At 38.8% G+C, this 140,998-nt stretch overlaps 14 protein-coding genes, 1 long non-coding RNA gene and 1 other non-coding gene across 32 annotated transcripts; 7 read left to right on the top strand and 9 right to left on the bottom strand.

Annotated features, from left to right (window-relative positions):
- Positions 1-28,180: 28,180 nt before the first annotated feature.
- LOC112188748 (fasciclin-like arabinogalactan protein 13) lies at positions 28,181-29,099 on the bottom strand. Its single transcript, XM_024327943.2, has one exon. It carries the CDS (start codon positions 28,989-28,991, stop codon positions 28,251-28,253), a length of 741 nt encoding a protein of 246 aa, XP_024183711.1. The 5' UTR covers positions 28,992-29,099; the 3' UTR covers positions 28,181-28,250.
- A 1,796-nt stretch (positions 29,100-30,895) lies between these two features.
- Positions 30,896-33,450, top strand: LOC112189617 (pentatricopeptide repeat-containing protein At4g32430, mitochondrial). The gene has a single exon (XM_024328958.2). It carries the CDS (start codon positions 31,006-31,008, stop codon positions 33,370-33,372), a length of 2,367 nt encoding a protein of 788 aa, XP_024184726.1. The 5' UTR covers positions 30,896-31,005; the 3' UTR covers positions 33,373-33,450.
- Positions 33,451-33,560: 110 nt separating this feature from the next.
- TRNAS-AGA lies at positions 33,561-33,642 on the bottom strand. The gene has a single exon. It is a non-coding gene; the product is annotated as a tRNA-Ser (tRNA).
- Positions 33,643-34,226: 584 nt separating this feature from the next.
- Positions 34,227-35,965, bottom strand: LOC112188400 (NHP2-like protein 1). Its single transcript, XM_024327508.2, has 5 exons — positions 35,808-35,965; positions 35,585-35,705; positions 35,367-35,470; positions 34,592-34,723; positions 34,227-34,488 (listed from the first exon to the last, which is right to left on the bottom strand). The coding sequence occupies exons 1-5, from the start codon at positions 35,808-35,810 to the stop codon at positions 34,462-34,464; spliced, it is 387 nt and encodes a 128-aa protein (XP_024183276.1). The 5' UTR covers positions 35,811-35,965; the 3' UTR covers positions 34,227-34,461.
- Positions 35,966-44,168: 8,203 nt separating this feature from the next.
- LOC112188364 (signal peptidase complex catalytic subunit SEC11A) lies at positions 44,169-47,123 on the top strand. The gene is made up of 8 exons (XM_024327464.2): positions 44,169-44,401; positions 44,493-44,605; positions 45,162-45,233; positions 45,423-45,458; positions 45,636-45,681; positions 45,905-45,992; positions 46,548-46,605; positions 46,813-47,123. Exons 1-8 carry the CDS (start codon positions 44,323-44,325, stop codon positions 46,861-46,863), a joined length of 543 nt encoding a protein of 180 aa, XP_024183232.1. The 5' UTR covers positions 44,169-44,322; the 3' UTR covers positions 46,864-47,123.
- Positions 47,124-48,352: 1,229 nt separating this feature from the next.
- Positions 48,353-50,901, bottom strand: LOC112187747 (chaperone protein dnaJ 49). The gene is made up of 3 exons (XM_024326662.2): positions 50,752-50,901; positions 49,525-50,625; positions 48,353-48,702 (listed from the first exon to the last, which is right to left on the bottom strand). The coding sequence occupies exon 2, from the start codon at positions 50,614-50,616 to the stop codon at positions 49,540-49,542; it is 1,077 nt and encodes a 358-aa protein (XP_024182430.1). The 5' UTR covers positions 50,617-50,625; positions 50,752-50,901; the 3' UTR covers positions 48,353-48,702; positions 49,525-49,539.
- Positions 50,902-51,055: 154 nt separating this feature from the next.
- Positions 51,056-54,104, top strand: LOC112186797 (ribosome biogenesis regulatory protein homolog). The gene is made up of 8 exons (XM_024325311.2): positions 51,056-51,216; positions 51,561-51,711; positions 52,253-52,304; positions 52,500-52,628; positions 52,809-52,926; positions 53,176-53,359; positions 53,470-53,583; positions 53,672-54,104. The coding sequence occupies exons 1-8, from the start codon at positions 51,125-51,127 to the stop codon at positions 53,888-53,890; spliced, it is 1,059 nt and encodes a 352-aa protein (XP_024181079.1). The 5' UTR covers positions 51,056-51,124; the 3' UTR covers positions 53,891-54,104.
- A 205-nt stretch (positions 54,105-54,309) lies between these two features.
- On the top strand, positions 54,310-56,617 carry LOC112186796 (adenine nucleotide transporter BT1, chloroplastic/mitochondrial). Of its 2 annotated transcripts, XR_005806476.1 has the most exons (4): positions 54,310-55,273; positions 55,401-55,559; positions 55,657-56,208; positions 56,478-56,617. XR_005806476.1 is itself a non-coding variant. In XM_024325310.2 (3 exons), exons 1-3 carry the CDS (start codon positions 54,683-54,685, stop codon positions 56,143-56,145), a joined length of 1,239 nt encoding a protein of 412 aa, XP_024181078.1. In that variant the 5' UTR covers positions 54,312-54,682; the 3' UTR covers positions 56,146-56,431. The 2 variants fall into 2 exon arrangements, 1 of the variants encoding a protein (XP_024181078.1); XM_024325310.2 differs by lacking the exon at positions 56,478-56,617 and having other exon boundaries at positions 54,312-55,273; positions 55,657-56,431.
- Positions 56,384-60,293, bottom strand: LOC112186794 (DEAD-box ATP-dependent RNA helicase 52C). Its single transcript, XM_024325309.2, has 6 exons — positions 59,184-60,293; positions 58,995-59,078; positions 58,198-58,440; positions 57,736-57,903; positions 57,486-57,599; positions 56,384-57,374 (listed from the first exon to the last, which is right to left on the bottom strand). The coding sequence occupies exons 1-6, from the start codon at positions 59,922-59,924 to the stop codon at positions 56,748-56,750; spliced, it is 1,977 nt and encodes a 658-aa protein (XP_024181077.1). The 5' UTR covers positions 59,925-60,293; the 3' UTR covers positions 56,384-56,747.
- Positions 60,294-70,432: 10,139 nt separating this feature from the next.
- LOC112186195 lies at positions 70,433-73,486 on the top strand. 2 transcript variants are annotated; one of them, XR_005807554.1, is made up of 9 exons: positions 70,433-70,635; positions 70,752-71,380; positions 71,491-71,616; positions 71,703-71,764; positions 71,980-72,021; positions 72,774-72,829; positions 72,906-73,016; positions 73,160-73,262; positions 73,345-73,486. It is a non-coding gene; the product is annotated as an uncharacterized LOC112186195 (long non-coding RNA). The 2 variants fall into 2 exon arrangements; XR_005807553.1 differs by lacking the exon at positions 71,491-71,616.
- A 226-nt stretch (positions 73,487-73,712) lies between these two features.
- Positions 73,713-77,205, bottom strand: LOC112189275. The gene is made up of 8 exons (XM_024328569.2): positions 76,903-77,205; positions 76,682-76,810; positions 75,871-75,986; positions 75,583-75,664; positions 75,292-75,351; positions 75,102-75,209; positions 74,498-74,543; positions 73,713-74,283 (listed from the first exon to the last, which is right to left on the bottom strand). The coding sequence occupies exons 1-8, from the start codon at positions 76,969-76,971 to the stop codon at positions 74,033-74,035; spliced, it is 861 nt and encodes a 286-aa protein (XP_024184337.1). The 5' UTR covers positions 76,972-77,205; the 3' UTR covers positions 73,713-74,032.
- Positions 77,206-78,657: 1,452 nt separating this feature from the next.
- LOC112185941 (probable ethanolamine kinase) lies at positions 78,658-84,513 on the top strand. Of its 5 annotated transcripts, XM_024324268.2 has the most exons (15): positions 78,658-78,902; positions 79,095-79,186; positions 79,326-79,432; positions 79,668-79,773; positions 80,123-80,245; positions 80,396-80,487; positions 80,595-82,368; positions 82,458-82,554; positions 82,633-82,653; positions 82,741-82,905; positions 82,991-83,032; positions 83,787-83,842; positions 83,919-84,007; positions 84,151-84,254; positions 84,338-84,513. In XM_024324268.2, exons 1-7 carry the CDS (start codon positions 78,769-78,771, stop codon positions 80,682-80,684), a joined length of 744 nt encoding a protein of 247 aa, XP_024180036.1. In that variant the 5' UTR covers positions 78,658-78,768; the 3' UTR covers positions 80,685-82,368; positions 82,458-82,554; positions 82,633-82,653; positions 82,741-82,905; positions 82,991-83,032; positions 83,787-83,842; positions 83,919-84,007; positions 84,151-84,254; positions 84,338-84,513. The 5 variants fall into 5 exon arrangements, with proteins under 5 accessions (XP_024180036.1, XP_040370582.1, XP_024180035.1 ...); XM_040514648.1 differs by having other exon boundaries at positions 82,458-82,653; XM_024324267.2 differs by lacking the exon at positions 82,633-82,653.
- Positions 84,514-84,769: 256 nt separating this feature from the next.
- LOC112190980 (DEAD-box ATP-dependent RNA helicase 52B) lies at positions 84,770-90,496 on the bottom strand. 9 transcript variants are annotated; one of them, XM_040515548.1, is made up of 10 exons: positions 90,235-90,496; positions 90,046-90,129; positions 89,177-89,503; positions 88,478-88,593; positions 88,238-88,320; positions 87,583-87,697; positions 86,479-86,537; positions 86,281-86,396; positions 85,654-85,699; positions 84,770-85,438 (listed from the first exon to the last, which is right to left on the bottom strand). In XM_040515548.1, the coding sequence occupies exons 1-5, from the start codon at positions 90,418-90,420 to the stop codon at positions 88,299-88,301; spliced, it is 735 nt and encodes a 244-aa protein (XP_040371482.1). In that variant the 5' UTR covers positions 90,421-90,496; the 3' UTR covers positions 84,770-85,438; positions 85,654-85,699; positions 86,281-86,396; positions 86,479-86,537; positions 87,583-87,697; positions 88,238-88,298. The 9 variants fall into 9 exon arrangements, with proteins under 9 accessions (XP_040371482.1, XP_024186267.1, XP_024186265.1 ...); XM_024330499.2 differs by lacking the exon at positions 86,479-86,537 and adding an exon at positions 87,920-87,999; XM_024330497.2 differs by adding an exon at positions 87,920-87,999 and having other exon boundaries at positions 86,281-86,537.
- On the bottom strand, positions 85,188-88,288 carry LOC112190213. The gene is made up of 6 exons (XM_024329633.1): positions 88,238-88,288; positions 87,920-87,979; positions 86,479-86,537; positions 86,281-86,386; positions 85,654-85,699; positions 85,188-85,438 (listed from the first exon to the last, which is right to left on the bottom strand). The coding sequence occupies exons 1-6, from the start codon at positions 88,286-88,288 to the stop codon at positions 85,188-85,190; spliced, it is 573 nt and encodes a 190-aa protein (XP_024185401.1).
- A 17,618-nt stretch (positions 90,497-108,114) lies between the features above and the next one.
- LOC112189966 (probable ethanolamine kinase) lies at positions 108,115-111,143 on the bottom strand (the record flags this gene model as incomplete). The annotated part of the gene is made up of 9 exons (XM_024329372.2): positions 108,115-108,466; positions 108,555-108,647; positions 108,818-108,884; positions 108,966-109,071; positions 109,354-109,438; positions 109,551-109,642; positions 109,810-109,932; positions 110,280-110,385; positions 111,111-111,143. Coding segments are annotated over 9 exons (834 nt in total), but the record flags the coding sequence as incomplete, so codon positions are not given.
- A 4,916-nt stretch (positions 111,144-116,059) lies between these two features.
- On the top strand, positions 116,060-123,616 carry LOC121051420. Of its 3 annotated transcripts, XR_005805658.1 has the most exons (8): positions 116,060-116,333; positions 116,406-116,636; positions 116,715-117,652; positions 117,949-118,295; positions 120,527-120,592; positions 121,094-121,485; positions 122,233-122,299; positions 123,022-123,616. XR_005805658.1 is itself a non-coding variant. In XM_040513762.1 (5 exons), exons 1-3 carry the CDS (start codon positions 116,173-116,175, stop codon positions 117,199-117,201), a joined length of 879 nt encoding a protein of 292 aa, XP_040369696.1. In that variant the 5' UTR covers positions 116,060-116,172; the 3' UTR covers positions 117,202-117,652; positions 117,949-118,295; positions 118,524-118,970. The 3 variants fall into 3 exon arrangements, 1 of the variants encoding a protein (XP_040369696.1); XM_040513762.1 differs by lacking the exons at positions 120,527-120,592; positions 121,094-121,485; positions 122,233-122,299; positions 123,022-123,616 and adding an exon at positions 118,524-118,970; XR_005805659.1 differs by lacking the exons at positions 116,060-116,333; positions 116,406-116,636; positions 116,715-117,652; positions 117,949-118,295 and adding an exon at positions 119,432-120,245.
- Positions 123,617-140,998: the final 17,382 nt, after the last annotated feature.

The raw sequence follows: 140,998 nt of genomic DNA on the forward strand, positions 1-140,998 counted from the left end.
GAACTCCAAAATGACTGACTGACAGAAAAAACCTCGACTCAACTACAGACTTAAAACTTGCACGACAACTAAAAAGCAAAGACAACATGCGCTGGAGCAGTGAATCCCAGACTCACAACTTTGTTAACACTAACTGGCCACCCAGAGTCCTCCTGACCTGCCTTTAATCGACCAAGTCTACACTCGTTGTGACTTCGAACCCGACCAAAAGAAATGTTGGACCATCAGACCTGAGACTAAACTAAACCCAACACCATTGCCACCTTAATGTCAACACCGACAATCCAAAAATGCTCCAAATCGCCATCACCTCCGAACCGAAACTAGATAGGAGCGACCCACTAGAAGGCCAAGGATGATTGTCTATGCTAGTATGACACAGCCAGACATTTTCGCCACCGCTACTGACCCAACTCCAGAACCGGAACGACCCTCTAGACCGCTGAAGAGAAATTGTCTATTCCAATAAGTGCAGTGCACCGACTCAACAGCTAAAACTTATTACCACAAAAAAAAAAAAAAAAAACAACCAAGCCCTAAAAACTAGTAATAACCCAACACACATAACCCAGCATCAGCATGCCTCGATCCCGCAAGGTGTAGCCACGACAACCCACCACCGACAGCCAACCCGCCACCTCTCCATCCTTCCGTTCTCCCAACACGCCAGCAGACAACACCGCTGCCCCTAGCCACTCCCCTCGACAAGACGGCTCTAAGAAGAAGAGACCAAATCGGAACACTCCGATCAGATCGGATCCCCTCAGAACCCTCCATCACACCACCAGCTGAAGCCGCCTTCTTCTGTTCACCTCCCGCTCCTGGGGAGAACGACCCCGGCTCCACCCACAAGCCGCTGAGTTGTGAAGCAAAATATATGGATGACCCTACCTTGGATAGATGCATAAGCCTCTATAAGTGGGAAAGGATTAGTCTCATTTCATGTACGTCCCTTAGTCAGATTAGCGATGATATATGTGTGTGTGTGTTAATTTCTTTTGTATCGAAGCTTGCTTTGATCAATTAGTTCCATGAATTAAAGTAATGAACTAGATTAATTGCAAATATGAAAGCAATCTTGTCAGCGAGTAGTTTGTGCTCGTAAGGATGAAAGGGCAGTTTGTTACAATGGTACCTCCTCATGTCGATTGTGTCTACAAGCAACATAAAATGGTATCTGCATGTGGAATTGAGATTGATGGTTTTCATTGTCATAGGATTTCCTATTGAGAATATATAGATCACACATGAGAAAAGTAGGAGCTTGCTTGTGGGTTTATGAGGAGTTTAGGGTTTAGGCTAATCCTTTCCCACATAACACGTTCTGACTGTGGGTTTACTTTGGCGTATATTTTTGCCATTACTCGTTATGGCAAGGGTTTAGGGAATGTCTCATTTTTTCCATGTGGAATGTATATATTTTCAACAACTTCATTCATTGTCAATTGGTTTTGGATGTAAACACCAAGATTAATTTATCATGATAGTAAGTTATGAGGTTATCCCATGTGTGCATACCTCATAGTCACACGGGTTTCATGTCACTCATTTACGCTATATATATATATATATATATATATATATATATATGTATATATATATCTTTGTGCCAACCCTGGATGATCAAATTAATGGATATGCAACCAAAAATCTGAGGATCATAACAAAGATTTTTGGGTAAGATTGGATAAATAAACACTTCAATTATCTTATTATTAATATACAACAGTATAGACATACAAAAATTCTACATACATTGCTAGTATTTAAGCTCTGAACGGATGGAGTAATGGTCCAGTGGTGGATTGTCCACTAGCTTCATATGTGCGCTGCATTATTCTCTTAAAAATAGATTGAGGATTTGAGTCACTCCATTTATTGCTAATTGATTTTAGATGTGAATCCTATATTACTTTCTTATTCAACTAGCTAGCTACGCTATCATATATGTGGTACGTAGTTCTCTTAAAAACGGACGGTGAAATGTTCCAGTAGTGGATTGTCCACTAACTTCATATATGCGCTGCATAATTCTCCCAAAAAGGTCCTCGCCCCCGTCCAATTCAATCTGCTTGATCCATCCGGGGGATTGTCCCCGGATCCCTTCGTGCTTATGAGTACTAAGCATTATTATATATAATTCCATCTAAAAGAACTACAACTGCAATTCGAAAGTGGCGAACACAGAAAGAAGTAAAAGAACCCCACAACCACTACTGCATTGAAAAAGTAGTGAACAGAAAAAGGAAGAGAAATGGCAAACGAAACCCCTCAACCAGACAAAGCCAGTTGGGAATCTGAGGCCATGTCCGTACAGAGCCACCCCTCCCCAGGGAGCTTGTATCTTCTGTTCCACTAAATCACTAAAAAGTAGTAAAGGAATTTTAGTATCTTTCCATTCCACTAAATCACTGAAAAGTTCTTTAAATCTCATTTCTCTTATTTTAAATACCATGATATGATGTAGAAGATGCAAATTGTTCAAAAGCTACGTTGAAGCTTCTGAATTTTTAATATTATCAGTTCACATATATTATGCAATTTTACTTCTTGCCTGCAGAGAACACATTGATTAAATGGTAGATCCGTAGATGTTTATCGTTCTCTATAATTACTCATATCTTTCTACCTTAGGCATCTATCTAGCTAGTCGAGGTTATATTTTTTTATAGCAATATTGGATGAAGGTTGGCTCTATATATATATTCTGCAGTTTCTTTGCAACTAATCACAAGTTGATTTTAATAATAATAATCACAAGTTGATTTATAAGAATTTTCTTAGGTATCCGAGTGTTTGTCATACACTCATTTTGTTAAATATTTTAGACCATTGGATTAGTTATATCTAATGATCCAAAATATTTAAAATTTGATAACATGTTTAATTCTTAGCCAATTACTATTAGTTAAATAGTATTTATTACCCTTTCAAAAAAAAAAAAGTATTTGTTACTAATTAATTTTATCATTAGTCAATTAATGTTAGGGAAATGATGGAAAATGTCACATTAGAGTGTGAAATGATAAAAATGTCACCTAATTTCCCACTTGACAAAAAGATCCACTATGAATTGTTAGTAATATTAATCTAGTCCTTATAAATAATGAGGTGATGTTAAAAAAAGTCAGTTTTTAATTTTCCTCATTCCTATTCTGCCCTTAAACCAACTCTATCTCTCTCTCTCTCTCTCTCTCTCTCTCTCTCTCTCTCTCTCTATCGTCTTCTTCTCCTCCACACACGCAGAGACCTCAAAGAGAGTGTGAATGCCAAAGAACGACGCGTCTTTGGGATCGGTCTACGAGTACTTGAAGTGGTGCCGACTCGCCGGTAATCGGATCCCTCCAGATCGTTTAGGTCGATCGGGCGTCGTATGACGCCTCTTCATCTCTTGACGTACTTGTCGAGAGAGGAGAGCGCGACATTGAAATTGAACGCCGCTTTGCGCTCGGCGAACCTGAGGCCGAGGAAGGTGTACTTGCCAGTGCCATCCTCGATCTTGAGGACGAAGTAGCGAGACGAGTCGAGCACGGTCTTGACGGAGGTCGCTGGAGTTCGGATCCTCCAGTCGGATCTCGCACCGGTCCTTGCACGACCTTCTCCGCTCTCGGCAACCTTCTCCGCTCTTGGCGAGCTTCTTGTTGCTACTGGCTGCGTCACTGACTTTGATAAGTGTCGCTAGGTGAGTCTATCTTCCTGGCTATTTTGATTTGTTCTGCTTAGTTTCTCAGAATTGTTAGCTTAGTTTCTACAATAAGCTTATTGCATTGGAATTATGGAGTGTTAAAGTTAAAGAGTGTTTTGGTGAAATTTAGATAGGCAATTGTGAATTTCTAATGAACTATACTCGATGAGTTATTGAATTGTAGGCTTTATGATGTTAGCTGTTTAGTACTTACAATTAGGCGTGGTTGAGATGACATTGCTTCTGAAATAGTATTTTTGATTGTGATGCTGATTTGAAGAACCAAGTTTTTTGATAGTGATTTGTGTTTTTCTTGACATTTGATAGGTTTGCAGTACGTTAACCGAAAAGTTTGGGAAGCATGGTTTGGTTAAAGCCAAACCAACTGTGTGGAGACTTGCAGCGCCAGTGAGAATGGATGAGGGGCAGGCACCAAAGAAGAAGCAGGAGTTGATTGATGATCCCATGCTCTGAACGTGATATGGCAAAGCTAGATAGGCTAAAGAAGAAGGATGAGCGCCAAAGAGAGGTTAGATTTCTTTGTAAAATATGATTGAGCTATCATATCCTATATTCCTACTGCTTAGATATGGTGTATGTTATTGGTGAACCATATAATTCGGGAATGCTGAGTGTGGATGTAGTTGGATTAAGGTTATGTCTACGCTAGGTTGTTATGCAATTCATTTGGCCTGCAGTAAGTTTATTAGTGTTTACAAGAACTTGTGTCTTCTGTTACTTATATGCAGGCATTGGACCAGTTGGGACATGTGGATGAAATTGTAAATGACCTTAGTATGTGCTGATATGTTATTGTGGTCTATAAACAACATTTTAATTAGACTTTCTTATAGTTTCTCTTTCCAGCTTTACTTTACTAATCGCTCTGGCATTTTCATCTGCAGCTATAAATTTGAATTCTCAACTCTAGATGACAGATCTGGTGCTCCTATAATAAGTTTCATGCTTGTAAAATCATATAGGCCTAGTTGTGAATGCATACCATCCCCAGGGGACTCTTTTTTTAGGAGTGCTTTAATTGTAGCTTTCATTTCTTTTCTGCAAGTAACTCATTTGCGTACTTCAAATTCTTTTTCTCAACTTTATTCTGCCTCTCATTATTCCACTTCTGCCTTCAATCCATGGACCGAGTACTTATGTTGTTGATTATATGTATTTGCAGTGATGCATCATTTGGTTATCCTGGTGGAGAATTTAAATTTTGGAATTGACTTAGACAGCAGCATTGCAAGTAAGGATTCTTCTCCATTTGAACTTTTAGTTTTTCTGTTTGAAAATATCATTATTTCATTTGAAGTTCTGGATGATGTTATGTGTAATTGCAAGTCCCCATGGAATAGATATCAATATTGATAGTGTGTCTTCCAAATCATTTGTGTCTTCGGGTAGTTCCATTTCGGGGCCTCACGAGCTGGGTGGAGGTGGCAGCAATTGCTCTTTGCTTGCTCGTCCTCGGTACACAAGATTTTCTCCTTAAACTATTGGTTCAATTCCAGTCAATTGGATATTTGTTCGTATAGGTATTTATTTGATATTAGCCTTAGTTTACTGAATAAGTATGATCACATTCATCATTGTGAAAAAGATAAGTGTAAGATAGAAGCAAAATTTGATGGAAGTATGTTACATGAAATTGTAAAATTTGGAAATGTTGTGTCTCATTGTAATATCTCTTTGGTAAGCCTCATTGTGGAATAGTAAAGGTTGGGCATTCACAGCTGTTTTGCTATATTATGCTTCAATTTGGGGAAAACAAGTGTTTCCTTGTATTTGAAGGTTTAGTTGTTTGACACTAGCCTCGAATTACTGAATGAATGCCTATGCACATTCATTCTGCTCTATGCGTTTTTTCAGTTAGGTCAGTTCATTATATTGGAGTGGAAAGCTCCATTTATCATTTACGAGCCTTTGAATTGTGTTGTGCAGGCACAGATGTGCTGCAAAGAACATAGCCTATTGTGGAATCTGCCTTAGAAGAGTATGGCCTTTCATGCACTCTGGATTTGGTAAGTGTCATAATAGATCTGGTATATGAATACTATCCTGCAAATTTCGGTATATTAATTGTTAGTCACTGTTAAATTTTCTCTGGATTGAGATGCACATTTTGCACTGAGCTTTTTGGATTAGTTTTCTGCAGGAGTACCTTGTCCAATATTTTGAGCTAGCTACAGTCGTGATAGTTTTACTTTTTTCTTTCTTATCCAATTTTTGTACACCTTTGGTTTCAGGGGCATCAAGTCACTGATTGCTTTAAAATCAAATTGGTAATGAACATGCTTAGTATGCTTTATATTGATTGGCTTGTTTACATGTTTTCTTCTAGGTGAAATCTAAGAATGCACTGGATTTTTGTCAAGAAGTGTGGCATCCCCTCAGCTTTCATGGTTTGAAGCACGTATATGTCATCAGCTTTGAGAGAATGGATACTACTTGGTTTAAAACAACATATCATCAAGTCAAATATATGTTTCTGATGATGTGGACATGTCATAATTTATAGGATATGAGTTGAGTAGTTCTTTAGAATCATATGTAATGTGGTTGGAGCTTGAAGATAATAAAATCTCTCTTCAACATATTTCATTTCTTTTTGTCTGGAAATTTCTAATGTATTCATCAGGTTATTTTTCTTTTTCCTTTTTCATAATGATACTTGTTAAATGATAGTTGGACTTCTAATTCTTTACTCCTCCACCTCTACTCTCATTTCTTTACACTTGGCCAGTTACATAGCCTATGACATGGACCGTAACTTGGTCAGGAATTTACAGTGACATGGTCAGTGACGTGTATAACAATGACATGGTAAGTGACATGGTCAGTGACTTTGTCAGTAACTTGACCAAGAATTAACAGCAACATGGTCAGTGACTTTGCCCGTGACTTGAGGTTAACAATGACTTTGCATAAGTTCATGTAACTGACCATGTATGTAACTGACCATGTCACTTACAATGTATGTAACTGACCAAGTAATTGAACATGTAACTAAATCAGGAATTGAACGTCAAATCAAGAATTGATAGTGACATGGTCAGTGACTTGAGACAATGACATGGTAAGTGACTTGAGACAGTGACATGATCAGTGACTTGACCAGTGACTTAAGACAGTTACATGGTCAGGGACTTGACCAGTAACTTGAGATAGTTACATGGTCAGTAACTTGAGACAGTTACATGGTCAGTGACTTGAGGTTAACAGTGACTTGACCAGTGACCTCACTAACTAAGGACTTGATCAAAATTACTTTTACTGGTAAATTGGTTCAATCCTTGCTCCTCACCCAGATTCATTTCAAGGGGATTTCTACTCACCTAGATTCGCCTCGAGAGGATTACTCCTCACCCATGTTAGCTTTGAGGGGATCTATCCTCACAATCCTCACAGAGATTCATCTTTAGGGAATTACCTTACTCCTCATCCAAATTTGCCTTAAAGGTATCGCCCAAATATCTCCTCAGGGAGATTACTCTTCATCCATATTGGCCTTGAGGGGATTTCTTATCACACAGATTCCACTTTAGGGAATTACTTACTCCTCACCCAAATTTTCTTTGAGGGGATAGCTCCTCACACAGATTTTCTTTGAGGAAGGAGATTACTTCTCACCTATATTGGTCGTGAGGGGATTTCTCCTCAAGATGTGGTTAGTGACAAGTGTATAACAGTGATGTGGTCAGTGACATGTGATTGACAGCGACTGGAGATAGTTACATGGTCAGTGACTTGAGACAGTGACATGGTCAGTGACTTGAAACAGTTACATAGTCAGTAACTTGAGGTTAACAGTGACTTGATCAGTGACCTCACTAACTAGGAACTTGGCTTGAACAATGACTTCATTGGCTAGAACAATGACTTCATTAGCTAAGGATTAACAGTGACATGACTAATAACTTGGCCAGTGACATAGCCAATGACTTGAAGTTAATAGTGACATTACCGGTTACTTGAGGTTATGTGACATGGCCAGGGATTGACAGTGACATGTTTATAACTGTGACATGGCCAGTAACTTGGCAAGTGACATGTGATTGACAGTGAGTGATCAACATTGAACATGACTGGTGACCTAACCAGTGACTTGTGGAGTTTAGCTATATTCAACCATTCATTGTAAAGGAACATGCCAAGAGAGAATACAAGAACCGAAAAAAGAACAAGGCATGAGAACTCAAACGCTATATTGACAATAGTTCTAATAAGTAATAACCACAATATCGCCCCACAACGGAAATCACCACACATCACTCTCATAAAATATAATAAATAACCCCCACAACAACACAACCACAATTTAAACACGAACAAAGTTACTGTTTTAAAGAGAAATTAAAAAAAACTCCCCGAATGAGTCAGAACAACATTAAGGCATCTAGGTAAAGGCCAATGCTCAGGGGGAATGTTGTGCCATGTTTTTCTGCCCATTATAATTGCATTCTTTTTTTTTTTTTTTCTGGATCTGATGTGGTTACAGTGACATCCTTAAAGAACTTGAGATCAAAAGGAAGTCTCCAAGGCTGTTTCCCATCCTTTCCAATACCCATTTCTCAAGTTGCAACCACAACAACTTGGTAAGTTCTCTGTGGATTCAGCTGGATGTTGCCATTGCCATTTTTATTTGCTGTCACTACTTCACCAGCCATTGTTGAATACAAAGAATGACACAAGCTCAAAGTAGCAACTTCAAACGAGGACTGCACAGCCAATTGTTATAGAAGTAGGGTAAAGCCTATGATAGTAAGATAAATGTCAAAATACGAGTACACACGTGGTTGGGTGATCAAGACAGAGAATGAGATTAGTGAATTGAAGTATTGATCAGAAAACCCTATGTTATCATTATATTTATGCACCAACTCATGTCATTTGCATGCTGGACATAATCAATAACAGATAAAAAGTTAATATTATGTGCTACTTGCTTAAACGTAACAGACATGCAGATATGTAAAACTTTAACATGGCATACTTTTGTAATTCTCCAAAATTTTGCTTCTTAACCAGTGACTTTCCTTTGGCATTTTCAGCAAGCTCCCTCTGCTTTTCCTTCACTTTAAATAGCTCAATCATTATTCCTACAGTACAACATCAAAATAACCATATACAGCTCATAAAATAGTTACATATTCGAGATCTTGCAAGTTAATATGATAAGACAGCAACCCAGCAAAGCTTCAAACTTGCTTTAAAAACCTATTCAACAACCTTGAAATATGAATAATTGTAACAATTAGATAAGAAAACCTCAAATTCGTGATTCAGGGGAACAGAGTTGATACATAAGAATCAAAATATTGAGATAAGTATGCACCTAAACACATATGAATCAATAGAGATTATCAGTCAATTCAAGTATGAATTACACGTCACCAACACAATAATTAACAACAACAACAACCAAAAAACAAGTGCGTTTAAGAAGCAAACCTTGACAAAGTTTCGAGAGTCTTGGTAGACCCCTTGGATGAAGTGAACACATCATCAATACCAGCAAATTGGAACACCTTCTTGGGAACCCTAGCCACCACAATACCAAAACCACGAGGAGCAGTCACCATCCCCACGATAACAGAGCCATACTTTCCGGTGACCTTGTAATGCATGGTGTGGGGCTTTCCGATCTTGTAACCCCTCCTCACAGGAATCACCCACAGCTTAGCCACAATAATGGCTCCACGAATAGCAATAGCAACCTCCTTGCTGCACTTGATGCCGAGTCCGACGTGGCTTTTGCTGTCGACGACAACGACAAAGACCTTGAAGCCTCTGATTCCGCGGCCGAAGCCTCTGATTCCGCGGCCGAAGCCTCCAAGGTCGCCAGTGGCGCCGCCTCCTTTTTCATCCATAAAGTCGAGGAAGACGCCTGCTTGAATCGAACAGACGAAGTCGTTTGCCGAGTGGGATGGAGTTGCTGCCTCTCGAACCTTCCAGCTCCGCCATTGTTCACAGCGGCCGCTGCCGTTATCGTCAACGAAGATCTCAACGACGAAGAAGCCATCAATTTCTGAGCTCCGCGAAAGAACAGAAAATCCAGATGCAGAGAATTTGAGAGAGAGAGAGAGAGAGAGAGTTTTCGGTAAGGGTCGAGAGTATGAATGAATAGGGGTTCAGACGAGCTTGGTTAATGGGATGGAGAAATAGAGCTGCCGGTGGCAGTTTTTGTAATTTAGTTTAACTCTAGTGGCAGGTTGTAAAGGGGTGACCTTAATTATCATGGGGACATTTGTGTTATCTGAATTATAATAAGACACTTCAAAATGACCTCTTTTATCATTGACCCATTAATGTTTGATTATCAATTAATAATTACACTATTGACAATTACATTTTTTCCTTATTAAAAACAAAAGACTTCTAATATAGGCTCACGGAATTAGTATTAATTAAATTGTCTTTATTACTAATTAATTATAGCATTAGTAGTTTCCTTAACCAAATATAATTATTTTTAGGAGAAAATTCTATTTAGTCCCTGTACTATGACTCTGTCATCGTTTCAGTCCCTGACATTCTAATTTAATCTGAAAAGTCCCTGAGGTCACGATTTCAGTCTAATAGGTCCTCGCCCTCCAAATGCTTCGTTAACTAGCTGACGTGGCACACAATTAGATGCCACGTCAGCGCCATGTAAGTGAGGTGGATGGTAAAATGTCCACTATACCCCTGTTCAATTTCCTTTCTCTCTTTTCCTTTTAATTTCTTCCATTCTCTTTTCCTTTTATTTTCTTTACGACAAATTCACCACCACTGAGCTCTCCACCACCACTACCAAGCTCACCATGTCATCTTTTAACTCTGGTCACTCCTTTCTCTCTTTCGCTTCTCTGAGTGAGAGAAAGTCATACCCGCCCCCAAAATGCTCTGCCAACGCCTCATCCAAACCCTCCTAACCTGCGGCGGCTCCTCCACAGGCCCTAGACGCTGGGCCAGTCCCGGCCACGAAAAACAGCCCAAAGGCTACCACTTCAACCAAACCCCTCTACGGCTCTACCTCCCGGCCAGTCTCGAAAATGGGAGGATTGGGAGCTCCCCTGCTACTTCACCAGCTTCCTCACCATCGTCATCCTCGGCGTCGGACTCAATGCAAAGTCCAATCTCACCATCGACACCTGGGCCCACCAGAAGGCCCTCGAGCGCTTGGAGCATGATTTCCTTTTAGAGTTTCAGCTGAGTCAGAATGAAGATTCGATCCGGGTAAGGAGGTTCTGGATCGAAACTGTTTTTGAGTTCCCGTGGGTTGTTTTCGCTGTTGATATTATGATATATGGTTGAAATAAGGGTTTCTGGATTGTTTAATTCGACTCTTTTGAAGCTTGAATACTTCCTTATTTTGTTGCTTTTCAGATGTTTTGGATGTTTGACTTGGTAATGTTTCGAATAGCTCATCAGTTTCATGCTTCAAATTATAACTCTGGTTCTTCTGTGGTTCGGCGAGATGTCATCTTTTTGATCAGGCAAACTCTCAACTTTCTCTGCTTCTTTGATTCGTCTTCTTGTGTAAATTCGAGTTGGGTTTTGTAAAGAATCGAAAATAGAATCTGGGTTTTGGGTATTTTCAGTTTTGATCAGTGAGGATTTTGGGGTCTTCTTGGTTCCCAAAGGAAGAGAAATTTGATTTGGAATTGGGGTTTGTGTTGTGTTGCTGGTGACATTTGATTGTGAAAGGAATGTTCTTTTAGTAATTGAATTGATTATTCACAAATTGGGTTTCTAAATTAACCTTGATTTTGATTAAGATTGCTATGAAATTGAACTTTGCAACTCAATGTTGGTGAATCACTGGGTAGGACCCATTTTGATGATGGTGGTCTGATGAGTTCAATCAAGATGGGATAAGACCCATGTCTACTAATAGTGATGATCAGACCCATTTCCAGATTTCTTTTTAGTGGAGAGAGAGAGAGAGAGAGAGAGAGAGAGAGAGAGAGAGAGAGAGAGAGAGCTTGGTGGTGGTGGTTATGGTGGTTTGGGTGTAAAGAAGAATAAGGTAGGAAGAAAAGGAAAAAAAGGGAATAAAAGAAATTAAAAAGGAAAAAAAGAAGAGAGAAATAACAGAGGGTTATATTAGACATTTCACCACTACCATGCTAAGGTGGCATGTAAATGATTGCCACTTTAGCAAGTTAACGGCCAAATTTGGCAAAATTTTAACGACGAGAACCTATTAGAAAGAAATTGTGACCTTAGGGACTTCTCAGATTAAATTAGAATGTAAGAGATTGAAACGATGATAGAGTCATAGTACAGGGACTAAACAGAATTTTTCCCTTCTTTTTACATGCATTTTACCACAACCACAACAATTAATGTAAAAATAGATAATCTTTATTTTAGATGTAGTAACTACTTCACATACAACTTGTTATTATTGTTTTTTAAATTAATTTACAAATGTTACTACAATGTGTTATCATATAGGTAAACCATTATATTTTGACTAAAATCACATATGTTCTCATTGGTGTAATGAACTTCTCTCTTGCGTAATTTAAGTAATATATTGTGTAATTTCCATTGTTAAAGTTATAATTACTTTCAGTCGACGCGATTTTCCACAAACTACAATAATTGATGTAAAAACGATAATTTTTGTTCTAATTATAATAATTACTCCAGCTACAACCTATTTACTAGCTTATGGACAATTTAACAAGTGTGACAACAAATTTGTTGTCAGAGTGGTAAATCTTTATGTTTTTATCATTAATGAAATGATTACTTCAATGAGTATGCATTTTATCACAATCCACGGCAATTGATGTAAAAATGGTCATTTATGTTCTATTTGTAGTAATTACTCCACATAAACTAATGTACTAGTTTGTGGACAGTTTAAGAAGTGTGACAACAAATTTGTTGTTAGAGTGGTAAATTTTTATGTTTTTATAATTGATGAAATGATTACTACAATGACTAGACATTTTACCAGAACCCATAACAATTGATGTAAAAGTGGTGACTTTTGTTTTATTTGTAGTAATTACTTCAAAAACTATATCATTTAAAAGATTATTAACCATTTTACAATTGTGACAACATTTGTGTTGTGAACATGGTAAAATTAATTTTAGAACAAAAGATATGTAAGTACTCAGTATTGTAAGGAGGTTTTCCATGTGATAATCAATGTTATCAATTTGATAAAAGTTGTCCAACTATGATATTTACATCTTTGACCACTCAATTACAATAACCACAATAAGTGTGGTCATGAGTCGTAATTTTAGTTCTACTACATGTAATTTATTATTTTGAGATTATTTATTAGGAAAATGATTTGCAGCCTCAATGAGGCCTAATATTTGTGGCCTCAATTTTAGGTGTCATGCCTTGTCATTTACACACATCACCTATTTGTCAAATCATGCCATGTAATTCTTGAGAAAAATACCATCTTATCCTTCCAAAATCTAATGATTCTAAATTATTTTGGCTTCTTCTATAAAAAAATAAAAAAATTTGGCTTTCTTTAATTTTTTTTTTCCTTTTCATTACTCTCATGCTTAGATTTAAACAACAATTTTTTTTTTCTTCAATCAAGAGTAGAAAAAATTTCATGTAATTTAGTCAATAGATTTGCATGTACATTCGATTAATAGATTTGCAGAACACATGTATATGAATTCAACCTTTGTTGGGTTCCTGCAAATTTTAAAAATATAATGTGAAAAATACATATTCATATGATTGTATATATTATTTTGTTCATTGTTTTCTTTTATGTAGCTAGGGTTCAAACATTAGATCTAAATTTATTATTTTTTATTTGTTTTTCCCTTATATTTAGATATTGAAGATGTTAATTAATGACTGCTAATTAATGTGAAATTTTTTCTTACCTCTTAATTTAGACATCAGTATTTGCCAAATTCAATTTATTAATGCTATTTTTTTTTGGATGAAATTAATCAAATTTGGAAAGAAATGTTAACGTCTATTTCTTAACACATAATTCAATATATTAATGCCATTTGGAAAGAAAAATTAAAGGAAAGCATTTAAATAAATGAAGAAAAATATTGGTCAAAGAATCTGTAGATATATCTCTTAAATTAATACATAATTAATAGCTGATTTTTTTTCTTCACCTAATTAAATTCATTAATGTAATTGATTCACCCCCTAACATCTAAAAGGAAATGTAAAAGGGTAAAATTGGTGTTGCAATAGTATGATGTGGCAAGATATATTATGTGGAATTGAAAATAAAATTTATATTTACTTACATGGCATGACACCTAGGATTTGAGGTCACAAATCTTAGGCCTCATTGAGGCCCCATATCATTGCCCTATTTATTATTTGTTTTCTGAACAATATTACATATCAAGAAAGAATGTGTTGTTAATATAGTAAATTTATTTTTAAAAATGACACAAGTCAACATTTAAGTTTTTGAACAAACCCAAATAGGGCGACTATCATTCATCGAAAGCCAGAAAAGGCCATTACATATCCTCCCTCTACTATCAAGGGATAGATAAAGAGTTTGTGGTAGTAGCACAGTGATACATAGATTAGGTCTAACCATTTGACGGTTTCATGCTCCAAAAGGAAGCCTATAAACTATTAACTACTAGATAGTAAATAGGCCAAGTAAACAAGACTCGATGACACTCACTAAAAAACTAGAAGCATAGCTCCCTAACAAAGTAGGGAATTATTTTAATCAAAATGACTAAATAAGAGAGCCAAAAACATACGATGAGCCTAGGGCAAAAACATCCTAGCCCGGATAAAGAGCAATCCCAAGAGAAAGGGTCTAGCTCAAGGCCCAGCAGCAAAGGGATGACCCGAGTCCACCACCATCCCCACCTCCAGCCGCCTACCACACTGCCCGACCTACAATCGCCGCGACCTCCCCATGGAACCGGCCAGAAAAACACCACTCAACTACGCTGCCATCACGATCTGAAACAGATTCACCATAGCCACATTGCCCCAGCGATCATCCTAGACACCAAAGCCTCGCCGCCACACCAACCTGCCAAAAACCGCCATAGCCACTAGTCCTGGAAATTCCCTACAGAAGATGCCCACCGCCACAGGTCATGGACGCCAGTCGACCACCACCGTACCTGCACAATCTGATTGACCCAGGCATCACCCAATCCGCACAACACCTTGAGTCACATCCCACTCATGAGACTACCAGCATAGCTTTCAACTACTCGTCCGACAATCGCTCAATACTGGCTCGGCGAAACCAATGCCGATCTCGAGCGCCGCCGGACGAGAAGAAAATCGAAAAACCTAGGGGCAGCGGCCGAGGTTTTTGGAGAGTAGTTCAAAAAAATTTCCACGTTTGATTAGATTTCAGTCAACATTTAAGTTGGTAACCTATTAACCAGTTTAATAGGTTTTCACTACATCAATTTATTAAAAAAAAAAAGGGGGTATGACATACATCAAGATACCCTACACGACCCCTCATTCATGCGCGCCGCAACAGAAAAAAGAGAGAGAGAGAGAGAAAAAAAAGACAAAAAAGAAAGAGCAGCAAGCTAATAGTATAGGTTGGAGTTTATCCCATATATCGATCATATTTGATGATTTGATCGTATAGTCTGTTGGTTCTTTATGTGTCCTTCTACATGAAGCTTTATTTTCTGACCATCCTAATACAACAGCTAGCTATAGCTGATCAATGTTGAAATGAATGGTTAACGATTTAAGCCAATATTAATAGTTGATATCAGAATAAGAGATCGAGCTGAGGAAACCGGCAAACATAATGCTCTCTACTACTTAATTTATTGAATATTGAACGTTCATCCATTACAATATATTGTTGGTCCGTTTTCTAAATGGTTAAGCTTGGTGCTTGAATATTCCCAGTACCTCGCTCCTTGAAAACCTTTCGAACAAAGTTGAACGTCTTCGTTACCAAACTAGTTGCAGCTGCATCTTTAACGTTACTTTCAAGGCGGTGGCCGGTGGAGATACTCCTAGTGATCACGGTAGACGGTCTTCATCTCTTCTGCTAGACTAGACGGTGGAGTTCTACTAGAAGATCTTCTAGCTAGACAAGGGAGTTTCTCTCCTAGATTCTCACTTTCATTCTGGTTGTTGTTAAGCAGGTCATCATCATGATTCATGAAGCTAGTTCTCCTGACTCGACGTCGACATTGTCATTCTTGTCCCTACACAAGTTATATATAGGCTTAGGGTTGCTTCAATAACTCGTATCAGCTAATTGCATGTAATCCTGTTCCCAACATAATTAAGAAATCATTCCTGATACCACTAGAATAAGGAAATACTATGTCGAGTAGATTTATTGAAAATAAATAATTGAGAATAGAGAGATCCTCACCTTTTAATTACTCATTTTGAACGACATTTTTCATTATAGGTACGGTAAAATCTCTATAAATTAATATTGTTAGGGTTACAGAAGTTATTATTTTTATGAGGTTATTATTATATTAATGAAATAGGAAAAGTATACGGAATGCCCGCGATACTGAGAAATTTTAATTCTTTTCGGTGAGGGTCCACATTTGGGAGTTTTGGGCCGTAATTTTCTAGTTTCTTTCACCTAACGATTTCTTCCTATAAAATGACCCTAACTCGCGGAATTTCACCGTCAACCCTTAAGCTTTCTTTTCTCCAAACAAAAAAAAAAAACCATATATATCTATGCTCGTTGGCCATACGAGTCTGATTTCCGTAGTGTTGTTCGGATTTAGGGTCATATGAGCAAAAACTAAGCATCGAAAGAGTCTGCTGGTGTTCAGAGCCGCTGCATACAGGTCGCCGGTTGTCGTCAAACTCACTCCGTCAGACGTGCATCAAGACTCACTCTCTCTCATATGTTCTCCACTTTGAAAATATAGGTATATTTAAATTGATTATAATTCTGTTGTGCAAACCTAAAGTGGACGACTTAGATTTCCATGGCGGATTCAAATTCCCCTCCTAATTAAACTAGGGGTTATCATTTGGCCCTAAGCCCGCCCTGCCCATAGGGCCAAAGCCCTACCCTGCCCTTGCATTAGGGCGGGCCGGCCCGACCCTTTCTTAAATAGGGTAGGGTAAGGGCCATGTAATTGAAACCCGGCCCGGCCCTTCGGCCCTACCCGTTTGAGCCCGTTAGGGCCAAGCCCGGCCCGGCCCTCTAGGCCCGCCCGTTTAAGCCCTAATATTTTCTATTTTTAAAACAAATTTCTCTTTTTTCTATAGCATACAACTTATCTCTTTTTTGGTAATTGATTTCCTAATAGGGATGGCAAAAATCCCCATAGGGTAGGGTACCCATAGGGTATTCGACCCTAACGGGGAGAAATTCGGGGGAAATCGGGTAATGGGGATGGGGATCCCCAGTATTCGAATTCTGAAATCGGGTACGGGGCGGGGATGATATTTTGATCCCCATCCCCATACCCACCCAATAAGAATTATCTGAAAATATATGTAATATATATATATATATTATTTATTATATATATTTTTGATATTATTTATAAATAAATATTTATGTAAATTTCATCTTTTTGTCAATATTTAAATTCTATTAATAAATATATTTAAAAAAAGGAAGATTCTTTTAATAAAAGATCTTTATCAACATGTTAATTTTTCTTGATTGAAATACGAAATTTATTTTATTTTGATGTTTGATTTTAATTTTAATTTCATATTTTACAATCAATAATTATTTATATAAATTTTTATATAATAAATTAGTAATATTGTTAACGGGGATTTGGGCGGGTACGGGGAACTAATCCCCAATGGGGACGGGGACGGGGAATCCCCAGTATCTTATTACGGGGATTGGGGAGGGTACGGGGATGGAGAATGAAGTCGGGTATGGGGATGGTAATTTAATCCCCTTACCCTACCCTCCCCATTGCCATCCCTATTTCCTAAGCTTTATTTTCTTTAATTCTTGTTTCCTTTGTTAAATAAAAATTAATTTAGAGATTTAGAGAGATAGTTAATTAAATATAACCTCATTAACTAATATTTATAAATGTTATAACTTATAACTTATAAGTTAATCTCAATAAATATATATATATATATATATTAAATATGATCAACAAAAAACAATGAGTTTTATATTGCCTATATGACCATGGAACCACATTTTAAGGAAAAAAGAATAATGTATTTATTTTTGTGAAACAAATTAAAGCCCTTTTAGGCCCATTTCGGCCCTATTTGGAAGGCCGGCCCGACCCGGCCCTTTTGGCCCTAGTGACTCGGGCTTTTCGAGCGGGTAAGGGTTAGCATATTTAAGCCTCGGCCCTACCCTACCCGGCCCTAAATTTTGTTGACTTTGACTAGGCCCGGCCAGGCCCGGCCCTACCCTAAGCCCTAAAATTTAGGGTAGGGCCGGCCCTAGCCCGGCCCATGATGACCCCTAAATTAAACAACAACTGTTCTGTTGATTTGCTGAACTTTAAATTATCATACGTTATATGATAGGATCTGGTTACTACAAAAATTGCAATGGGTCTTTTATTTCTCTGTGTCTTGAAAATCTGTCTCGTGACATATATATATATATATATATATATATATATATTTAAACTATGAATGTAAATCCAGAGCGGAGCACCGCTTTGAAATTAATGTGTGAAGTTCGAGTTTTGGTCACTTTTCTGTCGCATATCCACATCTCGACCATTCAGTTTTTAGGTACTAGTGTATAGATCGTCTCTGCAAATTTTCAGCCAAATTGATGATCGTTAATGCATTGATAACTGCCTTAAAGCAGCTAGTACGGTTAAGGTTGACAGATTCAGTCCGTCCATTGGTTTAAGCGAGTTGGATACCACAATCATTAATTTGGCTGAAAATTTGCATAGACGATCTATACACTAGTACCTAAAAACTGAATGGTCAAGATGTGGATATGCGACCGAAAAGTGACCCAAAACTCGAACGTCACACGTTAATTTTCAAAGCGGAGCTCCGCTCTGGATATGATATATATATATATATATATATATATATATTTAAACTATGAATCTGAACATAAAATTAAAGGGGACGGATTACCGGATCTTTGATTTCTGTGAGTTTATAAGAAACAACTTATTTCAGTTATTTGTAAATCATAAGTAACAAAAATGAAGAATGTCTCACAGCAAACCCACGGGTCTCCTCAAATCGGGTACGGGATCTTTGATTTCTCAAATCGGGACGCAATACCAATTAATGCCCTCTACTGATGGCAGCATAGGCTGCAGCCTGCTGGAGTTAAAGAGGATAGTTGGTTACCTTCTTGCATATGCATCTATGCATCAATAAAACATATTAGGCTTAAAACATTTTTAAGGGGTCGTTTGTTAATCAGTGTAATCTAGACCTCCTCCTAGACTAGTTTGAGTTAGCTTAACACAATATCAAACTTGTCTAAATGCCTCCTTCATATAACAATTGTTATCCACCAAAACTTAAATCTGTTACGTTAGTAAATCCTTCCTTTCAAAAATAAAAGAAAAAACTAAATCCTTCTTTTTAAAACGTAATTCTGTTGCAAACACTAGTCCTAGACTAGCTTGAGTAACTTAACACAATATCGAACTTGACTAATTGGCTTCTCCATATACACAATTGTTGTCCGCCAAAACATATCTGTTATGTTATAGTAGATCCTTCATTTAAAAAAAAAAAAAAAATTGGTAAATCCTTTTCTCCGGACCAAACCTAATTCTGTTGCAAATACTAGTCCTAGACAAGCTTGAGTTAGATTAACTAACACAATATCGAAGATTGCCTCCTCCATATACACAATTATTGTCCACCAAAACTTAAATGTTACGTTAGTAAATCCTTCCTTTCAAAAAAGAAAAACGTTAGTAAATCCCTTTCTCTCCACCAAAACTAAATTCTGTTGCAGATTTTTGATATATGTGTCAATTACGTAGAATTGTAGAAAACTATTAAGTTGTATTATTTCTTTTTGTTGCTTTCCATCAATCGTTTTATTTATTAGCTTTGCTGTTTATGTGTTCAAGCAGGTTCCAAACAACGTTCCGGCCAAGGATTCTCCTACAATCAAGCTAGTATTAAAGCAGTGGGTTCAGACCCCGTCATTTTATCCCTGCGGTTATGTTTTCGTCAAAGAACTATACCATCCAGCCTTATTATGATGGCGCAATGGCATGGTGGATTATTAATGATCGAGCATGGCCGAACTATAATGCAGGGGACGTGATTCCGCTGAGCGATGAGCTCAAGATCCAATTTCGATTTTACAAGCAAACCATACATCTATTTGACACTGTTAAAGAAGAATACAACTTACTCCACAGTGAAAAGATTATTACGATCCATCCTTCCGAGCTACGTAATGAAGATACTGCTAGTATTATGCAATTTCCTTCAATGCGTATGATCAAACAGATTATTGACACCGAAATTCCTTCATCAGAAAAGTCAGTGCGGCTTGAAGTTGAGGAAGGTATACTTCGAATTGTTCAGAACCCAAATACACCCATCTTAGTGCCTCCTAACCATAGGATTTTTGTTAAAGCACTTGATGGGATCAAGATATTGCACGAAGCTAGTGAGAAGAGTTCGAAACAGAGAGTACATGATCATTTGGAAGCTGCGCGATGCTCAACATGTCCTATTTGTATGGACGAGATAAACCTTAATAAACCTAGTCGATTGCCTTGCTTGCACTTGTTTCATCACTGTTGCGTTGCTAAGTGGCCGGAGATCAAGCCCAAATGCCCCTATTGCCGAAGTCCAGTACCTCACGAATTTGTTACATGGTTTTAATACTTGGCTGCATGCGACTTCAGTCATTGAGCTTGAACTCAAAGCAGTGGAGGTACACATTATATTATATTATTGATGATAGTTGGGATAGGCCTACAATTGTCTTTGGTGACCACGTGACAGTTTACACACTAATAATTGAAGATTATAAACTAAAGTTTTTATAGAAAATTACACTCAAATGTCATTTTGAAACTTTAATTATTCAGAAGGCCACTTAATATTTTTTATCTTCATAAGACCACTTTAGGGCTAAAACACATCAGTTTTTTTATGCTATGCCCAATTTGCCCTCGGTATCATATCAGATCTCTCTCTCTCTCCCTTCCCCGATTTTCTCAGCTTTTTGTGAGAATGCTTTCTCCCTGTCGCTTCGCTCCTCTCGTCGCCGTGGTCACTCGACTCTCTCCGGCGTGGCCGATTTGGAACGATAACTTAAATTTGGCGTGGCCGATTTTTACCGGCGTGGCCGATTTTTACCACTCCACCTCACTCACTCCTTATTTCTCCTTGTCGATCATTTCCTGATGACCTCCATCTCATTCAGTTGTGAATCTGAGCCTCATAAGTCATGCATCATTGATGGGTGGCGCGGCGTCGGAGTTCCACGCCACTGCGGTGGTGGAGGATGGAGATCGAGGGAGAGGAGAAGGAGAAGGAGAATTATAGAGTTTTGAGAGTCGGAGTCATCTGTGGAGATCCCTCCACATCCAAGCGTGGAATTCTCTCAACTCGGTTAGATCAGTAATCGATCTCGTACAAGTAAACTTCTTCATTCTTTGATCTATACCATGAAATTCATTTCAACCTCCATGACATGGTTAGTCCCGGCCCCTTCCAATTCAGTCTCTTCTACTACTCCCACAACTCTCCACCGTAAGTTCTCGCCGATTAAAACCCTAATTTTTCTGCATTGGTTTGGAGTTTGACTAAGTTAGGCGGTGCTTTGTGAATTGGGCTTTTCGGTTTGTTTCAGATTTGTTGGATTTGAGTTTGGATTTTGAATCTGTACTGGTTTTTTCTGTGTAATTTTGATAGATTTGAAGGAGATTGCTTCGCTCCTTGAGACCGTTGCGTACACCAAGGAGGTCCGGCGAGTTTTCCTCACCTTAGGCTGACGATGGCGAAGAGGCGGAAGCTGAGTGTTTTTGTGCTCTCGTTTCTTAGTTTTGCCTTTTCGCCGGGATCTGATGCTCACACCAAGCTACACCATTATATTGCAAAGAAGATAGGTTGTCCTCCTATCTTCCGAAGGTGATTTTCAATTAGTGATTTCGGATTTGAAGCTGTGTTTCAATGTTCAGTTTATGTTTGGAGGTCTGTGATTATGAAACATTGGTTATGCAGGACGATGAGCATGATATGGATGTTGATACTAGGGGTGGGTTCGGTTTTATTCGGTTCGGTTTTGGGCCAGAACCGAGAACCGCACCGAACTTATATTCGGTTCGGTTCGGTTTTTCGTTTTCAAAAATTTAACACCGAAAACCGAACCGAACTATTCGGTTCGGTTCGGGTCGGGTCAAGTTCTGTTTTTTTTTTTTTTAATAAATAATTTTAGCTGAATAAAGAAATTTCATTCTTAATTTTTTATTTTTTTAAATCATTTATATATATCCATTTGAGCCACGAATCAGTCCCATCTATAATCCGGAAATTAAGAATAAAGGCCATTGGAGCCTTCCTTTCAAAAATAATAAAGGCCATTGGAGCCTTATTTATTATAAAAAAATAAAAAAAGCAACCCATTAACCATATACAGAACTGAAAGAACCACAAATAAAAAAAAATTAAATAAACCGACCAAATCACTCTTCCACCATGTAAACACAAATTTCACTACTTGAGCTTGTGGATTCTCTCCCAAGGCAACATCTCCATACCAAGAGCAGCTTGCAGCAATAGATTAAACTGAGCCACAAAAAATATTAGACAGAAGGTAACAATGCAGCATAAAAAAAATTAGACAAAATGCATACAGGTATAAGACCCAAGCAATAGAGGAACAAATATATTAACAAAGATCTTCTGAATCAGAGAAAGGCAATGATATTCAAGTGCCTTGTTCATCATGGTCAGTAACTAATATTCATGGACACATTAGTTATCAAGAACAGTAAGCATTGTTCTTGTTGGCAAAATACTTGAATCATTCAAGACACCAATGGACCTAAAGGGCAAGCTTAATCACCGAATCAAGTAAGAGTGTACTTCTTGGTGATTGAGCACCTAGTAATTAATTACATGTCCCTACAAAACCTACTTTTGAATATTTATCTACTAGTTAGTATGAGGTCTCGATCAATAAGATCAGTTGGACAGAAAATAAGTAGGAACTTGCCTGCAATTGTCAAGGAAGCTTCAGCCAGATTAAGACCATGAAGCACATCTCCTTCAAGGGTGCGAAGCATGGCAAAAGCTGAAATCGCCAAGTCTATATTCTTTTTCCTCTCAAAACGGTTGATAGAGTGAAAATTTAACCTACCAGGAAAAAAAATAACAAGTCTAAGCCTCCAAATCAAATTCAAAGAAGAAAGACATACAATTAATGTCTTTGCACTAACAAATGTATAAGCATGCTCTTTGCCAACAACAATTAGAATTAGAAAACAAAGATGCAATATTCAAAGGTTTATTTGCTGAACTAAAAAGAGAACATAAAGGAAACAAAGTAGAACTTACTGTCATCATTTTTGAACCATTGATAAGTTCCCCAGCTTGAGTTGATTATGTAATTGTACTGCCAGATGGTAAGAGCAAAAGTTAGCATTCCATACCCAGAAATTTCATGCTCTGCTAAAGCAGCTTCCAGCCTTCCACCAACATAAAAGAATCTGACAATTTTGATACTGCACAAAGCAATGACAACACTCATCAGTGACAAAACACAGACCAAGCAAATGCCATTTCCATCTATTATGTACCAAATTTGCAATTTAAACAACATTGCTACCAGAACCAAGCAAAAGAAAAGAAAGTTAAGTGCCATTATGCAATCAATAAAGCAATTATGTATCCAATTTGCACACAACAATCATCTATCATTCTATCCCATTCCAACAACATTGCCAAAACAAAAAAGAACTAAAGAAAACGTCAAAATAAAAAGCTAAAGAAAAAGCTAAGCGTACACAAGTGAAGACTTACAGTTTTCCAACCATCATCAGTTTCAACAGCAATCTGGATCTGATTTCCATTTCCTTTGATGTTTCAAGCTTTGGATCAAACCAAACCACAAACAAAAAGGCAAAACAATATATCATGTATCAGTATCATAACTCACACTGAGGCTTGTTTGTCATAACTATCAACTCAATATGAGAAAAGAAAATGAACAACTTACAGGTCTTTCGACATTGAGATACCAAGGTGCAGAAGATGTATCACTGATGAATATAAAGATTGATACTGAAAAAGCAGAGAACTATTAATCAAAAGCGAAAGAACAGAAATATTCATCATATCTGGGTTTATCAAAAAGACGAAACTACGATGAAACAAAGATATAAAGTTATAAACCCAGCATCAAGAGCAGCGAGATTTGAAATTGAAAAAGCTTGAAATCATACCAGCACCTCAACATCGCCGTCGGTAATCTCCTGGATAATCTACGATGAAGATCCTACAGATCCTTGCCTTCGACCGAGAGAATCTCCTTCACTATCCCGCTCAGATCCATGGCCATCGATCTGGTCTTCATGACCCAACCGAGACCTTAGCCTCGTGACCTTGATCGATCTAGTCCTTGGGGATCTCGAATTCTCTATGGCGATGAGAAAATTGAAAGGATTGACGAAGAGAAGAATGAGAGGGCGAGAGAAGAGAGAGAGCGGCTGAAGAGAAGTTCTCGAGAGAGAGACTGAAGATTGACCGAGGGATTTAACATCTATATATATGGCGGCCATTAGGGTTTCTGAAGTTAAATCCAAAACGACGTCGTTTTGTAGTAAATGAACAGTGTTTCGGTTCGGTTCGGTTTTGACTGGGCCGAAACCGAAAACCGAACCGACCAGATTCGGTGCGGTGCTGTTTTTTCCAATTCGGTGCGGTTTTTTTCGGTGCGGTTTTTTTCGGCTGCGGTTCGGGTATCGGTGCGGTTTTTTTCGGTTTTCGGTTTCGCGAGCCCACCCCTAGTTGATACTGCAACTTCTGCTACTCACAATAGGCATACCTATGGTTAGTGTACTGTGGTAGAGCTTGACAATAAGAAACATCAATGATGGTCATCTGAAAAATGACAGTAGCATTACAACATTGACAGTAGCTTTCTACAACTATTGTAATAGATTTTCACAACTATGGTAGTGGTGTTTTACAACTATAAAAGTAGCTTTTTACATATATCATTGTTGGACCATGCATACTTTTTATTGAATTTGTTTTCTTTTTCCGATTACAATAACTTTTCATTTTAGTTGTATCATTTACATTTCCATAGCTTTGTTAGTCTCTGAGAATAGTTTTCTCAGTCTCTGGGAGTAGCTTTTGTTCTTCTTATTTATTGCTTTTGGCGTTATTGAGAGTAACTTTTGATGACGGTGAGAGTAATTTTTTGGTATTGGTGACAGCAATGTTTGTTGCTGGTGAGAGTAGCTTTTGATATTGGTGACAGTAGCTTTTGTTGGTAGGGATAATAGCTTTTGGTTTTGGAGTGCGTAGCTTTTGTTAGTGATAATAGTTTTTGTTGCCGGTGACAGTAGCTTTTGTGACCTCGCCGGAAATCTCACCAGCGTAGCTTTTGTGGCTGGTGACAGTAGCTTTTGTGACCTCACCGGAAATCTCACCAGTGTAACTTTTGTTGCTAATGCTAGTAGCTTTTGTGACATCGCCGGAGGTTGCCGGAATTCTCATTAAAGTAGCCTTTGTTGCTAGTCACAGTAGCTTTTAGTGTTAATGACAGTAGCTTTTGTGGTAGCCGGAGTTCGTCGGAGACCTCGCCGGAGAGGAGAAAGAGAATGATTGTTGACTTTTTATTCTAGTGGCATTTATGTAAATATGTTAGTTTTTATATTCAAAATATAACACTATTTTTAATCTAGTGGCCTTATGAGGAAAAAATTTAGTTAGTGGCCTTATGGCTAAAAAAACATTCAAATATGCACTTATATGTAATTAACCCAAGTTTTTATTCAAAAATAAAAAATAAAAATAAAACCTAAAGTTTTGAGTTTTGACAATGAAATCTTAAAGTTTATAAACTAAAGTTTTTTTTTTTTTTAAATTATATATAACAGCTTATAACTAAAGTTTTGACAATGAAATCCTAAAGTTTTTTCTTTTATTTTTTATTTTTTATATATGACAGCTTATAAACTAAAGTTTAAACAAACAATTGTTTAAAGTTTTAGTAAATAATTGTTTATTAAACTTTAGGTTTTCTCCCAATCCATGTCATTTTTCAAAGAGAAATTTTGAAAATTAACCATTTTTAGTCTTTTAGACCTTTAAATTGATCTATAACATTATTTTAAAAAAACAACTTTTCTAGGATAAATTTCAGTTTAGTACCCTGTGGTTTGGGGGTAACATCATGTCAGTCCCTGCTCTTTCAATTTGATCAGAAACACCCCTGTGCTTTCAATTTCAATCAGCCGTGCCCAAATTTTACTGTTCCGTCCAATTTGAACGTTAACTTTGACTGGATTGACAAAGTAAAATTTAGACGGAATAGTAAAATTTGGGCACGGCTGATTGAAATTGAAAGCACAGGGGTGTTGCTGATCAAATTGAAAGAGCAGGGACTAACATGATGTTACCCCCAAACCACAGGCTACTAAACTGAAATTATTAAGTCTTGATTACTCTTAGAATGAGCTAAACTATCTCACCTTCCCACTATTCTTCTTCCCCAATGCACAACCGTATGTCATGATGTGCAAATCCTATCTATTTTTTTTCTTTATCTTATTTGTTCCCTTTTTCTCCTCCTCATCCCTTCTCATACATCGTCTTATGAGCAACATAAGATGATGCATCGGATCACATAATACTTCTATAAAACGAGTATCACTTCGTTGGGAAAGTAAGGGAATCAGGTTGCATTGGTCTGTGCATGTGTACTGGAAAAAATAGTGGAGATAGTTGATGGTCGAGTAAGAAGGGAGGAATAAAGGTAGTTAACTATTGGGTGAAATTTGCACACCCCATTTTGCAAACCACACACCCCTTTCATTTTTTTAATAATATTTCATCCCACAACCTTTAGCACTTCCTAAAATACCCTCGATAGATTCTCTCTCTCTCTCTCTCTCTCCCCCCTCGACAGATTCTCTCCCCCCCCCCCCTATTCCACCCCCTCCACCCCCAATTCCTCAGCCACAATCCTCCTCCTTCTAAAATACCCTCTGCCTCAAAAGCAAATCCGGCATCCAATCCAAGCGCCACTTTGTCCTCGGCGCCCAGCTCCTCGACCAAGCCAGATCCGCCTCCTCCAAGTCCTCCGCCGCCGCTCATATCTTCAAAGCCCTCGCTCTCAACGCCCAGGGCTTCAAGACCTCCACCCTCGACTCCATCGACGTCGCGCTCTCCCCACCCAGGGCGTCGACGCGCCATTCCATTCCAGCTCCCAAAACTCCATTAAAGACTCAAATCTTTTTTCCCATCAAAACCCACAGTGGATCCGACGACGATGGAGACCAGCAACTGCATGTCGATGCTGTCGTGCGTCAGCACCAACTCCGCCTCACTGGAAAGGTGCTCCTGGATCAATCTCAGCACCACCGATTTTGAAGACGACGACAACAACATCATCTGCGCCGACGATGATCACAGCTCTCTCTTGCTCTCCTCTGGGCCCACCTCGGAGGCCGCCCAGCCCAAGCCTAATCTCAATCTCAATCAGCCCGCCCCCGCCGTCCACGTGGTCGCCGCCTGATGTTGCCTTTTCCTGAGGAAGAAGAAGTAAAGAAGAATAATTTCACTGTTTTTCCTTTATATTTGTGTTGAATGTGTATGTATCTTTGTTAAAAATTGTGATCGTGTTTGGGTTTGGATTGGATGCCGGATTTGCTTTGGAGGCAGAGGAGGAGGATATTTTAGGAGGATTGGGGCTGAGGAATTGGGGGAGGAGGAGGTGGAGGGGGAGAGAGAGAATCTATCGAGGGTATTTTAGGAAGTGCAAAAGGTTGTGGGATGAAATATTTTTTAATGAAAGAGTGTGTGGTTTGCAAAATGGGGTGTGCAAATTTCACCCTCTTTAACTATATGCCTATTATCTAACAACTAACCCAAGTGGGATATCAAAGTCCAAGATCCCAACATTTTAGCTGCATATATGCCTTAATATCTCCAATAATGATTCTTCAACTCTTTACAATCGTCTATACATTGAACGGTTAGCAACGCAGATTACACTTAGGTTTTCTAAAAGATCGATCAATCTGAGCCACCATTGCACCTCATTCTTTCAACCAACCAACATCATTTTTCTAACTATTAATTAGCTATTTGGTCATGCATCATGCATGTTCTATACTTGTAGCTGCATGTGATCTTGACCTAGTTAACATTGTATGACCAAAGGCCAAGCCATGCAACTTGCTAGTTGAACTTATATCCCCTTTCGAAACTTGTTCATTTTCTTCGTAAACTAATTAAAGTAGTCTTTTTTATATAGATATATAAACACATTTTATGTTGTGATAATCAAAAGGAAAAAAACTCACAAGTACTTATAACAATCAAACAATCTCATTCGACCCAAAAAAAAAAATGCCAAAACCAAAGAGGAAATCAAGAAGTACATGAATATTGTTGTTGGTACAAATCACACTGCACAAAATAGCACCACTTACTAGCTAGTTGCCATGAAAAACAAAACCACCCCTAGAGCCAATCCCACGAATCCCACGCTCTTCTTGCTCGAACCATTAGCACTGTCCGCAGATGGCTCCGCGGCCTTTGTCGCCGTCGTTGTGTTGGTGCTTCCAGCCGGAGTTTTAGTCGGAGTAGGAGCCGGTGACGCGTCACTAAACATGTCATTAGGTAACAACACCTTGTCAACTTGGTACACAGCCAACGGAAACTGCTGCCTCAACGGATTGTTGATCTGAGTAGTCACCGCCCCGCTCGACACATTCACTTGGTTCCCACCGGATCCGGTGAAGTTGAGGCCGTAAGATCCGCCGCCGTTTTGGGACGAGGACTGAGTTCTCACGGGGTTCGAGACCGTTAGGAGACTGGCGAGAGTGTAGTACTTGGGGAGAACATGGTACAGAACTAGCTGTACTTGTTGTTGGGAGGAGAGGTCGTTTAAGGTACCGGCATTGAGGTTTGTGAAGGCGTTGTCGGTGGGTGCAAGGACGGTTAGGCCCTCGGTGGAGGAGTTGAGCTGGCTTTGGATTTGGGTGGCCACTTGGGTTTGGGTGAGGAGGCGGAGGAAGGTGGTGTATTGGCCAGCTTTGTCTAGGATGCCGGTGAAGTTAAGTTTGCCGGGCGGGGCGGGGGCGGGTGCAGTTTGGGCTCGGGCATGGAGGAGGAAGAAGGCGGCGACGGCGAGGAGGAGGACAGGGAAGTAATGTGTGGAAGCTGCCATGGTGATGATGATGATGAGGGTGGTGGTGGTGGAATGAGGTGTTGGGGAATATATGGGATGAGGAAGTAAGGTATGGGGGTGAGGCTTTGGTGGAATGAGCTGGAGAACTCAACTATAGTGTAGAGTGTTGACTATATTAATAATCAAAACAAAGAAAAAGAAAGAAATGATATTTGGGCACAAACGTGACAGCCTTGAAAAAAAATTGATTGGAAAATTTCAAAATTATATTCCAACACAATAATTAATTAGCATATTAATTTGATCAAACATCTCAACTAACAATTTTCCCCGCCCTGATTTGGTTGCCATCACTGACAATGATATATATAGTAATGGACCTAATGGTATAATATATATCGTTGATGTTTAGCTTGGTTAATTTCAGGTTCTAAAATTGAGATAATTAACGTTCACCTATTAGAAACCACAACTGCACAGTAGTGTATGGAGATATTCATTAGATAGAAAGGATTTGATTAACTTGATTTCTATTGCGTCTAAGGTGTAGTAGCTTTCTTAATTCATGAAAGGTATTAGCTTTGATTATAAAATTGATGTCTGACTCTCACAATGTTGTATATTAAATACCAGATCTGAGATAGTTAACATAGTATTCAATCCCTCGTGGAAACAGCTACCAGAGCAGGTTAGACCAAGACAAAATCAAACTTGCATTCAACCAGTAATTACAAAATAATTATCATCTGACTTAGTTTATAAATGAACTCATTACAGAAGCTATAATAATATACATAACCCGGATAAGCTTGGCAGCCTGGAAAAACATGGCATGTGAGATTCCCTAACAACTGTATGCATGTAAATGGTCTCACCATTTCAAATAATCATATACAAGTGTAGCTAGGTTGTAACTTTGTAGCTTTGTACCAAACTCTTCTGCCTTCTGTTTCATGTCATTATATAATAATATAAAGAGGAGGACCAATCACCTACCATTTATATAAACGATCATACCGGTGCTCTTTCATATTCTGCACAGGTAGACGATCGATAATCATCAATTAAGAAGAAAAAAATACGATCAATTGATACTAATTCCAATAATTGTAAACTAGCTTAATGAAATTATAGACCGACATAATAGATCGAGTAATACACAAATTTTGAACTTCAGACCAACTTGATACAGTGATAGACAATATTTTGTTACAAATCCCACTTATTGAAATTATAGACCAACTCGATAAAACGATACACAACTTCTAAATTTGTGACCAACTCGATATAGTGATAGACAATTAATGATGCATAATCGGTTTACTCACCAATCGCTATAGTGATAACATCACATTCTAAAGCATATATACTGTATATGAGTATATATGCTAAAACATATATACTGTATATGAGTATGTCAATGAAGAAAAAATTTCGATCGATGAATACTAATTTTGATAATCGTAAACTAGCTTAATAAATGTAGACCGACTCGATAGAGTGATAAATAACTTTTGAACTTCATATATATATATATATATATATATATATATATAGACAATTATTGGAGTAGAATCTGTAATGTGATGGAGCACACAATGAAAAAGAAAGGAAATTGAAATGCAGAAAGGAAATAGCTAAAACATCATTCATTCATATCTGCCTCAAATGGCTGAGAAATACAAACATATAGACTGATGGAAATGTCCATTACAGATGGTTAGCACGTGTCCTAGGACCACAATTGAAGATAGACATTCAAAATAGATTTAATCTAGTGTGCTGTAGCCACTACTGAAGTGGGCCTAAAGAGAGAGAGGTATGAGATTGTTGGGGTGTCCTCAACTTAATGATGGTCAACCAATCTAAAACCCTAAAACATACAAGAAGATAGAAGTGGGCCTTTCTCACCATTTGGAGCCCATTTGATATCATACGAAATGCTTTGAGAGGGTTTAAGACCTTTGAAAACAGGGATTTGAGAGGGTTTAAGACTTTCGCGCTCCTCTCTCTCTTTGCCTAATCAGAAATGCTCACTTTTTGTTAGTTTCTCATGATTAACCGCCAACTGAATTTCAAAACCCTCCAACGAATACGCAAGCCACGACTAAGCCACTCTAAATTCCATTCCTTGAGAGACGAACACCACCTGTTCGATGAAATTCCCCAACCAGATGCTGCTGCAGTTAACCGCTCTATGCTCAACTATATGCACAGGAACCTTTCAGCTACGGCCCTCGAAATATTTAGTAAACAAATTCAACTGTGTTCGTCTCCTCGGAACATTGATGAAGTTACCCTCACCCTTGCTGCCAAGGCTTGCCAAGGGGACCCGAAACCCGGATGCCAAATCCACGGTTTTGCAGTTTCTTCTGGGTTTATTTCCTATGTTACAGTTTCGAATTCGTTGATGAGTATGTACACTAAAGCTGGGAGGTTTGATAGTGCAATGTGTATTTTTGATGGTATGTGTTATACTGATATAGTTTCTTGGAATACTATTCTTTCGGGGTTTCGGACGAGTGAGGGGGCGTTGAGTTTTGCTCTCAGGATGCATTCAAATGGGATTGCTTTGGATCCGGTGACTTATTGTACAGTTCTTGCTTTTTGTGCGGAGTATGAAGATTTTCTGTTTGGGTTACAATTGCATTCTCTCATACTTCAGTCTGGGTTGGATCGTGAAGTTTTTGTTGGGAATGCGCTTATAAGTATGTATTCAAGGTGGAGACGTTTGATAGAAGCTAGGAATGTGTTTGATGAAATGGGGAATAAGGACGTGGTTTCTTGGAATGCAATACTATCAGGTTACTCTCAAGAGGGAAATCATGGGCTTGAAGCAGTTTTACTCTTCATTGAGATGGTGAGAGAAGGGATGAAACTTGATCATGTCTCATTTACTAGCGCAGTTTCAGCTTGCGGGCATGAGAAGAATTTAAGGCTTGGGAGACAGATACATGGCTTGACAGTAAAATCAGGATATGAAAGTCATGTTTCGGTTGGGAACGTGTTGATCTCAACATATTCAAAGAGTGGCGTCAGTGAAGATGCGGGATTGGTGTTTCAGCTCATGAACAATCGCAATGTAATTTCCTGGACTACAATGATTTCTATGGACGAAGAGAATGCCATCTCTTTATTTAATGAGATGAGATTGGATGGAGTATATCCAAATGATGTTACATTTGTTGGATTAATCCATGCTATATCAACTAGGAAGTTGGTGGAAGAAGGCCTTATGATTCATGGGATTTGCACAAAGAGTGGATTTTTGTCAAAGCATAATGTTTGCAATAGCTTTATCACCATGTATGCTAAGTTTGAGTCCATGGGTGATTCTGTCAAGGTTTTTGAGGAGTTGGACTTCAGAGAAATCATATCATGGAATGCTTTGATCTCAGGGTATGCTCAGAACAGGCTGTGTCAGGATGCACTGAAGACATTCTTGTCTGCAATCATGGAGTCCACGCCTAACAACTACACATTTGGTAGTGTCTTGAGTGCAATTGGTGATGCTCATGACATTTCTCTGAAGTATGGCCAGCGATGCCACTCCTTTTTGATAAAACTTGGATCAGTCACTGACCCGATTACAGCAGGTGCTCTCCTTGATATGTATGCAAAGCGAGGAAGCATTTGTGAGTCCCAAAGAGTTTTCAGTGAGACCCCTCACAGAACTCAGTTTGCTTGGACAGCAATAATATCTGCATATGCTGGGCATGGAGACTATGACTCAGTAATCGAATTGTTCTACCAGATGGATAAAGAAGGGGTAAGACCTGACTCGATCACATTTCTTTCTGTACTAAGCGCATGTAGCAGAAAGGGATCAGTTGAGATGGGACGCCATTTCTTTGAATCAATGGTCAAAGACTATCAGATTGAACCATCTCCTCAACATTATGCTTGTATGGTGGACATGTTAGGCCGGGCAGGAAAGCTGGAGGAAGCAGAGGAATTGACGAGTCAGATGTCAGGACAGCCGAGTTTTTCTTTGTTGCAAAGCTTGCTTGGGGCTTGCACAATACATGGGAATGTGGAGATGGCTGAGAGAGTTGCAGATGCTTTAATGCGAATGGAGCCAACTGAATCAGGTTCCTATGTGCTGTTGTCCAACTTGTATGCAGAGAAAGGGGACTGGGAAATGGTGGCAAAAATAAGGAAACAGATGAGAGATAGGGGAGTGAGAAAGGAAGTGGGATTTAGTTGGTTGGATAATGGTGATGCTGATGGTTCTTTGTATCTCCACGGGTTTTCGTCAGGTGATACCTCTCACCGCCAGTCTGAAGAGATAAGTAGAATGGCGAAATGCATAGGACTAGAAATGAAGTTTTTGAGAGAGAACATGGCTGAGATAGGCTCACTGAAACAAGACAGTGAGACACATTCTCAAGTGCCTCATGATGAAGAAGGCTTGTATTAGAAATTGTAACAGTGACAATTAATTCATGATGTTTTACTCTATTCACATTTTCTGGTCGAGAATCCATAAGAAAAACGAAAGGTGTGCACTTTAGGATGACAAAAATTGATCCTCAATAAAACAATAACAGAAACATGTTGCAGCATGTCTCGAAAGTAGGAGTAGGAGAAGGAAAGAAAAAGAAAAAACGTGGTCGGCAGGATTCGAACCTGCGCGGGCAAAGCCCACATGATTTCTAGTCATGCCCGATAACCACTCCGGCACGACCACTTGATGTTTGTAGGTTGTACATCTCCATATAAGTCACTTACAGTATTCATCCTAACCTGTCTCATTACGTGGTGACCTTGGTTAGTCTTGAATCTTGGAGGCATACATGCTAGTCACTTGCGTTTCGAATTGTCGAGCAATTGAATGTCTCACATGTTCGGTGCTCAACAATTCGAGATAGTTTTGAGGACTCTGGAACCTATTACATCTTTTGCTTTCTGGTCGGTTTAATCATGGAAGACTAGCACAATCATTCTTGGTGCCTTGGTGGTGGTTAACTGTGTTCACTCAACTGAGCTGCCACTAAGCAAATTAACCGAGAGAAATGAATTGGCCAGGAATATAAACTCCTCTGTGGCTAGCCTGAGAAGTTGAATAGAGGTAGATGCAAAGGGGCCACATTTGGCTCTGGCAATTCATGTGTTTCTAATCCAGGGCAACGAACTCCACATGGCCTGGAAAAGAATTTTGAGGTTCTGGGACACCTCGGTTCTGATAAAAGTATAAGTAAAAGGCTCTCATAAACTTAAAACTCTTCTTTCCATCCAAATTATAACAACCATCACCGTGGAAATAAAGCAAACAAAGATAAAAGCAAATAACTCAATTCATATTATGCAAGTTGTTACAATCTTATACTTGCAAATAGAGTTTAGAGTTGGCTGCTTAGCAGTTCATAGAAATAAAAACTTTAATACAAGTCAACACTAAAAATTTTCCTAGTAGTACAACTCCATCAGTCCAAGCCTCTGAAGTAGCAACCACTATAGTCTGAGAGGCCCATCACACCGAATCACACCAACTATGCTCCACAATAGTTTAGATAAGGAGCTTCTCAATGGCATCCTGCAATTCAAATAATATCAATAAGAATGCAGCCAGCAGTACCAAATTCAAACAAAGAAAAGCTATAACAAGCTGTAGACAGAAACCAGTAAGAAAGGTATACCTTGAGCTGTTGTATTTGGACTTTCATTTGGCTACCCTCATTTGTTGTCACAGAACAAGCAATGACAGGTCTTGAGACACCACAGGCTCGTCCAAGAGCTTGCTTCGAAGGCACGAACACATAGGGCACATTCTGTGAATTCAAGTAGTATTCTAATTTGTGAACCATGGTCTTAAAGTTAAATCATAATCAGGAAATGAACAATCATACTAAAATGTTTAAGTTCAGATAGTTAATAACTTAATAAATACTGTCGGGGGCATGGTTTTGAGGCCCATAACCAATAAGATAGATCATCAAAAAGCTTGCATTTCTTTCAACCAACATCAAGACAGCACACATAGTAATTAACTAATTATGAATGGAATTGGATACCCACAGTTTATCTATGAAATAAATATGGGGATCCATGAGTGTCCATATACTAAAATCATGCCCATCAACTAATGGGTCTGTTTCGAGTTCAACTAATGTGTCTTTGTACAGACACAGACAACCAAACAAATAACCATGTTTTTCTCAGCCTTTTGATATAATGAGTAAATGACTCTTTTACATCTTAAAGACATGAATCATACACAACGCAAAACGTTAACTACAAACACTTAGTCCAGTAAAAGTACGATAATAAACATGGCACTCGATTATTCCATAGTTTACTAATACTCGCACGAAAAACATAACCATTCAATCATCCAACAAATGCCCAAGTCTCATATCAAATCACAAAGCCGCAATAGAAATGAATACCAAAAACAATCAAAACAAAGATTACCTTATCTTCAGCCAAGAGGGGAAGATGAAGAAGAATCTCAAGCGGCTCGGTATCAGCAGCCATCACAATGAACTCAGCAATACCTCTGTTCAGGGTCTTAGTAGCTGCCAAAAAAAAAAACCCATACACAATTAGTTTTAAGCTTTCTTCCTATAACCAATTTACATCAACACAACAAAATCAAAGTCTCGAACTTTATACAAGAATCCGAGTCGAACCTTCGTTGGCGCCCTTTTTGAGCTGCTTGAAGTTGAAGGCTTGCTGAACCAGGTCGAGAATGGTGATGGTGAGCTGACCATCGGCCAAGGGGTAAGCTTTAGGGTTGACTGCTTCTCCGGTCTGCAATTGAAATCAAGCAAAAACAAAGAGACGAATCAAAAACCCAGAAAGTTAATCGCAGTATCAGAGCGAAATGGAGAGAGAACGAGAGGGAGAGGGTACCATTGTGCTGAAGATTACTGTGAGAGGAGGAGGCTAGGGTTTTCGATGGATTAGGGTTTAAGAAGGAGATTGCATTTGTCGTGGGAGGGATATTTATAGAAGAGTTTCATGGGCCGACGTCGTTTTAGAGGGGTCCGACACTCTTTTTAGGTCCGTAAATGCTAGTACTATTTTCTTTCTTTGATTGTTGTATCCTTTCCGCGTTGGCCGTACAATCCTTTTTTTTTTTAACTTGTTTGGGCTTTGTTTTTTGTTTTTTGATGAAGGGCTAGTGCGGTCTTAAGCCTTTTTTAATGAAACTGTTGAATATAATAGGGGGACATAAAGCCTTAACCTCAGAGTACAATAAGCATGGAGAGAACGTCTCAAAAATAATATCAAGAGTTTCCAAAAAATCTATGTTTTCTAACAGGCACCAACTAGCAAATAGTACTCTATTGGCTACTCCATTTACTTTGATATTGTGGTGACATAACAGAAAAATAACTCGAAACCGAAGCATCAGTACAAATAGTGCACCCAATCAAACAATTAATTTCATCGATTTGGATTGGTGGATTGGAATACATACCTCGTTACTATGTAATGGGATCTGTAAATGAATAATAAAATTCAGTAAAATATTCATTTTTTTATTAGTAATTGCACGGTAGTCGGCAGGAAGTCATGTTATTTTCACGTCCATTACAAGTTAGTAAATGTGTCAAAACAACAATTAATTTAGTTGTAAATTTTTTTGATTCGATCCTTATTCAACATGTTTCCAACAATTTTATTAACATTTTCTTTATCGTATGTGTTCTCAGCATGTAGCTTATTATGCAATTATGCTATGCTTAACACTAAACACTTTTTTTTTTTTTGAGAGAATGACGATAGAATTTTATTACTCAATGAGAAGAAGTATTACAATAGGAAGCAACAAGGCTTCCAATGGTGGAAGGTATAGAACCCTTCCAATTAGCAGACACATTAGAATACAATGCAAGCTTTGCAAGTGTGTGTGCTTCCAAATTGGACTCTCTGTAAACATGTTGAAAGAAAAAACTAGGAATAGAAGCTAAGTGGACCAAAATGTCATCAACCACCCTCCCAATCATGGAATGATCTTCTTCTTGAGACTTCAGAGAATTGACCAACTGAAGACAATCACTTTCAAAAATAATAGGTGCCTGGTTGAACTCCACAGCCCAAGCACATGCAGCCCTCCCAGCAAGAGCCTCAACAACAACAAGAGCACTAACTAATGAAACTCTACAACAAGAGCCACCCACAATCAGCCCTTCAGAATCACGTACTACAACACCGATACCTTCCATGTTAGTACTGCTATCAAATGAGCCATCCAGATTTGCCTTAAGCCACCCTATAAGAGGAGGCACCCAGGGAGCTGAAGCACATTTTGTTTTGGGACTTCGACCCGGACGAAGGGAGGTAAACAATGAGAAGCTAGAAGCTGCCTGGAAGAAAAGTTGTTCCAAATCAAGGTACTTACCATTCCACACTCTTTGATTCCTCTCTTTCCATACTGCCCATAACAGATACCGAAGAAAGTCAAAAAACTCAGAAGAAATAGTCTGCATACAGTGAGATAACTAATCCAACATCGAAGCTGGATAGTCACTGCTGGATGAGATCACCGAACTTAAACCTGGAACCTTTCTTAACATAGCATGCACAAAGGAACAATCTCTATTAACATGATGAACAGATTCATCTCCATCATTGCAGAAAACACAACCATCAGGAATCCAAATCCTCTTGGTTCGAAGTTGAGCCATTGTAGGAAGAATAGAAGCACATACCTTCCACATGTGAACCTTCACCTTACCAGGGATCCCAGCATTCCAAATCCGTTTCCAAGCATCCATAAAAGGTGAAAGGTTGGAGACAGAAGGGATATCTGCATGAACTAAATTAATAGCAAGCTTGTAGGCACTTTTAGTTGAGAATAGACCTTTTGCATCAAAATGCCAAATCAATCTGTCAGAAACTCTCCGTTGGCTAAGAGGAATAGACAAAATTAATGCTACATCTTATGGCTCAAACCACTGAGCTATAAGCTTAAGATTCCAAGACAACCCTGGGAGTAATAATTCCCTAACCAACGTCGGAGCACCATCCCTCCTAATGAAAGGTCGGAACAAATTAGGTCTAGGCAACCAAGGATCATCCCAAATATGAATGGATTGACCATCTCCCACCTGCCATCTCACCCCACTTCTAAGCACCGATCGGGCTTCAAAAATTCCACGCCAACAAAAGGAAGGTGCTGACATTAGAGAGGCACTCCAAAAATCACCATCAGGATAATACTTAGCCTTATAAAGTCGGCTAAGTAAAGAATGCGGATAGCGTATTAAACGCCACCCCTGCTTAGCTAAGAGAGCAAGATTATGAGCATATAAATCCTCTTTAGGTTTGCATAAACCTTCCCATGAAAGCCAATGAATTTTCTTATTCTCCGCTTTGCTTCCCCACCAAAACCTAGCACACATCTGGTGAAGAGAATGACAAAAATCTTTGGGAAGAAGAAAGCAACTCATAGCATAAGAAGGAAGAGCTTGAGCTACAACACGAAAAAGTAAGTCTTTACCTGCACCACTGAGCAGTTTCCCCTGCCAACCTTCAAGTTTTTTACTCAACCATTCTTTGATATGCGAAAAGGTTCCAGACTTCTTCCTACCAACATATGTGGGTGTTAAGAGAAAATCTGCACACTGTGAGCGTAAATGTCACCAAACATAATTTCACTCGTATTCATTTAGTGAATAGAGTTTTAATTATTTTGGGTTCGACCCATTCAAGACAGAATGTGTCTCTTAATTATATTCCCTTGTTACAGGGAAACACCCTTTGATTCCATTTATGAAGAAACCAATTGTGGATGTGTGTTTGTTTGTTTGCTTTTGCGGCTGCACCCGGATATTTGAATGGGTTGCCTACGTACCCTTGGAGAGGGATCAAGCCACTCGTAGTTCAAGAGTTCCAATGGGTGAATGACCCATTGGAGGTTATGGCTTTTTGGAATAGGAATAGTGTTTGGACGAATTTGGTGTAAGTGAACCAGAGATTCGATTTGTTTTGGATTTGTTTGGAAAGGTTGTAACGTTTCCTGGTGTTTGGCGGAATTTGACTAATGAGGTCAGGGATTCGGATTAGATGAACCAGGGAGTCATGGATTTTATTTGGAAAGGCTGTGACGTATCCTGGTGTTTGGCGGAATTTGACTGATGAGGTCAGGGATTCAGATTGGATGAACCAGGGAGTCAGAGATTTTGTTTGGACTTACGGTTGCATCTAGTGGGTCGCTAGATTGCCTACATACCCTATAAAGGGATCAAACCATTGTAGTTCAGAAAATTTGTATTTCTTGTGTTAGGAGAATTTGACTGGAGTCAGTGATTCAATTTAGGACTGGCTGAATTTGACTGGTGGAGTCAGGGATTCTGTTTGGATTTGTGGTTGCATCTAGTAGGTGTTGCTAGATTGCCTACATACCCTGTAAAGGGATCAAACCGTTGTAGTTCAGAAAATTTGTATTTCTTGTGTTGGGAGAATTTGACTGAAGTCAGTGATTCAATTTAGGACTGGCTGAATTTGACTGGTGGAGTCAGGGATTCTGTTTGGATTTGTGGTTGCATCTAGTAGGTGTTGCTAGATTGCCTACATACCCTGTAAAGGGATCAAACCGTTGTAGTTCAGAGAATTTGTATTTCTAGTTTTGTACCAACTTTTGTGTTCGACGGATGTATGTATTTTTTTGAATCCGTAAAATGTATTTCTTTTGGACACCCAATTTGATTTGGGCACCTGTCGTGCCGAGCTTTGCAATTGGGTACTGAGACTTGAAATGGACCTCACACTGCTTGATTAATCCTGAAACTCCGAAGAGTGTAAAGTTGATTTGGACAACCATTATGGAGAGCTAAGCTTTAATGTCGAGTCACTCCTTTATTGTTGACTTTTAGGCTCAAAAGTTGGAGTCGAGTTTTGCAGGTGGCTTGCTTCCACTTTTTTTGTAGGAGGCCCAGTGACTGACTTCATTTTGAGTGTACAACCAATCATTTATTTTGAACCGGAAATGTAAAATGGACTTGTTTCCTGTTGTTGTCGAGGAGGTCCAATAAACCGGGATGATCGAACTATTGAAGACTTTTCCACCATGCTAGTCCTTAAATCAAAGTTAATATATGGGACATATTGTCTTCCATTAATTAACTCTTTTTTTTTTACACCGATAATTTTGAGAGGTCCCACTTGATCAATATGACTCTGGCGGTGTAGGCATGGATTAACAAAAAGCAAAGCCAGCAATTTCATTTTTTTTTGTTCTCAATGTTTTTGTCTCAGACCCATTGAACCTCTTTGCTCTGCACATTAATTGGAAAGAGAATCTCTCCACCGTTTGGCTTTTCAAGTCGATGCCACATGCCACAAGAAATAGAGCTTGAAATTTATGCCTTTGAAGGTGTGATTAACCAAGACTCGTGGCTCTGTTCAATAATTGTTTAAGCAATTAGAACCAAACCAGGTGCCTTCTCTTTTTCTTTGAACAGAGAAAAGAGCACTGAAGCTCTTATTCATAGGTGGAGAGTCGCATGAATTGCTTGTTGTCCATATCATGTTGTCATCTTCAAAGCTTTGGACTTCGTAGCGGGAGCTTTTAGCAGTAGAATCCAGTTGTTCATGAACAACTTATTCCAATTCGTCAGGGGGAGCTTTGAGCATTGAAGCGAGGCCGTTCATGAACAACCATTTTGTTTTAATGCGTTAAGTGTTTGAGAGCAGCAGCGTCATTTTGGGAAGACTCTAATAATTTTGGTCGTTCATGAACGGCCTATTAGAGTCTCGGAAGACCACGAGACACAGAAGGATTAATTGGAGGGAAGGTAGATGTATACCTGCAATTCTTTTCCTTCTTTCTCTAGAAGCGAAAGTTGGAGTGTCCGACCTTCTTCTCTGTTTCTTTTCTTTCTTAGTCTCTGTATTTCTTGCTCTGTGCGTCTCTCCCTTTTGGTGTTCCTCCCCTTTGATGTAGAGAATGTGCCTTTTTATAGGCAACACCGGATCAGCTGAGATTAGAATTGTTATCAATTCAAATTGAATTTCGGTTATAATCGCATCAATATCTGCAGCAACCAACTTCCACGTTTGAAGCCTCTGGTGGGTTTTGTTAATTCAAACTTCATTTGCCTTGACCAGATCTTTCGTCTGTAGGAGGTGAAGAGTATCTAAAACTATTGTTTTGAAATTTGAATTCCACGTGAAGCATGAGAAATCTGATTGCCTGAAGTAACTAGGGAACTAATATCACTCTTTTGCATGTATTTGAAACTGTATATTAATTCCCGTAGGGCTGATCACCTTATAGATAATCCAAGGCTTTTTTTTTTTGAAACTTTTAAATGACTTAATCACTTTTGAATTGCATGGTCAGTAAGTCCCCATGCAAGAAGAAGTCTATCCAAGCTTGGGGTCTTTTTTTTCTAACAACGCAGCAATTTTTGTTGTTGCTGTTTTCTTTAGGAGTTTTGTACATCCTTTTGGATAAACACCATGCCTTCTAGATGAGATACCTTCGAGGAGAAAAAGTCTAAATATTTATGCTTCAACAGTGGGAAGACCAAGGTACTTCTCATGTTTAGGGACAATGACAACCCCTAACAAATCTGCAAGCTGCTGCTGCAATTGTAAACTCACTTTTTTACTGAATACAACGCTGCTTTTAGAGAAATTAATTTTCTGACCAGAGGCCATCTCATAGTCCTTCAAAACAGATAGAATGTGACCACACTCTTCTAGTGTTGCCTTCCCAAAAATAAGGCTATTGTCAGCAAACAACAAATGATGAATAGTAGGAGCATTTGCACACACTTGGATACCTTGAAGCAGGCCTGCAGAGGCTTTGCGCTCAAGTAAAGCTGAAAAGGCTTCAGTGCACAACAGAAATAAATATGGTGAAAGGGGATCCCTTTGCCTCAAATCGCGAGTAGGACTCAAATACCCTTCAGGTTGACCGTTAACTAAGAAAGAGTAACGAACTGAGGACACACATTGCATGATAATCTGTATCCAAGCTTCTTCGAAACCTAATCGACAGAGTACAGCCTCAAGAAAACACCATTCCATGCGGTCATATGCTTTACTCATGTCAAGCTTCAATGACAATACCCCATCTGTAGAAGAGTTACAATTATGAATAAAATGAGACACTTCATTAACTATCAAACTGTTATCAGTGATCAACCTTCCCGGAATGAAGGCACTTTGAAATGGGGAGATAATTTCCGAGAGAAACCTTTTCAACCTATTAGCAATTGCTTTAGAACAAATCTTATAGATCACATTACAAAGTGCTATCGGATGCAAATCAGATATAGACATAGGATTCTTCACTTTTGGGATAAGAAAAACATGGGTATAGTTAACCTCACCCAACAACCGACCCGAGTGAAGAAAGCATTGAGCTGCCTTAACCACATCATCGCCAATAGAATCCCAATACTGTTGGAAAAAAAGAGGAGGCATACCATCCGGCCCTGGTGCCTTAGTTGGATACATCTGGAATAAAGCCTGCTTGATTTCTGAAGCCGTATATGGCGCACCGAGAGTTGCATTCATATCTGGTGTCACTTTTGGTTGGATCAAATCCACCACCGATTGCATATGGTTATAGTCTACAGTTTCAGTAGTATACATGGAGGAGAAATAGTCTAACACTACACTTGTCATGCCTTCCTTAGTATTATGCCAAACACCATCATCATCAAACAAACCTTGAAGCCTATTTTTTGCTCTTCTATTAGAAGCTTTACGATGAAAGTATTTAGTGTTACAATCACCATCAACCAACCATGTAACTTTCGAGTGTTGCTTCTAGTAAGCATGTTCCTTAGTTAGTAAACGCTCCAGGCGAGAAGACAGTACAACACATTCCTCCTGATACTCTAATGTAAGAGGAAGACAACCAAGCTGCTGTAATCTAGCCCGTAGCCCAGCTATTTCACCGCCTCTGTTCCCAAAGGTATCTCTCTGCCATTTATTCAGAGAATACCTAGTACTCATAATTTTCTTCGTTGCCTGGAGCATAGGGCCACCAGCATAAGCATGGCTCCAACCAGCCTTCACCACCTCTTCACACTCTTCATGAAGGGTCCAGTAACTTTCAAAACGGAACCGGTGCTTGTTGCGGGGAGGAAAAGATGGAGAAGACTGATAAACTCCTAATAGAATAGGAATATGATCCCCATGAATAGGTTCTAAGTGACATAGACGCGCTGCGGGGAATACATCAGACCACGATGCAGAAGCCACAGCACGGTCTAACCTGCTACGAACCCCTGCACCGCGCCAAGTGAACGGCGCACCCAAGAACCTTAGATCAAAAAGGTCGCTGTAGGAGATAGCATCCCGGAAAGCTTGCATCTGCCCTTCTCTCTGAATTCCTCCCCCTCCTTCTCCTCAGCATGGAGAATCTCATTGAAATCGCCGATCACCACCCAAGGCAGAGAGCATTCATTGCTCAGTTGACGCAGGAGAGACCATGTACGATGGCGCTTTGAAGTTGTTGGATGACCATAAAAACCGGTCAGCCTCCATTGAATTCCAGATCCATCTGATGCCCATACCTCCACGTCAATATGATGAGTTGACTTGGAACGGAAACGCACATCCAGACCATCAATCCAGAAGAGTGCAAGGCCTCCAGACTGCCCTACACTAAAAACAGCCTCGCAGTTAAGCATTCCTAACTCCAAGAGCAAGTTCTGCATATAGTCTTTGTCATGGACTTTGGTCTCACTGAGGAAGACGAATGCTGGTTTTTTCTGCTGAATAACAAGGCTCAAAGCCTACACCGCAGTACTATTGCTGATGCCACGACAATTCCATGCTAGAATCTCCATCGAGATTAGAACGTCACTGATGAAGCAGCGATTCGAGACACCGACGAAACGGTGAGTTAACAACAGCGTGCTGTGAAGCAACGCCGGAATAGTGACCTCTTAGCGAGAGATCGAGGTGCACGGACGAGTGCCGCCTAGGCCTAGGGTTTTTTTTTTTGCAGTCAGTAACACTAAACACTTTATATTAAGTGAGCCGAAACACACAAATCAAAGAATCAATTTTTGTTCAGTGTAATTTAACAACATTATCACTTGTAATTGATAAATGTATTGTGAATGATGTGAAAGGCAAATGTACATAATTTTAATAAAAAATTGACCAACAATGTAAAAAACTTAAGGTGTAAAACGTTTTTGTTAAGTTAATGGAGGATTTAAAAGCCTAAAATGTTTTTTTTGTTTTTCAAAATTGGAGGATTTCAAACCCCATTGGTTCAATATTTGGATCCAATCGGTCAAAAGGCAAAACTAAAGACCAGAAAAAACTATAGCGCGTAATGTCCCCATTTTCTTCTTCATCTTGATCCCTCATAGCACCACCACCACCAAATTCTCAAGTCTGAAACCACACAACTCTGCAGCTCTCAATTTCTCACATTACTTAAGAAATGGGTTGGTTTGGGGATACCGTGGATTCCATCAAGTCCATTCAGATCAGGCACGCTCTCTCCCAAGCCGTCAGTCTCGGTCAGTACCAATATAAATCATTACAAAGTCTTCAACTTTATTAGTTTCAGATTCAAAGATTGCACCTTTACGAGTTTTCTATACGTTTCAGGCTTGATTGTCACTTCGGCGCTGATAATATGGAAAGGGTTGATGTTGATGACTGGGAGTGAGTCACCTGTGGTGGTTGTGCTCTCTGAAAGCATGGAACCTGGCTTTGCTAGGGTGAGTCTGTCAGCCCCTTTGTGAAAAACCCAGTTACTGTGTTTGAGCATTTACTGTGTTTTGTAGTTGGGTATGAATTGAATGGCTAAAATGTCCTAGATTGTATCAAATGGTGTATATAAAAGGAGCAAACTTGGTTAAGTATTAGTTATTCTAGTAGCAATGTGATTACTCTTTTAGCTAAAAAGAAGGTGTATGAATGATGTCTAGTGGTGTGTCTCTTTCCGTGGATCTTGGGTTTTAACTTGTGGAGGAGGAGAGATTTCAGAAGGAAGAATGCCATATAAGTTATATGACCACCTGTTCATGTTTTTTTTGCTTTTTTTATTTTTATAGCCATTGACTGATTCATCGCTTGCTTTGATACAAGTTCTACTAAGAGGGCCTTTTTATTTGCATACTGAAGTGTTCCACAGTTATACAGACTCATCTTGGCTTTTCATCTGAGTTTTGGACCTGACTATCTGTTTTTTACCATTGAATGTGCAAAAACATATGTGGTTTCTTTTACTCCTATTCATTTGTTTGTTTGACTTCACCTTCAAATATCTTTCAGGGTGACATTTTGTTCTTGCATATGAGCAAGGATCCTATTCGTGCAGGAGAAATTGTCGTGTTTAACGTGGATGTATGTTCCCTTTTCTGAGTTTACTCCTTTACTTAATATATGCTAAGATGTTGTTATTTGTTTGATCCATTTCTGGGAAAGCCATTCAGTCGTGGAGGTTATCCTAAAGTACCTTTTGCAGTGTGCTACTGACCTATGTATATTATTTTGTCTATACATGTGCTGAGATAACTTTTACTTGTTCTCTAGGGACGTATTATTCCAATTGTTCATCGAGTAATTAAGGTAAAACGATGGGTTACCCTCTCCCTCCCTGCCTCCCTCTCTTTTCTATAGTATCGTTCGACTGTTACATATAAACCTATGGCTTTTCCTACATTTTAAAAAACCAAAACCCTGTGACATCATGCAACTTCATGTCATCTTATGATTATGTTTAGTGTTACTGACTGTTTCTGGTAGGTGCACGAGCGGAAAGATACTGGAGAAGATTATGTCCTCACAAAAGGTACTGCTTATTCATGTAGACAGATATATCAGATCAATTTGTGTTCCCATCAATTGATCCACTGCTTTTGCAATTTATAAGAAAGTGAATAAAAGAAATATGGAATTCATTACATGATGATATAGTAATACCTTATGGAGTTTGACTTGATTCAATACTTTAGGTTTTGTTTCATTGTCGTTCATTATGTGGAAGTAACTGCGGTCTTGGTTTGCTTTTATAGGAGACAATAATTCTGATGATGATAGAATCCTTTATGCTCCGGGCCAGCGTTGGTTGCAAAAACACCATATCATGGGGAGAGCTGCTGGGTATGTCTTTTATCTTGTTATACTTTGTTCTGAGCTGTTAGTGAAGTTTCAATAGCAAGCTGTAACGTAGATGAACAACTGTGAGATGATAATATGTTAAACACTCAGGTAGCTCTAATTATGTGTGCAAGTCTAATTTTGTATGTCTTGCACATTCGATGCACCTGTCAAACAAAAACTAGTCTAAGGCTGGTTTCCATAGTTTTCCGATTACATTTCAGCATTGCGAAACTATCTATTCGGAGGGTTTCATATATGTTAAAATCAATAGCTTCTTTGAAGGTTTGAGTCATAACTAGGAGATTATTACTTATGGGGTCTCTTTGCCTCTTGCCTCGCCATAATATGGAACTTGGCCTTGTTAAGTTATAAACCAGTACTTGTTTTACCTATCCTTGAAAGCTGAGATTTGAAATCAAGAAGAATCTGTCCATTATCCATATGTATATATGTATTCGTGAATATTGGGTATTCTGTACATACATGCAATCATGCTAAACGAGTGAGTTTTCATTTCTAGATGTATTGTATTTTATTTGTATTTTGCTAATGCAGGTTTTTGCCTTACGTTGGTTGGGTGACAATTATCATGACAGAAAAGCCTATAATTAAGGTATGCCTTTATTGGAATTTAGAATATCTTCTCATGTGTATATCCTTAACTTGAAAAAATTCTTCACAGTTGCTCATTTGAATAAAATTTTTATATCCTCAAATATCTCAGGCATCTACCGCCCACAAGCTTGGGGATTATTGAAATCAACATTGCTTCTTTGAAAGAAGCTAGTTTCATATTTACTTTCTGTTTTGGTTCTTGCAGTACATTATCATAGGAGCGCTGGGATTGCTGGTCATTACGTCGAAGGATTAGAGACACAGTTGTAGAGGCATGGCAAGGTACAGATGCCCTTTTCTTAAGCAGGGAGTGAGAGAGAATCGGTAGGGTTCCAGCTGCATGTCCTCCTATTGTTTGTGACCAAGAGATAAGAGATTACATCGCTTCCCTGCTTGTATTTTTGACAAGCCGGTTGGCATACAGTCATACTTGTATTTCAGATTAGATGCACTTCATATTAACCAAGGATAATGGCATTTCAATTTGGGATTAATTAAAGGATTAGCTTCAAAACATGACCAAAACCCGACTGTATAATTGCTAGTAACTTGTGAATCTGAAAGGGTTCAAAAGAAAGAAAGAAAGAAAAAAAGAAAAAGAAAAAGGGTGAATCTGAGAACAGAGAGACAAGATGAATAGACTTCTCAACATGACTAGGATTGAAGTTGGAGTTGGTCATCTTTGGGGCTTGCAATTGACGGAGGAAGATGATATGTCCCTATAGGTTTCTAGCCTTGAATTATAACGATTATAATTGCCCTACGCAGCATAGTGTGGTAGTTTAACTTATGTCCTTGTATGAGAATCAATCACACGAATTCATGAGCCCCATCTGCCAGAGCTGTCTGCTGAGCCAAACGACTAGGAGGTGGGAATGCCTGGCTTGATAATCACCCTGTTTCATCATTCCTCATGAAGATGCACCTATCATCGAGCCTGCTTCCGATCTGTCATGCCTTGGAACACTTGTTATCTTTGTGCTGTAGTAAGTAGAGCATGAGTTATGTTCGTGTTCATCTTTTGTATTACGTTCCCAAAATGGCCTAACACATTACAGCAGAAACGTTCAATTTCTACTTCTCAATAATAAGTAGTCGAAAAGCGTTAGAATAGCTTATACATGACATGATACAAAGTACTTCATTGAAATAGAAAAATGTACACGATAATTGGGCATACCCAACAAATCTTAGCTACAAAGAGAGATTACCAAATCTTAGTCCAAGACCCCAAGCAAGCAAGCTCTTCGTGGGACAAGTGCTATTTGCATGGATGACTTTGAGGCTGGATGTAGCGCTAGTCGACTGCCTCGTTTGCACATTTTTTTTCATGAAAATGCGTTGTTAATTAGCAGACAAATCATATTTGTCCCCCATTTGCCGGAATCCAGTACAATGTATTATGTGATTTTAATATATGTGATTTTAATATATAAGGACCGTGACCATTAATCCAATTTAAATCTAAAAATTGTCTACTTACTCTACTAAAATTTTTTTAATCTCATTCACTCAATTTAAACACCAATGACAGTTTTGCCCTCATTTTAATTAACAAACTACTCCCCTCAGACTTTCCCTCCCTCCCTCCCTCCCTCTCTCCCCTCCAACACCAACTTCCTGCCATCACCGCGCCTCACCTCCACCACAACGGCGTCCACCAATCTGCGGCTTTCTTTGTACATGGGCAAAATTCTTCTTTTTATTGAATCGAAATAGATACAGATTAATCTTTCATGCAGTCGTTCTAAAATTATTATAACATTGATCAAAGAATTGAATGGTACTATCGAACAGTGCGACAAAAATACCTAGATCCACACACATATATGAAAGAGTGTGTATTGAACAAGTTATATATGCAACATTAACGATTGCAAAGCTTTAATACTAGCTCATCATAAGTTGAATCTGAGACAATTTTACGGTCATTGTGCTTATATCGGACTAAAGAACAGAAAACTTGTGGAGGCTGCAGACGCTGTCCAGATATACCAAGTAAATACACAAAAATTTGCAGCTATTATCCTTCATCTCTTCTGCTTCTGCATTAGGCAACAAGAATAGACAGAACGACTGGCACCCAATGAGCAATCTGCAAGAGAGAGACATCCAAATTCAAATGACAAAAAAATCCGACATATTCAGACTCACAACTATTATACTTCAAAGAAAATACTAGAGTTTGATAACTCTGGACTGATTTGATGAAACATTATGCTCACATTAAGGTTAATATGTGGACACCACTTCGTACATTTTAGATTAGCTCTACTCTATTAGTGAGAATATGTATTTATGAGTCTATCTATTCTCTTTGCTGACCAATTTATCTCTTAGAATTGGAATGGACTATTCCTGACTCACTTCCGATCAGCAAAAGCAAATCTCTATCTCATACTAAATATTCACACAGGTCACACTGAAAACAAATAGTTTTGTTGTTACCAAGTTCTTTAGTAAACCAATAGTGCCATCAAAGTAGCAAACAGAAAGTTGTCAAGTGCAGAAGTACTTTGTCTAAAAACAAAAATGAAATGGGTCAAAATACTAGAATTCACCAGAACTCCACCAAAGAATGGAAAATCAGCTGCTTCCCTTCAAAGTAATACCAAATCTCAATTGTAGAGAGGCTTGAAATTTTCATACAACTAAACCTCTGTCAAGTTATATGCTTATTTACCAAACGGAAAATTTATATGAAATCCAGTAAGAGCCATTTTATCAACATGTATAAATTGATAGTTGTTCACATATAGAACACCAGCTTTTGCTTAATTACCATCAATAGTAGCATGTGTAATAGATAGAACACAAAGAACACAGGGTGTTCTTAAGAGTCACTTATTGAACATTTCATCTAGAATACATAGAATTCTCTATCATCTAAAGCAAAAGATAGCAGGAGAAATTGGACCTTCAGTTCAAGACATCAAGTCGCCGCCTCAAACTGCTTCAACATGTCACAATGTGGTGTTTCGCGTACAAATCCCCACTGGCGACGCTGCAATTCTAGCCGGCAATTCTGTGATAGAACACTGAAATAATCTCTCTCAACCTGCTGATCAAGTCTGGCACGGTCCAAGCTACCTGACGGGTAATCTTGCTCAAACTTGGTTGACTTGACATAAAAATTCACACCCTTTTCCGTGGCAAACCGGTACTCATAAGGATAAGACCTCGAAAGTGAGTAAACAGGCTCCGAAGACGGCATGAAGTTGAGAAGCAAAATAAGCAGCACAGGCAGCAACTGAATTAGAGTCCGAGCATTGAACCCACCCGAACCATACTCAGCAGGCCTCGGTCCCATCCCTTGCCCGAAACTGAACCCCCGGAACTGTGTAGTTGCCGGAGCCATTCCTCCGAAAAAGTTCCTAAATATCTCATCCGCATCAACATCACCACCATCATAGAAGAACCCATTCCCGGCATGCCTAGGAGCACGCCTCCTCTCGTAAACCGGCTCATCCGAGCCCGAAACATCATACTTCGTCCTACTCTCTTGATTACTCAGACACTGAAACGCCTTCGAAACCAACTTGAAGGCTTCCTCAGCTCCGGGGGCCTTGTTCTTATCGGGATGAACCTTCAAAGAGAGCTTCCTATAAGCTTTTCGAACGTCTTCAACACTACAACTCCTCTCCACCCCCAATATCTCATAATAATCCTTCTTCTTCTTCAATTGCCTCACAATCGTAACCTGCTCCTCCGTGTACCCAGACGACCCGGTCCCGGACCCGGAACCCGACCCGGTAGCTCTAGTCCTTTGACGGAGCGGAGGCATACCCAAACCCGCCCCGGAAGGCCCGTCGGCGGTTTTGGCGCCATCTGAAGGCGGCGGAGGGTCGGAGTCTGTCTCAACCGATGATAACAGATCGTCGATCGGTAACGACGGATCGAGCCGGCGAGCTTTGGCCAAGAATTTTATGGCGCGGGGCCGATCTCCACCGTCCAAAGCTTCTTTCCCAATTCTAAAACATTTCAAGGCGTCGTCTTTGTTTCCGTCCATCTCAAATTTCTGAGAAACACGAAACCCCAATCAATCCCAAAGTAGACAAAAACTAGGGCAACGAAGAATAAAAATCGAAACTTGATTGGAGTAAAGAAACGAAATTTGACCCGAAATTGGGGAAATTGAACTTACTGATGAGATGGATCTGAAGGAGGGCTCTTCTGGGTAGTGATCTTTTTTCTGGAGATTCTGAGCGAATCACTGTGATTTCATGGAGTCCAGGGATTTTGGCTCTTCCCCAAATTCCCAGTTTGATTTTGGTTGAAATGTAGACGTAGATTGTTAAACCAAGACTTTACGCGTATTGGGCCAACTAAACACAATTGTGAGACCACTGGGCTTTACGCAATTTGAAGCCCAATAAGATATAGGGCACACGGAGAGAAACTAAAACGGCGCCGTTCGGTGGGAGTTACATAAACCCTTGGAAAGCCTCGGTTTCTTTCTCTTTTCTTCTGCAGCTTTCAAGTTCGGAGCTGCTTACACCAAAACAGAGCTCGCAGCGATGGAGACCGATACGACGGCGTTTCAAATCGACCTGGGTAATCTCATGGCTGTGGACCTTCATCATCAATTTCCCTCCAACCCTTCTTCCAGGTTCGTTTGTTTGTTTTGATTTTTGTATGGTACTGGGTTTTGTGGGTTTTTGCTTCCCAGAACTTATATAACAATGGTAACTGAACTTAAAGTTCATATCTTTCAAGCTTAATCTACAGCTATGGAACTGGGTTTTTCTTTTTTTTCCCTAATTTTTGGTGAAGTTTGGATTTTTAATCAATATGAATTGTTTTTGAATAGTAGGGTATTGGTTTTGGGTAGGATTTTGATATTGAAATTGATAATGTGCTCATAGCACGTAGGCTCTGCACTTTGGTTGTTCAATTTTGATGTGGGGTGGTTTTGTTCAGTGAGTAATTTTGGTTGTTTTTATTGAATTTTAGGGAGGAATTGGTGAAGGAATATATTGCAAGAGGAACTGAGTTAGTTCAAGCTATTGCGAATAATCTTTTTAATTTGCCTTCGACTGAAGACATTGAGGGTACCCTCGTGAAGTTGCCTGCTCCAACAACTAGATTGCCCAGAGAGAAGCATGTAAGTCATTGATCCCTTTTAGTTTGTAATGTTTGAAATCTTGTTTGCCTTCATATTGTATGGATATTTGGACTCTGTAGCTGGTAACCTTTCTGTTATACTTGGCATGAAAAGACCTTGTTTGTTGTTACAAGAGGAGAAATTAATGGCTTTTTCTCTTGAATATTGGGTGTTGCATAATGCCGCATACTCTTTTAACTTGAAAATAAGTGGAATGTTAGTTCATGGTAAGCGATGGATATGTTTTCTGTTTATTAGCTAATAAACTTGGACGGTAAGAAACTCCAATTACTTATTAATGCACCTGATGTGTCCAAAATATGGTACCCTATCGAAAATATGGTTCCCTGTCCAACTTTGTTGAGTAAAATGTTGGCCTGGGGAAAAGGATATTTAGTTAGGACTTAGGAGGTAATAAGCTTGCAGTCCTAAATATGGGAGAACTGCGCCTGGTTGCTTTGAGTGACAACTTATGACTTTCTATTTTTTTTATTTTAACTTAAATTAGACTGGTGATCACATGTTCCTTTGTTGTCTACAGATTCCAAAGCCTAAACCTCCTACAAAATGGGAACAGTTTGCCCAGAAGAAAGGTCAGTCATTGCTGAATGCCAGTTTCAACAAAGAAACAGTCTCTCTTTTTTTGGATCCTTTAATTTCCCCCCCCCCCCCCCAAAAAAAAATTGTTTTGTCTAAGACTTGGTATATGTGCCCTTCTGGGCATTGAGATCGTCAATCTAGTCTAATTATGATTTTGAACTGGATTTTGATTTTGAGTTTTCTTGCAGGTATAAAGAACCGTAAGAAAGACAAGATTGCATATGATGAGTCCAGTGAAACTTGGAAACGTCGCTATGGATATGATCATGCAAATGATGAGGATAATGTGCCTATCATTGAGGCAAAGTTGACTGATGGTAATTAATTCAAATCTTGTTGCTTTAGAATGAGTCATTTCATGCTTATATTTATTATGATAGAAGATAGTACATCTTAAACATTTCTTTGACTGATTTCTTATGGGTCTTGTAAATCTATGTTTTGTCAATATGACCTCAAATTGATCTTCTTTGTCATGGTTGTCACTTTTTTTGCAGTTCCAGGGGAGGATCCCTTTGCTAAAAGACGAGAAGATAAAAAGAAACGTGTTGAGAAGCAAGACAAAAACAGGTTGCAGAACTTGAAGCAAGCTGCTAAAGTTGGTGCTTTGCCAAGGTATTCCCCTTTCACTTCTCTATGGTATTCAAACCATAGATGGTTCATTATTAGTCAACCTAGTAAATTAGTCAGCTATATGGATATCTAGTTTGAGAATCTGTTACCACAACGAAATTTATTATATGAAATCTAGAAACTTAATAAGCTAGCCTTAATACTGGAAGTTCACACATCAGGCAAGTTTCAGTGATCTTAATGTTTTCTCTTGCTTTGCATTATAAGAGCATAATTTAACTCCTTTTGCAGTCATGTTCAACTAGCTGCGACAAGGTTGCCTATAACAGGAACCCAGGCCGCAACCCAAAAGGTTACTAAAGATGAACTTGGTGATGTAGCTGGAATTGCAGCAACTGCAACAGCCAGTGGTGGAAAATTTGACAAGAAGTTACCAGGTGAAAAACCTGGTAAACATAAAGGAAAGTATCGCAAGGTATGCTTTTTGATCTCCTCCTAGCATTTACAACTTATGGGTGCATGTCACGGTAAAATGATCAAGTATTAATTCCTTTTTCTTTTCTTTTTTTCCGTTTTCACTTTCAGTTTTTACCAGTTATAGGAGGAAAAGGGATACACACGCAAGAGCAGGAGCAAACCGATAAAATTCTGAACAAGCTAATCTCTAAGAACTCCCATGAGATGCTCAATGTTAACAAGGTTTGCTTCTCTTTTGCTGGCATTGGGTTCTTTCCACAGCATTAGTGAATTGAGTTGCATACTTATGAGTGAATTCTGTGTGAAACAGGCTGTTAACATGTATAATGTGAAGAAAGATAAGAAGCGAAACAACAGACCAGATAAGTCTTCAGGAACCCCTGGCCAGTTGAAACCAAGGAAGAACCTTCAGAAGAAGCCATTTAACAAGGGCTCTTCAAAGTCATTTGACAAGGGATCTAAAAAGCCATTTGACAAGGGATCTAAAAGGCCATTTAACAAGGGATCTTCAAACAAAGGCAGAAAATGAAATTCTTAGCCATGACAGTGATAACCTGTGGAAGTTTTGAAGGAGATTCGACTAGTTCAATTACTGTTGTGTATCAAAGATTATTATGTAAGACTTTTGTTTTGCTGGAGAAAGCATTTCTACTCTACTCTTGCTAGCCCTAATCGTCTCATGTAGCCAACTATTCCGACGTCATTGATTTTGACCTGTTGTATAGCTGGTGCTATTTTACCTATGTTTTATGGTTGTGTCCTTGGAGATGCGCAACACATCCACCTGTAGTTTATTCTCCTTGGAGATTTCGAAGCAAAGCGTTTATCCATTCCTACTTAAAGCCGCAAAACAAATCTCAACCACCAAATTCTTGTAAGCCTTAAGTCCTTGACAACCAAATTTGATCTGAACCTCGTGGCTTTCAAAGCGCCAAGAAGCATTACTTCGTCTTGACATTTGAAAATCTTAAAGCATTGTAAACACAATATATAGACCAATCACGTACCACAAAAATTGAAAAGTAAACCCCCATTTGCAATTTATTCCCAATTTTGGAAAGTAGTCAGATTATATTTGTAGTTCACAGAGCTCTTTCTCATAACCACAAACATTAGCTTTCAGAGTTTCAGATACTTTCATCATGTCCATGCAAAAATCCATCTCTATGTATCTCAGATCAGTATAGTAGTTGGATTATGCTCTCTTACTCCAGAAAAGATAAATCCTTTGCCCATTTTTGCATACCCTCTAAGCCAAGCAACTCTGTTTCTCCTTGAAATTTCATATTGAAAGTATCAAATAAACAAAACTGGTTTCTTGATGGGTAGAAGAAGATTGCAAGTGATTGAACATGCGAGTAAAGACTTTGTGTTGTTCTCTTCTGGGATCAAGATTCAATGGAGTTTTCTAGAGAACGCTTCTCGTGGCTTATTTGCAAGTATTGGTCAAGTGGCAATGGGAATGGGATTTGGTATTTCACCAAATCCTCAGAATCTTAGGATGGACAGCACCACAAAGCTTCTGAGTTCCACACACATGAGATATGTGCCTATGCCGATTGTGAGCATTGGTGGAGTTGAAGAGTTGGTGATGGAAGAAGTACTAGAGATTGAAGAAGAAGCAGATGTTGTGAACATGAACAAGATGAATAACAGAAGAGATGGTTTTGGAATGAAAATCAAGATCGCTAATTCATCACTAAGAAGGTTGCTGAGTGGAGCAATAGCAGGTGTTGTGTCAAGGACAGCAGTTGCACCATTGGAGACCATAAGGACCAACTTAATGGTGGGGAGCTGTGGCAACTCATCCAGTGCAGTATTTCAATCCATCATGGGAGCTGATGGATGGCAAGGCTTGTATAGGGGCAATTTGGTCAATGTCATTCGTGTTGCCCCAAGCAAGGGTATTGAGGTAGGGTTGGTTAATCTCTTAACCGCTAGAGCTACAAGTCCCGCAATTCTAGTCTTTGATCATTGATTTCAAAAACTTGAGTGAACATGCTAATTTATGTTTGCTGATGGAAACATACTTTCTGCAGTTATTTGTCTTTGATATGGTGAACAAGCACTTGAGCAGACCTGGGGAAGAGCTGAAAATCCCTATTCCTGCTTCATCAATCGCAGGCGCCCTTGCTGGATTTAGCTCAACCTTGTGTACATACCCTCTCGAGCTGTTAAAAACACGATTAACTGTTCAGGTAAACTCAGTTATACCTTGAAAGGAAGGACTAGTTAAATTCACTGGCTTGTTTCTTAGCCTTAGTATGTTACACATTTTGTTTGATTTGATTGCAGAGAGGAGTGTACAAGAACTTTTTCGATGCATTTTCCAAAATTGTCAAAGAGGGAGGACCTGCAGAGCTATATAGAGGCCTTACACCAAGCCTAATAGGAGTAATCCCATATGCTGCCACCAACTATTTCGCTTATGATACACTCTCAAAAGCTTACAAGAAGGCTTTTAAAAAGGAGGAAATCGGAAATGTAATGACTCTGTTGATTGGCTCAGCAGCTGCTGCATTTTCAAGCAGCGCAACTTTCCCACTTGAGGTGGCTCGGAAGCAAATGCAGGTCAATGGGAGACAATACAAGCACATATTTCATGCTCTTTGTAGCATTTTTGAAAGTGAAGGAGTCGCTGGTTTATACAGAGGGTTAGGGCCAAGCTACATGAAATTGGTCCCTGCTGCTGGGATATCCTTCATGTGCTACGAAGCATGCAAGAGGATACTCACTGAGAACAAGAAGATACTCACTGAGAACGGGAATCAGGAGGAAATCTAATACAGACTTGTTGAAAGACAAAAGAATTTGCAATTTTGAATGGCTTTTAGTTCATCAAGCAAGGTACATAAAGCTGCAGAGCTCAACATTGGCCCCCAAATGTATAGTATTAGTGTTGGTCAATTCATTTTATTGCATTTTCAACTTATCATCGCAAACATGTAGATTCAAAGTAATAGAAGGGAAACAAAGAGATCATAGAGGATCATAGGAATCCTAAGTAAAGCAAAAACCCCAATTCAGACAACTTTTCATTGATATATTAACCTGAATTTTTGGATCATAACCATAGTGTAAAAGCATGCTGACAAAATATATCACTGTGAGATTAGGTTCATTACAAAAAGATCACAGGTTAACACCAAATGAAACAAGCTTCTCAATACTATGAAGGTCAAAAGGCATGTTAGCTAGAACATATCCTCCAAAATGAAGCTCAGCAATGCTTTCAAGTACTGGTAGACCATTTGCCAAAAGAAGCAATGGGATATTAGGTTGAATTCCTCCAACTTGTAGTTAGTCTTCACACTCAGAAACTTTTTTTTTTTAACCATTATCTATAAATATCACCCCTCTACTGTTAATATGACTATCCTGCAGATCTAATCCCACCCACCAGCGACAATATTTTCATAATTTCCAAAGCTCGATGAACCAGCAGTACCAGCAGCATCAGTTTCACCCCCATAAGAACCATTGTAGGAAGCAGCAGGCTCATCCACAGAAGAATTCCCATAATTTCCTCCATAGCCAAATGAACCAGTAGCATATGAACCAGAAACATCATTACAAGTAGCAGCAGCTGCACCCACAGAAGAATCTCCATAACCATTACTGCCTGAACCATAATAATTCTCACTCCTACGGACGTCATATCCACCAAAGTTACTGCTACTGTACCTTTGGCTCTGGTCTCCACCATAAGACAATGACTGTTCAGCATAATCATTAAGCCAATTAGGAACCTCCTGCTTTGATTCCTTCATTAACTCCACTAGTGCCTTTGCAAGAGGCTGGTTCTTTTCACTGAAGAAAGCAGTTGCAAGACCAGATTTACCAGCACGTCCAGTCCGACCAATCCGGTGAACATAATCATCTATGCTTTTTGGGAAGTCAAAATTGATGACGTGGGCAACATGAGGAATATCTAAACCTCGTGAAGCAACATCTGTTGCCACCAGTATTGGAGTTGTGCCACACTTGAACAATCTCAAAGCTCGTTCCCTCTCCTATAAATTTGACAAGCAAAGTATGATTGCAGGTACAGGAAAGGAACAACAGTTTTACAAACAGTCAAATATAAAATGGTAGATGGAATTACAGAGATAAGAGATTCTAACCATTTGCACTTTGTCACCATGAATTGCTATTGCGGGGAATCCATTCCTGGACAACCAGTTTTCCAATTGATTTGCTCCTTTCTTGGTCTCAACAAACACCAAGGTTAAAGCAAGCTGAGACACAGACAATAACGTAGCAAAGTTCAGAGAAAGTATGCAACTTTCTTAATCAAAACAGAGCTGTCATTACCAAATCAATACTAACTATTACAAACTTTAATGGCAGGCGAATAACAAGTTGAAATCATACCTTTCCATGAGTTTCATTGTCCCTCTGGTTCTTAAGAAGACCACATAAATGCTCTATTTTGTCCATATCCCTGACAAACTCAACCTTTTGTGCTATAAGATCAGTGCTTGACCCAACTCTCCCAACAGTCAGAAAAATGTAGTTCTTGAGGAAATCTGCAGCAAGTCTCTACAAGAAACAGAATTGATAAGAAAAACATACAATGCGTATGGTAATTTTAATGCTTATTAACGCGAGGAACAGGACACTCAATGTTACGCCAAAACATGTGCACCCATACAAAGGGCTTATTTCAACATTTACCAGTGCATTTCATTGGACTTAGATATAAATGTACACCACAAACAAAAGATGAAATACTTTCAGCTTACTGATTCCTAGACAATAGGCAACACATTTTCCATTTGGATATAATAACCCATATAGAAACACAATTTAGAGCATTAACATTTAACTACCCACCTGTATTTCATGCGGGAATGTTGCACTGAAAAGCAGTGTTTGTCTTGCACCTGGGGGAGGCATGTCCATTCTTTGAACAATCTTCCTTATTTGAGGTTCAAAACCCATGTCCAACATCCTATCAGCCTCATCTAGTGCCAAGTATTTGATCATCTTGAGTGAAACTCGTGACCTTTCAATCATGTCCACTAAGCGCCCTGGAGTGGCGACTAGGATGTCAACACCTCTCTCCAGATCACGAAGCTGCAGGGTCAAAAGAAGGCATCAGTACCAAAAATGGAAAGTTCCATGTTTCTAAGTTTATCAGAAGAATGTAATGCACAAGAATGACACCATACAGTCATACTGCATTCACCTATCTGACTATCTTGCAAGATATCAAAACAACAAAACCCTGAATGCTAACCAGCTATAATATATCAAAAGCAATCACAACTCAGTGTGAAAAAGGAAGAAATTCAAATGAGAGGCACAAAGAATGGGTAATCAAATAGAAGCTAGACTGATATGAAAACCACTTGGATATAAACTGAGGCATCACCATGAAAGCCATCTTCCCTAGTCGACCTTACGGCACAAGTACCAATCTCAAAAATTACACCATAACTCTTTAACAGTCTAAAAAATTACACCATGACTCGAAAACCAACTATCCACCAGTAACACAATTGCATTAGCATATAACAAGTTCAACAAAGAGCACAGAAAAAGTAATCACAAAAACAGCATAGTCTAAGTGGGCTTCATCAAGAACAGTTAGCAATGAAGACAAGAGACACTGGAAAAAAGACGCAAACCTGCTGACCCATCGGCGCTCCACCATAAACAACAGCCACTTTTGCCCCACTCTGATAAGCAAACTTCTCAGCTTCCTCAAATATCTGCCACACAAACATTTTACAGCATCAAACCCCGAACAAAATCAACACGAAAACCACAACCCATCTACACCGCAAAGTCACCAAAAATGGGAGAAAAACACACACCTGACTAGCCAACTCTCTCGTCGGAGACAAAATGAGAGCTCTGGGAAACGCAGTCCAACCATCCCCATTACTCTGAGACCTCTCCACACACTTAGCCAACACTCCACTGATGATGGGGAAGCAAAAAGCCGCCGTCTTTCCGGACCCGGTCTGAGCACAAGCCATCAAGTCCCGGCCGGCCATGGCTATCGGAATCGCGTGGCGCTGAACCGGCGTCGGCTTCACGTACCTACACCTCTTGATGTTGTTGTTCAAGCACTCCCCCAAATCAATCTCCCCAAAAGTGCTCGCCGGCACCGGCACGTCCTCGCCGCTCGCCTCCACCGGAATATCCTCGTAAGCATCGAAATTTATACCCACATTGCCGACGTCATCCCCCTCCCTCACTTTCAGCTGCTCAAATTTCCCTGACACGTCATGAAACGCCTCCCTGTTCGGCCTCGGCGTCTGCACCCAACCTCGACTCCGGCCACCACCACCACCACCACGACCTCCTCGTCCTCCGTCGCGACCCGGACCGCTCCGGCCGCCTCCCCTGTAACCACCACCACCAAAACCGTACTGAGTCGACTCACTAGAGCCACGGCCGTAGGAGCTGTAACCACCACCATCGCCACCGCCGCCGGAGTAGCGAAGATGCGGAGGCAAGTAGGTAGTGTTGCGCGGCGGGGGAAGTGGGCGAGTTTGCTTCCGGGCGGACTCGGTCACCGCTTCGGCCCAAGCCATCGTCCTCAGGCTCATTGCAACCGTTTTCAAAAGAAAGAAGCAAACTTTAACACGCCGGAAAAATGGAAGAACAGAAAAAAAGCTTGAAAAAGCTCTGTGCTTTCTTGAATTGGGGGTGAAGAATATGATGGGTCTGCGTTTATATAATGTGTGTAGCAAGAGAGAGAGGTTGGGGAGGTGTACGGACTCTGAGAGAGTGAGAGTGAGGAAGTGGGTGTGGGGGTGTGGGTTTGGTTTAATGGTCTCGACGTATTTGGTGAAAATGACTAATGGGGGTGAGAGAGAAAGAGAGAGGGAAAAAGTGCCATTATTTAATTTTAATTAAAAGAAAGGATTTTTATTTTTTCCTTCTCCTCCATTAAAAACCTGCAAAACCCTAAAAGCACCAATTGGGTTAGAGAAAGAGAGGAGGGTTCCTATAGAGAAGTGGGAGAGTGGAACACGCATTTTGTTTTTCGCGCGTTTGACCTAATGCGCGCGCGTGGTTTTGAGGCAGAAAAACGCCTGGGAAGATGACGAAAATAGCCTTGTTTTTTCTAGTTTATGTCGGAGAGGTTCTGTTTTGTATGACACGTGGGGAGATTCAAGGGGGGGTACTAGGGAGACATTACGGTGCGGGCGTTGGGCAGAGGATTATTGTTTTTGGAAAATATCTTCGACGTTTGGGGTTTGTAGTACACACGCGTATTGAATGCGAGTGGAGTTCGATTATTGAGAAGCTCGACGGACTGGAGGTTATAATGGACATTTGCGATATTTCTTGCTAAATACGGCTTCCACTACTTTGGAATACTTTCTTCTCTTTTATGTTTCCAAGCACCAATAATTGAATTTTGTTTTAATTAAGGGGTATGAATTTTTTCGGTCAAAAGAAAATATTGTTTGAAATCAAAATAAACTTTTTGAATTTCAATTTTTTTTTTTTTTGAGAAGAGAATTTCAAATGATTTGGTCTTGTTGTTTAAAACATGGAGAAAATTTATTCAAAAAAGAAGGAAAAATTATTGTACGGTCTCGTACCATTGTATACGTGGTGGTCCGAACTAATATGATTGATCCTTATATTTGCTCCACATATTTGTTGGTATTTTATTGGTATAGACTACTATATGACACTGTCACATAATAATCCGAAACTGGCGAAACAATAAACTATGATGCTAGGTCAACAGCATTTACTCTGATTATTTAAAGTAAAACTAATTGTGGTCAATGATGATGAGCAAAGTTAACCCATCCATTTTTACTCTAATCACTCATTTAGCATCTTTGTCATAGCTGGTTATCTAGCCCAAAAGGCACAACCACTCAAACAAGGTCAGAAAACATGATGCCATAAAGACCCTAATCATACCTTGATTCACTTAAATAATGATCACAACAACTTGGGTTAACATTTTGGGATTACAAAGTCTAATTCACCACAGCAGTTTAAGAATTGAGAATATTTAAGCTTTACTCACGTTAGAGATTCTACAGGACTGAAAGTTCTCTTGTTAGAGCAACTCCAACAGCTTCTTTATAAGTTTTGTATTGTAGGAAAGTAAAAGTCAAAACTTTAAGCAATTTTTCTTCTCTAACTCTAACAAATTCTCAGTTTTACAGCAATCTCTAAAATCTCCATAATTCTTTCTTAAAATTTTAGAGATTGCTGTAAATTTAGGGAATTTATTTTCTCTTTCTTCGCTATCCCTAAAATGGGAATAGTTATAATGAATATGTTGGAGCAAAAAAAGATTCATTTTTTTTCCTAAAACAGAGAAAAATCAAAATATAGGGAAACTATTGGAGTTGCTCTTAGAATGTAGCATGTTACATGGACTCGGATTAGTCACACGAGAATAACTCAAGAGCTATAACCAATCGGATAATGAATAGATTAATTGACTTCTTTCCTCATTAAGGTGCTCAACCATTTCATTTCCATAATGCTTCTCTTCCACTGTCAAGTCTTTCACTCCAATGTCACATCTTGCTTTCGCAGCAATCTGAAATCGCTCTCTTGCCATTTCTTTTGGCTAAAGAGCTTGTTTTTCAAAGTCAAGTTCGTCACATATTCTCGGATCATTTAAGGACAACTTCCCTTTGATGGACAGACATCAGACATCAACAATAGAAAAGGTTTTTGTTTAAACAAAAAAATTATATAAATGATCACTACACTATGACCCATCCGAAATTTTAGTCATTGACTTTTTAAAAATATAACTTTAGTTACTCAAATTCGACTTTCCACTACACTTTTGTTAATCACTCAAAAGAGCCGGGGGGGGGGGGGGGGGGGGGTGGACGGATAAATAAAAAGCAAATTATATTTTCAACACCTTGACCAAAATATAGTGGACATTAATAGAAGTCTTTAACAGACAAAACGAGCGGAATGACAAAAGTAAAATGAGAGTCGGAGATATATTGTCATCTTTTTAAAGGAATTGCGGATAAAAAAAATTTAAATTTAATTGTTTTCTCGTGTAACTATTGACATCTTTAAAAATTCACAACCGTTAGTATTACAACGAATAGGGATAAAATTAATCACAAATTTGATCATCACAATTGTCAAAATTTGGTGGTGAATCCAAATTCGATAAACTCGGTGAAGAACAACAGTGCTGCTCAAGCCAAAAATGTAAACTTCCCGGGTTTAACGGTTTTTCCTCCCACCTTAATACGGTTTGGGGTCTTCGGGCCTTATATAAAGATGTTGTTCCTTATCACATATGGATTTACATCCTAATAACAATCGGATTCGAATGAGTTGGATTGGGAAGAGTAGTTTTTGTATCTCTTTATACTAATAATTTAAAATCGTATAATTATTTTAAATTGTTAGATTTCTTTTAGAGGAGATGCTTTAGAATCCTCTAATATATGGGTTGCTAGCCTAGGGTGAGAAGGGTAATTTTCAGAAGATTCTTAATTAGTCTTAACTCGCTATTTTTTTTTTTTTTGAGAACAGAACATATCCATTAATCAATCACGCTTACAATGGGGGGGGGGACATAAACCTAAACCCCAAGAAACCATGGTTACAGAGACCATCAGGCCAAAGGGCCCAAACTCTAACCACCAAACGCCCATCTCCAAGGCTACCTTGAACATTTGACCCCGAAAATTCCAGTAAAATCTTATAATCAACCGCCAAGAAAGCAGCGTCCTCTTCAACACCGTGTCCGATAGTGCTAGACCACGTGTAAAGGATCGCATACCAGCAAATTGACAACAAAAGTAAACCAGCTTTGAACAAAAACGTCCTCGTCCTCGGGAATGACACCATTTACATGGCCGAACACCTAGACCAACTCCTAACTCAACAGAGTAGGAGACCCACCCTAGCTCAGAAGAGTAGAGACTTATTAAACCTAACCAATCCAAACAAAAAACCCTAACTAAAACACAGCTAGAACCAATGCAAACTGAAACCAATCCACACCACCAAAGCCCAAAAACAGGGGCCCGGCCCAACACCCACTTCCCCGAGCAGAACTCCACCATTGCAGAAACCCAATCCTGCCGCCGGCAAGCACCATCAACGCCACCCCTGCACGGCCTCGCCGCCTCCCGATTCCACCGCTCCACCGTGCCAATATGCAGACAAATTCTACACCCAATTGCCACCGCAACCAGATCCAGAAACCCGACAGAAACAGAGCCCAACCAGGAACCCTCCTGCCGTGAATTGCCCGCTTCCACCATACCCCAGATCGCTTCTTTGATGACGCCAACACCCACCGCCGGCCAGAAACAAGGTGCTGCAGTCCCACAACCACTGTCGCCCCTGATCCGAGAGGGACCGATCGAGAGATCTACCCACCCCGAGATCAAGAACCCACCCTCCTCCCCTGGACCGAGTCTCTGCCTTGAAGACCCACCACTAACCAGCAACGCCATCCCCTCCCGGGCCGGAACGCAACGGCAGGATCGCCGGTGACGCTCGGCCGGGAGAGAAACGAGACACCCCGGGTTTTCCTTCTCTGTCGCGCGCGTGGGGCGCGTTCCACAGCCGCTCCGTCCCTTGACTCTCCTTTAAGAACTTAGTCTTAACTCGCTATAAACCTTAATGGAATGAAATAAAATTGACACTTCTCAATTTTCAAAAAATCTTTATTTATTCTTAGTTTTCTAAATTTAGTGTAATTCCCAATATAAAAAAATATAAAAAAATAGTGTAATTTTATCTTAATTAGTCTTAATTATTTTTGAACTTTAATGGAATGAAATAAATTTTAGACTATTAATACATTACATATGTCCAATTAATACAAATCTTTTCAAGGTTTTCTTACCTTATTGATCGATATATGTCCATAATGGCATTATGCAAATATACGCATATTTACTATTCTTTGTTAATAACACATTCTTTTCCTTATTTACCGGTCATCTAAAATCCTAAAATTTAGTCAACATAATTTAAGGGTTTTCAATTTCTACATTAGAGCATATTCAGTAGACTCTCTATTTTGGCTCTTTAGCTATTTTAGAGAGCATGTTTAGCTTTTTGTCTATTTTAACAGCTGCACCAAACTTCTAAGTAGCTCTCTATTATAACTTTTAGCTATCTCGCTCTTAAATATAGAGAGCAAGATGAGGCTCTCTATAATTTAACACATTCATTTTGAGTTATTTTATGTAATTTATAAATACATTTAAGCTATTTAATCTTCATTTAAAAAATAATATAAATTTAAAATTAGCTAAAATAGAGAGCACTGATACAGATATATTTCTAAAGTGGCTAGCTGAAATGACTTTTTAGCTATTTTGGCTAAAATTTAACTTAGAAATGGCTAGCATTGCTAAAGATACTCGTACAAAAAATATTACTCTTAAATTTTCTTATCCTATTATGTCTTGAAAGATGTTTTATTTATTAATTTATTAATTAATTTATTTATTGGCAAAAGATTGTGGTTTTCCTGAAGGATGATTGAAAATAAGTTCAATTTGTTAGTTAATAAAATTTGACCCTCCTAAGTGAGTTTTTTTGGCTGCACTGCCCCCTATATCTAATTGCATAGTCCAATATGAACCGGTGGTTTCATTTTCAGAAATGAATATGAAAATCCTATGTTAAAGGAGCTCTTAAAAAGTTAGGGAATTAAGATGTTCTAGTTTATGAGGCTCTTGCAATCAAAGCTGTCTTTATGCTGCTGTTTTACATGGATTCCATAATCCTGAGATTGAAGGAGAATCAAGATTGATAGCATATTTTGGCGTATTAGGTTTATTTTGAAGGGCATCCACTTTCTTTGCAACCAACTCCATCATGTTTGGTTCAAGCATATTAAGAGAGAAGCTAATTTCTTAACTGAAGGTTGAAGCCATTGTTAATACTGGCCATTACTCTGATGTTTATGTTTGGAGGGATTCTCTCCATCTTTCAACTTGAAATGCTTTATTGTTTGATAAGTTAGAAACTGACTGTACTAGAATCTTTTCTCTGTAATTTTTCTTTTTGAAATCGGGAAAAAAAATTTGTATAGTCCAATAAACCCTAGTTTCTTTCCTATTTATTTTAAGGACAAAATACTGTTTATTCCCTATACTTATAGGGTATCGACGTTTCAGTTCCTGACGTTTCAATTTCACCTGGATAGTCCCTAAACTCTCTAATTTCACACAAAAGGTCCCTGCCGTCAATTTTCAGTCCAAAATTCCGTTTTCTTGCCGACGTGGCACTTTTTTCACACGGAAATGACTATTATACCTTCATCTTCTCTTTTTTTATTATTTTTTTATTTGTTCTCTCTTTTTTTGTTTTTTTCTTTTCACCTCTTCTTCTTCAGCTCTCTTTCCTCATTCTCTCTCTCTCCCCTCTTCTTCTGCCTCCAAAGAAGAAGAAGCCGCAGTAGCAGCTCAAGAGGCGGAGCTGCAAACCCCAACCATTCAGGCTTTAGAAATAAGATCAAAACCTGCCATCATCTCGCAAGCCAAAACCTCACCATCCCACCACCACCGGCGTACCCGCCGCTCCGAGAAAATGCTAGCCATCCCACCATCCATCCATCCATCCATCACCTCCGTCACACCGGCAAGCACCACCACCCCTCCCAATCACCTCTCTCCATATGGCGGCTCCAAACCAAATTGGAGCACACCCAAACCAAATCAATTCACCTTCCACCGCCTTTCCTTCCTCAAATCGGAGCACCGAAACTAAATCAATTCACCACCGCCCTTTCTTCCTCAAATCGGAGCACCCAAACCAAATCAATTCACCTTCCACCTTCCACCAAATCAATTCAGCTTCCAATTTGAAATTTGAAAACCATCAAGATCTGAAGAAGAGAGATTCCGATCGGGAATGAGCGTAGCCACACTGTGCTCACTGTTGGGCGATTTTGGGTACGAAGGCGTCGATGCATTGGACCCCGACAGTTTCGAATGGCCTTTTCAATACGATGGCGCTCGACCTATTCTTGCTCGGGTTTGCTCCAGCCTCCGCCCCTCTAATGTTTTATCCCAGAACAAGAACAGAGCACCACTCTAGAGAACAAAGCAAGGTGCTTTTTCGGGCCGGGATCGGTAAGCAGAAGGTGAGAAAGGCTTATTGGCGAGCGGCGATGGCGTTTTGGAAATTGCGGCTGGCTTGGTTCTTTAACAATTGCGGCGGGCTCAGTTGAGGTTTGCAGCTCCGCCTCTTGGGCTGCTGCTGCGGCTGCTTCTTCTTTGGAGGCAGAAGGAAAGGGGAGAGAGAGAGAATGAGGAAAGAGAGCTGAAGAAGCAGAGGTGAAAAGAAAAAACAAAAAAAAAGAGAACAAATAAATAAATAATAAAAAAAGAGAAGGTGAAGGTATAATAGTCATTTCCGTGTGAAAAAAGTGCCACGTCAGCAAGAAAATGGAATTTTGGACAGAAAATTGACGACAGGGACCTTTTGTGTGAAATTAGAGAGTTTAGGGACTATCCAGGTGAAATTGAAACGTCAGGGACTGAAATGTCGATACTCTATAAGTATAGGGAGTAAACAGTATTTTGTCCTTATTTTAAAGCCTTTATTTTCAAGAACTTATTGTTGCTCTCTTACTTATTTAACCTTGTACAATTTTTTTTTTCTATCCCTGCCTAATATAGTGATTCCTTAATCAATCTTGACTTCGTCGGAGTTTGAAAGGCCTAGGTAGAGTTGGATATGTGGAAGGGTTGTAGATCTTCTACCAATTCGACAAGAATGGGGACGTGAGGATCAAGTCCTTAGGCCATTCTTCGGGTGCAAGCAAAAAAGTTGATAAGGTTGTGCTGTGAATACTGAGTCCAACCACACAAATTTCTCTCCGTCTGAAGTTGCGTAGATAAGACAACTTATTCTAACCACATAGTAAGTGCTGATTATTCTTAAGCTCAAAAATGGAGTGAAAATATGTTTTTGCGGTACATGTGATAGTCACTATGTTGTCAAAGTTCCTAAGGCCTCAAAACCAAGGTGCTTTTGCATCTCATGATAGTCATGTCACAGCAAAACACAACTTTCAAGTCAATTAAGAGTTCATCTATGATACATTAATATACCGACCGATACATCAAGTAGATTAGTTCGATACAGAGGTAAATTCGATTGATTTAAATGTAGACTAATTTGGGATCAAGTCAAGTTTACCTCTGTATCAAATATAGTCTACTTGGTGTATTAATACATTAATGTATCATACAAATTTCTGTCAATTAATTACATGTAATTGTAAAGTTCAAAAGTTTTATATGTTGTAAAATTCGAAAGAGTGAACAAATATAGGCCCAGTACCATTTGGTCTAGTGGCATAAGTCTCCTCTTTGTAAGTGGGAGGTTGTGAGTTCGACTCACAAAAGACTAGTTGTTGATATTATCAAAAAAAAATATAGGAGGTTGAATGCTATTAATGAATGTCAAAACACCGTCCTTTTTCATTTTCGAGCATGAAATTTGTTGAGGTAATACGTGTTAATGTCTTTTTGTCTCCAATAACTAAATTTAAACTTGAATAAGAAGAGTCAGAGGTCGAACCTAACATATTCTCATTATCTGGCCAAGTAAAATTACTAGCATATCCTCTTTATACATTAGAGACATATTAATTAGTAGAGAATGTAGCGTTTCATTTGCCTAGGGGCAATATGGGCAGTTCACATTATTTAGCTATTCCTCCATCATTATTAAAGTAAGTGAAGTAGAGTTTCATTTGCCTGGGGGTAATATGGGCAGTTCATATTATTTAGCTATTCCTCCATCATTAATAAAGTAAGTGAAGTAGAGTTTCATTTGCCTGGGGGTAATATGGGCAGTTCACATTATTTAGCTATTCCTCCATCATTAATAAAGAAAGTGAAGTTACCATCATATCCTCTCAATACATTAGGGACATATAAGTAGAGACTGTAGAATTTCATTAACCTGCAGGCATTATGGGTAGTTCACATATTTAACCGTTCCTCCATCCTTAATTAAGAAAGCTTAGTAATGTCTCTCAGAATTCAAACATTCCACAACGGCTAGTTTCTATTTCTCTCTAAACGAAGCGTTCTCTCTACTCGAAGCTTTCTCTCTCTAAACAAAATTTCCAAGCGTTTGGGTTTTGGGTTTGAGCAAGAGGGTGGAGAGAAACTCTAATGAATTTCCCAAGTGGAATCCTCCCAATCTTCATATGTATTTGGAAAAGTTCAAACTTCGAAGTCTGGCAGCAAATGAATTACGTGTTTGCTACTTGGGGCCCTAAAAAGAAATCATTCACTTTGCTGGACCGTCTCTACTAGCATTTGCTAAGGTATATTTCATCTTTCAATAGTTGAATGGGGTTCGTGTTCATTTTGATTTTTTCTCTTATTTGTTTCCACAAAAATTCCAAATTGAATTTGGGAAGATTTGGATTCTGTTTATGGGGATTTTGGGGAGTCATTATATAATCGAGCTCTATCTACATGAACTATTGGGATACTTTTAGCCGAATCAATTGAAATCATTGATGGTTTCGTTAGGCTTCCCCCTGCTCCAGAGCTTCCCTCTAATTACAGTACTCCCATCCAAGAATATATTCGTATATGTCATGAAGTCCTTAACTACACCACCACCCAAGCAGAAGCCACAGTTGATACCTAAGAGAAAACAAATTTTCTAAAACTACTATCCCTACATCTTATCCGTCCATCTTTTCCTTGATTCATGGTTGATCGATCATATATATTATATAATTAGAGAAGACTCGGAAATACTTCATGGAAGGCAAAGGAGAAAATACTCATTATTGATGGCTGCTTTCCAAGAGAAATGATGCGAGTATATGAGTTTTTTTGGATCAAAAACTTGAGCATGGATTAATTGGGCAGACTCTTCCAGAAAAATTGTTTCTCTATCCTCTGATTGGTAGTCTTTCAACACCTATTTTTTACCTAGTTGCATCATGAACTCCTTGTTGCAATTGCATTAACCCCTCGTTGCAATACATAGTTTAAACATCTCCTCAAAAAAAAAAAGTGTCATTCAACACCTATTTTTTACCTAGTTGCATCATGAACCCCTCGTTGCAATACATAGTTTGAACATCTCCTCAAAAAAAAAAAGGTGTCTTTCAACACCTATTTTTTACCTAGTTGCATCATGAACTCCTCGTTGCAATTGCATTAACCCCTCGTTGCAATGTTTAAATATCTCCTCAAAAAAAAAAAAAAAAATTCAACATCTAGTTGCAGTACATTTTGAACACCTAGTTGCCTATTTGCAATACATAGTTTCAACATCTAGCTAGGTGAGGTGGGTTTATATAAAACATCTTAATCTCTCTCTCTCAGGCCTAGTTAGTAATTTTTCGTATTATACGCGAATAAAACACGTACTTACGTTTTTTTCAAAAATACTTCCGTACTTCATATTTTTGAAAGGGACTCGTTAAATTTCCTGTACTTTTGAAGTCAAAAGTATTATACACATACTATACGCGATTTTTACGTTTTTTTCCTGTATTTTACACATATTATTGAACAAAAATGAATATAAATTAAGAGACAAGCTAGTGTACTGGTGGGTATGAGATACCCTCATTTACAACTATTTGAACAAAAATTTACAAGTATTTAAACCAAAATTACAACATTGAGAACAAAAATTACCATATTCATTTACACTATTTACATATAGTTAAACAAAAATTACAACATTGACAACGAATTTGTTCAAAAGCTTGTAAAAATGTCGTAAAAGATGTAATTACCATTATTAGAACTAAGATTACAATATTGACAACGAATTTGTTCAAAAACTTGTAAAATGGCGTAAGAGATGTAATTACCATTATTAGAACTAAGATTACACAAAGTAGGACTCAAATTACAACTTTGACAACAAAATTTGTTCTCACTTTTGTAAATGTGGGTATGAGATACCCACCACTACACTAGAATTTCCCATAAATTAATATTTTTAATTAAAAAATTTAATTATTTAATTAATTAAAAATATTTTACCGAACTTTTCAACGAACTATAGGATAAAATGTTCGAATAATACACGTACGTATTTTTCACGTACTATATACGTCCCGTTTTTTACTAACTATGCTCTCAGGTCATTGACAACGGTGCAGGTCACTGAAATTTGGTAACAGCTACTATACCTAATTACTGTTGATTTTTATTTTATTTTAATCTTATTAGTTTTTTCTTCCTGAATCTCCTGTGAGGGTTTGGGGAACTCATCAATCCACCCTTCATTTTGCAGGGCACCGTGGGTCCTTTGGATCCTATTGTTTCCATTTGGGTACTCTCTCTTCTCCAATTGTGTTTTCATTTGCGTGTAATATAATCATTGGCTTGTGTAGTTGTGTTAATGCCTCTCACTCTCTCTAATGAAATTGATTATTTTTCCTCATGCAGCGCTTACCAGTGCTTGTAACAATTGTTGTTTTGGTTGTTTTTCTATGGTGGGCAGAATATATAGGATATGGTTCAACACAGTGTAAGACTAATTCAGTTTTGTTTTCTTTTTTCTTTCCCTCACTTTTTAAAGCTCGTTATAGCTTCTGCAGTTAAGATACAGTACGTATCAGTTCTTGTTTTGATGACTACATCTAAAGCTTTGTTTTAGTTTTTTCCCCACTTCAGTTTCCAAATAATATTGTTTTCGTCTTGTGTGGTTTACTAAGAAACTTAGAAGTCATCATATGATTTATGCATTCAGAATCGCCAAGGCTTCTCGCGTTGCATCAGAACATGAGATAAGTACTTCCACTGTTTCAAATTCCATGCTCTGGTTTCTAAAGTGGTTGCCATGTGTTTTACTCATATGGCGACCTGTTCTGTAACATGTCTGTAGAACTGAAGCAATGTGTTTTGAATTTGTTTCTAGGGCTTAGCTTATGTTCTAGCAATGTGTTCTACTCAAATGGTGGCCTGTCCTTAACATGTATGTAGAACTTAGCTTCTGTTCTCGCAAAGAATGGTTCATCTCTGCTTCTCTTGATAGATCTGTTCTGCTTTGGGATCAGATGGGTAAGAAGTGCCAGGTATACACGCTGACCTATGAGTATTGGGTACTATTTCTTATGTTATCCTGCATTTTAAATGATTTCTAATTCAGTTTTGTTTTCCTTTTTCTTTCCCTCACTTTTTAAAGCTCCGTTATAGCTTCTGCAATTAAGATACAGTATCAGTTCTTGTTTTGATGACTACATCTAAACCTTTGTTTTCGGGTCCTAATATCTGTTGTGCGTATTTTTAGTGTGGAGAGAATCTATGCACGGTAAGGAATGGAAGCCATCTAGGTTGTCTATGCTGTGCTTCGTTGTGCCTATTTGACTTTACTGACACATTGTCATAATACATCAGGTTTAGGGGGAGAGGCTGATGCTAGAATGGAAGCATGTTCTTAAATACACAAACAATACAAGGTGCATTCTACTTACCTCTAATTATTTCAATTACAAGTGAGCTGAGAGAAACTGAAGGCATGAGCCTGCCTGCATCTCCTCATCATTGTGTCCATTGGTTCATTCAAGCTGGTCTATATATCAAATGTACAGCTTACTCTTGTTATTTTCTGCGTTTGTTTCACTTGTCCAACTAATTCACTGAAAGGATCGATGCTCTGTATTTCCATTTTCAGGAAGCACTGGGAAATATGCTTTTAGCGCGTGGCCTCACTTAGGTCAGTTTCTCATTTAACGTATTGGCCTTTATTCTCATATGGCTTTTGCTATGCTACATTATGGATTTTTTAGTTGGTTGAAATTTCTTGTGAAGTTACACCGTGGTCTGTTCTGGTTCCACCTTAGATTGACCGATATATTGGTAGAGAAATTCTCCTGTTGTCATTCTAGTAAGGAGACCAAAAATTCACTTTTTCCTTACGCACGGTCCCTGCTGTCTTTATACAGTTATTGACTATATGTGCATTGCCTCATGTGCACGAGAACGGATACTGTTTGAAGTGCATGCTTCAAGCAATTGGCAGGAACTGTACTTCTAGGCTGGTTTTCATTTCTCAAATATTTTTTCTTTGTACCCGTATTGCAGTAGGTTTTACCGAGTTATTTAAACTGGCTTAGAATGGATCTTAAGGACCCAATATCTGATGATCAGTAAGCCTAAACTGTCAGTGCGTTAATTTTTTGGCACATATCCACACACATGCATGATGCATCTCCGGTCCTTAAATACCAATGCTCCTCAAGTACTCCTAAACAGTACTGCGAGGATTAGGTTGAAGCATAATCAAGTTGTACTCATGTAGTGTAGTATGTTCCCTTGTATGTTCGAGTTCTTTATGCACTATAGCACAAGATATGTTTGAGTACTGCTCGGCACTCCATAGGATATTGAACTTTTTGTTTGTTTCGTTTATATGGCAACATCTGCGGCTATCAGTTTGTTATTTGAAATTTACTTTTTCATATGCAGCTTCATATCAGAGTTCTCCAGGTGCAAAGAATAAGACCGATTCCAATAGCACAACTGTGGGTACTTCATTTGCTTTTTTCGGAAACTTCTCTTTCAGCAACATTTTGTGACTTCAATAATTTTTTGCTGCAGATATTTGTTGGAAATCTGGATGCTAACATTACTGATGATCCAGTATGGTGAGCTAGTACATGTTAAGACACCAGCAGGCAAGTGATGTGGGTTTGTTCAGTTCACAGACAGGTAGGCTGATTGGCTTGTCAACTCTTCTTTTTTATCTCATGATCTTGCCACACTGATTTGACTCTTTCATATGTTTTGGGTTTGAATATCAGACAATCTGACTATTCTCTTGTTTTTTCCTTTTTTTCTTCTTGATACATTAGGAGCCGTGCTGCTGAGGCTTTGCAAGGATTAAACAATTCTCAGCTTGGGGAACAAAATATCCAACTTTCTTGGGGTTGCAGTCCTTCAAACAAGCAGCAGCAGGTGCTTTGCTTAACATAAGAACTTAATGGAATTTGCAGACAACACTGACCCCAACTTATATGTATCTGATTGTATTTTCCAGGCTCAGGCAGATCCAAACCAATGGAATGCTGGCTATTATGGATACTAGCTCCGACTCAGCTTCCTATTGTTTTTCTTTGTCCCTGTAAATAAATCCTTACCTGCACATGTATTTCACTCTGTGAGGTTGTATGTGATATGCAGTATAGCTAATGCAATTTCTAAGTGAATTTTTTGCTCTGCTCTGAGTTGCCCAGTAATTTCTTAAAAAGTTTGGCCTTCAATTTTTTTTTTCGGTTGCTAGCCAATTATAGGGGATGAATTTTAGCCCTCTGCTCATAATGTGGAGTGCAACATTGACAAGTAAAGTGATCCTAGATAGGGGATGAAAGGGGAAAAACTACCAACAAGTTATAATCGGGAACTTCGTTTACAGTTCAGAAAAAACCATCGCATTTGAAATCAAGCAAAAATAAAAGTACTCACATTGCTGCCTAAAATAACTAGTACTTGTGTGCTAGCATTTGGCTATTCCAAAGTGTACAACATGCCGGTATATATACAAAATTCACTATTAACGATTATATTCATGACAATTATCCAACAATTGAGGACATTCAAGCTTCATTCTCAGTAGAACAGGAGTGGAATTCTCTTGTTGGATTGTACCACGTATACATGGACCACCCCAATCAGCGAAGGCACGCAAGGATAACTCCACAACTGTATCTGGTCGGTATATTGAACGATTAACACGCCTTCTTTACTCCGTGGGCATTTTCTACCATTTCATTTTTGGTCAATAGATGCTTCTCTTCCTCGTCAAGTCTTTCCAACCATTTCAGTCCAAGATCACATCCTGCTTTTGCAGCGATCTGAAACCGCTCTCTTGCCATTCCTGCCTGGTCTCTTACAAGGCTTTCTGCATTCTTTCTTGCCTTTCTGGCTAAAGAACCCCTTTTTGAAGTCAAGTTCATCACAGATTCTGGGACTTCAACACCTAAGACATGCAAATATGTTATTAAGAGTGAAAGTTCTTGACATGGGAACGGAAATATAAGTTCTGGCTGCAACAGACCATTATTTCTATTTGAAGAATCACCCTACATAGAAATGGATCTATGTCAAGAACTTAACATATTGCAGTTATTCGTTGGGAATCTTGACGATTATTCTGCAATAACATAAAAGAAGCATGGTGGGGAGGAACAGACCTTGAAGAAGAAGAGACCCATATGCTATAGCTGCACCAGCATGTCCCTGCATATATTAAATTAAAAGAACAGTTCAAAACAGAGCACTGGTTGAAGAAACAATGATATTCTCAGTATAGAGTCTGAGCGGAATCAAACGTGACAAACTTCTAAATATTTATTTTGTAAATAATAACTCTGTCAGACTAATTTTAACGGTGTGCAAACAGTATCTCCCCCAATTTTTGTTTCTTCCCACTTTGGGATAGCATCCAATCCCATTTCTACATAAAGTAGAACTCAGGCATGCCATTATTGCTAACAGTATAAAATATAAAATGCCACTTCCTTGATTAGAGGAAGTGAGAGAGTCGGACCAACTTAGCACGCACTCATTTGTAAATACAAGACAGTGCTGCTCAAGCCAAACATGCAAACTTTTTCAGTTGCTCACATAGTCAAATGAGAAAATAATCTATAACTGGTTTTGCCCAACAAAAATCTATAACTACTAGAAAAGATCAAATGTAATGAAAATCTATAACCACTACAACAGTTCAAATGTAAACAATCTCAACGACAACATGGTCCAAAACTGGGTATGCAGTAACAGGAGCTTTATTACCTTCTCTGATGCCCTATGGAAACACCATAAGGCGGAGGCAACATCTTTCTTGACACAGTCTCCGGTCAGATACACAGCACCCAGAAGGTAAAGAGCACCAGGATGCAACTATAAAAATACCAAGCTCTAGTTAGACCTTGAAATAGATGGTGGAAGCACTATTATTTGCATCAACGTTGTGAAAACCTACCTGGTCAACTGCCTTCTCCAGATAATGGAAAGCTTGTTGATCCGATTGGACATATTTGTTCTAAAAAGCACCCAAGCGCAAACAACATAAAGTAATACTAAAGAGAAAAGTAAAAGCAGAGGAAAAAAAATACAACAAAACAATGGGAAAAACCCAACTGAAAGGGGAAACTTTATCACATGAGTCATCAGAATTCACACATTGGGAACAAAACCCATAAAAACTAAATATACTGCACATACAAATTGCTTGATAAGAGCAACAATGATACAATTTTCTTAGAGTTTATACCTCAACTCTAAGACGACAAGCAAGTTCATATTGTGCATCTGCATCACCCATATTTGCCGCTTCAACTAACAAAGCAGCTCCTCTGTTATGAAGAAAACAGCAAAACTATCAATCACATGACATCTTTTTATTTGATTATATGCCCCATGATACATCACACAGTAGTAATGTTGGGAATGCAGACCACCATGAGTGAAGTAACACAAAATAATGAAGAACCACCATGAGTGAAGTAACACAAAATAATGAAGAAAAGAGTAGATAAATTTTTTTAGGAAGTACACTCACATAGCTTTGCACGCCCCTGGGACATGGTATTTCAAATGCAATCTGGACAACCAATACCTGGCATGGGTATTTGAGTTGTCAGTCTCTAGAGCCAACTCAAAATTATCTTTTGCTGCCTGATGTGATAAAAACAATTGTGTCAGAACAGACTTTTTCTTTCTATTAACAAAACCCTATATTATGATCAGAAGGAAGGAGGGGGTAATGCTCCAGCCTTCCCTATTTGCTTTGAATGATATCCATATCTTGCCTCAAATTTGGAAGCCTAAATCATCAAATTAGCTAATGAGGGCAATTGAAAGCAAATCACGGATTTTATGCCAGTAGCCTTTTATTATAAATATTACTCCTTTCCTGTCCTCCAAAACCAAATGCCAAAACCATCGGAAAGACAGAAACCCAAATTATCAATTTCCGTTTGTTTTCACACATTTTCTCATAAACAAAAGCATATCTTCAATTCAATAACCCCTGCTCTTGCTCCTTTCATCTTCAACCTTATCAAACCTACACTATCTTCTGGTCCAAGGCTTCGATTTCAACCAAGCTTTAACTTGTGGGTCAGTTCACAATCTACATCTTCATATCACTAATCAAGACACCAACTTTCTATCCCTTTTTCTAGGTTCCCACTAGTTTTCCAATTCTAACTTCATCTCCGGCATTGACAGCAATGTTGAAAAAGTAAAAAAAAAAAAACCCATCACCACATTACCCTCCAAACTCCTTTTAAGACTCCTGGTTTTCACCACCAAAACTCAACCCCACCCAGAAAAATACATACCAAAATGTAATACAATTGGGTCTTTACCCTTAATAAAGGAATGAGGCGGCGATCATTGAGCTCGCAGTAATCAATGACTCTATCAACTTCCTTCAGAGCGCTCCACCCTTTGGCTATTAACTCCATCGCCTTCTTGTTCCTATCGTGCATCGCTCTCTGCAAAACCAATCAAACCCAAAATACGTAAAGAAATGGACTGGAGAGCTAGTTTCAGGCAATGTAAGAACAATAGGCAGTGAAATACTGACCCTTTGAGTGAACTGAGCAAATCCATTGACGGCTCTCCAGCTGAGCTTGTTCAAGAGCTGCCGCTGCATCGTCGTCGTCTGATTTGGTTCTCGACCCGAATCCTAAACGGAGCGGGTTAACCCGTTTAACACAGAATTGGTACGCTGCTCCGTCGCTAAGTTTAAACGTACGTAGCTCCGTCGCCGGTGATATCAGTCTGGGGTTTGGGTAAAGACGAGAAGAGGAGAGAGCGGGTTTGGTAAAAGAAGCGGGTAGGAAATGAATAAAGGGTTTGGCCCTAGCTATACTTTTTTTTTTCTTTCTTTTTTATGGACTCTCGAAAAAGATTTTCGGCAATTAATATCTTCGACGTGTCTTAAATAATTTTCAAGAATGTCATTGTGGTACGATTACGGAAGTTGAAAGAGAACGAACCTTATACCATTGTGTTAGAGGTTATGATAATTTTTGCGCTGGCATACAATTTGGTGTAAAAGGATGCTTTTGTTTACGGTATTAACTCCATACCTGTTCACGAGTTTGTGTATGATAATATGATATGAAGAGGTTATGTGTTTTTCACATAAAAAACAGAGTAATGTTTACAAGCGCATGTGTTCGTGAATTTGTGTTATGGCCTTGTTTTGATTTGATTTCTCTTCAATCTCGAAAGTTATTTTTTCCTTATTAATATTCGAAACGCAACTGTATACTCTAAATTAATAATTTCATATTAATCAAAGTAAGATCTTGAATTAATCAAATGCTTAATTGCATCCCTTCATACCTTTATTAGATTTTATTTCCGTTGCTTTATTGTCTCTAGTATTTCTCTTATTATCTCATATTTTGATGTAGTTTATACATTTTTAAGCTGTAATTTTTCTTATGTTTATTATTAATAAAATGGTTGACTATTATTCTTAAAAAAAAAAAAAAAGTAAGATCTTGAATGAATCTCTCGATTGATCATTGTGAAAGTGAATGGCAAATCAAGCTCTTTTCATTTTTGTCTTGTTTATTTAAATAGAGCTCCTTTTTAAAAGGCACAATTCAACACCTGGCTCATTCTCATCGCCCTTCGACTGTGACAATGCAAAAAGGGCACTTGTTGGTAATCTAATATAATAATTTGCTTTCATATAATAACAAATCCAAGTAACAGCAAACTTTTGTAGCCTCTTGACCAAGGGCCAAGAGCCTCACATAAAGTCAAAGATTGCATTGATGAATTCCAAGTACTTAAAATAGTGACAGTAACCCAAATGATATATAAATTAAACTAGAAAAATTCCAATTCTATAACCAAAAAGTAAACGTTTCCAACGGTTATCATCAGCATTTCGGTCTACACAAGTTATCTTAATTTAAAAAATATTTAGCAGTATATTAATATACAAAATGCATAAAATAATATTATACAACAATTTCATTTCAATTATGTGCACGCATAACACATGTTATATATTATTTATACACTAGAAAAACAATATCGACGACTTCATCATAAATATAATTCCTTCTAGTGCAAGTAAGGGTTTCCAATTTATACAAGTCATTCAGAAAATAAACCAGTCAAAACCAAAAATAAAATGAAATTGGAAGAAAAAAGAAAAGAGAGGGAAAAAAAAAAAGAAAAAAAAAGAAAGAAGGTCGGCCATATGCCAAGAAAAGAGCAGGCTAATCCAGACGGGGGCACATCCGTCATTTCACCAACGCCCTCCCAATCGGAATAGCTGGCGCTGGCGCTTCTATATAAACCTGGAGAAATGCTCGGTTTCTTCCTGAAAACGTTGCGCTTGAAAATCGAAGCAAAAAAAGGGAAAAGAAAAAAAATTAAAAAAAAAATTCAAAAACGAGAAGAAGAAAAATCGTTGAAGGTGAAAATGGGAGCGGTGAAGAACATCTGGAACGAGAGGGAAGTAGCTGAAGCTCCAGATTGCTCTCAGATCCAAATCCCCACTTCTTCTCTCTCCGTCGACCCTTCCCTCCCTCTCCCCCAAATCACGCCGCTCATAACGTCCGTCTCTCTCTCTCTACATTTTCCGGTGCTTCATTTTCATTTTTTATTTCCGGTTTTTGTTATCGGAAAAAAAAAATTAATCAGACGGCGTGATTCGGATTTGTTAAGTTTTGGTTTGGTTTGATTTGATTGGAATGAGCTTGGATATGTGTGTGAATTCATATGTTGCTGTGGAATTTTGATTTGCAGAGAGTTGTGCAAGGATCTTTTTGAGAAATGGTCAAATTTGGACGATTCTCGCTTCTCGGTCGAGACGGTTTCCGGCGGCATCACGAATCTGTGTGAGTGTTTTTTTTTTTTTTTTTTTGCGTGTTTGATTATCGGAATTGGTTTGTATAAGCTAAGAGGAATCATGGCTTATCTATGTGAAATTGTGATTCGCTTTAGTTTTGATGAGTCTGTGTTCATCAATACATGCAGTACTGAAGGCTACTGCGAAGGAGGAAGGTGGAAATGACGTGTCTGTAACAGTCAGATTGTATGGCCCTAACACCGATTACGTTATCAATCGCGAAAGAGAATTGCAGGTAATTTTTGTGAACATCTATAGCTGTTGGAAAGGATTTTTGTTGTTAGGATTTTTCATGGAAGATGTGAAAGAATGGAATTCGATTTGTTGTATCTGCTGAAGGGTCTTGATATATGACTTGTAACTGTCTGCTGTAGTCCGGTTGGTAAATTAATTTTTCCTTCGTCATTGACATTGTTGATGATATTTTACTTGTGCTTCACTTTGTAATTGCTCGCTGCATATCTGTTCAGGCGATCAAGTACCTCTCGGCCGCAGGGTTTGGTGCAAATTTGCTTGCAGTTTTTGGAAATGGAATGGTGCAGTCGTTTATAAATGCACGTACACTTGTCCCATTAGGTAGGTAATATATTTTTCTTTGATAAGTAACATATATTTAATGAAAGAAGTTCCAATGGGAGGAGCCAAACATGTAAAAAGTGCAGTATAACATAAATAAGAAAAATCTACTCTTCAAAAGCTCTTCTTGTCAGGTTGTTTTTTTAGTTAATTTCTTGATGTCAACTACATATTTCTAAACGCTTTATTTTTACAAATGTTTTTGGAGGCATTCTCTTCAATACAAAACTGGTATACAAACTTCAAGACAGAAGTTCATTTTCATTGAAATAAATCATATGCATTTTCAGGGTTCTTGGTGAACTGAATCAGTCTATTGACATGATTTAAATTCTTCCCATCTCGGCAGACATGAGAAATCCAAAGCTGGCCGCCGAAATTGCGAGGGAACTACGCAGATTCCATCAGGTGGAAATTCCAGGTTCTAAGGAACCTCAGCTGTGGATTGACATGTTCAAGTTCTACGAGAAAGGTATCTTTGTTTGATGATCAGTTACCATGCTTTGTGGCTAAGTTGAAGTTTGGCAATTAGAAGTGGTCTGTTTTGTAGAGTATCCTTATTAACTTGAAATTCAGTTCATATGTGTAATTTTCTCATTGTTGAGTTGGCTTCTTGTTGCAGCCTCTTCTCTTGAATTTGATGACAGCGAGAAGCAGAAAATCTACAAAACTATTTCATTTAGTGAAGTTTACAATGAAATCGTTGAGCTCAAGGTATCCTTCACTATTATTGTTTACTTGGTTGTTCTTGTTACTGATTTTATCAGTATATTGTGTTCTAGTGAATTTAATCCTGGATGCCTCTGCTGATAATGGAACAGGAATTGACTAGCCATTTTAATGCTCCGGTGGTTTTTTCTCACAATGACTTGCTTTCTGGAAATATAATGGCTAATGATGAGATTGTATGAGTTCTTTTGGACAAGAAACATAAGGATGGATTGGGCTGAGTTTTCAAGAAAAATTGTTTCCCTATCCGATCGGTAGTCTTTCTATTACCTTTTTTTTTTACCTTGTTGCATTTCATCAACCACTAGTTGCAATATAGTTGCATATAGTTGCATCTCCTTAAAAAAAAAATTAAAAAAAATGCAACATATAGTTGCATCAACAACTGGTTGCAATACATTTTCAACACCTGGTGCTTCAACTCCTAGTTGCAATACACAATATCAACACTTAGTTGCATCAACTCCTATCTGCAATACATAGTTTCATACATTTTCAACACCTGGTTGCAATACATTTTCAACACCTGGTGCTTCAACTCCTAGTTGCAATACACAATATCAACACTTAGTTGCATCAACTCCTATCTGCAATACATAGTTTCATACATTTTCAACACCTGGTTGCAATACATTTTCAACACCTGGTGCTTCAACTCCTAGTTGCAATACACAATATCAACACCTAGTTGCATCAACACCTATTAGCAATACATAGTTTCATACATTTTCAACACCTGGTTGCAATACATTTTCAACACCTGGTTGCATCAACTCCTAGTATTCGACACCTGGTTCCATCAACTCCTAGTTGCAATATCAACACCTAGTTGCATCTCAATACATAATTTCATACATTTTCAACACCTGGTTGCATCAACTCCTATTTGCAATAGTTTCAACACCTAGCTAGGTATGGAACATTTTAATCTCTCTCTCTCTCTCTCTCTCTCTCTCTCTCTCTATCTGGTCATTGACAACGGTGCTCAGGTCACTGAAATTTGGTAACAGGTACTATCCCTAATTACTGTTTTGATAATTACATCTATAGCTTTGTTTTAGTTTTTTGTCCACCTCAGTTTCCAAATATTGTCTTCGTCTTGTGTGGTTTTCTAAGAAACTTAGAAGTCATCATATGATTTATGCATTCAGAATTGCCAAGGCTTCTCTCGTTGCATCAGAACATGAGATAAGTACTTCCACAATTTCAAATTCCATGCTTTGGTTTCTAAAGTGGTTGCCATGTGTTTTACTCAAATGGCGGCCTGTACTGTAACATGTCTGTAGAACTGAAGCAATGTGTTTTGAATTTGTTTCTAGGGCTTAGCTTATGTTCTAGCAATGTGTTCTACTCAATTTGTTTCTAGGGCTTAACTTAGCTTATGTTCTCGCAAAGAATGGTTCATCTCTGCTTCTCTTGATAGATTTATTCTGCTTTGGGATCAGCTTCTGCAATTAAGATACAGTATCAGTTCTTGTTTTGATGACTGCATCTAAACCTTTGTTTTAGTTTTTTGTGCACTTCAGTTTCCAAATATTGTCTTTGTCTTGTGTGGTTTACTAAGAAATTTAGAAGTCATCATATGATTTATGCATTCAGAATTGCCTAGGCTACTCGAGTTGCATCAGAATATGAGATAAGTACTTTCACTATTTCAAAGGCCATGCTCTGGTTTCTAAAGTGATTACCTTGTGTTTTACTCAAATGGCAGCCTGTGCTGAACATGTCTGTAGAACTGAAGCAATGTGTTTTGAATTTGTTTGTAGGGCTGTCTAACTTTGTTTATGTTCTCACAGAGAGTGGTTCATCTCTGCTTCTCTTGATAGATCTGTTCTGCTTTGGGATCAGATGGGTAAGAAGTGCCAGGTATACACGCTGACCTATGGGTATTGGGTACTGTTTTTTTATGTTATCCTGCATTTTTAAATAATTTCTAGTTTTCATTCGTATGCTAGTGTCTTTGCATGTCTGTACAAAGACGGCTTGCTACAGCTAATAAAGGTCATGAATACACGTGGATTTAGAAGGTTGGGAGCTTTATTGTTGCATCTGGTATGACACAGTTAGCATGGCTGATATTGTTATATAAATATTGTTTTCGGGTCCTAATATCTGTTGTGCGTATTTTAGTGTGAAGAGAATCTATGCACGGTAAGGAAATGGAAGCCATCTAGGTTATCTATGCTGTTCTTCGTTGTGCCTATTTGACGCTACTGACACATTGTCATGATACATCAGGTTTAGGGGGAGAGGCTGATGCTAGAATGGGAGCATGTTCTTAAATACACAAACAATACAAGGTGCATTCTACAAGTGAGCTGAGAGAAACTGAAGGCATGAGCCTGCCTGCATCTCCTCATCATTGTGTCCATTGGTTCATTCAAGCTGGTCTATATATCAAATGTACAGCTTACTCTTGTTATTTTCTGTGTTTGTTTCACTTGTCCAACTAATTCACTGAAAGGATGCTCTGTATTTCCATTTTCAGGAAGCACTGAGAAATATGCTTTTAGCGCGTGTCCTCACTTAGGTCAGTTTCACATTTAACGTATTGGCCTTTATTCTCATATGGCATTTGCTATGCTACATTATGGATTTTTTAGTTGGTTGAAATTTCTTGTGAAGTTACACCGTGGTCTGTTCTGGTTCCACCTTAGATTGACCAGTATATTGGTAGGGAAATTCTCCTGTTGTCATTCTAGTAAGAGACCAAAAATTCACTTTTTCCTTACGCACGGCTCCCTGCTGTCTTTATATATTTATTGACTATATGTGCATTGCCTCATGTGCACGAGAATGGATACTGTTTGGAGTGCATGCTTCAAGCAATTGGCAGGAACTGTACTTCTAGGCTGGTTTTCATTTCTCAAATATTTTTTCTTTGTACCCGTATCGTTTTACCAAGTTATTTATACTGGGTTAGACTGGATCTTGAGGACCCAATATTTGTTATGTAAGCCCATGCAGAATCTTGTTGTTAATTTTTTGGCACATATCCGCACACATGCATGATGCATCTCCGGTCCTTAAATACCAATGCTCCTCAAGCACTCCTAAACAGTACTGTGAGGATTAGGTTGAAGCATAATCAAGTTGTACTAATGTAGCATAAGATATGTTCCCTTGTATGTTCGAGTTCTTTATGCACTATAGAATAAGATATGTTTGAGTACTGCTCGGCACCCCATAGGATATTGAACTTTTTGTTTGTTTCGTTTATATGGTAACTTCTGCAGCTATCAGTTTGTTATTCACTTATTTGAAATTTACTTTTTCATATGCAGCTTCATATCAGAGTTCTCCATGTGCAAAGAATAAGACTGATTCCAATAACACAATTGTGGGTACTTCATTTGCTTTTTTGGGAAACTTCTCTTTCAGCAACATTTTGTGACTTCAATAATTTTTTGCTGCAGATATTTGTTGGAAATCTGGATGCTAACATTACTGATGATCCAGTATGGTGAGCTAGTAAGTGATGTGGGTTTGTTCAGTTCACAGACAGGTAGGTTGATTGGCTTGTCAACTCTTTTTTTTTTTGTCTCATGATCTTGCCACACTGATCTGACTCTTTCATATGTTTTGGGTTTGAATAGCAGACAATCTGACTATTCTCTTGTTTTTTCTTTTTTCTTTTTGATACATTAGGAGCCCTGCTGCAGAGGGCTTTGCAAGGATTAAACAATTCTCAGCTTGGGGAACAAAATATCCAACTTTCTTGGGGTTGCAGTCCTTCAAACAAGCAGCAACAGGTGCTTTGCTTTAACATAAGAACTCAATGGAATTTGCAGACAACACTGACCCCAACTGATATGTATCTGATTGTATTTTCCAGGCTCAGGCAGATCCAAACCAATGGAATGCTGGCTATTATGGATATTAGCTCCGACTCAGCTTCCTATTGTTTTTCTTTGTCCCAGTAAATAAATCCTTACCTGCACATGTATTGAACTCTGTGAGGTTGTATGTGATATGCTATAATGCAATTTCTAAGTGAATTTTTTTCTTTGATCCGAGTTGCCCAGTAATTTCTTAAAAAGTTTGGCCATTAAGGTGGTCTGTTAATCAAAATAATTGCCAATGGGATTTCAAATTTTTTTTTTTTCGGTTGCTAGCCAATTATAGGGGATGAATTTTAGCCCTCTGTTCATAATGTGGAGTGCAACATTGACAATCTCACATGTAAAGTGATCCTAGATTCCTAGTCCGTAACTAACCAAGAAAACCACGGTCAGGTACAAATTAGATTCGATGTAAGGAGAGGAAAGATCAACTCAGACTTGAAAGTATTGATTCTCAGAATTCAATCAGATACAAGGGTCACTGAATGGGGAAATACAACTAACAAGTTAAAATCGGGAACTTCGTTTACAGTTCAGAAAAAACCATCGCATTTGAAATCAAGCAAAAAGAAAAGTACTCACATTGCTGCCTAAAATAACTAGTACTTGTGCTAGCATTTGGCTATTCCTAAGTGTACAACATGCCGGTATATATACAAAATTCACTATTAACGATTATATTCATGACAACTACTATCCAACAATTGAGGACATTCAAGCTTCATTGTCAGTAGAGCAGGAGTGGAATTCTCTTGTTGGATTGTACCACGTATACATGGACCCCAATCAGCTAAGGCACGCAAGGGTAACTCCACAACTGTGTCTGGTCGGTAAATTGAACGATTAACACACCTTCTTTCCTCCTTGGGCATTTTCTACCATTGCATTTTCAGTCAATAGATGCTTCTCTTCCTCGTCAAGTCTTTCCAACCATTTAAGTCCAAGATCACATCCTGCTTTTGCAGCAATCTGAAACCGCTCTCTTGCCATTCCTGCCTGGTCTCTTACAAGGCTTTCTGCATTCTTTCTTGCCTTTCTGGCTAAAGAACCCCTTTTTGAAGTCAAGTTCATCACAGATTCTGGGACTTCAACACCTAAGACATGCAAATATGTTATTAAGACTGAAAGTTCTTGACATGGGAAAACGGAAATATAAGTTCTGGCTGCAACAGACCATTATTTCTATTTGAAGAATCACCCTACATAGAAATGGATCTATGGCAAGAACTTAACATACTGCAGTTATTCATTGGGAATCTTGACGATTATTCTGCAATAACATAAAAGAAGCATGGTGGGGAGAACAGACCTTGAAGAAGAAGAGACCCATATGCTATAGCGGCACCAGCATGTCCCTGCATATATTAAATTAAAAGAACAGGTCAAAACAGAGCACTAGTTGAAGAAACAATGATATTCTCAGTATAGAGTCTGAGCGGAATCAAACGTAACAAACTTCTAAATATTTATTTTGTAAATAATAACTCTGTCAGACTAATTTTAACGGTGTGCAAACAGTATCTCCCCCAATTTTTGTTTCTCTCGCTTAATTCCATTTCTTCATAAAGTAGAACATCCAAGCATGGCATTACTGATAATAGTATAAATTATAAAATGCCACTTCCTTGATTAAAGGAGGGAGTGAGAGAGTTGGACCGACTTAGCACTCAGTTCAGTCAGTTGTAAACACAAGCCACTGCTGCTCAAGCCAAAAATGTAAACTTTTTAAGTTGCTCACATAGTCAAATGACAAAATAATCTATCAAGTACCCTAGGCCCATTCAGAGATCTCTGGTTTTGCTCAACAAAGATCTATAACTAGTAAAAAAGATCAAATTTAATGAAAACCTATAACTACTACAATAGTTCAAATGTAATCAACCTCATTGACTAACATGGTCCAAAACTTGGTAAGCAGTAACAGGAGCTTCATTACCTTCTCTGATGCCCTATGGAAACACCATAAGTCAGAGACTCGGAGGCAACATCTTTCTAGACACAGTCTCTGGTCAGATACACAGCACCCAGAAGGTAAAGAGTACCTAGATGCAACTAAAAAAATACCATGCTCCAATTAGACTTTGAAATAGATTCTGGAAGAACTTTTATTTGCCCCGACATTGTGAAAATCTACCTGGTCAACTGCCTTCCCAGATAATGGAAAGCTTGTTGATCTGACAGGACATATTCATTCTAAAAAGCACCCAAGCAAGGTCATAATTAATAGTGAAAAGATAAAGAATATCAGAGGAAAAAATTATACAACAAAACAATTGGAAAATCCCAAACAGAAACCAAAAGAATATTGAGCAAGAATCCCCAACTTTATCACATCAGTCATCAAAATTCAAACATCGGGAATGAAACCTATAAAACTAACATATTTCATGTACAAATTCTTCATAAGAGCAGCAACGATACAATTTGCTCAGAGTTTATACCTCAACTCTAAGACGACGAGCGAGTTCATATTCTATATGTTACCTCATTTCTGTCCCAAAACCAAATGCTGCAAACCATCAGAAACCCAAAGTATCAATTTGTTCCTTATGTTTCCCACATTTTCTCAGAAAGCAAAGTATATATACAACATACATACAAAGCACGCAAATTAAGAACAGAAAGGGACATTTTTCTCCTTGATTTTGTTTTCAGTTTCAATAACCCCTGCTCTGGCTCCTTTTATCTTCAAGGTTATTAATGCTACAGTATTAACAGCAAATATAATGACTTCCTCTTCTTCAAGTGTGCAGTCAATTTCTCAAAATATTGGTTCCCAAGTTTTTAGCAGCACCTCTAGTAGTGGCAGAAACGTGTACCGTTTGCTACGAAAGGAAATTACATTGCATATATGCATGCTTTAGTCCAAACAAGATTACTTTACCAAAAAGCTCGAATCCACATGAAATTGTCTAACCCCTATGTATAGACAGCGTCTTACATCCCATACAGAACAGGGGATCAAAGAATCTTCATACACTAGACATACACATCACTGGTCCTCTAGATAAAATATCCTTGTGACACAAATCCAATTAAATAGTCATATCCCCTCCCTCAAACTAAAAAAACAGAACTCAACCAGCACAATGATCAATGACTAATGCAAACATCCTCCTAGATCTTATGCTGAAAAAGTAATAAGAACATTTATAATTCAAACCCCTTCAGGACAGAAACAACACACTCCAACTCCAAAAATCAATTAAAGGTTAAAAAATTTACAGATAATACTGACCTTCAAGCTAAGATGCCTCCACCTTCTTAAAGACACACAAGCTGACCAAAGCTTAAAAACGACATAACTAAAAGTTGAATCCTTGGATGCATATATGACTGCTTAAGCTTCCATCCTGCGAGACAAGGATGCATATATATATATATATATAAGGTTACATTTGATAGTTGAAGGATCATAGCCATTACAAAAGCATATGGTGAACCAGAAGACATATATATTTGATAAGACATATATATTTGATTTGCATCTCAAACGGTCATGAATACAGCTAATATAGGAAGTTTGAACCGCCACCAAAAATCCTATTATTTGTAACAACATAGTGAAAAGCAACCTGGTCAACTGCCTTCTCCAGATAATGGAAAGCTTGCTGATCCGATTGGACATACTCATTCTAAAAAGCACCCAAGCAAGCTAGCATCATAAAGTAATAATAAAATGGTTAAGAATATCAGAGGAGAAAGAAAATAAAACAAAACAATTGGAAAATTCCCAACCGAAAACAAAAGAATATTGATCTAGTAGGGAAATTTTATCACATGAGTCATCAGAATTCACACATCGTGGACAAAACCCATAAAAACTAATATATTTCACATAGAAATTGCTTGATAAGGGCAGAAATGATACAATTTTCTTAGAGTTTATATACCTCAACTCTAAGACGACAAGCGAGTTCATATTGTGCATCTGCATCACCCATATTTGCCGCTTCAACTAACAAGGCAGCTCCTCCTGTTATGAAGAAAACAGCAAAACTATGAATTACATGACATCTTTGCCCGATGATACATCACACAGTAGTATTGTTGGGAATGCAGACCACCACCAGTGAAGTGACACAAAATAATGAAGAAAAGAGTTGATTAATCTTTTCAGAAAGTACACTTACATGGCTTTGCATGCCCTTGGGACACTGTATTTCAAATGCAATCTGGACAACCAATACCTGGCATGGGTATTTGAGTTGTCAGTCTCTAGAGCCAACTCAAAGTTCTCCTTTGCTGCCTGATGTGATCAAAACAATCGTGTCAGAACAGAGACTTTTTCTTTCTATTATCCCAATTTCAAAAACAAACCCAAAATTATGATCAGAAGCAAGGAGGGGGTAATGCTCCAGCCTTCCCTATTTCTTTGAATGATACTCCATATCTTGCCTCTGATTTGGAAGCCAAAATCTTACCCAACAATTAACCAACAGCAAATTAACTAATGAGGGCAATTGAAAGCAAATCTCGGATTTCATGCCACTGGCCTTTTGTTATAAATGTTACTCCTTTCCTGTCACAGACTCACAGGCTTCAATTTCACCCAAGATTTAATTTCAAGGTAAGATCACAATCTACATCTTCATATTACTAATCAAGACACCAGCTTTCTATCCCTTTTTCTGGGTTCTCACTAGTTCGCCAATTCTAACTCCAGCTCCGGCATTGAGACCAATATTTACTTGTTGAAAAGGTAAAAAGCCCATCACCACATTACCCTCCAAACTCCTTATTAAAGAATCCTGGTTTTCACCACCAAAACTCAACCCCACCTACAGAATACATACCAATGTGTAATATGAATCCAAAAATGGGGTCTTTACCCTTAATAGAGGAATGAGACGGCGATCATTGAGCTTGCAGTAATCGATGACTCTATCAACTTCCTTCAAAGCACTCCACCCTTTGGCTATTAACTCCATCGCCTTCTTGTTCCTATCGTGCATCGCACTCTTGCACCTGGGGGAGGCTGACATTCTTTGAACTATCTTCCTTCTTTGAGGTTCAAAACCCATGTCCAACATCCTATCAGCCTCATCTAGTGCCAAGTATTTGATCATCTTGAGTGAAACTCGTGACCTTTCAATCATGTCCACTAAGCGCTCTGGAGTGGCGACTAGGATATCAACACCTCTCTCCAAATCACGAAGCTGCAAGGTCAACGAAGGCATCAGTACCAAAAATGAAAAGTTTCCATGTTTCTAAACCAGAAAATTAAAGAATAGTGCATGATGACTTTAGTATATCAGAAGAATGTAATGCACAAGAATGACACCATACAGTCATACTGCATTCACCTATCTGACTATCTTACATGATATCAAAACAACAAAACCCTGAACCCGATCAGCTACAATCTATCAAAAGCAATGACAACCCAGTGTGAAAAAGAAGGAAATGCAAATGAAAAGCACAGAGAATAGGTAATCAAATAGAAGCCAGACTGAAAATAAAGACCACTTGGATAGAAACTAAGGCATCACCATGAAAGCCATCTGCCCTAGTCGACCTTATGGCAAGTAACAGTCTCAAAAATTACACCATGACTCGAAAACCAACTATCCACCAGCAACCCAATTGGATTAGCATATAACAAGTTCAACAAAAAGCACAGAACAAGTAATCACAAAAACAGCATAGTGTATCTGGGCTTCATCAATAACAATTAACAATGAGGACAAGAGACACAAACCTGCTGACCCATCGGCGCTCCACCATAAACAACAGCCATTTTTGCTCCACTCTGATAAGCAAACTTTCCAGCTTCCACAAATATCTGCCACACAACCATTTTACAGCATCAAACCTCCAACAAAATCAACACGAAAACCACAACCCATCAACACCTCTAAGTCACCAAAAATCCGAGAAAAACACACACCTGACTGGTCAACTCTCTCGTCGGAGACAAAATGAGAGCTCTGGGAAACACAGTCCAACCATCACCACCATTACTCTGAGACCTCTCCACACACTTGGTCAACACACCACTGATAATGGGGAAGCAAAAAGCCGCCGTCTTTCCGGACCCGCTCTGAGCACAAGCCATCAAGTCCCGGCCGGCCATGGCTATAGGAATCGCGTGGCGCTGAACCGGCGTTGGCTTCACGTACCTACACCTCTTGATGTTGTTGTTCAAGCACTCCCCAAATCAATCTCCCAAAAGTGCTCGCCGGCGCCGGCACGTCCTTGCAGCTCGCCTCCACCGGAATATCCTCGTAAGCATCGAAATTTATACCCACATTGCTGACGTCATCCCCCTCCTCACATTCAGCTGCTCGAATTTCCCGGACACGTCATGAAATGCCTCCCTGTTCGGCCTCGGCGTCTGCGCCCAACCTCGACTGTCCTCAGACTCATTGTAACCGTTTTCAAAAGAAAGAAGCAAACTTTACCACGCCGGAAAAATGGAAGAACAGAAGAAAGCTTGAAAATGCTCTGTGCTTTCTTGGATTGGGGGGTGAAGAAGATGATGGGTCTGCGTTTATATAATGTGGGTGGTTAAGAGAGAGAGATTGAAAGGGTTTTAGGGGAGGTGTACGGACTCAGAGAGAGAGAGTGAGGTAGTGGGTGTGGGTTTGGTTTAATGGATGGACTCGACGTATTTGTTGAGAATGACTAATGGCCTAAATGGGGTAAGAGAGAGAGGGAAAAAAGTGCCATTATTTAATTAAAAGAAAGGGTTTTTATTTTTTTTTTGTTCTTCCTTCTCCGCCATTAAAAGACCTGCAAAACCCTAAAAACCCCAATTGGATGCTGACAGAGAGAGAGAGAGAAAAGAGAGGTTCCAATAGGGCAGGATATGTGGGAGAGTGGAACAAAAGCATTTTGTTTTTCGCGCGTTGGTTTAATGCGCGCGTGGTTTTGTGGCAGAAAAACGCCTGAGAAGGCTGGGATTTTCTATGACGAAAATAGCCTTGCTCTTTCTAGCTTATGTCGGAGAGGTTCTGTTTTGTATGACATACGGTGAGGGCGCTGGGGGAGAACAATCCCGCTTTTGGAAAATATCTTCGACGTTTGGAGTTTGTAGGCTACCACGCGTATAGAATGCGAGTGGCAGTTCCATCTCGGACCGGAGAGTATAATGGACATTTTGGATTTTTCTTGCTAAATACGGTTAACTCTCGAAGACTTTGGACTCCGGACTTTGGAGGAGTACTTTCTTCACTGTATGTTTCCAAGGAATAATAACTGAATTTTGTTTTAATTAAGGAATTTGAAAATTTTCGTTCAAAACAAAATATTTGTTTGAAATCAAAATAATGTACTTGAATTTCAAATGATTTGGTCTTCTTGTTTAAACCATGGACAAAATCTATTCCAAAAAAAAAAAGAAAAAAAAAAGGACAAATTATTGTATGGTTTATTGTATATGTGGTGATTCAAAAGAATATGATCGACTCTTATATTTGCTCCGCAGATTTGTTGGTATTTCATTTGCCATGTTGTAGTCCAGAACAATAAACTATGATGGTAGATCAGCAGAGTTATTTTCATCATTTTAAGTAAGACTAATTGTAATCAATGATGATCGATGAGCAAAGTTAACTTATCCATTTTTACCCTAATCACTCACTTAGCATCTTTGTCTTAACAACTTAGCTAGCTCAAAAGCACAACCACTCTACCAAGGTCCCAAAAATATGATGCCAAAAATACCCTAATCATATCTTGGTTCACTTAAACAATATCACAACAACTTGCGTTAGCATTTTGGAGATTACAAATTCTAACTCACCGTAGCAGTACAAGAATTGAGAACATTTAAGCTTCACTCACGTTAGAGATTTTTCAAGACTAAAAGTTCTCTTGTTGGACTGTAGTATGGTTACGTGGATCAGAATCAATTTAGTCACACGAGAATAACTCAAGTGCTATAACCAGTCGGATAATGAATAGATTAAATGAGTTCTTTTCCTCCTTAGGTGCTCAATCATTTAATTTCTAGAATGCTTCTCTTTCCCGTGCAGTCTTTCACTCTACTGTCACATCTTGCTTTCGCATCAATCTAAAACCGCTCTCTTGCCATTTCTTTTGGCTAAGCAACCTTTTTTTAAAGTCAAAGTTCGTCACATATTCTCATATTTTTAAGGACAACTTCCCTTTGACGGATAGACATATACAACAGAAAAGGTTCTTGTTAACAAACAAAAAAATTACATAAATAATCACTACACTATGACCCATCTAAAATTTTACACTATGATCGTACCAGGGTAATTGGGTTTTGAAAGTGAGCCTCAAATATATGCTTGTTCCTCCATTTCCATATGAACTAGCATATGAAAACAAATTAAGGTAGAGCACCACAGATTCCCAGCATTACATTTGGATTTGCAAAGAAGATTAGTCTACAACCAACCTTCCCAACTCATGGAAAAAGTAAATCTAACCGACTGAAGTAAAGTGAAAGAATTCCACACATTAGCAGCAGCAGGGCAATCTTTAAACAGATGAGAAAGGGACTCACTATTGCTGCGGCATATAGGACAAGTATCATCATGGGTGAGATTCCTTTTAACTCTGTGAGCATTGGTGAGAAGTTTACCATGACAGAGAACCCATAGAAATGTCTTGAGCTTTGGGGGAATTTGCATTTTCCAAATAAATTTCCAAGGAGAGTTACTTTGATCATAGTCCTCAAAGAAAATGTTGTAAGCTGACTTGACTGAAAATGAACCATTAGAAGTGCAGCCTCAAATTTGAATGTGATTTCCACAACCATCAAAACCAGGAGGAATGCGCAAAATTTGATCAATAATATCAGCAGGGAGACAAGAGGAAAGCAAATTTAAGTCTCATCCATTATCATTCCAAAAGCTACAGATAGTAGCATTAATATTAACAGTAGAATCTGGCAAGACATAATTGATAAGGGGAATAGGAGGGAACCAGCCGTCAGTCCAAAATCTAATTGTTCTACCATCACCAACCCTCCAAATTAAACCTTTTTTCAACAAGTTAACACCATGAAGAACACTTCTCCAAGTACTAGAACAATCCTTAGATTGCTGATAGTTTTGACCAAACAAAAAGCTATGTTTCAGATACTTTTCTCTATAAATTGAAGCCCACAAACCAGTATCATTTTGAAATAACCTCCAACCAGCCTTAGCAAGCATAGATTGATTCATATCAGAAGATTTCTTGATACCTAAACCACCGAGATTCTTAGGCAAACAAACAGTATCCCAGTTCACCAAATGAATTTTTTTTCTTACTGTCATTATCACCCCACAAAAAGTTTCTATTTATTTTGTCTAAGTCATCACAAATATACATGGGCAATCTAGCAGTCTGCATAGCATAATTAGGAATAGCAGCAGTAACTGAATGAATTAAAGTCAATCTGCCAGCTAAACTTAGAACTTTGCATTTCCAACCAGCCAATCGACTTTGAACTTTATCCAAGATGCTAGCATAAGTAAACTTAGTAACACGAGAATGAATTAGAGGCATACCTAAGTATTTTCCCAGATCAGTAATAAGAGGAAAGCCACAAGTGGTGCTGATATCCGAAGCAAGCTCTTTGCTCGTGTTAGGGGAGCAGAAGATGAGAGACTTTTCATAACTGATTGAGACGCTTTAACAGCTTTCCAAACTCCAACATCAACAGCAGATTTAATTAAATGGGACAATTTCTCCATGCAAAGAACAAAGATATAGGGTGAAAGAGGATCACCTTGTCTTATTCCTCTTTGAGCTTTAAAAGATTGAGTAAGCTCACCATTAAGACAAATTTGAAAGCTTGTAGAGGTAACACAACTCATAATAAGTTTCACAAGAGGTTGAGGGAGAAGAGATTCATATAAAACCGACTCAATGAAATGCCAGCTAAGACGATCATATGCTTTAGATAAATCAACCTTCCAAGCAAAAAAAACCTTTCTTGCCAGCAGATTTCTTGAATTTAAAGAGAACTTCCTGAGCAATCATTATATTGTCTGAAATTTGTCTACCAGGGACATAACTAACCTGATTAGGGCTGATTAGCTTTTGCATCAACGGTCGAATTCTTGCCACAATGATTTTTGAAATTACCTTATAAACAGTATTGCACAAGCTGATAGGTCTGAATTGCACCATGCTTTGAGGTCCACTCACTTTAGGAATTAAAGAGATAATGGTATGATTTAAACCACAAGGAATTTCACCAGAAGTAAAGGCATTCTGCACAAGAGAAAGAACTTCTGTAGCATAAATACTCCAAAACTTTTGGTAGAAAGCAGCAGGAAAGCCATCGAAGCCAGGAGCTTTGAGACCTCCAATTGAGAACATGGCAGTTTTAACCTCATACATACCAATTGGAGTACATAGACCAATCAGCTCATCAGATTCAAGAGTAGGAAAAAGCCAAGGAATAACAAATCTGGGATCATTAGTGGTAGAATCAGAAAAAAGCTTTTGGAAAAAAGCAACAGCAATGTCTTTTAAAGAATCTGTCTTAGTTTGCCAAGCCCCATTTTCATCAAATAATCCTTCAATTTTATTCCTCCTCCTCCTCACAAGAGTACTCAAGTGAAAGAACCTAGTATTTCTATCACCTCCTTGTAACCATTTATCTCTCGATTTTTGTTTCCAAAAAAGATTTTCCTGATCTCTCAAAGTTTCATACTCAGTCATAAGCTTAGCTTCAAGTTTGAGAAGAAAAGGATTGCTGTACCTGTCTGTAGCTCTTTGAATTCCACCAATGCGGGCAAGTAGCTGTCTTTTCCTTTTGAAGATATTACCAAAAGTATGTTGATTCCAGTCCAAAAGAGCATGAGAAAGAGCATTAGTTTTTTCAACAAAAGAACCATGAGAATTTTTCCAGGTAGTATCAACATAAGGAGCAAAATCATTGTGAGTCATCCACATAGCCTGAAATCTAAAAGGGATAGCAGCTCTATTCACAGAGTTATTAGAATGAAGTTGTAAAAGAATAGGACAATGATCAGATTTCATTTTAGCTAAATGTCTAATAAAAGCATCAGGAAAGGAAGATCTCAATCACAAGTGCAAAAAGCTCTGTCCAGTCTTTCTTTAATTCTATTATTAGACCAAGTAAACTTGGATCCAATGAATCCCATATCAATTAAGGAGTAATGATCTACCCACTGCTTAAGACCTCCAATTCTTCCACGCATAGAACCAAAATTTTTATCAGCAGAGGAATAAAGCTCATTGTAATCACCAATAAAAATCCAAGGCAGCTGATGTGTTGAAACCAGGTGATCAAAATAATTCCATAGATTACTTCTAACAGAGTTAGTAGGACTAGCATAAAGCACAGTGAGCATCCAATTGATACCATCAGGGAAAGTAACTTTAAGGGCATGTTTACTTACTTGGAATGGGAGGGAATGATTACGGGGTAAAAACATTCCTGCGTTTACTAACACATAAAGGAATCGGAATGATTCCGGGTAAAAGAATTTCTGCGTTTACTAACACATGAAGGAATCGGAATGGATGTAGGTCCCACCTCCTTATCAGGAATCGATTCCTGAATACTCAGGAATTCGATTACGAAGGGGGGAGATGGGTTTAGGAATCATTCCTCCGGAATCAATACCGATTCCTTTCTTCTCTCATTCCACTTGTCTCCGATTCATGATTATTTTCCATTCCAAGTAAGTAAACGTGCCATAACTGTGATTGATTGACAATTTTTATCGACAAAATGGATATTACAGAGATTAGAGTTCCAAAAGAGCCAAATGCCACCAGAAAAACCATTGGCTTCAACAATTGTATAATCAGAAAATCCAAGAGATATGAGTGAATCTTTAGCTCTAGAAAATTGGACCCGAGGTTCACAAACAGCCAAAATATCAATTGAATGTAATTTAACAAGATCTGTAATGTCAGATCTAAACTTCTCACTTCCTGCACCTCTAGAATTCCATAAGAGAACTTTACTCATTGGAAAGCAGATAATGTGAGAGTTGAAACCCAAAGTCAATTATCAACCATATCCTCCACATTGGAGGATAGGTTAGTATTCTCACCAGAGACAATAGATATCATGTTGTTCAAGTTATCAAAAGCAAAGACAGAACATACCTGGCCATTGCTAATAGAACTATCATTAGGCGAATCCATTTCAGTGCAAGATGACTCCAAATTTGTACAGCTCTCAGGAGGGCAATTCCCAAATTCGACAGAGAAATTGGATGGAGGATGTGAATCTTGAATTGAGATGGAAGGAGCTGGAGAGTTATTTTTGTCAGTGGTATTAGGCTGAGATGATGCAATTGACTTCTTCACTGTGGAGCTCACAGCGTATTTTCTAGGAGTCTGAGTCGAACTTTTTCCAACATTGAAAATAGGCACAAGTGGTCTCAAATTAGACTTTCCATTAGTTATGTCTTTGAGAGGCTTTTTAAGAGATCCATGAGATTTACTAGCTGAGGTGCTCTTGCTAGATGTAGAAGCTTGCTGCGAATTATCAAAAATGGTCTTATTGGCTTTCTTTTGAACTTGTTTCCACATATGCACTACTGCAGGTTCAGAATTGTCTTTAGCATTCAGAGAGTAAATAGTAGTAGATTGTACCTCTTTGAGAGCATTATCCTCACCTTCAACAAAGGTCTCAAGAAGAGCGAATCTCGAACCAGATTGCACAGATGCACTGTTAGCAGGAATCTTGCTAGAGTTGGCTTTTTTGTTTTTATAGGACAGGAGCATCCATGGTCCATGACCAAGAACAGTTGCTTTCACAACCTTATCAGCAATTTCCATGTCACTACTCTGATGGCCAGCTTTGATAGGCAAAGCAACTTCAGTGGGATATTGACTAGAGTTTATTGCAGAAGAAACTGGGGGCGTAGAAGTCTTAGCATTCACATGAGTGTCAACATCAGGAGTAGGTCTAAGAGGTGCAGAGTGAGGGCAATTATCTTTGGCATGTCCATAGCAGCCACAATTGAAACAAATTAGAGATATTCCCTCATAAACAACACCATAGGCAACCCCTTCAATCTCCACAAAAGGTTTCAAAGGTACCTGTAGATCAATTTCAACACAAATTATGGCAAATTTCCCTCGAGCTTGAGCTAAAGTTAGCCTATCAACTTTGATAACAGTTCCCAGAACTTTACCCACCACCTTAAGTGTATAATCCTTGAAATATCTAACAGGTACACCCAAAATTCTCACCCATACAGCCATATTATTTATTTTTTCATTATTGGGATCAAAATTGGGACGCCATTTTTGAACAACCAAGGTTTGTCCAGCCAGAATCCAAGGACCTCCACATAGGGCAACATTAAGATCAGATTCCAGAGTAAATTTAACTATGTAGAAGTCATTGGGTAAGTCGATCAGCTGCCAAGGGCCTTGAGGGTTCCATTTTCGTTTGAGACCACTATGCATAAACGTATAAGCATTCTTGACATTAGGCTTTCCCATCAATTTCACAATAACAGCACAAGGCCACTCGATATCTAGTTTATCATTGACTCGTTGAGAAAAACAAACATTCGGAGCAATCGTACTTTCAGTGATAGTGTAGTCCTCATCAGTCATCACAAAATCTTCAATTGCAGCTTTGCCATAGTGACTGAGGGGGTTGAGGAGACGAGCCGCATAGCTAGTCTAATCAAGAGAATGACCAGGTAAAGGAGAGGCAGGTTCGGCATCGGTGATTTGTGCTGCCATGAGTTTATAGCAGAGAACATCATTTGCTCGGAATCGCTTGTTTTGATTTGCATAAATAGGGTCATCTCCGCCACTCCCCGGCGGGAGGGCGGAGAAGGTGAAAATAGGAGAGGACGCCGTCACAAGAGAAGGAGCGGAGTGCTCAATCGGTGGTGAAATCAACGTCGTGATGGTGGTTGTGTAGTAGCTACGAACGAGGTGAAGAGGAGAGAAAATTCGCCGCGCGTGAAGCGCGTAGTCAAGAGAGTCCACACGTCACGCTTGATTACTGAAGACTTTGGACTTTGGAGGAGTACTTTCTTCACTGTATGTTTCCAAGGAACAATAACTGAATTTTGTTTTAATTAAGGAATTTGAAAATTTTCGGTCAAAACAAAATATTTGTTTGAAATCAAAATAATGTACTTGAATTTCAAATGATTTGGTCTTCTTGTTTAAACCATGGACAAAATCTATTCCAAAAAAAAAAAAAAGGACAAATTATTGTATGGTTTATTGTATATGTGGTGATTCAAAAGAATATGATTGACTCTTATATTTGCTCCGCAGATTTGTTGGTATTTCATTTGCCATGTTGTAGTCCAGAACAATAAACTATGATGGTAGATCAGCAGTGTTATTTTCATCATTTTAAGTAAGACTAATTGTAATCAATGATGATCGATGAGCAAAGTTAACTTATCCATTTTTACCCTAATCACTCACTTAGCATCTTTGTCTTAACAACTTAGCTAGCTCAAAAAGCACAACCACTCAACCAAGGTCCCAAAAATATGATGCCAAAAATACCCTAATCATATCTTGGTTCACTTAAACAATATCACAACAACTTGCGTTAGCATTTTGGAGATTACAAAGTCTAACTCACCGCAGCAGTACAAGAATTGAGAACATTTAAGCTTCACTCACGTTAGAGATTTTTCAAGACTAAAAGTTCTCTTGTTGGACTGTAGTATGGTTACGTGGATCAGAATCAGTTTAGTCACATGAGAATAACTCAAGTGCTATAACCAGTGGGATAATGAATAGATTAAATGAGTTCTTTTCCTCCTTAGGTGCTCAATCATTTAATTTCTAGAATGCTTCTCTTTCCCGTGCAGTCTTTCACTCTACTGTCACATCTTGCTTTCGCATCAATCTAAAACCGCTCTCTTGCCATTTCTTTTGGCTAAGCAACCTTTTTTTAAAGTCAAAGTTCGTCACATACTCTCATATTTTTAAGGACAACTTCCCTTTGACGGATAGACATATACAACAGAAAAGATTCTTGTTAATAAACAAAAAAATTACATAAATAATCACTACACTATGACCCATCTAAAATTTTAGTCATTGACTTTTGAAAAATTTAACTTTAGTTACTTATATTTAACTTTCCACTACATTTTTGTTATTGCAGTCAAATTCATTATTAAACATCATTAAAACTAATGAAATGACCAAAGTGAAATGAGAGTCGGAGATATATTGTCATCTTTTTAAAAGAATTGCGGATAAAAAAAAAAGATTAAGTTGCTTTCTCATGTAACTATTGACATCTTTCAAAATTCACAACCGATAGTATTAGAACGAATAGGGATAAAATTAATCACAAATTTGATCATCACAATTGTCAAAATTTGGTGGTGAATCCAAATTCGATAAATTCGGTGAAGAACAACAGTGCTGCTCAAGCCAGAAATGTAAACTTTTTACGTTGCTCACATAATCAAATGACAAGATACTCTATCAAGTAATCTAGGCCCATTCAGAGATCACTGGTTTTGCCGAACAAAGATCTATTACTACTACAAAAGATCAAAGTAATTACCATTCTAGTTAATTGCAAGGTCTGGTTGTCATTGCAGTGCGGGGCATAGGATAGATATTTCACAACAAATTCAATGAATGATGGATGATAATCATCAAGCTGGAATAACCAAGCAGAAGAAGGAAATCTAGATAGATAGTTGGATTACAAATTAAAGGATCATACGTACAGAATAGCACAGAAGATGAACATAAAACAATTTAGTACAATTATTAGAGCACAAAGCAACCAAGTTGGCTAGGCGGTAGGGAACAGGATGGACCGGTATAGTATTCGAAAATGCGAGGAGGCTGGAATCGGACAGTAAAACAATTCTCCTTGTCATCGTTCACCTTGGAGATATCAAACTCAAATTGAAATGGTATAGCAGCACTTTGTATGGTATGAATCGCAGGCTCGTACCGTACATCCTCTTCATACGTGTTTTTGAAAGGGGTGGCGACAATGCAAACATTGTTTCCACCTAGATGGAAGAAATGATGGTCCCATGCTTCACGAGGGAGCTCTGGCCGCTTCAGCACATGGATTTCACTGATATTTTCTTGGTTTTCATCCAAGGACATGAGATAAACTACTAGCCTAGTCCCGGGCCAGAGACAGGTAGCGGTAAACATTAATTTCTTGTTATGGTGTTCCGGCTGCGGCAGGTCCAGCACTAGAGCTTTGTCATGAAATGGAAAAGGGCCGCCTTGGCACATACTGGGGACTCTGTTCCATTCCTCTTTCTTTGGTTCGGCGGCACCAAGGTCAAAGCAGTGTATCGAGTGCCCTTCACTGGACGCAAACAACTTGGTGCCCGCAATAGCATAAGAGAACCAGCGAGCACCTGTAGGGAAGTTTGGCAGGGGCGACCAAGTCCCCTGTTTGGGGTCAAATACCTCGAAACTTCCAAGAATGTGGGGACCACTGGACAGAGTGTAAAGTTTTTCGGCCACCTCAGCCATTAACGGCTGACATTTCCCTTTGTGTAAAGTCTCCTTCATCTTGACTATGCCGTGTTTGGGGTCCTTGGTATCAAAGGCATAAACGTCTGTGCTGTAATCACTGCTTAATGGACCTAACGGTCCGAAGTCGCGTTTCAAGCCGCCGGTAAAAACAAACTTGGAGCCCAAAACACCGCAACCAGCTTTACCTCGGAGATGTACGATGGGCCTATTCGCCACTTGCCGTAGTCCTAGTTTCACCGACGGCGATGATGTCAGCAAATCGCTAAGATTGATGGCGCGAACAACATAAGCACCCCAAAAGCGGTTGGCGACTTGTACAGTTTTATAACCTTCATAGATACAAATACATAGAGTCTTATTAACTAAGTCGTCTTCCTCCAGCAACTTCAAGCTGCTTGTGTGCATATGGCGGTGCCGCCTTTCTTCTTCTTCATCTTCTTCACCGTAGCTTCCCGGGTTTAACGGTTTTTCGGTCATGGTGTTTTTCCTCCCAAAGAAGGATGATAATACGGTTCGGGGTCTTCGGGCCTTATATAAAGATGTCATTCCTTATCACAGATGGATTTACATCCTAATAACAATCGGATTCGAATGACAGTACACCTAATTATTATTGGATTGGGAAGAGTACGTAGTTTGTGTATCTCTTTATACTAATAATTTAAAATTGTATAATTATTTTAAATTGTTAGATTTCATTATCTTTTTCTTTTTTTGTTAGATTTCATTATCTTTTAGAGGAGATGCTTTAGAATCCTCTAATATATGGGTTTCTAGCTTAGGGTGAGAAGGGTGATTTTCAGAAGATTCTTAATTAGTCTTTAAGTCTTAACTCGCTATAAACCTTAATGGAATGAAATAAAATTGACACTTCTCAATTTTCAAAAAATCATTATTTATTCTTAGTTTTCAAAATTTAGTGTAATTCCCAATAAAAAAAAGTGTAATTTTATCTTAATTAGTCTTAATTATTTTTGAACTTTAATGGAATGAAATAATATTTTACACTATTAATACATTACATATGTCCAATTAATACAAATCTTTTCAAGGTTTTCTTATCTTATTGATCAATATATGTCCATAATGGCATTATGCCCATATACGCATATTTACTATTCTTTGTTAATATGCTAAATCAAAGTAACACATTCTTTTCCTTATTTACCGGTCATCTCATCAAATCCTAAAATTTAGTCAACGTAATTTAAGGGTTTTCAATTTCTGCATTAGAGCATATTCGATAGACTCTCTATTTTAGAGAGGAGAAGTTTTAAATACACACCCCTAATTTCTTAATACACACTCCTTACTCAATACACCTACCATTTAATTTCTCATTCTAATATTTTACTAAATACACAACCCAAATTACCTAAATTATCCTTAAACTAAAAAACAATGAAATACAATATTATTTAACTACATTAAGGCTATTATTTAATCCGATTAGTATATATAATTGACCATATTAATTACTTGTGTTAGTTATTGGGATATCCATAAGGATTCATTATTGTTCCCTTCAAATAGATGCTTAGAAATAAGTGTTCAAGGAAATCTCTATTCTGTGTTTGGTCCAAACTCTAGGTTACTTGACCTAGTGGTAATAGGGTTATATTAGAAGGATCTAGATTTCTATTCAATGTATGATTACTTTCCTTGTATAATTTGGATTCTATGCATTGCAATCCTCTATATAAAGAGACCCCTATTATCAATGAGAATACACAGCAAATTCCTCTCAATTTCAGTTTCTCTACAACACGTTATCAGCACGAGCCCTAACCCAAGCTTTAGAAACCAAAACCCCAGAAATTGATCAAGCTCCACCGGATTAGCATTGCCTGCGCTACTACTACCCCGCAGCCCCTGCGTTGCAACTCAATGCTAACCCTACCAGGTTAGCCTCACTGCCCCTGCAGCGCCTGCAGGCCCCGCTTGCCTTCTGCCCTCACGCTTACTCGCCTGCCCTCACCACCGCGACTCACCAGCGACACCGCAACCCTGCGACCCCAGTGTCACCGCAACTCGCTTGTGACCCAGCGACCTCGCGGCATCGTGGCATTCCTGCAGCACCCTCACGGCATCCCCGTGACACCGAACCCACTCCCGCGAAGCGCCCGCAAACCGTTCCGAGACAAGCCTGCGACCCTGCGAAACCCCCACGACCCCGCGACCATCTCTCTAGTCTGTTCGCCTAAGACTGAAGCTCGCTCTGCAATCCAGCGAGGTAAACTTTTCTAAAAGTTCCCATTTTTTGAAGTTTTTCATTCTTTTCTTGTTTTCTTGGGGACTTGCAACCTCCCTTCTTCTACCCCCATTTCTTTATCATAGGGGAGACCAAATTAAGCCGAACTGTGGGGGTTTGTGCTCACTCCAAGCTTGGAGCTTGTAGAGTTCTCCAAACTTAGAGTTTGTTGAGATAAAACGATCGACCGCAAACATCATTGTTTCGATCTAATCCAACCCCTCTTGGAATCAAATTTCTTGGAAGCGACTACGCTCAGAAATTTTATTTGTTTTCGTGGTAGCCTTTTTCACTCCGAAACTAACCCTAATTTCTTGTTCTCTTTCAGGATGAGTAACCTGAACAAATTGGACTTTGCTCCATTGGGAACAACTGGCTTTGAATATCACAGTTGGTTTCGTGATATCCGCCAGCATCTCAAGGCCGATAAAATCTTGGATACGATTCTCGAGCCTAGCCAGGACGTGCTAACTGTTGAGCAAGCTCAAGCTTTGGAAGCAAATAGAGCAGCTTTAGAGGCAAATAAGGCGAAAGCCATCATCCTAATGACTCGTCATATGGATGATTCGCTCCAATACGAGTGTATGAATGAAGAAGACCCCAGAAGGCTGTGGGTCTCACTCGAAGATAGATTTGGCAACGTCCGTGACTCCCTGCTTCCTGACCTAGAAGTGAGATGGCATAGCCTCCGTTTATGTGATTTCAAGTAAGTTCTTGACTACAACTCGGAAGCACTTCACATTAAATCTTTAATTGAATTCTGTGGTAAAGAGATCACAAATGCGATGTTGATTGAGAAGACTCTCTCTACTTTCCCTGTCTCTGCATTGATGGTTGCTAAGAACTATCAAATCGATGTTACTGCAAGACGAATCATAAGGTTTCATGAGCTCATTGGAGCTATGAATGTCACTGAAAAGCATGACAACATCCTTGTGAAGAACTATAATTCGAGATCCGTGGGAACAGAGCATATTCCGGAATTCAATTATAGTCGCGCCCCAAATAGAGGGCGCTAAGAGCGAAACCCTAATCTTAGGAATACATTTGGACGTTCTGGTCCATATAATGGCTCTACTTGAGAAGGTAATCGCCAAAATAGGCAAACACAGAACCGAAGAGGTAAAAGTGGAAAGAGAGAGGGAGGCAACGCCTCTGGCCCTGGCCATGTTGGTGGGGCCACCAACACTAAGAGCCTTCTAAATGATGCTTTCAAAACGCCTCAATCAATGGAGTTTGAGCAAAGAGATGTATGTTCTCGATGTGGAGTGTCTGATCATTGGGCATACATTTGTAGAGCTCGTGAAGAAATTGTCACATCCTACAAAGCATACTGTGAGGCAAGAGAAGCTCACTATGTGGAACAAGAAGATCAACAAGATGATCTAGAGTGCAGGGTTGAAGACTACAAATCTGGCTGGAATTGATAGATCGCCAATTCTGTTTAAATCTTTATTTTTCCAAGAGATGTAATGGGAAATTGCCATTTTGCAGGATTGAGTTTGGTGCAAAATCGTGGACTTCTGATTTTGGTTTCCCTCTCTACCTTATATGCCTCTGCTTCATCATCTCAATAGTCATGGGCGGGAAGACGAACAAATTGGTGAGATTGAAGGCCGGAGAAGGAAGAAAGCAAAAGGCCGAGCTGGTACTTGTCTGCTACAGTGGAAGAGTTCCATGGATGCAGAAGTAAGCCTGCACGTGGTGAGAGTAGCCGCAATCAATCCCCTCTTCTTCCTGGACTCCCCGATGATCTTGCTATTGCTTGCCTAATTCGGGTCCCAAGAGTGGAGCATCGTAAGCTCCGCCTAGTTTGTAACTGACCATGTAACTGACCATGTCACTGACCAAGTAACTGTAACTGGTCACGTAACTGACCATGTCACTGACCATGTCACTGAGTCGGAGCTAATATCCATAATAGCCAGCATTCCATTGGTTTGGATGTGCCTGAGCCTGGAAAATAGAGTCAGATGTTGGGGTCAGTGTTGTCTGCAAATTCCGTTATGTTCTTATGTTAAAGCAAAGCACCTGCTGCTGCTTGTTTGAAGGACTGCTGATTATTATTATTATTATTATATAATGGTTTACAGATGCACAATACTAATAAGTAATATATTACAATGTTAGAAATAGTTGACTCACACCAAGAATATATATCTACTCTTTCACATTTTGAAGCTTAATGATCAAGATTACTTGCTACTTTGCTAGTTGCTACCGGTTATCAAATAAGCACTTAAGCCGACACGCTTCTATTCCAATTCCCCAAATTGCCCCGCCTATAAGTCTGAGTGTCTGACAACAACAACTTCCGTTCGTAAAACCACGAAAATGTGTCGCCCTCTTCTGTAATTTCGCATCTTCATACGCACGCTTGCGGCTCTACATTTGTACATTACCCGCAACCAGCTCCGTAGCTCATTGCTACAGCGAAGCAAAACGGAAACAATGGGCTCGAGAAACGAGGAGCAAACCCCACCGCACCATCAGCCTCTTCTCAGCAGCCTCGTCGTCCGTCCCTCCACCAGCGACGGCGGCGGCGCCGGTGGCCGCGGCAGCGATTACGAGCCCGGCGAGGTCCGTCACGAGCCTCCTCCACCTCAGTACACTCGTCCGGATCGTTACGCCGGTAACCCTGGTTCGTTTCTCTGATTCTCTCGCTCTCAATTTTTTGTTGTTGTTGTTGATTTGGTTTATGTTCAAATCGGTTTAGGATCCAGAGCGTTATTCATACTCTTATGCTTATTGTGTGTTTGTTAATCTAAGCGTTTTGCTGCCGTTGGATTTCTGTATAGAGCTTATTTTGTTTGACTTTGGTTTAGAAAAGTTGTGATTATTGTTATTATTATTTTTAATTGATATGATTACTGTCATGGATATATGCACTAGATCTATATAAAACCATTATGAACTTTTGGATTTTTGTGTTTTTGGTATTTGATTTGATGCTTCTATGAGGTTAGCTTTGAACAAACTAAATCATGTATTGGAAATTGTTAGAACACCAGCAATTTTTAGCGTATGCTTAATCGGATTTTTGATTAACAGCTATAATTATGTCAACGAATTCGTGGTAGTGATGAAAATTGGGTGTTGAGAACCTATTGCCTGTTGCTTACGCTGCATGTCGAACATGTGGGTCTATCTATGACCACTTATACAGTGTCATAAACTGTGAATAAATTCTGCTGTTGTGTCTTACAGCTCTGAATGTTGCCTGCAAGAACTTGAATCTTGGGGAAGGCATGTTGGTGTGAGTGCAACCGTGGATCATGGTCTTGGGGGATTATATTTTCATATTCTGGGTATTTTTGTTTGTGGGAGATATGAATGATGGGAATTGTACATGATGTCTGCACTTGTGGGTTGCTGCATCGATGAAAATAGGTGTCTGGGCCTCATCTTGTGTATTGCCTATGGTTGCGGTGTTTTGGGGGTATTTTTATCAATTTTCATCAGTTCATGGGATTGATGATTATAGTGTCCGGCTCATATCCAGTAAGAGATTTATTTGCTGCCTATCAAGATTGGAAGTTAGAGAGGGATATGTGCTTAAGATGTTTGGAACATGCATGGTTCGAGCATTCTGGGAACTTACCATCACTAAACATTATAATGTTGGTTCATTGAAATTGGAACCAACAGTAACAGTAAGGCTGGTCTACTTGGGGATGTTGCTGGAAGATGAAAATTTAGGTCAACTGCAAATGATGGGAAATTCAGTTTGGTTAAGTGGTCCTGAAATTTCCTCGGTTGGATGTGCTTGGCAATAAGGAAGATGTTGTTTGTCGGGTAATATGGAGCTTCTCTAGTTCTTTAATTTGTGGTTGGGTGGGTGTTTCTATGGGTCTTATTTTTCATTTTTTTATTCTTCATTGTGATAGGCGAGTTGGATGTATATAGTAACTTGTAAGAGTTTATGCTTCTCTGCAGTGCTAAATTGGGTGTAGACTCACGCACCTTGGGGAAGTTCGTTTAGTATGTCCACTAGGTTTTGCAAATTTTCTAGGTATTTTTCGCTATACTAATAATATGTGAAGGGAGCTTGTAGAGAAAAAGGCTGCAGAACCTTGGAACTTTTGGATTCCAACTCATTTAGAATTCACTTTGTAAGTTCTACAAAGTATAGTGACAGTGGCGATATAGTGATGGGGAGTTACTTATTCGGGTTGGATATGCCTTAATTAATTGCTTCATGCCTTTACTGTTCAGAATGGTTATGCATTGCAGTTCCTGGGGGATAACTGACAAAATTTAAGGCTTTTTAGTAAAATCTGGGGTTCATAGTTGAATTTTCATAAATAAAAGAAAAAAAAAGCCAAGATGGTCTGTTATACAAACATTCAAACCGGAAGTGGGTAAACTGAATTATCTGGAAGGTTGAAGCTCTGTGTTGTTCTTTTCTGGCAGTTCTTTTCCTGTGGGCATGTAAAATTTAAATGGGCATCTCTATGCTTTGGAGTGCAAGGATGGCTGCAAACTCAGAGTTTACGATGAAGCAACTGATTCTTGGAGCAAGCATATCGACAGTAAGATACATTTGGGTAACTCTAGGGCCTTGGAGGCAGCTTCCCTGGTTCCCCTTAACGGTAAACTTTGCATCATCCGAAATAATATGAGTATTTCACTTGTTGATGTTTCGAAATCAAATGATGCTGGTGGAGCAAGTGCTGAACATCTATGGGAAACTCTAGCAGGCAAAGGGCAGTTCAGGACAATGGTCACAAATCTGTGGTCAAGCCTTGCCGGCAGAAACCGCCTGAAAAGTCACATAGTTCACTGCCAGGTTCTTCAAGCTTAGAACTGTAAATTGTATCGAAAATCAAAGGTGCTTTCTTTAGTTTATGTGTTTTTGGATTAATGGACCATAAATGTTATATGTAGAAAAAGCCGAAGGATCGCCATATTATATGGTATACTCATATAACATGGCGATCCTTGCTGGGTGGTCAAAGATGTTTATTTTTGTCTTTTGTTACAAACTTCTATATGAAACACAGGTTACTAAATTTCCATCCTGTTTGTTGTATTGCTGCAAGTGATTTATGACGATGGTCTCATTGCTATGTATTCGACAAATTTAATCAAGAAGATTCTCAAAACTGTTGACATGAATGAGAGCACAGAAATATTACATAGATCAAATACACAGGTTCTTTGCATCATGCTTCGATCAGCCCCTAATGCAAGTTATTTGCTCATGTCTTTTCTCATTTTCATTGCTACAAAAGAATATTTTACAACAGACCTAATGGTAACAACAGAGTAAAAAGAATGGCACTCCCTACAGATTCATAACATTCAGGCAGGTGCTCATGCGGATACGTGTTTACCCTGCCTCAGATCGTGACAGGAATGATCTTGCCAACGATAAGCACTTTTCCTTCTGCTTTTTGTATTCATTGTATCGCAGGAAGAAGTAACCGAGATAATCAAACTTAATTGGAGAAAACTTCGCCTGCACAGGATTGACCATAATATAAATAAAGATGAATTTGATTGATGGTTCCTGTGGAGGAGCATAACTAGAGAAACAGAGAGATTACGTGGACTATTCCCCATAAAGCCCAGTACAAGTGCGAAGCTAACATATATGTATTTGCCTCAACATAGAGAGCTTCCAGATCTTTGTCTGATACCTGTTGGTATTAAAACAATGGAATCAACAGAGTTTTACCAACTTGAATATGCTGAAACTTCTATAACAAATGGCACAGTGGATCTGAGAAAAAAAAAATAATGACAGACAACTGCCACCCATCTGTTAATTTTTACAAATAACCAGGCTCAATATCTATATGTGATGTACCTCCTGTGGTTTGTCAGGTCCCAAATAATGCCTGAAGAAATGGTATTGTTCTTCCTTGGTTGGGTATCTGCATTTAAACCGCGTTCAAAGGTAATCTTATGTGGCTGACAACAGGGTATAAATAAATGAGAGAGAAAGAGAAACATACAAGCTGTAGTCACATTCATAGCCTGCATATTCATTAAAGTGATTCCCGATGTCAAAGCCTCTGTAATTGTATGATCCATACTCGAAATCAATGAAGTAGAGTTTCTCTGGATAATCATCAGACAAGAAATGTAAGTAGGAGCTAAAAAGCAGAAAACAATAAATATTAGTACATTTTATAAGTTAGGGAAATTATTCTTGAGCCAAATAAGCTAACAAACATTGAATCTATTTGGCCCCTATTGAACTTCTGTTCATTCAAAATGCATAAGAAGCTCATAATTTAAAGCAACAAGGCCAGAAACAACTCTTACAAACAATGGAAGGTAATGTAATTTGCAGGAGTCAGCAATAAGGAAGGCTAAAAAGAAGAGCACATAGTAGAATACCTTCTTCGTCATTAGCCATTATATTTCCAGAAAGCAAGTCATTGTGAGAAAAAACCACCGGAGCATTAAAATGGCTAGTCAATTCCTGTTCCATTATCAGCAGAGGCATCCAAGATTAAATTCACTAGAACACAATATACTGATAAAATCAAATCAGTAACAAGAACAACCAAGTAAACAATAATAGTGAAGGATACCTTGAGCTCAACGATTTCATTGTAAACTTCACTAAATGAAATAGTTTTGTAGATTTTCTGCTTCTCGCTGTCATCAAATTCAAGAGAAGAGGCTGCAACAAGAAGCCAACTCAACAATGAGAAAATTACACATATGAACTGAATTTAAAGTTAATAAGGATACTCTACCAAACAGACCACTTCTAATTGCCAAACTTCAACTTAGCTAGATGGAGGTGCGGAACACAGAGCATGGTAACTGATCATCAAACAAAGATACCTTTCTCGTAGAACTTGAACATGTCAATCCACAGCTGAGGTTCCTTAGAACCTGGAATTTCCACCTGATGGAATCTGCGTAGTTCCCTCGCAATTTTGGCGGCCAGCTTTGGATTTCTCATGTCTGCCGAGATGGGAAGAATTTAAATCATGTCAATAGACTGATTCAGTTCACCAAGAACCCTGAAAATGCATATGATTTATTTCAATGAAAATGATCTTCTGTCTTGAAGTTTGTATACCAGTTTTGTATTGAAGTGAATGCCTCCAAAAACATTTGTAAAAATAAAGCGTTTAGAAATATGTAGTTGACATCAAGAAATTAACTAAAAAAACAACCTGACAAGAAGAGCTTTTGAAGAGTAGATTTTTCTTATTTATGTTATACTGCACTTTTTACATGTTTTGGCTCCCATTGGAACTTCTTTCATTAAATATATGTTACTTATCAAAGAAAAATATATTACCTACCTAATGGGACAAGTGTACGTGCATTTATAAACGACTGCACCATTCCATTTCCAAAAACTGCAAGCAAATTTGCACCAAACCCTGCAGCCGAGAGGTACTTGATCGCCTGAACAGATATGCAGCGAGCAATTACAAAGTGAAGCACACGTAAAATATCATCAACAATGTAAATGACGAAGGAAAAATTAATTTACCAACCGGACTACAGCAGACAGTTACAAGTCATATATCAAGACCCTTCAGCAGATACAACAAATCGAATTCCATTCTTTCACATCTTCCATGAAAATCCTAACAACAAAAATCCTTTCCAACAAAAATCCTCAGGTAGGTTTTTAAAATTCATGAATCTGACTGACCAAGGATCTACTCTAACTAAATTCTGAACATCATAATGCACAATCCATAAGAACCTAGAACACTAGAGGCTTAGCATTCTGGTTTGGATGTCTATATTGTGAAAATTGACAGAAACTGTGAAAGAGAATTCTTATTAACGGAAGCTGTATTCGCTACTGGAGACAATTCAAACATGCCAACCTCATCGAGAACAACAAAGTCCACAACTGTTGTAAAGCCAACATTTCTCCTAATGTCCAAGGCTAATTCAAGACTAATTACATTGACAGAATGCTTGTATCAAGGTCATTTTCTCTAATCCTAAAGTTCAAGATAATTTAGCAGATACCCAGATGAAGATTATGGGTCTACTAAAAGGCAAACAAAAATAAATTTCAGAAATTTCAATTTGCCTAATGAAATTAAAAACTCAACTGTCTGGGAACAAGACTGTAAAAATTGAAGAGAGAAAAGAGCAGAGAGAGTGTGTACATGTGAGAGTGCAGAGGAAGAAGGAAAGCTGTGAAATTGGGGTCACAAAAGCTCTCACGGTTGTTGCTGCAAAGTCACAAAAGCCATAGTGTGAGAAAACAGTATAACCAAAGCAAATTCCACAATACCCATACAGAAAATAAAGAGTAAACAGAAAATGTATTCTCATACAGAATCAAGAGGAACCCACAAAGCCAGCATTTAAAGGAAATCCTTTGTGCTTGAAGCTACTCAAGGCTGAATGCCCATGACCAGAAACTCAGTAAACAAGCCAACAATGGAGCACACACTAAGCAAAAAAATAAAATAAGTGAGAAGACAAACTAACAAAGTAATGTTCTTTTTACCTGAGGAAGAAAGCAGAGAGAGCCAAAGGAAAGAGCTTGGGGACTTCTGTGAATAGTAGGGAGTAGGGACCAGTGTCATGCCGATGAGGCCAACAACTAGTGTCGACGCTGGGTTATAGCCAGACAAGAATATGATCAGTACTATTTCCGCTTACCTAAGTCCTTGTGCAATGAGTGCATCCCTAACTCGGTTTCCAGCAGCAAGAACACGCTGCTATGTTTGTTACATGGGACTGGACTGGATTGGATTAACTTATGTAAGAAAATAAGACTCATCCCACGTTTGGCACACATGAGGACTCAATTAAATGAGATTAGAGAGTCCCCGCATCAGCTCCCGACCTTCTTACTTGGGGGTTCTCATCGGACTGTGGAAGCACGGGCTTCAACAACGCATTAGTCTCTCCTTCCCTTTCGCGCGCTTCAACCTCGCCTCTCCTTCTCTTTCGCGCTTCAGCCTCGTCTCTCCACTCTCGATCGTGCATCATCCTCCTTGAACTTCTATGTTCAATTTCTTTTCTATGTCATGCTCCTTTTGCTTTGATTTTAATTCCCTCTTCCCTTCAACCCCGTCTAACTTCTTCTTCTCATGTATCTACTGTGATTTGTTAAATTAAAGACTATGGATTGATATTCAATTAACAATTGTTTATGGATTGTAAAAATTAGTGTCTGGGTAGCTTGATTTGCTAAGAATTGATCAATTTCAAGATTGGGTTTTTTTTTTCTTTTAACAATGTCTGTGTTTTTATCTTCTTCTTTGGTTGGTTGTTTTCATTGATTTTGAATGTTGATCAATTCTGGGTTTTTTCTTTCTTTTAACAACGTCTGTGTTTTTATCTTCTTATTTGGTTGTTTTTTTTCATTGATTTTGGATGTTGATCAATTCTGGGTCAAGTAATTGTAACTATTCATGTAACTGGTCATGTAACTGACCATGTAACTGACCATGTCACTGACCAAGTAACTGTAACTGGTCATGTAACTGGTCACGTAACTGACCATGTCACTGACCAAGTAACTGACCATGTCACTGACCAAGTATCTGTAACTGACCATGTCACTGACCATGTCACTGGTCAAGTAACTGACCATGTCACTGGTCAAGTAACTGACCAAGTAACTATAACTAGTCATGTAACTGGTCACGTAACTGACCATGTCACTGACCAAGTAACTGACCATGTCACTGACCAAGTATCTGTAACTGGTCAAGTAACTGACCATGTCACTGGTCAAGTAACTGACCAAGTAACTATAACTAGTCATGTAACTGGTCACGTAACTGACCATGTCACTGACCAAGTATCTGTAACTGGTCAAGTAACTGACCAAATAACTGTCACTGGTCAAGTAACTGACCATGTCACTGACCAAGTAACTGTAACTGGTCACGTAAGGGATGCAATTTCTGGATTTGTCTTCAGCTTTCTCATTTCAATTTTCTTTTCTTCTCACAAACTCATAAAATGGTTCATATCTCTACAAATTACCAACTTTTAGTCCAATACACAAACAAACATGGGATAAGACTATTTTGACTATTATACTCTTTAGTCCTAAGCAGTACCAAACATGGGTCAGATATTAACATAACATATCCCAGGTTAGAAGAGTCCTAGACTATTATAGGAAATAAGGTGGGGGATAATAGTCCCACGTAACAAAAGCTAATGCAATATAGTAAGATTGTGAATATTACTGTTAGACAATAATATTGTTGATGAAAATGGTTGAGCCAAATGTTGTAGTGGTGATTCAGTAATTTTAAGGAATCATTTGTGGAACCCAGTTTTTGTTCACCTATTGGCATCTTGACCGTTCAATACTTCAATTCATAGAACTCCATGAATAAATCACTTATACAAATTTTCAACTAAATTGATAAACGCTAAGGTATCGAACTAGATCAAATCAATGAACTAACCGAATTTGTCGAACCTGAATCATTCATTTTCATAATAGTAAATTATGATTATGAATATCCAAATGGTTATCAATTTGGCTAAAAATTTACGTAAGTGATTGATAAAAGTATAAAATGAGACAATTATAATGTGCAATCATTTACATTTTTCTTAGATGTTTCATTTTAAAAAGTATGTTTTAACTTTGTTGTCTTCTTAGGTACTTTGTGAAGCAATTCAAGAGATATATAAGCTTAAATGGATAAACGAAGCAAAGAACCATGAAGTACTGATGCAAATGGACTAAGTTTGATCATTCATATGGCCGAAAACTGCTAGGGAAGCTCACGGAAATGGTTGTGCAAAATAGTTATTGCAAAGCCGAAAACAGATGTTCAGAATCAGTTTCTCGGGAACAATTTTGGAGAGCTTTTCTTGCATCCTTTCGACTGCACTCTTGTAGAAAGGGTTGGCATTCCGTAAAGATATGATGTTGTACTACAATATGAGCCAAAGAACTTGTCAGAAGCATCAATGAGGCAGCAGGAATTCAAGCTCAAAGTTGGCTTCCCGAGAAGGCATAAACTATCAGCATTTCACGAAGAATTTTTGGAGATCTTTTCCAGCGACTTACTTGTAGTTTTTCTAGAAGGTGATTGATCATTCTAGAAGATATGATGTCATAGAGCATAGAGAAGTCGAGAACCATCAGGAAACATTGTAATAGCAAGTCAATCCTAGTCGAAGAAGGAAGCTTCATAAGCAAAATTCCAAACAAGGGAATCTGACTGTGAATCTTTATGGCGGCTTTGCTGTGCATTTTTGGAAGGTTCAAGACACCACAATCATCAAGGAGAAGCCTTAGAAGAGTCTTACAAGGTTACGGCTTGATTTTTTGCACCAATCAAAGGAAACCTCAAGCAACTAAGGAAGCAAATTGCAGGCAGAGTTGAAAGGAAATAACGCATAGCATCTCCTACAAATACTTGTTTTTAAATGTTTTTATATTCTTTTGGGTGTGTGTGTTTGGTGGGGTGGTAAGGCTTTGGTCTCATATATATAAGAGGAGCCCCATCAAGGGTGGGAATGGGGTGGGGTTTTTTTTTTTTTAAAAAAAAAAGGAAATAAGGCATATCATCTCCTACAAATACAGACCTCTACAACACAAACCACACACCACACCCTTCACCTTCTCTTCTATCTCTATTTCTTGTTCATCCGCCACCATCTTTTTCTTCTTTTTCCTTTTCTCTATTTTTATTATTCTTAGTTTTATTTTGGTTTTTAAGACAATGTGCAACTGAAATAATATCTTAGTTTTATTTTAGTTGCACATTGTGATTTGTGTGGTGTTGTAGAGGTCTCTATTTATAGGAGATGCCATGCCTTATTTCCTTTGCTTGCAATTTGCTTCCCTAGTTGCTTGAGGTTTCCTTTGATTGGTGCACAAAATCAAGCCATAATCTTGTAGGTTCTTCTAAGGCTTCTCCTTGATAATTGTGGATTTGTGGTGTCTTGAACCTTCCAAAACTGCACAGCAAAGCCGCCATAAAGATTCATGGTCAGATTCCCTTATTTGGATTTTTGCTTCTGAAGCTTCTTTCTTAGACTAGGATTACAGTGCTTCCGCATGGTTCTCGACTTCTCTATGCTCTATGACAACATGTCTTCTAGAATGATCGATTACCTTTGAGAAAAACTCCAAGTAAGTCATTGGAAAATATCTCCAATAATTCTTCGTGAAAAGTTGACAGTTTATGACTTCTTGAGAAGCTTACTTCAAGCTTAAATGCTGCCTCATTGATGCTTCTGACCAGTTCTTTGGCTCATGTTGTAGTACAACATCACATCTTTAAGGAATGCCAACCCTTTCTGCAAGAGTGCAGTTCAAAGGATGCAAGAAAAACTTTCCAAAACTGTTCCCGAGAAACTGATTTTGAACAGCTGTTTTTAGCTTTACAGCAATTGTTTTGCACAACAATTTCCATGAGCTCCTCTAGCAGTTTCCGGCCATATGAATTATCAAACTTAGTCCTTTGCATTAGTACTTCATGGTTCTTGCCTTCATTTATCCATTTAAGCTTCTACATCTCTTGAATTGCTTCACAAAGTATCTAAGAAGATAACAAAGTCAAAACATACTTTTTAAATGAAACAACTAAGAGAAATATAAAGTATTGCACATTATAATTGTCGCATTTTATACTTCTGTCAATGATCTACTCATAAAGACCTAAAAATTAAACGGTGGAGATACTGATACGTGACTGAAAAGTTAGCATAATAAGTCATCCCTTAAAATGGCCCAAAAAATGAATCCCTTAATAACATCTCAACTATTCAGTTTTTAGGTCTTTATGAGTAGATCATTTATGCATATTTTCAGCCAAATTGATAATCATTAAGGCATTCATAATTGCGAATTACAATTATAAATATAAACGGTTCGGGTTAGACAGATTGGTTCGTCAATTGATTTAATCTAGTTCGATACCTTAACAGTCATCAATTTGGCTGAAAATTTACCGAAATGATCTATTCGCGGAGTTCTAAAAACTGAACGGTCGAGATGACGATATGTAACCGAAAAATAGGTCCCACAAATGATCCCTTTTAAATAATTAAAAGAAAAAAAATGTTAATAACAAAACATAAATAGTTTTACGGCGTCGTATTGTTTTAAAAACTCATCCCGCGTTCGTCCCAAGAACCTCTCTATCCTTCGTGGACGAAGATCCTTCATCCCAAATTGAAATTAGGGTTCATCGAAACCCTCCCAATTCCCAATTCCCCCAATTCCTTGTCAGAATGAAACGAAAGCAAGTTCCAAAATCTTATCCGGAAGGTGACAATGTTTTTGTCAGCGATTACATCGACTTTCATGGTGGAAATTTATTCCACGAAGTGAAGGATTCAAACCGTCGTACACTGTTCGAGATCCCTCTCCGGGATCTCCAAAGATTTTCAAGGTAATAATCATTTCTTTAAAGTTCTGAGTTTGATCAATAAGTTTACAGAAAATTGGGGTTTTTTTTTCTCAGGGATGTGTTTTCCGGAGTGATTACTCGTCGGCGAGAGGGAAAACCGATCGGTTCCCTCTTGCCGAAGAATCTTCAGGTAATAGATCATCGAGTGATCTTGCCCAAGATTTCGGAATCCGATGGTTATGATTATGAGCGACGGGTTGAAGAGTTCTTTGTGGCTGTGTTTCCGAACCCAAATGCAGAGCTTGCCGATTTTCTTAGAAAACTCAGGCAACCACAACTGAAAATGTAAGGAAAGCTTTATTTTTTTTCTTTCGATGATTGCCCATTTAAAACTAGTTTGATCATACTTTGAATTTTTTACAGGAGACAGTTTGAGTCTCTATATTTTCATTACTTTCTTTTGAACGAGGAACAACGTGCGGATTTTGTAAAGAATTCAGTGGATAATCTCCGTAATAAGAGAGTTATCTTTAAAGGGTCATTTTTCAAGTGGGAAGTGGCTTATGAGAAGTGGGAGGCATTCGTGAATGGGGGCAGCAATAAAAAATATGATTTGCTACAGGCTAGTACGAAGGATAGCGGGGCTGCAATGGTTTGGAATTTTAAGAGCAGAAGAAATCCAGGCAACTGTGTGGATGAAGCTGAGTTTGGACGTAACATCGTTCATCACATTAATGAAAGGCGAGAAAAGGCAACACCACCAATGTGCCCACTGGATAAGAACCAGATAGGCCATGCAGTTCATAGAGTGATGCCTGGCATCAACTCTAAGTTGTTTGACTTCATGTTTGATTGTTATGTTGACATGGACTTTGATAAAGTCCTTGTTGACCCCCCCAAGAGCAATTGAATTCTGATTTATTTATTAGTAATATCACCATGTGATATTACTAGTACTATCTAATTTATTGAGAGACAGCATGTAGCTGGTTTGAATCATCCTTTGTTTGCATTTTTTGGACAACCAAGTGTTGTGGAGAGTTCAATGAGGTCAGTAGCTGGTTTGAAGCATCGTTGCATTGTTTGGACATCCTGCTGAAAGGGTTGATGCAGACACAGGGCATACAGTAGATAGAGCTGCTCCGGATGAAATGGGTGCATCTAATGATTGGTGCAACATGGGCAGATAGATGGTTTTGGAGAGGGATTTTCAATTAGGGAGCTTTGTGCAAGAAGAATGAGAATTGGATACGAACAGCATTGCAAAACAGTAGGCCCCCTTGAGGGTACTGCTCACATTACAGTTCTGTTGGGCAGGACAGGTAATAGGGCTTTGAGGCACCGCCTTCTGTTCCTTAAAGGTACAGTCTTTTATTATCTTGACATGAGTCCCTTGATGGCTGGCACTTTCTGTTCTTTTAGGGGAACTGCTTACGTGAAAATTAAATACATCTAATCATCATTTGCATCTTTGCATTTTGTAATTAAGAATAATATCAAACAACACATGGGTTCTACCTTATTTTTGGTTTACACATGTTTTATAATTTTAAATGCTCAGCATTTTACTCTTTTTAGTGCATCCATGTAACTAACTTTCTTAGTGTTCACCGAAAGGTCTCTACATTCACAATTTTTTTTTTTTTCATTTTTGAAGGCTGTTGTTACCAGAAATCCCAAGGCCATGATTCATCTATACAGCACAGGCGCATTTTATTTTTTCCTGGCATATCCGGAATCTCATTTGAGTTGCCCAACTCTTGTCAGTGACTCATGTTCACCAAGCATTTCATGGTGGTGAAGATGCTGCAGTTTCTTCTTCCTTCTCTCTGGCGAAACATGTGGCTTTGCAACCGAGCAGAGGAGTCTGATGATGGATTCTCATAGCCTACCCAAACTCCCCAAGAACGTGTGCGCCTCAGTTGTCTGCGTGTTCTACATCAACTTGCAGCTAGCACCACACGTGCTGAAGCAATGGCAGCAACTAGTGTAGAAACACCTCAGGTGCATGACTTATTTTGTTCCCATGTACATATAATTTCACTCAGGCATCCAATAATTGCATGCGCTGATATAAAAGGTTATTCAAAGTATGAAATTTCCATACATATTTAGGGTTGTATCAATTGGATAGTTATCTTTAGCTTTTTCTTAATGGATTTCCTAGAATTAGTGTGCCATTGGTGTGCTTTATAGTGCTGTTGGCTCATTTTTCAATCCTCTGTTACACAGATCGTTCCTCTTCTAATGAAAGCTATAGGTTGGCAAGGTGGAAGCATACATGCTCTGCAGACCCTAGTGGTGTTTGTTACGTGGGACTATTATCCCCCACCTTATTTCCTATAATAGTCTAGGACTCTTCTAACCTGGGATATGTTATGTTAATATCTGACCCATGTTTGGTACTGCTTAGGACTAAAGAGTATAATAGTCAAAATAGTCTTATCCCATGTTTGTTTGTGTATTGGACTAAAAGTTGGTAATTTGTAGAGATATGAACCATTTTATGAGTTTGTGAGAAGAAAAGAAAATTGAAATGAGAAAGCTGAAGACAAATCCAGAAATTGCATCCCTTACGTGACCAGTTACAGTTACTTGGTCAGTGACATGGTCAGTTACTTGACCAGTGACAGTTATTTGGTCAGTTACTTGACCAGGTACAGATACTTGGTCAGTGACATGGTCAGTTACGTGACCAGTTACATGACTAGTTATAGTTACTTGGTCAGTTACTTGACCAGTGACATGGTCAGTTACTTGACCAGTTACAGATACTTGGTCAGTGACATGGTCAGTTACTTGGTCAGTGACATGGTCAGTTACGTGACCAGTTACATGACTAGTTATAGTTACTTGGTCAGTTACTTGACCAGTGACATGGTCAGTGACATGGTCAGTTACTTGGTCAGTGACATGGTCAGTTACTTGGTCAGTGACATGGTCAGTTACGTGACCAGTTACATGACCAGTTACAGTTACATGGTCAGTTACTTGGTCAGTGACATGGTCAGTTACATGGTCAGTTACATGACCAGTTACATGAATAGTTACAATTACTTGACCCAGAATTGATCAACATCCAAAATCAATGAAAAAAAACAACCAAATAAGAAGATAAAAACACAGACGTTGTTAAAAGAAAGAAAAAACCCAGAATTGATCAACATTCAAAATCAATGAAAACAACCAACCAAAGAAGAAGATAAAAACACAGACATTGTTAAAAGAAAAAAAAAACCCAATCTTGAAATTGATCAATTCTTAGCAAATCAAGCTACCCAGACACTAATTTTTACAATCCATAAACAATTGTTAATTGAATATCAATCCATAGTCTTTAATTTAACAAATCACAGTAGATACATGAGAAGAAGAAGTTAGACGGGGTTGAAGGGAAGAGGGAATTAAAATCAAAGCAAAAGGAGCATGACATAGAAAAGAAATTGAACATAGAAGTTCAAGGAGGATGATGCACGATCGAGAGTGGAGAGACGAGGCTGAAGCGCGAAAGAGAAGGAGAGGCGAGGTTGAAGCGCGCGAAAGGGAAGGAGAGACTAATGCGTTGTTGAAGCCCGTGCTTCCACAGTCCGATGAGAACCCCCAAGTAAGAAGGTCGGGAGCTGATGCGGGGACTCTCTAATCTCATTTAATTGAGTCCTCATGTGTGCCAAACGTGGGATGAGTCTTATTTTCTTACATAAGTTAATCCAATCCAGTCCAGTCCCATGTAACAAACATAGCAGCGTGTTCTTGCTGCTGGAAACCGAGTTAGGGATGCACTCATTGCACAAGGACTTAGGTAAGCGGAAATAGTACTGATCATATTCTTGTCTGGCTATAACCCAGCGTCGACACTAGTTGTTGGCCTCATCGGCATGACACTGGTCCCTACTCCCTACTATTCACAGAAGTCCCCAAGCTCTTTCCTTTGGCTCTCTCTGCTTTCTTCCTCAGGTAAAAAGAACATTACTTTGTTAGTTTGTCTTCTCACTTATTTTATTTTTTTGCTTAGTGTGTGCTCCATTGTTGGCTTGTTTACTGAGTTTCTGGTCATGGGCATTCAGCCTTGAGTAGCTTCAAGCACAAAGGATTTCCTTTAAATGCTGGCTTTGTGGGTTCCTCTTGATTCTGTATGAGAATACATTTTCTGTTTACTCTTTATTTTCTGTATGGGTATTGTGGAATTTGCTTTGGTTATACTGTTTTCTCACACTATGGCTTTTGTGACTTTGCAGCAACAACCGTGAGAGCTTTTGTGACCCCAATTTCACAGCTTTCCTTCTTCCTCTGCACTCTCACATGTACACACTCTCTCTGCTCTTTTCTCTCTTCAATTTTTACAGTCTTGTTCCCAGACAGTTGAGTTTTTAATTTCATTAGGCAAATTGAAATTTCTGAAATTTATTTTTGTTTGCCTTTTAGTAGACCCATAATCTTCATCTGGGTATCTGCTAAATTATCTTGAACTTTAGGATTAGAGAAAATGACCTTGATACAAGCATTCTGTCAATGTAATTAGTCTTGAATTAGCCTTGGACATTAGGAGAAATGTTGGCTTTACAACAGTTGTGGACTTTGTTGTTCTCGATGAGGTTGGCATGTTTGAATTGTCTCCAGTAGCGAATACAGCTTCCGTTAATAAGAATTCTCTTTCACAGTTTCTGTCAATTTTCACAATATAGACATCCAAACCAGAATGCTAAGCCTCTAGTGTTCTAGGTTCTTATGGATTATGCATTATGATGTTCAGAATTTAGTTAGAGTAGATCCTTGGTCAGTCAGATTCATGAATTTTATTTCAGGCATGAATTCTACCAGAAGCCTGAAGTGGGTTGTGACTATATTCGCAAAGGGCATACCAGCCAGAGATGCTGCTGTGACTATATATACATGTTTTCTCATCTTCTTGGTTCTGCAAGGAAAAGGTTTTCTTAAGGGTCACTGGTTATTAAGAACTGGCACAGATGTATTTACGAGGCCTCCATGGCTAGATGTGATGGAAAACATGGTTGTGACTAGCTTACTGCAAATCACTCTCCATCTCCGATATGAGTTCCCTGTTCCAAGGGAGGCAGAGGCAAGCCCAAGGCCACCAAATCCGTCTCCAGGTCCTCCAAGGCTGGCCTCCAATTTCCCGTCGGCCGTATCGCTCGCTTCCTCAAATCCGGCCGTCCTCTAGTATTTCGCCTCTGAGGTTTGTCCCTAATCGCATTTTCGGGTAAAATTTTGATTTTTAAGTTATTCTGGGGTTGATAGAGTGTTTGGGGGGGGGGGGGGGGGGGGGATTTGGGTTTTGGTTCTTAACGCTGAGTTTTATGTGTATTCTGGGTTTCGATTTAAAGTTTTGATCTTTATTCTTTTAGGGTTTTTTTGGGTTTGGGTTAGGAGTGTAACTCCGTAATTTCTCTCATTCTATCACAATCGGCCATTGTAATGGCTGTTGATGTGATTGAGTGGATAGTCTTTATACTAATTGATTGCAGATATTCATCACTCGTTGTACTAGCTAAGCTGTCTTACACTGGGTTTTAGGGATATGAGTGGTAAAGATGTTTATGATTTGTAGCAGATATGGATTGAATTAGAGAATATGGATTGAAATCCTTGTGTGAGATCAGTGAGATTGCATTACTTTTTGGTTGCTTAATTTTTTTGCTTGTCATTGTACTGGCTTCAGTTCTGCACTCCAGTTTTGATGCTTATGTTCAGTCCAAATTTTAATGAATGTGCAGTCCAGTTTTGGACTCAAAAGAATAAGTTTGCCTGCAGAGCTTGAGGATTGATTTGGAAGAATTATTAAATTTGGGACTTGCTGATTGATGGCTTTGTGTTAAATTTGGTCATGTATATATGCTACTGCAATGCAAGAATTTAGACACCTCTTTACCATTCAAATTTCTTGTCTTGCTGATTCATTTTCATTATTACTTATGCAACGCAGGAAACTGTTCCGGGAGAGTTGGCACTCGGTTGAAAACACCTTTGTTTCCTGAAAACATATATAGCAGGTGATGCTCATGTTTCACATATATTTGAGACCATGCATACACACACACACACACACACATTAACTTTGCACCTTTTCAGTGAAACAAATATGTCCACACACCATCTGTAGCCAATAAGAGTTATCATTAATGCCATCTTAATTTCTCAATTTTCTTTCACAATGGATAGGATGCAGGAGTCCATCTTTCAGTAAATTACACGTCACATGAATCAAAACATAGTAAGGAAGCCCTGGCCAATCTAGAACATTTAAATCTAATAGTGCATGCTAAGTCGTGCAATTTTTGTCTATCACAAAGGACCCTCCATCATGATTCCAGCATATCCATTTACAATCAGCCTATCCATATACACACCTACTCTGGCCACATTTGAAATTATATGTTATCTACTAGAATATTTGTTTTTTTTCTTTGTAGTACATGTTAATATATCATCCTTTAAATTGTGCTATCATAGTTAGTAAAGCTATATAAAGAAGCACTAAATTTGTGGACTTAGGATCTCATCGTCTTACTGTGTTAGTCTGGGGCATGGAAAGTAGTGTGTTTTTGTCTTCATTGTTGCTTGTCTTCACTAGCTACTCCACAATTAATCTTTAATGTTATTGCTGTCTTTTCACCTGCATGGCTGCAATCATGTTTGCACAAATTCATGAGGTGTTCTTATGTTTGTTTTGGAATTACCAGCATTTGATAAACTCTTTTCTTGCACATTCCAGAAGAAGGCTCCTAATGCCATCAAAGAGAACAGGAATTTTGCCCAGAAGGCAATGGGAACAAATGATGTCAGGGTGGATATGAAGTTGAACAAGCAATTCTGGGGCAGAGGAATCAGGAATCAGGAATGTCCCAAGAAGAATCAGGGTTTGCATTGCTCGCAAGAGGAATGATGATGAAGATGCGAAGGAATTGGAGCTATACTCCCTTGTGACTGGAATTATATTAAGCTTTTTGACAAAACTTTCAGAGTGTTATGAGAAGAAACATATATTACTCTTGAAAATTATAATAGTAGTCTTATACTTGTGATTACTAGACAAGTGGGAGTTCGAAACTTGGAACCTCAGTTCTTGGTCAAAACCTGAATTGTTCTAGAAAGTTTGTTCTTTTAGCAGAGAAAGACGGGCATCTGGCTGGTTTCCATGTATGTTAAATTTCTGTTCTGCATTTTGTCGATCTGCCTGCCAGATTTAGACATATGTGGGAACTGGAGAAGCATGCTGCCTTGTAAAGTGGAAATTGGTGTTTCCTATAGTGAACGTACTTCTTTTGAACGACAAAACGGATTTGTATCTATGAAGAGCCATTTGTATATCTTGACATTGATGTGCATGCCATCTATGCTTTAGCTTGGGGTCAGTAGTCGGGGTGAGTTGGGGTCAGAAGTGTAAGACTTAGGCTTGAATTGAGTGACACTTCTCTCATGTGGTATTCTCTTATGGGGAAAGAAAACTGTATTACCAATGATAAGAGAGTACATGGACCTAAGCCTTATATAGAGGCTTGGATATTCTGTATCCTCCCATAAAAGAAATAGAATCATATTCTAATTAAACCTCTATTAATACATATCCATTTTGACTGACTAACTTAATAGCGAAGTCATATATTAGATTTCCTACACTTTATTTATTTAGAGTTAGATTCTCAATGATTCTCTAATTGCTTATTCTACAAATAATAACAAGTTGTTGTACCTAACGTGAACTTAGGATATAGTCCAAATATTCTTACACATACTAAATGTAGCAAAGAAAGTCTTTGCTCGTCGTGGTAATTAGCGTCAACACCCTAGCCAAAATGATAGTATTCTTAGATCCGCTTGTCAAATGCTGATTTTACTCGAGTATATATACCTCTTTCAGAATGTTAATTCTATTCTACATCTCAATGCCTCACTCAGAAGCTTCTTCACAGCATTAAGAGCATGTTCACCGGTGGGCTTGTGACCGGTGTCCACCTAGGATGGCTTAGGTGGTGACTAACTTTCTCCAAAAATTTGTCTCCATTTATCAAGTTCATGATCCATTTATCAAGTTACAATTCTTTATTTTATGTTCATATAATTGTATCTATATCATTTTATCAAGTCATCTAATATTTATATTTAATCTAACAATTGATATCAGAGTCAAATTCACAAAATTATAGATCTTTTATTAATTATTAGTCTAAATACAAAAACCTTTTGTTATTTTGTGGTACGATGGAACGAGAACGATGAAGCCAAAGATTATGAAACCGTTGATGCATCGTTTAATGGCTAATGGGCAGAAGCAAATTATTACTTAAATGGATCAACAATAATGAAGGACGCGATGAACCCTAATGAAGCGTAAGAAACTTATGATAGCTCTCCAATTGGGTATGTAAAATTCCTACTTTTGAAAGTAAATATGTCAGAGAAGTAATTCTGCATTGGAGCATGGCTGAATAGATAGCACAAATTTATATTTTGGTAATTTTGGTTGTTTCAATAGTATTATGTTTTTTTCGGCGGCAAACCACGTGGCGCTATGCCGCGGGATTTGTTGTTAACAATTTTTTTTACTCCGCATCTATTGAACTATTTTCTTCTCATTTGCCTCATCTAAAGTCAGTCTCAACACTATTGTCTAAACGTCACTTGAGGCCTTGAATCTCTTCTTTGTACACACAATTTGTCTGCTCCTCATCTATTTTCTTCTCATTTGCCTCATCTAAAGCCAATCCCAACACTGTAGGTTTCTTCCAATTTTCAGTACTTCTTATCATAATCAAGTCGAAGTTTATAGTATGCAGCTCCGAGATGTTGTCTCATCGACTCTTGATCTTTCAACTTCAGCCACAGCAACCACTTTTAGTTGGTTGGCAGTCCCAGCAGGGTTACCTAGAACACAACCTTGATATTAATCAAACAAATTACACATATATTCTATTACAGTTTCAAATACCTAAGTGCTGCATAGTGTTTTCAAAATCCATTTCATCTATGAAAATTGAAAAAGGTTTTAGCAGTCTTAAGGACATTACTTTGATAACTGTCTTCAGGTAAAACAATTTTCAAGCCCCCAATGGTCTTTTGACAATCAAGATGGTAGCATCTGAATTCATCTAGGAAGCTTTGCAGACACTTCTTGTAAAAGCTCAATAGCACTGTATGAGGAGGCTTTGACTTCCTCACGATAACAACAGCTACTACATTATGTTAATTTTTAAGCAACTGCTTTTCTAGTTAAAGCCCAAAGCCAACTGTAGACTGTACGAGCCTTCTTATACTCATTCAGTTGCATGAATACATAACAGGGGTAAACCAAAACAAAGTACCACAACAATCAAAGACTGATGCATATAACAACAATGTTCTCCTTTTATCCAAGTTTGCAGTCATTTCTTCAGACTATTCATTCCTACAGTTTTGTAAGCACCTCTAATTTCAGTTTATGTCATGAAAAGAAATCACCAGGCCAACAGAAGGCACGAGGAAAGAAGGGGACCATGCACTGCACACCAGAAGGGATGCCCTGCAGACTGCTTCTATTTCCCTCTGCTATAGGCCAGCTGCTCCAGTCATTGATCTGAAGTCTGAATACGGCAACAGTATAGATCTCAAGCAGCTCTAACTCTAATAAATCAAATCTGTAACTTTCAATGACTGTTATTGTAAATAGTGGATAGGGCTCATCTCCAATTCCTTTAAAACCCTCTGTCCTTCCTTGCACGTGAAGGATTATACAGTTCCAAAAATCTCACGACACAAGGAACATCATATTGCATTAAGGCATGGATGGTTAAGATTTAGTGCCTTTAGAGAACCATATTGTGCCCCCAGAAGACAAAAATAAGCTGGAAATACCAGTACAGAAAAACATGCAAATTACAGTTGTTCATTGCAAAATCATTCAACCAAATCAGGAGGAAAATAATAGTATCATTGAGTGAAACATGTATCAGAACATATATCTGATACATGAACAATATAAATACACAACATCAAATTATTCTACATTATGCATGATATTTTATTACAAGACAAAGCAACCAACCGTTTCAGGGCTTGGATAAGTGGCTGGGTTAGTCTGGTATTGGAAGATGCGAGGAGGCATGAATTGGAGAGTGAAGCAATCTTTCTCATCCTTGTCCAGCTTGGTGATATCAATCTCAAATTGAAATGGTATGGCAACCCCTTGTGTCTTATGAGTCCCCGGCTCATTCCATCTAGGTTCCTCTTCCAGTGAGGATATGAATTGGGTGATAACAAGGCAGGCTTTCTGACCTCCTATGTGGACAAAATCAGAAGCTGCTGCGGGACCCAACTCATAAGGCCATATTGGCAGTTTCAAATCCCCAATTTGAGTGATGGATTCTTCATTTTCATCCAACCCCGATATAAGATAAACTGCCAGACTAAAACAACAACGCGCACTATGGCCAAACAATATCTTCTTCTTGTTGCCACCAGCAGCCGGCAGGTCCAGGACTAAAGCTGTGCCGATAAAAGGAAAAGGGCCACCTTGGCACATAGTGGGGACTAGTCTCCATCCAGAGTCCGGTTGGGAGACATCAAAGCAGAAGACTGGACATAATTCATGGGAGACAAACATTTTGGTGCCAGCAATTGCATAAGCAAAAGGAGCATGGTTGTCATATCGAGAGCCATGTTGGAAAAATGGAGGCTGAGGTAGAGCAGACCAAGTCTGCAGTTTAGGGTCAAATACCTCAAATTCCGGAGAATGGGACACCCCCATATAGCAAAGGGCGTACAATTTGCCGCCCAGCTCCACCATCCAAGGGGAGAACTTGGCTCCAAGTAAAGTGGCATCCATCTTCCTGATTTCATGCTGCTGCTGCTTGGGGTCCGATGTTTCAAAGGCATAAACATCTCTATACCAAATTGAGTCGGTGCGTATTGCCCCCATGCCGTAAGGGACGCTGGGTTTCAGGCCACCGGCGAAAACAATTTGGGAGCCCATCACACCACAACGCACAGATCCGGGAAGATCCGTACCAGCCTTATAAGCTAGTTGCCGCAATTGCAGATCATCATCGGAGGAGGATGACAACAAATCGGACAATTTGATGGCGCGGACAACATAAGACACCCACATCCCCTCGTGGTGCTCAAGGCTACATATGTACAGCGACTTGTTGGTCTCCAACTCAGTCAACTTAAGCTTCTTCTTCCTTGTCTTCTTCTTCGTTGTTATCTTCTTCGCCTTCTCCATCAACTTGCCTTTCTTCTTCTTCATCGCCGCCGTGCATCCATGAAGCCTATGCTTCTTATCTCCATGGATTCGGCGATGTCGAAGCCGATGATGCCTGTTTTCTTCACCATCGCTGCCTCTGTTGGCCGCGAGGTTCAGACAGTTTTTGGGGGACATTTTCTTCGCTTCTCCCGATTTCCTTTAGGCTTTGAAGATATGAATTGAATTCTGTGTATTTATAACAAACATCCAAATCCTGATAACAATTGGATTTGGACCAAATCCTAATAACAAAAGGGTTGGGCCTTATGTATCCTTCAAGCGTTGGGCCTTTTTTTTTTGGTTGGTGACAAAGCGTTGGGCCTTGTGTAATGAAATACTCGAGGATTAATGAATAATCGGGCTTAAATAATAAAATCCGACTTGGATCAGTGTACAAAATTAATACTTCGCTAAATGCATAAAAGATAATAATTATTTTTGAGCTTTTATAGGTCCCATTAAATATATAAATTAATAATTGATTAAAATGATATATAAAAATTTATAAGTGTTCAAAGATACATAGATTATGTGTGTGGCCTAAACTCTCGTAACTTGTTTCAGTTGTAATAGGGTAGAGTCTTGTAGATATCTTCTAAGATATCATAATCATTTTTCTGTGTTACAGCTAGTGACTAGGTACGAGCCTGACATCTCGCACTTACGCATATTTGGGCGAGTGATTTATGTGCCAATTGCGCCACCATAACGTACCAAGATGCGTCCACAAAGACGAATGGGCATATATGTTGGATATGAAGCTCCAACGATCGTTTACTACTTTGGAACCCTTGACATTTGATCTTTTTACCACTCGTTTTGCGGATTGTCATTTTGATAAGACAGTATTTCAGTCGTTAGGAGGAGATACGAACATCAACGTTCAACAGAAACGACATAAATTGTCGTGGTCTGTCCTCAATTTTTCTCATCTCGATCCTTGTGCTGCATAATCCGAACTTGAGGTTTGAAGGATTATCGAGCTTCATAACGTAGCGAATACTCTACCTGATGCGTTTTATGACATTGCTAAAGTGACGAGGTCGTATACACCTGTTACAAATGTGTTTGCAAGGACTAACGTCTCGAATTTAGGACATAGCGCCACCCCTAAAACACCAGGACATGGCGTTACTGCCCCTATTGGCAGTGATGTGGTGTCACAAGCTGCTGGACCCGCCAGCCACGATTGGTTCGAATGATACTCGCCCTAGAAAGAAAGAGATTGTGGTGCAGTCAGATCTTTTGACCATCGACACTCAAAATCTGTCTCATGAGAATGTTCCGGATTATGGTTATGTCGAAGAGACATCGTTGAGGGACACGTTAGAATCTATTCCTGAGAACGTAGAGATCTCTATAAATTACACTAATGTACATGGAACATGGGAAAGAAACTCCCTCATCATTGATGACGTATTCGTGCACTCCGTGTCCGTTGCACGTGAGATTATTAAGTTTGATGATATCGAACCACACTCCGTTGATCAATGTCAATGTAGAGTAGATTGTCCTAAATAGAAAAACGTGATCTAGGCAGAATTGATTCTCTAGCGAAGATGAAGGTATTTAGGCCTATTGTGCCAATACCGCCCAACACAAAACCCGTTGGACATAAACAAGTCTTCATTAGAAAGTGTAATGAGAAAAACAAGATCGTAAGATATAAAGCTCGCCTTATGGCGCAAGCTTCTCACAAAGCCCTAGAATAGGCTACGATGAGACATATTCTCTCGTAATAGATGTCAATGTGCAAAGTTTCCAGAATGACAATATTTTTGTCAGCGACTACATTGATTTCCATGATGGAAATTTGTTTTACGAGGTGAACAATGCAAAAAAATATCCCACTAGCTATTTGAGATTCCACTCGGGGATATTCAGCAATTTTCAAGGTAATCGCTGGTTTTTTGAAATATTGAGTTTGATTAATGGTTACAGCATTTGAATTGATTTAAAAGATAATTTATTTATTATTATTTTATTTTTTTGTAGAGACGTGGTTACTGGCACCATTACGCGTTGACAAGAGGGAAAGCCATCCTTGACCATTTTTGCATACACATGGTTCTTTGAAAGATTGAGTTTGATTAATGGTTACTACCTTTGAATTGATCTTAAAAAGGTTTTTTATTATTAATTTTTTGTTTTGTTTTTGTAGAGGCGTGGTTGCCAGCACCATTACGTGTTGACGAGAGGGAAAACGGATTGGTTCCCTATTGCCAACGAATCTTGAAATACGCGATCATCGAGCAATTTTGCCTAAAATCTCTGATTCCCTGGTAGTTTTGATTACGCAAAACGGGTGGATGAGTTCTTTCTTGCTGTTTATCGTAAATCCAAACCCAGAGCTGGACAACTTGCTCAATACTGTAAGTAATTGTCTCTGAAGTAGTTAGTTTGATCATTGCAGTTTGAATCTCTTTAACTGTTTACGCATGAGAGTAGTTTAATCAATTCAGTATTTTTAAAGGGATCATTTATGAGACCCACATTTTAACCACAAAGACATTTCGACAGTTCAATTCATAGAATTCTATAGACATATCACTTATGCAAATTTTCAGTCAGATCGTGATCCCTCTCAGAGATATTCAGCGATTATCAAGGTACTCACTACTTTTTTGAAATCTTAAATTGTTTGATTAATAGTTACAGCAATATTCAACTTTTGAAGTAAAATCTAAAAGATTATTTCATGCTAGACCGCACGACTCATTTTACCGCATTCTGTGATTAATTATATTTTATTTATCACGGCTATATTTCTATTCGTTGAGAGAACAAAAAAAGAAAAGAAAAAGGGTCACAACTCTGTTTGCTTTCTCCATAATTAACACAAACTCTATCTTTGTCACTCATCATTTTTGAGAATCTTGGCAACTTATCTATCTATGTTAAAGTAAAATGCCAATGGGAATTGGACTACTCATTTCATTTCATAGTCCCTTTATATAGGGAGATGATTACAACGGAAATATGCATTACATTAAATACATTGAATGCTGATTGATCTTTAATTGTGCTAATTAATGGTAATCGTTGATTCCTTGATTCCCTCTCCGTTAGTTGCTTTGACAAAGGCACATAATATGTTTTCCTTTAACACTCCCCCTTGTGCCAAGTCAAAGACGAAATGGTGCATAAGTTGTTGTCTCACTAAAAACCTTACCAAGTAACAATAAAAAACCTGTGGGACAAAAATAAAACTTGGTCGAAGGAAAAGATCACAACGCACCTTCTACATTTGAGTATGACATGTGTGTGTTAGACTCCCCCTGACGTCTACGTACACCTCCCCCTGATACTTACATTAATCAGGGGAGCTTGGAAAGTCTTCGCATTCCTATACTTTTCACATGTTTCTCAAATATGGCCTTAGGCAATGATTTGGTGAACAAATCTGCCACATTCTCCTCAGACCTTACTTGATTCACTTGAATCTTGAGGAGGGCATGTTGTAGCTGATTGTAGAAAAACTTTGGCGATATGTGTTTTGTATTATCACCCTTGATATATCCTAGCTTCATCTGTTCGATGCAAGCTGTATTATCTTCATAAATGCTAGTAGGCTCTTCAGTGGTAGAACTCAAACCACTAGTCCCTCGAATATGTGTGATGATAGTTCTTAACCATACACACTCACGAACCGCCTCATGTAGAGCGATGATCTCTGAGTGGTTTGAGGAGGTAGCCACAAGGGTTTGATTGGTTGATCTCCAAGATATCGTCGTGTTCCCAATGGTAAATACATAACCAATTTGGGAACGATCTTTATGTGGGTCAGAGAGATACCCAGCATCAGCAAAACCAACCAAAACATCATTTGGCTTTTCGGTGTAGTGAGTGGCACTTTCGCCATCAATATTTCCTTCAGGGATTGCAGTTCCATCTGCGGTTCCTCTTGTCTCTCTGTAGGGAAAGAACAGTCCCAAGTCAATGGTTCCTTTTAGGTATCGAAAATGTTCTTGATACCATTCCAGTGACGCTGCGCTGGCGCTGAGCTAAATCTAGCTAACAAGTTCACTGAGAATGCAATGTCTGGTCGAGTACATTAGGCTAGGTACAATAATGCGCCTATTGCACTTAGATAGGGAATTTCAGCTCCCAACACCTCTTCGTCATCTTCCTTTGGACGAAATGGATCTTTCCTTACATCCAAGCTTCGACCGATCATGGGAGTGCTAGCAGGATGCGCTTTGTCCATGTTATATCGCCTGATTTTTGGACATACGCAGACTGGTGGATTAGAATTCCACAAACTCGGTGTTCTAGTTCAAGGTCTAGAGAGAATCGAGTTTTCCCAAGATCCTTCATCTCAAATTCGGATTTCAAGTCACTCGCGGTTTCTCTTATTTCATCAAGAGTACCTATTATGTTCATATCATCGACATATACTGCTACAATTACAAATCCGGAACTTGTTTTCTTTATGAATACGCAGGGGCATACTTCATCATTCTTATATCCCTTTCCAATCAAATAGTCACTTAGATGGGTATACCACATCCGCCCGGATTGTTTCAATCCGTAAAGTCAGCGTTTCAACTTAATTGCAAACGCACTCTGTGGTTTAGAGTCACTTGACTTGGGTAATGCAAGGCCATCAGGCACTTTTCATATATATCTCTGAATCTAGATCCCCATAGATATATGCAGTAACCACATCCATGAGCTGCATTTCCAGTCCTTCGGAAATTACTAAGCTAACTAAGTAGCGGAACGTTATAACGTCCATTACGGGAGAGCATGTCTCCTCATAGTCAATTCTAGGGAGTTGTGAGAAACCTTGCGCCACAAGGCAAGCCTTGTACCTCAAGACTTCATTCTTCTCATTACGCTTTCTGAAAAAGACTCATTTATGTCCTACAGGCTTTACACTAGGTGAGGTTAGCACTACCAGTCCAAATACCTGTCTCTTTGTCAGAGAATCTAATTCTGCCTGGATTGTTTCTTTCAATTTTGGCCAATATGCTCTTTGTTGACATTTTGCAACAGAGCGTGGTTCGATATTATCGTGCTCTATGGTTCCTTGAGCAACAGTATATATATCATCAATGTGTATGGAAGATCTTTCTATCAACTCATACGCACTCTCATAATCCTCTAAGATTTCTTTGTTCTCTGGAATCATTTTAAACATCGGAGCGTCCTCCAGTATTGATTCATGGACATAACTATAATCAGAGACAATCTCATGAGAGGGATTCTATACATTGATGATTGGTTTGTGCCTTACTCACCATCTTCTTCCTTGGGTGAGTGTCAATCGAACCAAGTGACCTCCCCCTCTTCCTTGGGGAGCCACGGCTTCAACCACACCTCCACTAAGTACGGTTACAGTGCCTCTATCTGCGGGCACCGTGCCCCTTATTGGGGACTTCTAACCTTGCAGGCACATTTGCAGCTGGTATATATGATATCGTCACTTTTACGATATCAGTAAACGCATCAGGCATAAAATCTGCTACGTTCTGAAGATCGATTATTCTTTTCACTTCACTTTCACTTTGTGAAGTGCGGGGATCAAAATGAGACAGAGTGGGGATAAACCACGACAATTCCTGTCGTTCCCTTGAAAAATCATTTTTCCTATCTCCCCCTAACGACGGGAAGACTGTCTCATCAAAGTGACATTCAGCAAATTTAGCGGTAAATAGATCGCCTGTCAAGGTTTCCAAATAGCCGATAATTGTTGGGGATTCGTATCCAACATAAATACTTAATCTTCTCTGAGGACCCATTGTAGTGCGCTGTGGGAGCGCAATAGGCACATATATTGTTCAACCAAATATGCATAAGTGTGAAATGTCAGGCTCATATCCAGTTACCAACTGGTACGCAGAAAATGGTTGGCTAGTTGTGGGTCTGAAACAAATAAGTAAAGCTGCGTGCAATATTGCATAACCCCATACAGATATAGGCAGGTTGGTGCGCATAACCAATGTCCTAGCCACCATCTGTAGCCTTTTGATGGTGGCTTCTGCGAGACCATTTTGTGTATGCACATGGGGTACATGATGCTCCACATCAATCCAAATAGATATGCAATAATCATCAAATGCTTTTGATGTAAACTCTCCAGCATTATCAAGCCTTATAAACTTGATAGGGTAATTAGGGTGGTGAGCCCTTAAACGTATAATCTGTGCTAGGAGTATTGCAGCATTTCTTGTGGACAATAAAACGAAATGTGACCAGATTGTCGAAGCATCCACCAGAATCATAAAGTATTTGAATGGTCCTCATTCTGGATGGATAGGTCCACATACATCTCTATGTATCCTTTGTAAGAATAGAATGTTTTGTTTTGTATCTTTAGCATAGGAAGGTCTCGATCCTGTTTTTGCTAAAAAGCAGGCTTTGCAAAACGAGTGATGTGCCTTTGAAATAGTCAATGAGGCATAATGTGAGGGAGGTAGTGCTTCTGGTACTTCAAAAGGCAATGACTGCATTTGATCAATACTATAACCGACACCTTGCAGTGTGGCGGATTTTTCTCCCATTTTTCACTCGAAAGAAGGGATGTCCGTGTGAGTTCTTTAAAAATACGAATCATCATGTCACGACCTCGGTACCATAGGTGGTCATGCAAAAGCCTGTATGAGTCAGTGTCCCACATTTCATTGTTGGTGACAGTATAGGATTTAATGATCCGAATCGTAGTGAGGTACAGTCCACTAGATTGACTCATAAGTTTCTCTAAGATGTGTTTCCTTCCACAATCATTAGATGTAATATCAAGGTATTCAGTTCCATTCTCACGGTGTGTTTTTACATGATAACCGTTGGCACAAATAGCTTTGAAACTTTAACAAGGTTCGATTAGCTCTTGGTGCATATAGAGCGTCTGTGACTTTAAATGTTGTGCCATTAGGCAGCAAAAATTTGGCAGTTCCTCGCCATTTTATTAGTTGTGATAATCCAATTATCGTAGTCACAGAGGAATTAATGGCTATTACTTTAATGATTAATTGCCTATTTCTTAACATTGTGTGGGTAGTCCCACTATCATCTAAGCACTCAAGTTCTCCTCCATTCATTCTTCCATAATTAGCCTCGGGAATTTTCTTTGTCCCAGTGGGTCTGACATTGTTATTCAAGATAATCTCATTTTGTCTCTTAGCCACTTGCAGTAGGCTTATCAACTTTTTGAAAGTTGCGATTCTTTTGTTGTCATAATCCAACTGATACTGGTTCGCTAATATAAAAGCTGAATTATGAAACGTGGTAAGAGTCTTGTAAATCATATCATCTTCTGTGATTTCCCTTCCACAAAAATTGAGACGTGCTTTTAAGCTCAACATGTCCTTGTTGAAGTCATTGACCTTTTTATAGTCAAGCAAGGGGATTCCATTCCACTGAACAGCCAGTCCTGGGAGCAAAGTATCGTGAATGTTCCCAAAACGTCCTTTAAGGGCATCACATAGTGCTTTGGGTGTCTTCAACTGAAGGTACTCCCAGCGTAGGCTAGGATCAATATGTCGCCTCAGAAACATTAAGACATCTGCTTTCACCTTACTAGATAATTCATCATCTTTGGGGTCAGTAATGGTGGCAGTGTAGTTGTAATATCCCGAAAATTCAATTTATTTTCCGAGGACATTTTGAAAATGATTTCGTAGCCATGGGTGAAAGTACGAAGCTTGGAAAAGTTGTGGAATTAGTTCGTACGTTTTTATTTTTGAAATCGAACGTTATTTAGGGGGGTCTCAAAAAGTGACTTTTTATACGTACCGAATTTGAGAAAACTTCATTCATGAAAGTTGTAGAGCTCGTCGATACGATCTCGTGCATATGTGGAACGCAAAAATCGGAGTTCTTATGAGAAAGTTAGGATCAATTGAAATTTGGGGAAATTTCTATAAATAGCAAAAAAATCCCGAAAATTTCCATTTCTGCAGATTTTCTCTCCCGAGCCCAGATTTCGGCCTCTCTCTTCCACCAGCCATATCTCCCTCCACAGACCTCCGATCGACTTGATTCCAAAATCAATTTCATTCGTATTGAAGTCAGTTAAAACTTCCTTCAAGACATCAAAGTGAGAAAAGAACCGTGGAAGGCACTAGGAGGCCGAGAAGCTGCACAGCTCGAGCTAGAATTCGTCGATGCTGCTCTTCTTCACCGGCCGATATCTCTCTCATCCGACCTCGAATTGAGTTAATTCCAAAGGGATTTTTCTGGGCCTGAGCTATATTACAATTTTGTAGAAGACATCGAGGGGAAATAACCAACGTGGTAGCCGCTACAAGTCGAAGAACACGGTGCAGTCGAGCTGGAAATCACCTCCTTTCCCCACCGTCGTTCTCCCTCCTCCGGCCACCTTTTGCAGTGATTCTTGAGGGGATTCTGCACTTCTGAGGATGTAGATCATTTCCCCTAAGGTGGATTGCATCGATTTCATCTGTGGAGATCGAATTGGAACGAATTCAAAACTAGGGTTCTTCGGGTTTCAAACCTTATGAGGTAAAATTATACTTTTTGGCTTATAATCTGACTTTTGTGTAGTTATGAAAGTTTCAATTGGAGTTAAGATGAAGAACTTTCATGTTGAGAGTTTTGTCAAATTTTGACTTTGGATGGGCGGCGGTACCGCCACTGTGATGGTGGTTTCCGGCGACCTCCGGCCACCTCAAGTACAGTTTCTGTCCATTTTTGTGTTTTACGTGTCGATACAATCATTTCGATATATTATACGAATTTTTTGGATATCGTATGATTTAGTTATGAATTTTTACGGTTTCGATCGATTTCGATAATCCAATTAATGTTTTTTTTGGAAGATTGGACCGTCTGATGGACTTGTAGTTTTGATATGTTGATCGTATGACTGTCCCGATGACTTTGTGTGGTCACGGTCGAAGATCCGACCGTTGGATCTTCGTATAATTGTGGATTAGTATTTTGGAAGGCGATTCGTGAGAATCCGACCGTCAGATTTTCATAAAATTTTGTGGAGATGTTTATAAGAACGATTTAGGAAGATCCGACCATTGGATCTTCATGATAATTTTGGGGGATGATCCTAAGGGCGATCCGTGAGGATTCGACCGTTTGATCATCATATAATTTTGATCTGACCGTTGGATCGTCGTTTAATTTTGTTTATGAGTTGTTGGCTAAGTTATGATCATATTGGATTTAGGTGATTGACGGTCTTCCTTGGTGAGCGGTTTTTGTGTGTATAGTGAAAGTGAAGACGCAGCGGGATTAGATGCAGGTCAGCAATATCATTATCGAAACAGACTGCCTGGAAGCTGTGTCTTGTATCGCAGAGACCCAATTTACTTATGTTCATGATGAAGGGATAATTGATGATATTCGGCAGGAGCTAAACCATAGAACTGACATTAGTGTGCAGCATACCTCACGAGTGAACAACCGTGTAGCCCATTGTTTAGCTAATTTAGCTTTTGAAGCTAGGCATAGCTCTATGTGGTTTATGAAACCTCCAGATTTCATTGTGGGAGTACTCAACGATGATTGTAAGCATTTGAGGTAGTTATTACCTCTTTGAATGAAACTTCCTTTGATTCAAAAAAAAAAAATTAATACAAATCTTTTCAAGGTTTTCTTATCTTGTTGATCAATATATGTCCATAATGGCATTATGCCCATATACGCATATTTACTATTCTTTGATAATATGCTAAATCAAAGTAACACATTCTTTTCCTTATTTACCGGTCATCTCATCAAATCCTAAAATTTAGTCAACATAATTTAAGGGTTTTCAATTTCTGCATTAGAGCATATTCGGTAGACTCTCTATTTTAGAGAGGAGAAATTTTAAATACACACCCCTAATTTCTTAATACACACTCCTTACTCAATACACCTACCATTTAATTTCTCATTCTAATATTTTACTAAATACACAACCCAAATTACCTAAATTATCCTTAAACTAAAAAACTATGAAATACAATATTATTTAACTACATTAAGGCTACTATGTAATCCGATTAGTATATATAATTGACCATATTAATTACTTGTGTTAGTTATTGGGATATCCATAAGGATTCATTATTGTTCCCTTCAAATAGATGCTTAGAAATAAGTGTTCAAGGAAATCTCCATTCTGTATTTGGTCCAAACTCTAGGTTACTTGACCTAGTGGTAATAGAGTTATATTAGAAGGATCTAGATTCCTATTCAATGTATGATTACTTTCCTTGTATGATTTGGATTCTATGCATTGTAATCATCTATATAAAGAGGCCCCTATTATCAATGAGAATATACAACAAATTTCTCTCAATTTCAGTTTCTCTACAACACGTTATCAGCACGAGCCCTAACCCTAGCTTTAGAAACCAAAACCCCATAAATTGATCAAGCTCCACCGGATTAGCATTGCCTGCGCTACTACTACCCCCACAGCCCCTGCGTTGCAACTCAATGCTAACCCTACCAGGTTAGCCTCGCTGCCCCTGCAGCGCCTGCAGGCCCTGCTTGCCTTCTGCCCTCGTGCTCACTCACCTGCCCTCGCCACTGCGACTCACCAGCGACCCCAGTGTCACCGCAACTCGCTTGCGACCCAGCGACCTTGTGGCATCGTGGCATTCCTGCAGCACCCTCACGGCATCCCCTCTACTCTGCACCCCCGCGACACCGAACCCACGCCCGCGACACTCCCGCGAAGCGCCCACAAACCCTTCCGCGACAAGCCTGAGACCCCGCGAAACCCCCGTGACCCCGCGACCTCCCGATTATCTCTCTAATCTGTTCGGCTAAGACTGAAGCTCGCTCTGCAATCCAACGAGGTAAACTTTTCTAAAAGTTCCCATTTTTTGAAGTTTTTCATTCTTTTCTTGTTTTCTCGAGGACTTGCAACCTCCTTTCTTCTACCCCCCTTTCTTTATCATAGGGGAGACCAAATTAAGCCGAACTGTGGGGGTTTGTGCTCACTCCAAGCTTGGAGCTTGTAGAGTTCTCCAAACTTAGAGTTTGTTGAGATAAAACGATCGACCACAAACATCATTGTTTCGATCTAATCCAACCCCTCTTGGAATCAAATTTCTTGGAAGCGACTACGCTCAGAAATTTTATTTGTTTTCATGGTAGCCTTTTTCGCTCCGAAACTAACCCTAATTTCTTGTTCTCTTTCAGGATGAGTAACCTGAACAAATTGGACTTTGTTCCATTGGGAACAACTGGCTCTGAATATCACAGTTGTTTTCGTGATATCCGCCAGCATCTCAAGGCCGATGGAATCTTGGATACGATTCTCGAGCCTAGCCAGGAAGTGCTAACTGTTGAGCAAGCTCAAGCTTTGGAAGAAAATAGAGCAGCTTTAAAGGCAAGGCGAAAACCATCATCCTAATGACTCGTCATATGGATGATTCGCTCCAGTACGAGTGTATGAATGAAGAAGACCCCAGAAGGCTGTGGGTCTCACTCGAAGATAGATTTGGCAACGTCCGTGACTCCTTGCTTCCTGACCTAGAAGTGAGATGGCATAGCCTCTGTTTCTGTGATTTCAAGTCAGTTCTTGACTACAACTCGGAAGCACTTCGCATTAAATCTTTAATTAAATTTTGTGGTAAAGAGATCACAAATGCGATGTTGATTGAGAAGACTCTCTCTACTTTCCCTGTCTCTGCACTGATGGTTGCAAAGAACTATCGAATCGATGTTACTGCAAGACAAATCACAAGGTTTCATGAGCTCATTGGAGCTATGAATGTAGCTGAAAAGCATGACAACATCCTTGTGAAGTACTATAATTCGAGATCCGTGGGAACAGAGCATATTCCGGAATTCAATTATAGTCGCGCCCCAAATAGAGGGCGCTAAGAGCGAAACCCTAATCTTAGGAATACATTTGGACGTTCTGGTCCATATAATGACTCTACTTGGGAAGGTAATCGCCAAAATAGGCGAACACATAACCGAATAGGTAAAAGTGGAAAGAGAGAGGGAGGCAACGCCTCTGGCCATGTTGGTGGGGCCACCAACACTAAGAGCCTTCTAAATGACGCTTTCAAAATGCCTCAATTAATGGAGTTTGAGCAAAGAGATGTATGTTCTCGATGTGGAGTGTCTGATCATTGGGCACACATTTGTAGAGCTCGTGAAAAAATTGTCACCGCCTACAAAGCATACTGTGAAGCAAGAGAAGTTTACTATGTGGAATAAGAAGATCAACAAGATGATCTAGAATGAAGGGTTGAAGACTACAAATCTGGCTGGAATCGATAGATCGCCAATTCTGTTTAAATCTTTATTTTTCCAAGAGATGTAATGGGAAATTGCCACTTTGCATTAGCTAGCATTTGGATTAGATTCCCCTAATGGTTAAGAGACAATGATGTACTCCGTTGGCTTATGAATACAATTTCGAGTTCCTTTCATTATGACTCAATTTTGATTCTGAGCATAATTCTTTGTGACTATGATGGCTTGGCCATTAGTATTAATTCAAGGACATGGAATAGCCCAAGTTCCCCTTGCCAAATGACACCTTAATTACTGTCACAGAAACTCTCTACACTTCTAAGGCGAATCACACTTATGAATAGCAGACGGATTCCATGCGAAAACACATGTAGAGAACGGAAATGAGTTCTTTTGCAATACCTCTAATGATTGAGAACAAAGGCACATCTTAGAGAAGTTTATGTGTCTCTCTAGTGGACTCTATGTCACTATTTGAGCTATTAAATCCAATGAAGTTATGAGAGAAGATCTCTTGGGTTCAAACATATATTGGATTTGTAATGACAGGATAGATCATCCTAGTCATGATATGATGATCCGTCTACTAAAGACTTCACACGGACATCCATTCTTCAGAGTGAGAAGAAGCAAGAATCGAAAATTAATTCCCGAACTTAGCGTGACTGCCGCTACCGCTGCATCTGGCGCTGCCGCTGTCCTTAGCCGCTGTAGGGCAGCGAAAGTCCTTTGTGACAACGCAATAAACGGCGCCAACCATGGCCATTCCACCATGAATGTTCCTTCCCATGGCCATGCCGCCATGGATGCCATTTTCCATGGTTCCACCACCATGATGGGTGATGTAGTCACATATTTTGCTTCTAATAGCGCCACAGATGCTCATGCCTAACCAAAATCCTCATTAGTTACTTCTAAGGCACCTCACTCATTTTGCAAAGCCCGTTCCTTAGGGAAATTAGGACTGAGACCGTCCTATACAAAGGATATAAAAATACTCATTATGTTCGTACATAGAATCTGTGAAAATTCTGTGGACTGATCCAACCAACTTGCGGGCGTTTAAATATCTCATTATATTGGTTGACACGCAAACACGCTGGTCACGTGTTGTGCCATTGTCCACTTGCAATACTGCTTATGCTACACTCATATCATACAACAACGGGCTCACTCCCCGGATCATCCTATTCCGTCAATTGGACTTGGTGATGCTAGAGAGTTTACATCGAAGACTTTCGATGGTTACTGCATTGAGACTGATGTTGGACATCATATTCCCATGAAC

The sequence above is a fragment of the Rosa chinensis genome, chromosome 2, assembly GCF_002994745.2.
Source record: "Rosa chinensis cultivar Old Blush chromosome 2, RchiOBHm-V2, whole genome shotgun sequence".
Taxonomy (NCBI): Eukaryota; Viridiplantae; Streptophyta; class Magnoliopsida; order Rosales; family Rosaceae; genus Rosa; species Rosa chinensis.

Coding starts and splice junctions, on each gene's coding strand:
- LOC112186797 (XM_024325311.2), top strand. CDS start 51,125: ATGGAGACCGATACGACGGCGTTTCAAATCGACCTGGGTAATCTCATG. Junction 51,712..52,252: donor GATTGCCCAGAGAGAAGCAT/GTAAGTCATTGA, acceptor TGTTGTCTACAG/ATTCCAAAGCCTAAACCTCC. Junction 52,927..53,175: donor AAAGTTGGTGCTTTGCCAAG/GTATTCCCCTTT, acceptor CTCCTTTTGCAG/TCATGTTCAACTAGCTGCGA.
- LOC112189617 (XM_024328958.2), top strand. CDS start 31,006: ATGATTAACCGCCAACTGAATTTCAAAACCCTCCAACGAATACGCAAG.
- LOC112187747 (XM_024326662.2), bottom strand. CDS start 50,616: ATGGACGGAAACAAAGACGACGCCTTGAAATGTTTTAGAATTGGGAAA.
- LOC112188748 (XM_024327943.2), bottom strand. CDS start 28,991: ATGGCAGCTTCCACACATTACTTCCCTGTCCTCCTCCTCGCCGTCGCC.
- LOC112185941 (XM_040514648.1), top strand. CDS start 78,769: ATGGGAGCGGTGAAGAACATCTGGAACGAGAGGGAAGTAGCTGAAGCT. Junction 79,187..79,325: donor CGGCGGCATCACGAATCTGT/GTGAGTGTTTTT, acceptor CAATACATGCAG/TACTGAAGGCTACTGCGAAG. Junction 80,488..80,594: donor ATGAAATCGTTGAGCTCAAG/GTATCCTTCACT, acceptor ATAATGGAACAG/GAATTGACTAGCCATTTTAA.
- LOC112190213 (XM_024329633.1), bottom strand. CDS start 88,288: ATGGGTGATGCAGATGCACAATATGAACTCGCTTGTCGTCTTAGAGTT. Junction 86,538..87,919: donor TGGAGAAGGCAGTTGACCAG/GTTGCTTTTCAC, acceptor GGTGCTTTTTAG/AATGAATATGTCCTGTCAGA. Junction 85,700..86,280: donor TCCATAGGGCATCAGAGAAG/GTAATGAAGCTC, acceptor TAATATATGCAG/GGACATGCTGGTGCCGCTAT.
- LOC112186796 (XM_024325310.2), top strand. CDS start 54,683: ATGGGTAGAAGAAGATTGCAAGTGATTGAACATGCGAGTAAAGACTTT. Junction 55,274..55,400: donor CCCCAAGCAAGGGTATTGAG/GTAGGGTTGGTT, acceptor TACTTTCTGCAG/TTATTTGTCTTTGATATGGT. Junction 55,560..55,656: donor AAACACGATTAACTGTTCAG/GTAAACTCAGTT, acceptor ATTTGATTGCAG/AGAGGAGTGTACAAGAACTT.
- LOC112188400 (XM_024327508.2), bottom strand. Junction 35,471..35,584: donor CAAAAAGGGCGCCAACGAAG/GTTCGACTCGGA, acceptor TTTTTTTGGCAG/CTACTAAGACCCTGAACAGA. Junction 34,489..34,591: donor TCCAAATACAACAGCTCAAG/GTATACCTTTCT, acceptor TTTGAATTGCAG/GATGCCATTGAGAAGCTCCT.
- LOC112189275 (XM_024328569.2), bottom strand. CDS start 76,971: ATGCAGCGGCAGCTCTTGAACAAGCTCAGCTGGAGAGCCGTCAATGGA. Junction 75,352..75,582: donor CTTGTCGTCTTAGAGTTGAG/GTATAAACTCTA, acceptor GGTGCTTTTTAG/AACAAATATGTCCAATCGGA. Junction 74,544..75,101: donor TCCATAGGGCATCAGAGAAG/GTAATAAAGCTC, acceptor TAATATATGCAG/GGACATGCTGGTGCAGCTAT.
- LOC121051420 (XM_040513762.1), top strand. CDS start 116,173: ATGAAACGAAAGCAAGTTCCAAAATCTTATCCGGAAGGTGACAATGTT. Junction 116,334..116,405: donor GATCTCCAAAGATTTTCAAG/GTAATAATCATT, acceptor TTTTTTTCTCAG/GGATGTGTTTTCCGGAGTGA. Junction 116,637..116,714: donor AGGCAACCACAACTGAAAAT/GTAAGGAAAGCT, acceptor AATTTTTTACAG/GAGACAGTTTGAGTCTCTAT.
- LOC112188364 (XM_024327464.2), top strand. CDS start 44,323: ATGGGTTGGTTTGGGGATACCGTGGATTCCATCAAGTCCATTCAGATC. Junction 45,993..46,547: donor ATCATGGGGAGAGCTGCTGG/GTATGTCTTTTA, acceptor TTGCTAATGCAG/GTTTTTGCCTTACGTTGGTT. Junction 46,606..46,812: donor CAGAAAAGCCTATAATTAAG/GTATGCCTTTAT, acceptor TGGTTCTTGCAG/TACATTATCATAGGAGCGCT.
- LOC112186794 (XM_024325309.2), bottom strand. CDS start 59,924: ATGAGCCTGAGGACGATGGCTTGGGCCGAAGCGGTGACCGAGTCCGCC. Junction 58,441..58,994: donor GAGCGCCGATGGGTCAGCAG/GTTTGCGTCTTT, acceptor TTGACCCTGCAG/CTTCGTGATCTGGAGAGAGG. Junction 57,600..57,735: donor ACAATGAAACTCATGGAAAG/GTATGATTTCAA, acceptor TCTGTGTCTCAG/CTTGCTTTAACCTTGGTGTT.
- LOC112190980 (XM_024330503.2), bottom strand. CDS start 90,420: ATGGCCGGCCGGGACTTGATGGCTTGTGCTCAGAGCGGGTCCGGAAAG. Junction 90,130..90,234: donor CGAGAGAGTTGACCAGTCAG/GTGTGTGTTTTT, acceptor GTTGTGTGGCAG/ATATTTGTGGAAGCTGGAAA. Junction 89,504..90,045: donor GAGCGCCGATGGGTCAGCAG/GTTTGTGTCTCT, acceptor TTGACCTTGCAG/CTTCGTGATTTGGAGAGAGG.